Source organism: Ananas comosus, linkage group 8 (genome assembly GCF_001540865.1).
Source record: "Ananas comosus cultivar F153 linkage group 8, ASM154086v1, whole genome shotgun sequence".
Taxonomy (NCBI): Eukaryota; Viridiplantae; Streptophyta; class Magnoliopsida; order Poales; family Bromeliaceae; genus Ananas; species Ananas comosus.
The window spans coordinates 6,336,801-6,459,301 of NC_033628.1; the positions used below are offsets into that span (position 1 = coordinate 6,336,801).

Sequence of the window (122,501 nt, forward strand, 5' to 3'; positions counted from 1 at the left end):
CCCCGCTGCGTGATCTGTGGCGGTCCTCACTACCCGCGTCAGTGTTCACGCAGCCGGGGCAGGTGCTTCTTGTGTGGCCAGGAGGGCCACTTCCAGTCGGACTGCCCGAGGAGCCCATTACCAGCGCCATCTTCGGCATCTGCACCAGCTTCGCCAGGTCCCAGTCAGGGGACATCTTCTGCGCATCACCAGGCAGGGCGGCTGCCAGTTCTGCGATAGGCAGAGGGGTCACCACAGGCCCTGAGCGGGCGCATGTACGCGGCCCAGACCGAGGAGGCGGCGGCAGCCGAGAATGTGGTCACAGGTATCATTTTACTTTATGGTGTTCGAGCTAGAGCTTTGTTTGATACCGGTGCATCGCATTCATTCATTGATCGGCTGTTTGATGAGCTGCATGGCATCCCACTTGTATCTTTGTTACACCCGAGCCGAGTTGTTGTACCCGATCATTCTTTGGACATTCGGGAGTTTTGCCCCAGTTGCCCTATTCGGGTTGGAGATTGGATCATGCCCGTGGACTTGTTAGCGTTGCATAAACTCGGGGAGTTTGATGTTGTGTTGGGCATGGATTGGTTGACTAAGTATTTCGCCACTATCGATTGTAAGGATCGAACGGTGACTTTTAGAGAGCCAGGGCAGGCGGAGGTTGTGTACCGAGGATCCAGAATTGGCTAGTTTGGCGAAGACGATTAGTCTTTACGGACTCAGGCAGTTGATTAGTAAAGGCCGCCGTAAGCTACTTGCTACTTTGTTGCGGGGCGTGAGAGGTACGCCTAAGATGAGTGAAATTCGGTATGGGGGAGTTGGATATTGTTCATCAGAGCTCAGGCTCTACATGATAGGAGATGAGTTTGTGGTATATCTGTCCCGGATACCGCGCCCGATCTCAGGCACTATAGGATCAGTCACAGTATTATTGAAGGAGCTGAAAGGCACAGATTGCAGGATGCTGTGTATAAGGTTTCGTGGACCAAAGGTTCACCTTGGTTAGAGCACTCGGTACTATTTGTGAAAGAAGAGATGGATTCACTTCGCTTGTCGTCGGATAATAGTGAACTTAATAAGTACAATCAAGAAAAAGTAGTTCCACACCAGAGGATGATGATCTATTGATCAGCTCCGGATCATGTGTATATCCGTAGATTGACTTGCAGTCGGGAATATCACAGTTGAGAATCAGACCGAGGATACGATTCTAAACGCTTTTAGAACACGTATTGACACATGAGTTTTATTCTGTTATGCCGTTCGGGCTTACAATGTCGGATGCTTTTATGGATCTGATGAAACGGTTTTCAAAGCTTTTATTAGTAAAGTTCGTTGTGGGTGTTTATCGACAATATTAGTATATTCCAGAGTGACATGCGTAACGAGACACTTAGAGACTTGAATTTAAGTGCTTCGGAAAAAAGCCACGCCAATTGAAAAAGTGGAGTTTGTTGGCTTAGAGAGGTGCGTTTTTGTCATAGTGATTATCAGGATCATGGTAGCTTTGGGATTCAAGGAAATTGAGGGGCTATCAAGATTGGCTAGGCCGACGAAGCGTGACCGAGATAATAGACTCATTGTTGGTGCTACTACGACGATATCGCGAGGGATTTGCAAGTATTCTATTCCCACGGACTACCACTAAAGGCACAATTTATTTGAATGATGCTGGAAGACTCCAAGAGTTTACAAGCGATTGACCGACCGCTCCGATCCTAGCCCGTAACCTTGCAACTGCTGGACATGTATGTATTTATAAGTGATTCATCTTTAATAGGATTGTATGGTTTTGATGTCAGAACGGAAAGTGATCGCGTATGCATCTCGCCAGTTGAAGGATTATGAGAGAAACTATCCTACCCATGACTTGGAGTTGGCGGCCGTAGTCTTTGCATTGAAGCTATGGCGCCACTACTTATATGGCGAGCGGTGCGAAGTATATACGGATCACAAGAGCTTAAAGTATCTTTTCACTCAGAAGGAGTTGAACTTGAGGCAGCGCAGATGGTTGGAGCTACTCAAGGATTATGACTTGACTATTCTTTACCACCCGGGCAAGGCTAACGTGGTGGCAGATGCGCTAAGTCGGAAATCGACGGAGAACTTAGCGATACTTATGGTTACTCAACCGCCGTTGATCGAGCAGATGAAGCGGTTGGAGTTGGAGGTGGTGGCTCTTGATACACCTTTGAGGTTGATGACTTTGGTGGTGCAACCTACACTTTTGGAAAAGATTAAAGAAAAGCAAGCTTCCGATGTGGAGTTGCAAAAGATTAAAGGTAAAATAGTTGATGGTTGCACCGATGACTTCACTTTTGACGGCGAAGGATTGATGCGTTTCCGCGGACGACTTTGTGTACCGGCGGATTTGGGCGTTAAAGAGGACATTCTTCAAGAAGCACACCGAGCACCGTATGCTATACACCCGGGAGGCACCAAGATGTATAAGGACTTGAAGTTGCTTTACTGGTGGCCCGGGATGAAAAAGGATGTTGGTGAGTTTGTTGCTAGATGTTTGACTTGCCAACAGGTGAAGGTTGAGCACCGAGTTCCTGCGGGGAAATTGCAGAGCCTACCGATTCCAGTGTGGAAGTGGGAAAAGATCACCATGGATTTCGTGATGGGATTGCCTCGCTCACAGGCCGGGCATGACGCTATTTGGGTGATTGTGGATAGATTGACGAAATCGGCTCATTTCATACCTATCCACACTACTTGGACTGGTGAGAGGCTCGCACAGGTTTATTTGGATGAGATTGTGCGATTGCACGGGGTACCTACTTCTATAGTATCGGACCGAGACCCCCGCTTTGTATCCCACTTTTGGAGGAGCTTACAGGATGCTCTGGGTACGCGTTTGGACTTCAGTACAGCTTTCCACCCCCAGAGTGACGGGCAATCGGAGCGCACTATACAGACTCTCGAGGATATGCTTCGAGCCTGCGTGATCGACTTCCAGGGAGGATGGTCGCAGCTTCTACCGATGGCAGAGTTTGCTTATAACAACAGTTATCAAGCAAGGATCAAGATGGCACCGTTCGAGGCACTCTATGGATGGAAGTGTAGATCGCCACTTCATTGGAGTGAAGTTGGTGAGAGATTGGCTTTAGGCCCAGATGTGCTCCAGGAAGCAGAGGACAAGGTTCGCATTGCTCGGGAGCGATTGTTGACAGCCCAGAGTAGGCAGAGAAGTTATGCTGATCGGCGTCGACGAGACTTGGAGTTTCAGATTGGAGACCATGTGTTCTTGAAAGTCTCGCCGACCAAAGGAATTCGAAGATTTGGAATCCGGGGTAAGTTGAGCCCCCGATACATTGGACCATATGAGGTTTTGGAGCGTGTAGGCCCGGTAGCGTATCGAATCGCTCTACCGCCAAACCTATCGGGTGTACACAATGTATTCCATGTATCGGTCCTTCGGAAGTACATCCACGACCCGGCTCATGTGTTGGATGCTACACCTATGGAGCTGCGGGAGGATTTGAGCTTTGAGGAGCAACCCTTGAGGATTTTGGCTCGCGAGGTAAAAAGATTGCGGAACCGGAAAACCCCCTACGTGAAGGTGCTTTGCAGCAACCACGACGAGCGCGAGGCCACTTGGGAGCTAGAGAGCGTGCTCCAGGAGCGCTATCCCCATCTTTTTTAGATGGAGTCTTGAGGTACGGCGTTTGCTTTCGAGTTTCGCAGACGAAACTCCTTTTTAGGAGGGGTGAATGTGACGCACTGGACCTTTGCAAATTGCGAGGTTCGAGTGTTTCGACAGTGTCCCGAGTTTTTCCAGACTTTCTGGTAGGTCGTTGACAGTGTTCCGACCTATGGCTCGCATCCCGAGAATTGTAGTATTTTATGTAGCGCTAAGGTCACTAAAGAGTTGGACTTAACCTACCCTCGGATTGCATTCTGCACGAGGTGTAACCGGTGACAGGTCGATGGCTGTATCGGTACACATTTTGTACCGGTACACCTTTGATGGTTGTACCGGTACACTTGTGGCAAATTTCAAACCCGAGCCTCGGGTTTGCATTTTCGTAGGATGTGTACCGGTACACTTTCCTGTGTACCGGTACACTTTGGCAGAATCTGAGCAGTTTGAACTGCAGGGGGTTTTTCGCTATTGTGGCTCTCTATATATATCCCCTACGCCCTTGGGACTTCTCCTGAGCTTGGGACCAGCAAGAGAAGAGGTAAGGGAGCCCTCCACACTCTCCCCTTTGATTCCTTTGGTTTTATTTGGATTTAGAGAGATTAAAGCCTCTCTTTTTGCTCTTTTTTGGGTGTTGGAGACTTTTCCCACCATTGGAGCTTGAGTTTATGCTTGGTTGAGAGATGATCCTTGAGGTTTGAGGACTTTGAGCTTGGTTTGAAGCTTCCTAGAGGTAAGTGACTAGATCTTTTCCTCTAGATTTGAATTTTGGAGGTTTCTTTGAGATGAAACCCTAGATGAGGTTTTAGGGCTTATATTTGGGCATTTTTTATCTAGGGCCTTTGGACCTAAATTGATTGGATTAGAACCTTCCTTGGGCTTGGAGTGGAAGGGTTCTAGCTCTCTTTTAGAGCTTTGGAAGAGATTTCTTCTCTTGAGGTGAGATTTGACCCCTTTTGCTTCTAGGTTAATGTTTGATCCTATAGTTGATCGTAATGCCCGTGTATCTTGTCGCTCAATACTTTTAGGGTATTTTGAGACTCGGGGACAACTTTGTTCGGCGAAACGAGGCACTACGCGACGGTTCGGTGGGTTTGACCTAGCCTACATATGAGAAATTCTCATATATGGTTATATATGTTCCGTAAATTGGAAAAGCATGCATATTCATCCTAATTGTATTTATTATGATTTTTAGAATGCTTAAAATGCATACGTTATATATGATGAAATTTTGGACCTCTATGTAGTAGAGAGTTGCTTGGGAGATCTATGGTTGCATTTAGCATTCTTTATGAGACTTTGTTTCATGCTTCTATAGTGTAAATGAGTTCGGATTCATGCATTTAAACTTGAGTTTACTTGTGACATGAAAGACGACAAGATTGTCATTTAGAAGGTATGTGAACTAGAGAGCTAATGTCATCAAGCGGCATTGAGCTCGGGACATGTGAGAACCTAGTGGATAGGGCCATTGAGAGATTTGGAATACATGTTGAACATCAAATTGCCTAAGTGTCATCAAGGGGCACTAGGCGTAGCAAATGTTGAAACTTCACATTGTGACTTAAACTAGATCTTCGGGATGCTAGTGACTATACCATGTTAGAGACATGAGGATTGGATACTTGAGACTTGGATTATGCTTGCTTGCCATTTGTGCTCATTCGCACATGCTTGTGAGGGTCGCTCCCTACAAGCCGGCACTCTGGAGTTAGCCTACGCGACCTATGTTCGCCGTGCGGTATCGAGAAGCCTACGGGGTCGGGAGGGATAGACTCATTCCTAGAGTGGGAATGTTGGGGCTACCACCGACACTTAGGCGGCACAAGCTGGATTACAATATATAGATCCTAAAACATGTTTGATTAATGACATTGAACCGGGAATGGATAATCACTACTAGATAGGTTTAGTAGTTGAATTACATTTATATGCTTTTAGCATAGTGTTGAGACATGTAGTATACTTGATAGTCTTTTATTGCATTAAAGCATACTTGGTTGCCATGACAGAACTTATGCATCATGTATTGATAAAGGTTAATGACATTTAACTATTGCCATTGGACATACTATTATGATATCGTAGATGTACATCACCATGACATCGTGTATACTTGAGTTTAGTAATTTAGCATTTTAATTATGCTTTTATATCGCAGTCATTATTGCTATTATTATTGTACTTACCCTTTTCTTTTGGGGCCTAGTGGTGCATAGAGCTGAGGTCAGTAATTGCCCACTGGGAACTATAAATTATAGTTCTCACGCCCTCTTTTTCTCGATGTTTTTCAGAGCCTTCCACGCAGGGTGAGGCCAGGGATCGCGGGAAGGGAGTTGCTTCGAGCTAGCTTCCTTCGAGGACGAGTTGCTAGGTGGTCTACCTCTCGATATTTCTTTTTGCGAGAGGTTGAGAGTTTTACCAGTGTACTAGAGACCACCATTTTTATACTAGAGACAGATATTGTACTACTTATGATTTCTTTTATTGTCTAGCCTTACTTCTTTATTTTGGTGTAGATGTTAGAACTTTACTCGCTATGATATCAATAGTTGCTAGTTATTTCACTTCTTCTATTTGTTCTATTACTTGCTTTTACTTCCGCTTTTATTGTAGACGCCTTATATGTGTAGACATATGGCAGGTCTGGGCACGCTACCGGGAGGGCCTCCGCCGGTCCCGGGGCGTGACACATACGAACTTTCCAATAAGCGTAGTTAGTGTCATTGAAGAGCGGAGGTCGATTGATGTTACCGCCCTCAGCCATGAATTACAACCTATACCCGCTCTGATACCACTTGTAAGATATGGATCCCGAGGATCTAAAAGGTAAGTAACACCTAGAGGGGGGTGAATAGGTGTAAAAACGACAAACTCGAAAATCTCGATGCAAATAAAACAAAGTAGCGAAAAATAAAACAGCACACCGAGAATTTAACGTGGGAAAACTCCAATTCGGAGTGAAAAACCCACGGGACCGAATTCCTGTTGTCGATGGTCTTCGCCGGACCTAGATCGATAGGAATCCTCCAATCGACCTCGCCACAACTCCTTGCTGCGTCAACACCTCAACTCCTTGAAGCGTCCACCGAATTCTCGGCTTCATGCGAGATCCACGCGCCGAACCTCCTTCCGGCGCTTGTAGAATCGAAGATTTGTGGTAATTAAGCCTTAGAATCCCATAAGCAATGAGGGTTCACCTTTTAATCAAACATCTACTTGATTCTCGAAGAAGTTCTCGAGTAAAAATCGAGGAATCAAGTCGATTGTTGATTTTATGAAACTTGTTATGAGAATATGATAATAGAAGCATAAGAACGGAAAAACAAGTTTCTAGGGTTTAAAATCAATAGAAACTCAAAGCCATAGATTTTAGATGACCCCCATAGCTTATTTATATGTTTAGAAGACTTAGAAGTAGACTAGGATTGCAAAAAGTCCTTTTTAAAAAACCTGTGTCGTCCTCAGAGACCGGTCTTCTCGAGGAGACCGGTCTGTGAGAGACCGGTCTCTCAAGTGAGGAACCGGTCCCTCGCTGCGTGACCAAAATCACAACGTTCGGGAACCGGTCTCTCAAGCTTGAGACCGGTCCCTCGCTGCGTGACAGAAAAACCAAGGTTCGGGAACCGGTCTCTCATCTCAGGGGACCGGTTGCATCAAAGTTCACGCAGTGAGGACCTTAGGGGAACCGGTCTCTTGACCTCAGAGACCGGTCCCTGAACACAGAAAAGTTCAGTAAAGTATTTTTAAAGCAGTCTAAGCCTTCTGAACTTATTCTAAGTAAGTATCTTCACCACAAATGATCTTTTCTTCATACCTTAGGTGCCGAACTTTACGAGTGGGTCTTTGTTCTTCAAATTAGATCTTTTCTTCAATCTTCCGTAATCAACTCTTCAAGACTCCATTCAACACTACGAAATTCGCCAACCTATAAAATCCTTAACAAAACATACAAGGCGTCTAAAACAAAGCGATAAATGAAGCAGTAAAAAGAGAACATTTAGGAGTATCAGAGCAAGTATATCTAGATGCTACAATAGAGGAAAAGAACCATAAAACCAAAATCCACTAGAAGAAATATAAAGTAATACAATAAGAATCACAAAAACGAAGCTAAAAGGAAGGGAGTGACCACTTAGGAGCAACAGCAAGCTCCGCTATCTAGCTATGCGACTCCCTTGCCGCGATCCCGTGCCTCCGCCGGTGCCGAAGGCTCTGAAATAAAACCATAAAACAGAGGGCATGAGAACTGTTGAATAATAGTTCCCAGTGGGCAATTACTGGCTTCAGTGAAATGCACCACTAGGCCCAAACTAAAAAGGGGTCAGTAAGCAGATATAAACAAGAGCGATATGTACGATAAGTAAATAAGTATGAATATTTGCTACCACATGATATCTCTACTTAGCACGATTTAGCATAAGTAAGAAAAGTTATTCTCGTATGAATGTACCCAAGCATCGCTAGTATGATGTCCATAAGTCAAATAGTAAAGATATCATTGTTTACTATTCTAGTCAATGTCCACATGGCATGATGAATACTCAGGGTCAAATCTGAAGAGATCCGCCCGAAGGCTGTCTGGCCCTGAGACCCACCCATAGGCTGTCAGGCCGGTGTCGAGCCTAATGGCCCCGTGGTAGTCAACATCCCCACTCTAGGAATGAGCCTTTTCCACGGCAATCCACTTCTGTGCCCAATCCCGTACGGCGAATATGTATCGCGATGGCCATCTCCGGAGTGCCGGCTTGTAGGGAGCGACCCTCACAAGCATGTGCGAATGAGCACAATGGCAAGTAATCCAACGATCTGTCGCAAGTACCAAGTCCTCATGTCTAATAACATGGAATGTATCGAATGTCCCAAAGACCTATCTCTTTGTCATCATATCTCTAACATGGAATATAGCAGATGTTCAATGGCCTATCACTATGTCTCTATGTTGCAATTTCACAGTTAACTATGTCAAGTGCCCCTTTATGGCATTTTGGTCCACTAAGTCCAAACATGAGTTTATTGTTTGCAAATGCATAATTTGAGCAATTTCTAACATAAGAGACATGTTTCCAAGTCACTAACATGAACACTTCTCACATGCATGAAATTTACCCATAATGCTCTACTATATAGAGTGAAATTTTCATGATACATAAGGCATGTATTTTAAGTGTTCTAAAATTCACATAAATCCTATCTAACATGGATTTGCATTCAAAAAGACGTTACGACAAGTATAACAAGCGTAGGGGCCATTTTGCCCCGTTCTCATGAAGCCAAACCCACCACAACTCTTGCGCTCCTTCGTTTGCTCCGACGAAGGTGTCCACTAGTCTCCTAGCACCCTAAAGATATAGGAACAAGAGTTAAACGAACCTTATGAACAACCATAAGGTTGATCATTAACCATCTCAAGCTAAGGTGGAGAAAAACTCACCGAATGCGAAGGAAGCTCTCTTGATCTCCAAATGGGAGTTAGAGCCCTTCAAATCCAACCTAAACAAATGTTCAAAACCAATCAATTGGGTCCCAAAGCCCTCAAATTGAAAATCCCCAAAATAAACCCTAAAAACCAAATCTAGGGTTTCATCTAGTTTAAAGCTCAAAAACTAGGATCTAGAGGAAGGAAGCTAGTCACTTACCTCTAGGATGCTCCAAACCAAGCTCAAAATCAAGTAGGGTTGAAGTTTGATCCTCCACGAAGCTTCAACCACGAGCCTCAAGCCACCAATATCGAGATGAGTGGAAGGGGATGATGCTCCAAAGCCTCCAAGTAAGCTCCTCTCCTTCTCCTTCTTCTTCCTCTTCTTCTCCTTCTCTTTCTCTCTCTAAGGTACAAGGAAGAGTGTGAAATGAGGGAGGGAGAGAGGTGGAATGGCCATATAGGCCATCTATTGTAATAAAATCCAGAAAAGCCCCTCAACTTTGCAACTAATGCACTGCCCGAACTGGGCAATTTTCGCCCAGAGAGACCGGTCTCTCCCTGCCTGGGACCGGTCTCTCGGTTCATCCCGCAAAACCAACGTTCAGGAACCGGTCTCTCCCTGCATGGGACCGGTCTCTCCCCGCGTAGTCGCGCTCGGGGACCGATCTCATCTGCCAGGGACCGGTTGCCTCGTAGACTGCCGCAACACTGTTCCGAAAGGACCGGTCTCTCCTATCAGGGATCGGTCCCCGAGAGTGAAAACTCTCAGGACTTGCCAAAACTCCAGAGATCGAACTTTTAGGTCGGAATACCATCTACGACCTTCCACCAAGTGTGGAAAAGCTCGGAATCCATATCAAACACTCAAACCTCGCAATTTGCACAGGTCCAGTGTGTTACAGAGAGGGAGGTGCGAATGGAGAGCGATTCTTCTGCCGAAATGGCTATAGAATCTGAAGAGAAGAAGCAGAGGATTAAAAAAAAATAGACTGATGAAGGACCACCCGACGTCAATATGGTGTATACTCTGCCACAGTCTTTTAAAGCAGAGTATACTGCGTATGAGGAAATAGAGGAAGAATTTGGGCTTAATGTGGCCCAATTACAGTTAGAGGATGCCAAACCAGCCGATACGGTGGTTTTCGAGAAGCCATTGGCCATACAAATGAGATTCGTAAGGCCTCTTTTCATTCGGGCCTTAATTGAAGGTCGGCCAGTAGGCCGAGTTATGGTAGACGGCGAAGCGATGGTCAATGTCATGCCCACTTCATTCTTTAAGAAATTGGGCAAGGATGAAGATGAGTTGAAGCCCACTGACACGATCATGATCGACTTCACTGGGAGCGGTCAGCAAGCTCGAGGGGTGCTTATGATCGAGATCACGGTAGGTTCCAAAACTTTACGAACTGCATTCTTTGTGGTTGATGCAGATAGTCAATATAACCTATTACTCGGACGCGATTGGATTCACGCGAATGAGTGCGTGCCTTCCACACTCCACGGAAAGTTGTTTCAGTGGATCGGTGAGAAAGTTGAAGAAATCCGGGCCGAAGGACGGCCCCAAATGGTAGATATCAACACCGAAGAAGTCGGCCATATCAATTGGGCCGACGCGGATCCGGATCAAATTTCCTTCATAAGAGTCACAGAAGAAGGAGTCCAGTTGATCCTCACTAGAGATGAAGAAGCTTTGGTGACAGCCGAAAAGCCACCAATATGGTTAAAATGGAATGCCAAGGACCAAGAACCAAAACTTTAGAGGAGCTTCGGCCAGAAAAGCTGATCGACAAGATCGACTGTGTGATAAATTCGGCCCAAAAGGCCGAAGAGGTGGTAAACAACAAGAGGGCCGAAAGGGCCAACGAAGAAACTATGAATTGCTAAAGCCGATTCACATGAAATGATGAAATCGGCAGAAGAAGCCGATGAAGATATATCGGATGTAGCAAACAGGCGAACCAACAAGTTGATCTTAGAAGAATCACCTATCAAAATCGGTGAAAAGAAATTGGAGACACAAGATCCACTACTCGAGGTGAACTTGGGGTTCGATGAAGACAAGCGACCGACTTACATTAGCGCTAAGCTTTCGGCTCAACAACAGGAGGAGCTGAAAGCATTGCTGAATGAGTACAAAGACTGCTTCGCCTGGAGTTATGAAGAAATGCCAGGGTTGAGTCAAGAAATTGTAGAGCATAGTGTCACGGGTCAATCGTTGGGACTCGACCGTGACGCTCTTGAGGGCCAATTTGGTAGTCATTGAGTTGACGAAGCTATGGAGTTGCGGAGTTGAAGCGTTCCGTCAGGTTGGAGCCGCTGTCAAGTCTACGGAGGCAATTCTCTAGCAATGGCCCATGCCATGGCAAGGATTTTGGTACCGCATGCGGGGTTTCAAAACGTACCCCTCGGTGGGCACCTTTGTACCCCCGGGGTGCCAAAGGGCTGGATGTCTTGCATGGTATATAGGAGGAGGGGTGGACACTGCGTAGAGTGGCCCCGACTCCCCCGCCGACTCATAGGACATGGGTCGTCCCTTGGCTAGCGGAGTAGCCAAGCCTAGTGTTTCGTGTGACTGTGCAACGGATGGTTGAAGGGTCACGGGCCTAGGGCAATGTTGGAGACAGAGGTCGACGACATTGTGGAGCGGGAAGCACCCGGGAGGCTTTGCTCCTAGGTTCGCTTGCACTACCTTATGCCGACTCGGATCTCTGTGAGGGAGCGCGCGAGCGGATGAGGGTTAGTCTTGCGACGGATAGCCCGCCGTAAAGGGCAAGGCTCGCGAAGGCAACTGTGCTGAGCGGGGATTTGCAGGGCGCGGTGCCTGGGAAGACTTAAGGAGATGGATCTCTGTAGGATCGCCAAAAAGGAGGCACGTCGAAGGAGACTCGCGAGGCGCGTAGGTCTTGGAGACTCGAGAGGGGCGAAACCCAGCGAGGCAAACAGTATCGGTATCCGTATGGTGAACCTTGAGGGACTGGACCATTGGTGTGCGGCCAGACGTGGTCGAGCCATGGAGGAGTCAGATGGGTTGCGACGCGGAGCCATGGAGGAGTCAGATGGGTTGCGACGCGGAGTGAGGCCGGCTTGTTTGTATGGGGCCTTATGTGGCGAAACTATGGAATCCGAGGGCGCGAAGCGCCATGGCAATGCGAGGTCGTATGGACAGTCGAGGAGCACGGTTTGGGCTTGTTGGTTTCTTTGCCAGGAGCGTTATGGGCACGTGTGCCGTACGGGTCGCATGCGAAGCACGGATGTGCGGAGCATGGGCGTGCGGGGTGTCGCGCGGGTCGCTGGCGTTGGAAGACAGACGAGCTTGTGGCGCACACTTGGGTGGCTGCTTTGACGTGGGTCTTTGGACTGCGCGAGCAGGCCGCGCGTAGGCGGTATGGCCGTGGATGCTGTCAGGCGCATGAGGCACAATGGTGGAGAAGTGACCTAGCTTGGTGGCCAGCCTCAGTATTGGGGTTGCTCATTGGGGAACTCGTGGAGTCCAACGAGGGGTTCGAATGCAGGCGATTGGTTGAGCTGTCAGTCTCGCGCAGGAGCAAGCTTGGCAAATGTTTGGATTGGTATTCCGCTGTTAAGTTTGGGAGACTTGTCCGTGGTTAGGACATGGGGTAGGCTTGCCCATCTTCGAGCAGGAAGGGGGCGCCGCACGAGCTTTACGAAGAAAAAAGTTTTGTCCGTGACAATAGGCTGCCTATTAAAAAAGGGTTTAAGCCTTTTAAACAATCGGCCCGTAGGTTTGAGCCGAGTATTGTACTCCAAATTAAGAGTGAAATAGAAAATCTTTTGAAGGCCAGATTTATTAAAGCGGCCCGTTATGTCGATTGGTTGTCCAATATAGTTCCAGTGCGTAAAAAGAATAGCAAACTTAAAGTTTGTATCGATTTTAGGAACTTGAACATAGCTACACCTAAAGATGAATATCCAATGCCTATAGCCGATATGTTAGTAGATTCGGCTGTAATTTTGTCCTTTATGGACGGACATGCTGGCTATAATCAAATTTATATTGCTGAAAGAGATGTGGCTAAAACGGCTTTCAGATGCCCTGGTTCGATCGGAACTTTTGAATAGGTCGTTATGTCGTTCGGCTTAAAAATGCCGGAGGTACTTATTAGAGGGCAATGAATTTTATTTTTCATGATTTAATCGGCAAGATGTTGGAAGTATACATCGACGATATAGTCGTAAAATCCAAGTCACAAGCTGAACATTGGATTGATTTAAAGCTCGCCTTTAAAAGAATGAGAAAATATAATTTGAAAATGAACCCTTTGAAATGCGCCTTTGGAGTCTCAGGAGCAAATTTCTTAGGATTCTTAGTGCATAAAAAAGGGATTGAAATTGATAAAAATAAGGCGAAAACAATATTGGAATTACCGCTACCAAAAAACAAAAAAGAATTACAAAGCTTGTTGGGGAAGATCAATTATCTTCGGCGGTTCATATCCAACTTGGCCGGAAAAATAGGGGTTTTTATCCCACTACTTCGGCTAAAAGACAAAGAAGAGTTCGTTTGGACAGAAGAGCAGTAAGGGGCGTTTGAAAATATAAAAAGATATATATCAAACCCTCCGGTATTGGTGCCTCCTAAGCCAAATCAGCCGATGAAATTATACATATCGGCTGCAAAAGGAAATTTGGAATGCTTATTGGCCCAAGAAAATGAAGAAAAAGAAGAACAAGCCATTTATTATCTAAGCCGACGTCTTTTAGATACTGAGAAATGATATTCGGCCATTGAAAAATTATGTCTGGCTTTATACTACTCATGCACAAAATTGAGATACTATATTTTACCAACCGAAGTATCGGTAATATGTAAAACCGATCTGGTAAAATACATGTTATCAAGTCAGTGCTACGGGGACGAATCGGAAAAGGGGTGTTAGCATTATCCGAGTTCTCCCTTAATTATATTCCTAGAAAAGCTGTCAAAGGCCAAGCTATAGCCGATTTTTTCGCTGATCACCCATTTGTGGAGATTAAGAAGCCGAAACAAAATTTTATCGGTTGTCAACCTTGGGTACTTTATTTTGACGGTTCAAAAACAGCTGAATCCGCAGGAGCAGGAATAGTTATACAGTCCCCTAAGGGATACATTTGCCAATTCGTGTTTGAATTAGATTTCGGCTGTTCCAACAACCAAGCCGAATACGAAGCCTTGATAATCAGCCTTGAAATTTTGCAAGAATTGAAAGCAAAGTCAATCAAAGTCATCGGTGACTCGCAACTAGTAATCAAACAAGTTAATGGAGAATACTGATGTGAAAATCCGAATTTGCAAAACTATTTAAGGAAGATAGTAGAATTACTATGCAATTTCGGAGAAGCTGAATTTGAACATCTGGGCAGACAGAAAAATGAATAGGCAAATGAACTAGCCCAGTCGGCTTCAGGATATAGAGAGCCGAAGTCAAAATCAATAGTAATACAAAGAAGGCTGTTACCTTCTGTTCATATACGAGAACCGATCATAGCTCCCGTAAAGGTCAAAGAGGATTGGAGAAAATCTTTAATCGAATATTTGGAAGATCCTAATAAAGGGGTCAACTATAATATTCAAAGGAGAGCTCTCGGCTATTGCCTGTTAGACGGACAACTTTACAAGAAAACAGCCGAAGAAAATCTATTGAAGTGCGTAGGGCTCGAAGAAGCTCTACTGGTAATGGGAGAAACACATGAGGGAATATGTGGAACCCATTTAGCAGAAAAAAGGCTAAGATGGACGATTCGGAACTTAGAATATTATTGGCCGACTATGCATCAAGATTGCATAGAATATGCTAAGGGTTGCCAGGATTGTCAATTTCATAGCTCAATACAGAGGGTTCTTGCTTCTGAGATGTATGCCATAATTAAATCATGGCCTTTTCGAGGTTGGGCCATAGATTTAATTAGAGAAATCCAGCCGAATTCCTCGGCTGGTCATAAGTTTTTAATAGTGGCCATTGATTACTTTACTAAGTGGGTGGAAGTAAAACCTACTCGGTTGGTCACTCAGAAAGAAATTATCAATTTTGTTGAAGATCATATAATTCATCGCTTTGGGATTCCTGAGACAATTACGACCGATTAAGGGACAATGTTCACGGGTGGACAGTTCGTTCGGTTCATCGAATCTCGGAAGATAAGGTTACTTCATTCATCTCCTTATTATGCTCAAGCGAATGGATAAGTCGAAGCAGCAAATAAAATAATTATTAATCTCATGAAACGGCATATCGGAAAGCATCCGAGGAAATGGAACGAAAAGTTTTCCAAAGTATTATGGGCATGTCGAACTTCAGTGAAAACGGCAACAGGGATGACACCGTTCCAGTTAGTGTACAGCCATGAGGCCGTAATTCTAGCCGAGATAACAGTTCCTTCTTTAAGAATAGAAAAGCAAAAAGAACTGTCGGCTGATAAATACAGTAATTTGATGAAAGAAAAAGTAGAAGAAATATGTGACACTCGGTTGATGGCTCTGGATAATATGCAAGCATATCAGAGCCGAGTGCGCAGCGCATACAATAAGAAAGTTCGGTCTAAGGCATTTCCGGTCGGTGATTTGGTCCTTCGACTGGTTTTTTCAATCGGTCAAAAAGACCGAACGTATGGGAAATGGTCCCCAAATTGGGAAGGGCCATTTCAAGTCAGTCGAATTACAAAAGGAAATGCATATTACTTGAAAAACAGAAATTGGTCAGAAAGTGAAAAACCAATTAATGAAAAGTATTTAAAGAAGTATTACCCATCCATGTAGGAGAAAAGCCAAGATCAAAGTTAGAATATTACAAGCCGAATCAAGATAATAAATCTCTGAGTTTGTTCCATTCGGCTATAAGGTTGGCTTGAGCAGCTTCGGCAGCTTTTCTTCGGCGCTTCATTAAGGGATGTACTTTGTAGAGTTGAGAGAGTTCATCTCGAAGTTTTGTTCCCTTTTCTTTCGAGGATTCCAAGTGCCTTTGCAATTGAAGTTGACGCTCAGAAATATGGGCTACAGTCGATTTGGCTGCAGCCAATTCTCCTTCAAGAGTTAAAATGCGCTAATGCAGAGCCGATTCTTGATTTGCTAAGACACGATCCTCTCGGCTCACATTGGTAATAGAAGCCGCTACCTCAGGTATAGTATTTTTAAAATGATCAACGCGGTGAAAATGTTGATCCAAAGACAAAAGCTCGGCACCCAAAGATTGTTGCCGAGCTAAAAAAGAAGAAAGTTGAGATGACAAAGTCTTTACAAAACATTTGATACCAGGAGTAATATCTGATTGATCAGCCAAATCGAGTAAAAAAGCATATAGCCGATCAAATTATTTTGAATTTTGAGCTAAATTAGGGATACCATTACCGTATATCTTAAGACACTCATCAAACTTGCATTGGGTGTCTAATGATACGATAATGGTCGAAGAATCATCTCCCTCATTGGAATTGGGGCTCGAAACTAGTAGAGAATGAAGAGTAGCAGATAGAGGATCTTCAGGAACAGGAGGAGAAGCTTCATGAGTCGGATAAAGAGGTACGATGCTTGTTTCTCCAGAGTCTTGCCCGGAAGGTACATTTGCTTGTTCATCCCCTATAGTTGGCATTGGGGCAGGGGCAGAGAGAGGTGATACAGCCTCACTTGATAATGGCGTCGTGCTCGCCTTTTCAAAAGACTTTTTCTTTTTCTCTACCCCTCGCTTCTTTTCAAGACGAGCTTCCCTGCGAAGTTGTCTTTCTATCTGCGTCTTCGAAGAATGAATAAAAGGGACTCTTTCAGGAGAAGACTGTGGGTTAAAAGAAAATGATAAATAGATGAAGAAATAGGAAAAATTGGTTACAGACACCTAACTTGGCTTACCCGGATCTCAATCGGTTCGGTTGGAATAGGGCTTTGTTCAGTGGCCGAGGAAAGTATGTTAGTTTCTTCTGATGGAACACCAGCCGGAGGCATATCTTCGGCTCTTATTTCTGGGATTGAAGCCGAAGGTGTATCTTCGGCTCTGTCCTTTAAAATGTCAGCCGAATGAGCATCTTCGGCTTGTCGAAATTGCCGTTTGGCAACTGATTTACGCCGTTTTGAAGACGGCGGAGGAGTAGTTTGTACAGTTTCAATCGGTCTTTTGTCTGAAGGTAGGACCGATGAAGAAGTGGGAATAGACTGCCGATGAAAGTGAAAGAAAAGTAAGTATTACAAACATCAAAATAGGAAGAATGAAGAGAAGAATAGGAGACATGACAGAGGAAGGAGGCGAAGATTCAGCAGCCTCTTCCGATTTCTCTTCTGATATGTATGGGTCAGCAGGGCCTTCCGATTGGGTTTTGCTTGGAAAGGGGGCTACAAATGAAAAATAGATAAGCAGCAGTAGCTATGAGCAGGAAATCAACCTTAAATGAGATAACATACCGAGTGGGTGACGGGTCTTGCGGTGTGCATGCAAAATAATGGGAGGAATGGTGTTCTTGAGAAAGATATCCCAATTAACAGTATAGCGGAAGCCTAATACTCCGGTATAATTCAGCTTGAAGCTGGTCAATTTGAAAAATCGCCGAAGACAATTTTCCATGGTTGAAATCCGATCGGCGTTGGCTATACTCTTGGTAGATGGGCGATAAACGGCAGTATTAGCCATGAAGAGTTTGGCCGGAGCAGGGATTGCCTGTGTAAATCCAAATTGGCGCGCCACAAACTGTGAAGAGTAAACCTCGGTGCTGGGCAACAACTTCGAGCGCGATTTCAAGCCATTATGCAAATCCTGAGGGGCCAAAAAAGAATACAAAACATCAAGATTCTCGCCGGCACAAGAAGAAGCGAGCTCACCTTGAAGAGATTCATACCTGGCTAAAAACCAAGAGGGACCAGTGACTCTGTCAGCCAAAGGAGACCAATAAATAAGAAGGTGAGGACTCGAATCATAAAAAACGAAAAATAAGTGGGAAAATCAAGAGGTGTCCAGATATCAACGGCTGAGGGCAGCCGAGAGCAAGCCCATAGGAGTCAAAATGGGCAGCCGAATCCATATCTAAAGGTTCTCGGCACAACTTACGAAAATAAATTTGCAAGAGCATTTGCAAAAACCAAAAAACGCCACAACTCGAGCTATGGTTACACCATCTCTAGAGGGTAACGGCTTAATGAAATCAAAAATTTTTCTGTAAACAAAAGCAAGGAAATAGGGCCCCAAGGCCAATTTATCGCCGTTAGATAAACCAACGGCGATTGGAACAAAATTCCGATTGATTTTCTGCGAACGAGTGCAGAAAAGATTATGACATAGCCAGTACAGGAGGAACGTCGTATATTCCTTCTTGGTGACCGGAGCAGGGGATTCACCTGCAAACTTACGAAAAAATTTAGAGTAGGCCAAATCATTGAGATCGAGATGGGCCTCAAAATCAGATACACCATCAGGATTATAGGCCATGGAGAGGGTAACGCCATGAGGGCGTAAACCAACAATGGCGGCTACATCAAAAAGAGTTGGGGTAAGAGGGCCTCCTCTGAAAAGAAAAATGTTGGAGACAGGGGACAAAAGGTTATCGGCTATAGGGGGTTTCCGCGATAACTGGATAGCTTCATAAATCCCAATCTCTTTCCAAAAATCGCAATAAGCATATTTGACTCGATCTAACCAAGATAGATATGTATCTGAGGTGCTTGGCTAGGTCCTAAGACTCCTTCCTGTCGAGGCCGAGGGGTACCAGGAATGAAGATGAATGGAGTCAGCCATTAATGAAAGACCGTCACTGAAGAAAGGAAAATCCTCAGGAGTTGGATCTTGGGTAAAAGAAGGTCCCAAGATCAATCTAGTAGGGTCTAAGGGAAGATACGGTTTGAGCAAGGTGTAATCCAATGAAGGGCGAGTAGGTAATGGCGGAAGTGGCGCCATCACTCGAAACAAGAAAAAAAAAACACAGAAACATAAAGTAAAGGAAGACGAAAGGAAGACTGTCGAAAAAGGCAAAGAAGAAATGAAAAGGTTTCGACAAAAAAGACGAAGGAGAAATGAAAAGATTTCGTCGGAAAAGAAGAAGAAGAAACGAAAAGGTAGAAAAGACAAAAAAAATGCGAAGCTTGGGGAAGAAGAAAAGCTGTCGTATCGAACCATCGCAGCGAAGCGAGTTCCGAGGTCGGCTATGATGATGAATAGACGGTGGCAATTAAGAAAACATAATTAATGCCGCATATAAGACAAAAATCGAGAACGAATCAAGGCCGTAAAGAAAAAAAAAATGAACAGCCAAAATCGAGTCACTAGGTCTTGCATTACGCAGAAGATTTGAAATTGATTGGATCGAAAAGTATGCCTTGGATCACGCCCTTTTTGAAGCAGTGGCCGGATTTTGAACCAAGAGATTCAAATAAAACCATGCCAAAAGGTGAAACACGCCTTGGAAAATGCCAGCTACCGAAGAGTCGCTTCGAAAGCTGCTGAGAGGGCAATTGTTGAGCCAATTCGGCGCGAGCAGCTTGCACGCCGGGTCCATACCAGTACAACAGTTTCAGCGGTGCACCGAGAGTACATTAGGGGCACCAGAAGGAACACGAACCGCACCAAAATCGAGGGAGTTATAGCAACCGCAAACAATTACAGACGGTTCTGATCGGCCGAAGGTGGTCCAAAATAACAGGAGATAATGGCTGATCGTGCAAGGGCTATAACCAACTCAGGGGCGACTCTATAAATAGGTTGATAATACCCTAAAAAAGGGTCTTTTTCCCCTGCGAACAAAAGACCACCCTTATTTTACCGCATCTTTCTTTCCTGCATTTACCGCTTTTTCTAGGAGTAGCTTGGTAACTTAGAATCCTGGAGTCTGTCTGCCCCCTGGGCATCACTCTGTTGTAGACTAAAACCCCTCTTCCTGTACTTTCTACTGGTTCATTCAATAGAAAGTCATTTTCGGCTCTTCGGGCCGGTCAGATCTTGTGCTGTGTTAGCCGTTCGGCTCATCTCCCGGTCGAGTTTCCGGCCTCCCCCGTACATTCGGCTCATCCGGCCGAACCAAAGAGAGAATAGAGCTTTCGGACCCGGCTGATTGGATCCCTCATCAGCCGAATTGCTTGTTCAGTCAAAGGGCGCACACTTCGAGGGTCATCTTTCGGAGCCGTTTCAACTCCGACGCGCTTCCCGAGGAAGATCTTTGACTGAGTCAAGGGTCGGGATGATCGACACCCAACAGCAACCATACGAGGTGGGTGGTGTTTTTCGAAATCCTTAAATTTTCTTTTATGTCTAATGTGTCATTATTGAGCATATGTGAGTATAGCTTCTTCATGCATTGTAGGGTGTGTTAAGCAAATGTTGGTTGAATCTTTTTAATGCTAGTGTATATGAAATGTTGTGAATTGTTGAGAACATGTAAAAACCCTATGTATGCATGAGCGATGACAAGAACCTAGATGTGGCAAGAATCTGATGACATTAGAGACACAATGACATTATGACATAAATGGTTGAATGGCATTAAACGGGTCATGAATACTAGTGATGCAAATGTGGCATTAGTGAATGCATTGAATGCTAGAGGTGAACACCTAATGTGTGGCATTAAAGAGTCAAGAATCCTAGTGTACAAATGTGGCACTAATGAGTATTGAATGGTAGAAATAACACTTAATGTGGCATTAATGAGGACCATAAACACATGAGGATGAGTTAAAGAGCACTTAGTGTGTGTGACACAATAAAAGTTAAAGAATGCAAGTAAAGTGAGATAGTTGACATTATGACATAACATCCTTATAGTTAAGGGTCATATAAGCATTACATCCTTATAGTTAAGGAATGGATTGAACTTGGCATCCTTATAGTTAAGAATTGGATCATACTCACCTATAAGTCTTAGCTTGAGGGTGGTAACTCCACCTCAAGCGATGAGCTCCGGAGTAGTCATCACTGGGTTGGAGTCTTCCCAGAGTATGGTCCCGTCAGGTTGTAGGTGTCTCCCCGACAGTAGGGATTTGAGTTGGTGAGTTGCTTTGGGCGAAACCTACGGGTTAGCCATGAGGATTGAGAATTGAAAAATAGATCTTGCATTCATCATGAGCATTCTATTTGAGCATCTTTATGATTATATCTTGTTTAGGCATATTAGCTGCATTTGTATAGTTTGGTTACTATCTATCTATTTATTCTTCTATTATGCCTGATTTAGACCTGATGGGAAAGTCGACGAGGTCGGCGGCCGAACCTACTAGAAACTTTGTTGTAGTTCTCACCCCACTATTTTCCACAGAGCCGAGACCGAATGAGTCGGCTGACGATCGTGGCAAGGGTATCGCGCCATAGATAGTGACCACCCGAGATGGTTCTATGCATGTTTAGTTTCATACCCCGCGTATCATCTTTTGTATTTGATGATGTTAATATGATGAATGATGCAAATTTATAAACCAAGTTTAAATGTAATGTTGAGAGTTCATGTTATATTTTGGAGACTTGATGTATAGAGAGAAGAAATGATGAAAAGAATGTAAAAATTGAAAATTGAATGCATGTCTGTGGTTAAAAGTTAATCATATTACTTGTATGTTGTTAAGTTTAGAATCTTTCACTTTTGGCTATTGCTTGCCCTCGTGCAAGCCGTGTGTATTATGTTTCCGCATGTGCAATCTACATACTCGATTTGTACTTGTGTTGAGCCTTGGACAGACACCGGAGATGCTGTCCGTTTGGCGTCTGTTCGACATGCCCGAACCGACCAAATGGGCCGGGAGAGAGTGTGCTATCCCCTCTATACCCCTCACTTATGTCACTTTTGCATAAAAGCCCCTCAACTTTCCTTCCCTCAAACCAGTCTGCTTGGGCAGATTTCGTGCACGGGGACCGGTCTACGGGAGGACCGATCCCCGAGAGCAGTCCATGCGGGCAGAGAGCCCTCTGCGAGCTTCTACGCGTACAGGGACCGGTCCCTCCTTCCAGAGGCCGGTCCCCGAGAGCAATGCTCTCGCAGGACACTTACCGGAACCGGTCTGCCCCCAAGGGTCCGGTCCCCCAGAGACCGGTCCGCCCTCCAGAGACTGGTCCCCGAGAGCAACAATGGTGCGCAGAGGGTTTTCCCCGCGCACCAAGCTTACGGCAACCGGTCCCTCATACAAGGGACCGATCCCCGAAAGCTGAATCTGCCAAATGCAGATTTTTGCACTATTAGCTCTCGTGGACTCCAACTCCAATGCACTTTTGGTGCTTTAGACATCTTCGGCTTTTCCAAAGCATACGCACTCGACAACTAGTCGATTCTGGATGAAGTCCAACTCTCGGATTTCGAGAATTCACTTCCTTACATCCTCCCCTCCTAAAAAGGAGTTTCGTCCTCGAAACTAACTAAATCTTCAACTTTTACTCAAATTCATACCTCAATCCTCGAACAGGTGAGGATGATGCTTCCTCATCAAATCCTCGAGTTCCCAGGTGGCCTCACGATCATCATGATTGCTCCACCGAATCTTAACGTAGGGAATTTCGTGGTTTCTAAGTTTTCGCACTTCTCGAGCGATGATCATCACCAGAAACTCCTCATAGCTCAAGTCTTCTTGAAGTTCCGGCGGGTCATATAGCATTGCATGCTCGGGGTCATGAAGGTACTTGCAGAGGTTGGAGACATGGAACACGTTGTGAACGTCCGCAAGCTTTGGCGGCAAAGCAAGCCTATAAGCTACCGTAGCAATTCGTTCCAATATCTCATACGGTCCAATGTATCAAGGACTTAGCTTTTCTTGTACTCCTCGCTTCACACCCCGCATCGGTGAAACCGTCAGGAACACGTGGTCGCCCACTGCAAACTCTATGTCTCGACGGTGCCTATCCGCGTAGCTTTTCTGCCTCGATTGCGCCGTGAGCAATCTCTTGCGAGCAAGGCGGACTTTCTCTTCAGCTTCCCATAGCACATTAGGGTCGAACTCTGCACGTTCACCCACATCACCCCAGTGTATAGGAGATCGACACTTCCGTCCATAAAGAGCCTCGAATGGTGCCATCTCCATACTAGCATGGTAACTATTGTTGTAGGCGAACTCAGCCATCGGCAGATGATCACACCAACTTTCTTTATAGTCTATGACACACGCTCGCAACATATCCTCCAGAGTTTGAATGGTCCTCTCCGTTTGTCCATCTGTCTGAGAATGGAATGTGGTGCTGAAATCGAGCCGTGTGCCAAGGGCTTCTTGCAGGCTTTTCCAGAAAGTGCGAAGTGAACCGGGGGTCGCGATCCGACACGATCGACTTCGGCACCCCATGCAGTCTCACTACCTCTTCAAGATACACCTGCGCAAATTTGTCACCTGCCCAAGTAGTGTGAATCGGCAAAAAATGGGCCGACTTTGTCAGTCGATCCACGATCACCGAAATTGCATCGTGGCCGCCTGTCGAACGAGGCAAGCCGACCACGAAGTCCATCGATATATCCTCCCATTTCCAAACGGGAATCGGTAGGCTTTGAAGCTTACCTGCTGAAAATCGGCGCTTCGCTTTTACTTGTTGGCATACTAAACATCTCGCCACGAAGCGTCCAACATCACCCTTCATTCCAGGCCACCAATAGTGCATTTTCAATCCTTGATATATCTTGGTGCCGCCCGGGTGATCACAATAAGGCAACCAATGTGCCTCTTGCAAGATTAGCTCTCGGATCTCCTTATTATTCGACACACACCATCGATTTCGGAATCGAAGAGCACCATCGGCGTCTACCATGAAATCGCCACCACGACCCTTCTCGATGTCGCGCCGCACTTTTTGGAGTTCCGGGTCCGCGGGTTGCAGATTCTTGATTCTCTCCAACAAGGTCGGTTGGACAACGAGCGCCATCAACTGAGCCGGAATCTCGGGAGCAACCACCTCCAAGTTCATTCGCTCCATATCCAGCCATAGGGGTGTTTGATTTGTAACCCACATAGCGAGGTTCTTCGCTGACTTTCTGCTGAGTGCATCCGCGACTACATTCGCTTTCCCCGGGTGGTAAAGGATATCAACATCATAGTCCTTTAGTAGTTCTAACCACCGCCGCTGACGTAAGTTGAGCTCTTTCTGTGTGAACAGATATTTCAGACTCTTGTGGTCGGTGTAGATCTCGCAATGGGCACCGTACAGATAGTGCCTCCACAGTTTCAAAGCAAAGATCACCGCTGCTAGCTCTAATTCATGGATGGGGTAGTTCTTCTCATAGCTCTTTAGCTGACGGGATGCATAGGCAATTACTTTTCCACCCTGCATCAAGACACACCCCAGTCCCAAATAGGAAGCGTCGCCGTAGACCACAAAGTCTTCGCCCTGCACCAGTAGAGCGAGCACCGGAGTCGAAGTTAATCTTTCCTTCAACTCTTTGAAACTCCGGTCGCACTCCTCGCTCCAAACAAACTTGGTGCCTCTCTAGGTCAAATGGGTAAGTGAAATCACTATCTTTGAAAAGCCTTCCACGAACCGCCTATTAGTAGCCCGCCAGGCCCACGAGGCTTCGAACCTCCGTGATATTCGTCGGGCGCGACCAATCCTTGATCGCCTCAACCTTCCTCGGGTCTACAAAAACTCCACCCTTGGAAATCACATGCCCTAGAAATGCGACTTCTCGGAACCAGAAGTCACACTTCTTTAACTTAGCATACAGCTTCTCCTTCCGAAGGACTTGAAGCACTATCCTCAGATGCTCGGCATGTTCCTCGTCATTACGAGAATAGATCAATATGTCGTCTATGAAGACCATGACAAATCGATCCAGGTACTTCCTAAAGACACGGTTCATCAAATCCATGAACGCCGCCGGGGCATTCATGAGCCCAAATGGCATGACCGTGAATTCATAGTGCCCATACCGCGTACGGAACGCAGTTTTCTGCACATCCTCCGGCTTGATCTTCAGCTGGTGATAGCCGGACTGCAACTCTATTTTCGAGTACACACACGACCCTTGCAACTAGTCGAACAAATCATCGATTCGGGAAAGCGGGTACTTATTCTTGATCGTGACTTTGTTCAACTCTCGATAATTCACGCAGAGTTGAAATGATCCGTCCTTCTTCCTTACAAACAACACCAGGGCTCCCCACGGTGATACACTCGGTCGGATGAATTGCTTGTCGAGGATATCCTGTAACTGACTCCTCAACTCTTTCAGTTCCGCCGGCGCCATTAGGTACGGAACCTTCGAGATTGGCGCAGTACCGGGAATCAAGTCTATGACGAACTCGATCTCCCGATCCGGCGGTATCCTCGGCAACTCTTTGGGAAATATATCGGGGAACTCCCGTACCACCGACAACTCCTCCAAGGTCGGAGTCACTCGATCCCTACAACGGTCGCCAAGAACGCTGCGCAACCACTGTTGACCAACTTCCTTGCTCTCGTTGCCGACACCGTCGCGGCGAAGCAGGAGATCCGACAAGCTCGATAAGTGAACTCCTTCTGTCCTGGCTCTCGAAATGTGATCACTCTGTTCTTACAATCAATCTTTGCATGATACTTAGAGAGCCAGTCTATGCCTAATATGACGTCAAACTCTTTAAGGTACTTGAGTTCCAACATCTGAATAGGCATTATCCAGTCATCTACTTGTACTAGGCACGAAGAACACTCCGTAAGGTATTAAATGTCGACTCAGGGCCCTCAACTCGCCACTTGCCCTCACTTGCCTCTATGACTATATCATGCATGCGTGCAAATGATCTACTAATGAAGGAGTGTGTGGCACCTGTATCAAACATAGCCCTGGAGCGAACTTCGTTAATTAAAACCATACCTGCCACAAGGCGATGCTCCTCTACCTCTGCAGGCTCTTCGGCTTGGACTTGAGCGGCGAATACCCGTCCGCTCGGGGCCAAACGCGCCATCTCAGGCTGTCGTAGGGTTATCGCGCGTCCTGCTGATGCCGCCGCCGGTGGAGCTCCTCCATAATAAGCCGGAGCTGCCGGCGCTAATGCAATAGATGGAGCAGGAGAAGCTCCTCCTCCCGGGAAGTTGCGTGCGAAGTGCCCTGGTTGCCCGCACTTAAAGCACCTGCCTTGACGCGGCTCACACCGCGACGTCGGGTGGCCTCCGCCGCATATGATGCACTGTTGCGCCCCACGGCCCTTGTATTGAGCCCTCGCAGTTCTCCCGGTGGGAGGGGAATATGCTACATGCACCCGCGGCCAAGAACTGTCGAGCTCATATGCTGCACTAGCAGCCGCTGCACTCGCAGCCGGGATTCCAGAATCCACATTACATAACTCAAGAGTTGGCCTCACCCTATATTATCGACCTATCTAGGTCCAAGTCTTCGTTCAACCTAAGTTAATACTTTAGGTTCGATGTCGATATGTTCATAGCCTAGGTTCATTAACACTAGGTCCAGTGTCATTTTCCTTCTAGGTCCACTTGACCCTAGGTTCAATGTCGCTATATTCATAACCTAGGTTTACTTGACTCTAGGTTCAATTCTCAACCTAAGTTCGATACATTAGGTTTAATGCCACCCTTGACCAACCGATGTTTATTAACACTAGGTTAAATGCCACTCAATCTTTCCTAGGTTCACGACACTAGGTTCATATCATTCATGTTCAACCTATGTTCAAGACACTAGGTTAAATGCCACTTGATTTAATATACATAGATTGTCCAATCGAGCCTTACACATTAGTATTCTTCCTTTGCCACGTTCTCTACTCACTCTAGAGTCAACAATCCAGTCACATGCACATATGCATTCTAGCATCTCTATATCATATCATATGCATTCACTTAGCATTTCTATAACATGCAACGTGCATCCTCTTTAGCATTTTACATTATGTAATTAACATGCATTCTCTTAGTGTTAACTACATGCATCATCTAGCATTTCCTCATTGTATCAACATACATATTTCATTGGTAGGTATCAACATCAAGCATAAGATTCATGCATCTATATTATCTCTTGCAACCTACCACTACACATGTATGCATTAATAGTAACCATTACTCTTAGACATAACGGCGACCTCGTCGCTTCAGTGAGCACAACCCACCTCAATTCGCATTCCGATTGCTTGTACACGGTTCGGCCCGAACTCTCGCGCGACCACCCGAACGGCCTCCAATCCACGATCCGAAAATTAAAGGTCCGCGGTTAGTTATCACGAGTTCACGATTCTGTTTTCATGATTTTAGGACGTCACCTCGGCTCTCCAGGCAGAAACGAAGCCGAACGTCCGTTTCTTTAATATCTTCGCACCGGCTCGACGAATCGCCGAACTGACTTCGCCAACGCGTTCGTATACCTAGCAATTAGGTTCACATAGGGTCAAATTAAATCAAACCCTTATATTTTACAAAACCCCATTTTTGAGCCCTAGGATGCACTATTGTAAGATTTCATCATATAACCTCTAATTCATGCAATAGTCATCCATTTAGCATCTAAGGGTTCCTCTAAATCCAATTCTAGAGCATATAATTTAAACCCTAGAAATCCACCATCTTAAATCTAGCCTATAAATATGCTCCAAATAATCCAAATATTAAGGATTTAACATGTTTAAAATACTCTAGAGAGAATATCGTGCATCAAGAATTTAAGCAAAATCCCAAACTCTTACCAAAACGTGAACGCCAAGACGGAAGCACGCCGCTCAAATGGCCGCACGAAAGCCCGATCCGACACTCCCAACGCGTTCACAAGCTCGCTCTCCGCCAACGTCGCGAATTTGAGAGAGAGATCTAGAGAGATAAAGGAGAAATCTAGAGAGAGAAATGAGAGTTTCTCTCTCTCCCCACCATGTGTGCGTGTGTGTTGAGGGATTGGTGGTGGTCGGCCGAGGGAGGAGAAGAAAAGGGTTAAAATCCCTTTTATATATAACCCCTCAACACTATTCATTTCAACAGTTTAAAACTGACGTTTTTCGCCGGAGCCCTTCTAAATGTCCGTTTGCGCTCAAATTTGACAGTCAGACTCGGTTTTACTTAATAAGTATAAAAAAATTTTAATCTTTCAGTTTCGACCATATTTGGTCACCGAAAACTCTACCGAACTCTAATCTTTAGCAGATAGCAGTCGGATTTTATTTTCCACCTTCCGGGTGTCAGAATAATATGAAACTTTAAATCTAGCCTCATAAAAATAATTTTGACATATCCTCCAGTTTTCATAATTTTCTGACACTGTACATTTTCTGCTAATTTATCTGCCCCATTTCCAACAGAAAATTCTAAATCTTCTGTTTTTATTCCGATTTCAGCACAAGTCACTTCTGACTTATGTTTTACTTCTCTAAATCCAATAAAAATAGTATCTCACATTATTTTTATTTATTTTTTTATTTTTATACCAAAATCTGGTATGTTACATTCTCCACCCTTAAAAAGAATTTCGTCCGCGAATTTCAAACCACGCCTCAATTTAGCTCCTAGCGCAATTGAGGGCACCAATGCACTTTTCCACTTCGGAATGGCTTTATACTCTTTGGGACTATCCAAGAGGACCACCACGGAGTTCATGACACTAAACGCATCCAACTTTGCAAGGCGCGTCTCTCAAAGTGCATTACGGTCTCCGTCATTCTAGGTGGTAGCGCAAGTCGAAACTCGACGACTCTACGCACTCCAACACCACTCGGCACGCAACGAACTCTTCTTTGCATTTACCTTTCCTTTAGGAAATACATTCCGATTCGATCACCGACATTGCTTAGAAGCAATATCACCGGTGCATCGTTCCATCGTGAGTGCTCCAACTCTGCACTGACCTTTAGCTCTAATGTGAGATGGTCCACTTCGGCACATCTCAAATCTTTGTTTGCTTACGAGCACAGTCTCCAACATCATGTGGCTTTCCACTAGTTCGATGTCTCACAAGAGTACTTCATCACTTGATACCACATACCACGATTAACATCGAACTATTTTCGCAATGAGCTCATGTGAACGCTTTGTTCATGAATTCGAGTCAAACTCATCGATAAGGTTATCCGCCAAATTGCTCTCTTCAGTCTCCACAGGTGGACCAAAGGCCACCAATCCTACGTAGACCTACCACCTAACCTGTCTCAATACGCAGCGTCTCTCGCTCACAAATGCAGACCCAATCATCATCGGGCGAAATTCTCACTTGGGAATTCGCACACACTCCAACCAGGAGCAACTAAAATCCCAAACCGTTACAAATCCTCGGGTTGCGTCACAATCATACTCTCGGTATACTATCTACCACACGACATGCTCTATCGAGCCACACGTACCACTACCGGCTCCTATGCACCTAGTGCGAGCCACCAGCCTTACGAGTAGTCCATGGCACTGTCTGCGACCACGAATGACGTACCTCGCACGGTTAATCTTATTTTTGATTTTCCATGGGGTAGTATTCATGATTCAGATTAATATTTGAATATGTATGGTTATCAAGTATTATGAATCCATGGCTTCCAATAATGCAAGCATTTACTGTTAATTACCCCTATAAAATATTAGGGTACCTTCGATTAAGAGACCTCTGAAATGCTGAAGGAGAAATAAACTGGAATTGAACAAAAAAAAGATTTTATAATATAGTTTATCATTCAATTACATGGCTTTAACCAAGGGCATACCCTCAGTATACATAAATAGAGCATAAAAAAAGAAAAGTGCTTAATTTTATGATATGATGGTCAACTGAACTTAATTTTGATTGCACCTTGGTTATATATTCCAAGATGCTCAAAGTATATGATCAAATTGATTTTGTTGGGCCCTACATGTTTTGGAGCTCAACATTGTTCACCCTAAGATGAAGGATTGATTAAATTCCATGTATATGCATTGGGACTTAATCGGATTTGATTCAAATTAAACTCTAATTAGATGCATTAGAGTTTGATTTGGTTAATTGAACTTTAATTGCATGTAATAAAGTCCAATAGAATTTGATTTAATTTAAGCTTTTATCCTAAATGTATGTATTAGGATTAGCTCAAATATTTTGAATTGGACTCTAATTTTATATCTTAGAGTCTAGTGTAATTAGGCTTTAAGCTTATGTGTTAGAGCTTAATCATATTTACTTTGGGTTCACCATAAGGTGAAATGTTAACTAAATCCTAATTATATATATTAGGATTAGTCAAATTTAATTTAAATTAAACTCTAAGTATATGTATTAGAGTCTAACTTAGCTTCATTTATTTGAACTCCAAGTAGATGTATTAGAGTCCAATAAATTTAATTTGATTAGGTGAAACCTAATCTATTATTTTTTACCTTAGTCACATATACTAAGATAAATATATGGTTTGATCAATTCTAAACAAATATTTTAGAATTTGATTTAGCATAAATGTGGTAGCAATATGACTCTAGCTTAATGTGCTAGAGAATTGGGTTAAAAAGTTGGTAGGGCTCAGTCTCATATTCAGGTTGTACCTAGCCTATGTGGCTTAGGTTCAAGAGTGGATTTGATTGATAAGCATAATTTCAAATCTTGATTTGGGTTAAATTTTTGGATTTGGTGCTGGTCTATATGAGGAGATCCATCATCTGAATTGGTTTTCAGTGCAAACATAGTTTGGATTAGTTTGGATTCAAACTTGGGCCTGGGCTAGGTATGGCTTCATGTAATTCAAGTTATGGTTCAATTCTACTATGGATTCAAGCATGGTCCAAATTCGGGCCCGTATAATTGCATTCAGGCATGGGCTAAATTCAGGCCCATATGGTATGAATTCAAGTTGAGGCCAGAATTGAATTTAAGTTCTGGATGTGGGCTTAGGCTTAGTTTAGGGCCGTATGACTTAAGTCCAAGTTTTCTTTGGGCAAGCTACAGAATTGGGCTCAGATTCAGGTTTGGGCTGAACCTGAGTTATGCTGAGCTTGAGTTATGTGATTTGAGGTGAGTATGGGCTTGGTCCATACGAGATCTTTTATTTTGAGGTGGTTAGCCAGAGATTATTTGGGACTTGTTGAGATCAAAACATTGAAAATTTAAATATTTAATTCAGAATCAAATTCACTGCTCTAATTTTGAATACATTTTTTTATAATAAACATGACTTAATCTAATTTGGAGCATAAAGCGTCCAATGCGATTAAATCTCAATTTGATCTAATTTGGCCAAATCGAGAGATTCGACTCTGAATAGAATCAAAAGGGGATCGATTATTTTTCGAACATCCCGTTGTTCTTCCAATAAAAAGACGATCAAAAGAATAACAATCAACAATCCGATTGATTTCTTTTGCCTCTTAATTATAAGAGAATTAAGAGAGTATTTTTCTCTTTATCTCCTTTGAAGGTACAAGACAACAAAGATGGATAATCTTTCTTTGCCTCTCTAAGTAACAAAGCTCTCTCTCTCTTTTGATGATATATTTTTTTACGAAAAGAAGAGCACCGCTCTCTCTCTTTTGATAACACACATTTTTTTTAAAGAGAAGAACACCGCTCTCTCTCTTTATATGCAGGTTAGGTTCGCCGTCGAAAAATGCGTCTTGGGTATTTCGTCAAATAATTGGTGGGTGTGATGCGTTGCGCAACTCCCATTGCTTTGGAATCGCAGCAGAGAGTTGGAAGCCGCGGCTATGATATAGTCGATGTAGTGGCAAGGTCGAAGGTGAAGAAATCGACAAAGTTGTCGGGCGTCAACTCGGGATGGATGGACGCCGACGTTTCGCAGCATTCGTAGCAGGTGTTCTAACAGCACCACTTCGCGCACGATGATCACCGTCGATGACATCCCCTCTCCTCCGTCCGAGCGCTCGATGAGGACGCGGAAGAGCGGGTGGTCGATGAGGTCGGAGCTGACCAGGTACCGGCGCCGAGACTTGTCGACATAGATTGGGTGCAGCCCGCGCGGCACGACGTCCAAATGCTCGTCGACGGCGCTGCCGGCATCGAATTTTGGCTCCTCCAACCGCTACTGCCATATGCTGTCATCTTCGTTGTAGGGAATCAAGAGTCCGCAGACGATAAGCGAGATGCAACGGCTGCTGCCGGAGAGGGAGTAGACTTATAGAAGCCTCTTTTTAAAGAAGCGCTGCTCATTGCGGACGTAGATCGAACACCTGGTGAGCGGTGACGAGGCCGGTGTCGGGGAGGATGGCGGTGTAGTCGAAGGAGATGAGCGTGGCGTCAGCGGAGTAGGCGAAGAAGGTGTAGGCGTTGACCATGAGGTAGGAGCCAGTGTGGCAGAGGAGGTCGAGCATCAGGCGCATTACGCGCTCCGCGAGGTCGTTCGGGAATGCGCCCGCGGAGGGCAGGTACGAGGCGCGGAGCGCGGTGAGGGCGATGGGGAAGGAGACTTCATAGCACCGTCGAGGCGGAGGCGCATGAGCGCGGCGTGGACGTTGGTCATGGCTGGGACGAGGAGCGCGATGAGGCTGCTATGCGGGCTCGCAAACATCTCATTGTCCACGGCCATGGCCGCGATCTGGATCGCCGGGTAGTACGCCGCCACGTTGCGCTGCACCCACCTGAGCGCGTAGCCCGGGGGCGACACGACCGCGGCGAGGAGCTCGTTGGGGAGCGCCGCCACCACCCTGATCCCGGGCTTGTACAAGAACGTGGAGAGGGAGAGAGAGCTTTTTTCTTCTTCTCTTTTCTTATTATTATTATTTTTTTTTTGAGAGAGAGAGCTTTGATGCTGCATCAATGGAGAAGGGAAAAAAAAAATTATATTACCTTTTTTTCTTCTTTCGTGAACAGGGGAATGGGACGGGTTTTTTTTTTTTGTTAGGGATAGGTTTGAGAGTTGAAAAAAAGTAGGGTTTTTTTTTTAGTCAGTTTTCTTTTTTTTTTGTTGAGAAATTTATAGACCAAGTTATAACTACTTGGGGCCTTTTTTTTATTTTTTAGAACGTGCATGTGGTGGGGATTGTGGGAAGTTGTAATGGTATCATGGGTATAATATTGCAGATTAACCCATCTTGTTTATATTATACTTCAGTTAAAATAAAAGAGTAATATATATAACAAAATATTTATATGAAGTGGAGCATCTTACAAATATATGAAAGGGAAAGGACTAATTTGCTAAATAGTACATATGTAATAGCTATGCATGCCTACGAGAGCATTCTCTCTCTTCCTCTTTTTTTTCTATAGTCTATGCACCTAGTGCATAGATTAACCTATGCACCATGTTCAAAATTTGAATTCAAATTTTCTCTATGCACCTAGTGTATAGATCATCTCATACACCATATTCCTAAAAGTTGGATTCAAATTTTCTCTCCCTCTTTCTCTTTTTTTTTTCTTTTTTTTGGTGCTTTAACAGGCACACTTCACACCTAGCAATGCTCAGGTGCTACTGCCAACACACTCACTCGGCTGATCCATATCCGCACTCCACGAGTACCTATACTCGGGCGTCGTACGCTACTATAGCGTTTTACTCTAAGTCTTGGCTTTGGGCAAGATTGCCCTCGCGCACCATCTACCAAACACATTCTCCCATCTCACATTGAGGTACAACTAGGCCCACAGGCCAAACTTGGCACTACCCAACTAATTCCGCAATAGTGATTCACTTTCACTGTTTGACCCACCGGAACGACATCCGAAATACTCGGACTACTCAGGTGCCCATTAGCATCATGGCTCTACTCTCGCAATTTACTACTCACATTGCTCTGAGAGTCGATTCGCCACATCTATCTCTACCGCGAGTTTCACTTCTCGCCCACAGGCCAACACCAGCAATTTGCTAGTGCCATCAGGCTCTCTACCTGCTCCAGCAGGCATTACACTCTTACCGCATAAGCATGCTCGTGTATCTACACTTACCCGTCCACTAGGTCCTTACTATACTAATGTATAAATAGTAGTAGCAGACCACCAGGTCAATGCATGCAATGCATTAACTTTACATCATGTAGAAGCATATGCTTGCTTCAACTAAACCACACTTGCCATGATGTCATCGGTAACAGTAGGTTCCGCAACCCGATTCGCGTATCCACGGCCACTTGGCAACCGCTGCGAACCCTTAGGTTGCATTGTCCTCAACGCCCTCTCTCTTGACCATGCCGCAGGTGGCACACCTGCAGGCCGTCCCAGAGAAGAATAGGCTATCGCCAGTGTCAGGTCCCGGCTGTCATCTTGCGAACACTCGTCCTGCGCATAGCCCGGTTGCCCACACCTGAAGCACTTGCCCTCTAGGTGCTTACACTATTGTGGGTTATGAAGAACACCCACAAACAACACATCCTGCCGAGGACCGAATGTGTTAGGTCCCCGGGCTCGGGATCACGACCGCGAACACATTGCACTCAGTTGAGAACTTGACGGACCACCGAATCCACTCGTGGCCGTCCTATTCCCTTTTTTCTTGCAATTAGACTCACGCTCCCCCCGCACAATTGCACTGCCTTGCTCTATCCACAAGGTCGAACCCTCAAATCTCCTCTAATCTCCACCAATCCACACTCGGGAAGGGCTCCTAGGGAGAGAGGGAGAAAAACCACATGTTGGGTCGTCTCAGGCTGTGATTAAGGGAGGAGGAGTTGGGGCCTTTTTTTTTCAAGCTGCCACAATTGCATAAAGGCCCTCCAACAATCCCCAATCGCAACAGACCCAAAACTGCAGTTTCCTACAGTTGGTACCGGTACACATCAGGGGTGTCACCGATAACACGGCCTTTTTTTCTCAAACCCGAGAGCTGCTTCTCTTGGTTTGCTACATGGTACCAGTACAACATTGATGCTGTACCGGTACAAACTCCAGATTTCAGATTTTCGCATCTCTTCGACTCTATTTCATTTCGATCAATGCTAAAACCTTTCTAACTCTTTTAGAACTCAATTCTAACCCTTCCATCATTGTTGGAATGTCAATTGGACTTTGTCCAACTGTCACGACCCGACACCGCCAATTTGGACAGTTCGGGCCCGAAACAGACCCACCGAACGGACAGAGTTTTCCCTGCCCGCCCGAAGCGTAACAAAGTCTATGCATACATATCCAACAAGAGATGTTAGCATTCAACATTGAGAGAGGCAATCACAGATACAAGAGAATTTAAACTATCTATTACATCACTTGTTCACACACATGAACCATTACATATTTCACTTTACTTCTCATACATACAACCAAAATGCCATCTCTCAAATACATTACATTTCTTCACAAAAGGGTTTTATATATCATTCTTTCCTTTTTATACTCGAGGGTAGTGAGCTAACGCCGGTGGTCTACTCTATCTACTGCGCGACGCCCTTGCCGCGATCCTCGACACACGCGCTCGAACTAGGCTCTGCAAAACAGGGTGTGAGAACTATTATCCATAGTTCCCAGTGGGTTCGGCCGCCGACCCCGCCGATTTTCCCACTAGGTCCAAGAAAGGCATAGAAACAATAAAGAGGTCAACATGTCAAAGGAATAATAGATATAACAATAAGCCTACCTTGCTCATCCACATCTATATCATGCTCAAATGTGTAGCTATGCCTTTACCAATCATGTCAACAAGTACATGTTTAAGTTCTGTCATGTATGCAAACTATATACGAAATGCCATGATCATGCCTATGTCAAATCCAAACGATTCGCCCGAAGGTCGAATCACTCGCCACACATACTGTCACGCGACCGTGACCGTCTGCCGGGGGCGCACCGTCGTGACTCTCTCCCCCGTCTTAATCTCATTGTGATACAACTCCGGAGCTCACTGCTTGGGAGGTGCGACCATCCACAAGCTTTAACAGACAATGCGAGTATGATTAAGTCCCCCTACCAAAGGACTGCGGGAATACTACATCCCTATCATCACAAGGCATGCTTTGCTCAGGTCGGCCACTTATGCATTAGTTTCCAATTCTCACAATGTCATTGGTTCACATACTAGTTCCTCATGAATCTAGTCTATTCTTACATCATATCCACATGTATATGTCCACTAGCAACTCATACAACATGTACAAATATCTATATTGGCATCATATAAAAGTTCTCATGCAACATACATGTCCACATCTATCTCAACATCATGCAAATAGATATTCCTACAAGTATTACGCAATCATGGATCATTATCCCTCACACTAAGCATGAAATTACCACAACTCATAGGATTCTCACTATTCTATGCATGATGATATATGATCAATAATAGTAGAACTTAGACATAGAATGAAACTCGGCTATTTCGGATAGCACCCCCCACCTCGTGATGTCGACACGAAACGAGTAGCCTAGTGGCACGATTTATGGCCGTTGATTTCTTCCAACTGCAACAAATAAAGCAAAAATATAATTTTCTTCACTTTGACCACCACCGGCTCAACGGAATCTCAATCCGAATGATCCTCCGCGCCGGTTTTACCTTCAATTGCGGAAACATATGATCAATTGAGATTAAAACCTCTCATGATCAAGAGCTCTCTTTCAAAATCCTAGAGGTAACTATTGCAATAATACACTATATAAATTCATGATTCAAGCAAATAGCAACCTAACATCAACTAGGATTTCCATCTAGCTAGATTCTAAGAGATTTAAACCTATCTCTAGCTATATGCCATTAGAGCCCATGAAGCTTACCTCAAACAAGCTTTCTTCTCTAATCCAAGTGATGAAGAAGATGAAGAAAGTAGCTCAATTCCAAGCCTTCTTCTCCACCAAGCAAATTCCAATTTTTCTTTCTTCTCTAATCCTCTCTTTGGTAAAGAGAACCAAAGAGAAAGAGAGGTCATAAAGTCAAAGAGAAAAAAAGAGAAAACCCACCCTCTCTCTCTTTCCTACGGTTTGGGGTAAAAGGGCAAGGATTCACTCAATTACATAGGAAACTTGCCCAACAAGTAAACTCAATTACATAGGTACATAGAAAACTTGCCCAACAAGTAAACTCAATTACATAGGTACATAGGAAACTTGCCCTCCAAGTAAACTCAATTACTTGCACCATTACACCTCAGCCCCTCTCATTTGCACAATTACACCTTAGCCCATCTCATAACACTATTTTTATTTACACTTATTTCTATATTAAAAATTTGGTACACTACACCAACTATTTCTCTCGACGCACTTTGGTCAATTTGAGCAAGAGTGGTTTAACACGACGAGGATTCACTAACCTCTTCAAGGTCATGAGGGTCGCAAAAGCTCACTCCCTCGGCGCATGGCAGCCTCCTGCTGTTGTTGCACCTAATCGGCTCGTACCTTGGCACTCCCACAAGAGTGGCCAATTACTTGCAAAGTTTCAAGTCTCCGCTCGCCTCAAATTGCTCAGGGACACCACTTGTCCTATCCCGCGCCGATCAATACGAAGATCGCCTATGCGGTGCCATCGCTTCCTAAATGCGATAACTTCGTTAACCCTCGACCCTCTGGGTCATACACGAGACAAATAATATCGACTCAAATCGGGCGAAAGTCACATAAGGACGTCTATTCTCATCACTCGATTTCATATTGTTGCGCGCCAACATGAACACACTTGGTTGAGAATAAACCGCGCCTCGAGTCTACCTCTAATATCCGTCTTAGAGGTTTCGACACAACCCAATCCATTAACTTTTCGCCGCAAGTCACAAGTCCTCGTCTCTCACGAGCCTTAACCTCTATGGTTTACACTATCTTAGAGTCTCCTAGGTCCATCTAAACTATTTTTCCATTCTCTACTTTATGCTCTGATACCATTTTATCTGTCACGCCCTACGCCTCGCCTATTTGGTCGGATTCGGGCACGCCGACAGACCGCCGAACGGACAAAGTTTTTCCTGTACGTCCTAGGCGTCGCAATCAATACAATGTACGAGGTTCCAACCAGGAACACATTTCAAGTAGAGATTGCATAAGGAAGTATCAAAAACATAAATCTACTTGCTATTACAAGCATTCACACTAGATATATTTTTACATCACAATTTCCTTTTACAATCAATTTCCAAATACAATCAAGATCTTAGAATTTATTACAACTTGTTCTTTTTCTTTTCCCTGATTTAAGTAGTATGGATTACTTGAAAGGAATTGTAAATAATGAAAGTACTTACCTTAAATTCGCATAGGGGGGCTGCGAAGAGAGGAAAGTGCAGAATTTAAAGGGTTAAGCTAAGAAGAACTGCAGCAGGTGCAGAATTTCAGCATGCTGTTGAAGCTGAAAGAAAGTTGTAGAATTTCGAACTCGGGTGAAATTAAAGTAATTGCTTAAATTAATGGGGGTTAAATATGTTAGAAGAGTTATAGACATGAAAATTAATTGCTATATGCTTGTAGCGGGGCTGCACAAAGGGAAGTAGTGCTGAAATTTCAGCATAGTGCAGAAAAATTTCAGCGTAAACTGAATTTCAGCAAGTGTTGAATTTCAGCATTGGAAATTCTTATTATTGGAGCTGAGAACAAACTAATTAAGCAGCAAATTAAAATAATTATGATTAGAATTCAGTTGATAGTAACAGAGAGATGTTAATTAAGAATCTGATGAGTAATTGAGCTAATACGAATGCAAAACTGCATTGGTAAGTTCCTAATTAGAACTCTGTAATACTAGTTATACTATATATGTATATATATGCAAGTGGGGGTAAAATGCAAGTTTTGCTAAAGTGTAATATAACTCAAGTTTAACTTCTTTTATTCCTTTAGGAAAGAAGGTCTAGCATGCCCAGAAATCTAAATTGACATTCCGACAGGTCGGCGGCGCACTAATTATGGTATAAGCCGTTTTAGCTCTATTTGCACGGAGTCGCGAGAGCTCGTTGTTGATACGGTTCGAGACGTTGATTCCAGTTTGTTGGCATCTCTACAGGTGAGGGGTGCTATCCGAAATCATTGAATCACTCTTTATGTCTACGTTACCTTCTTGAGCATATTTGTATATGAATCATATAATATTCATGCATTATAGGGTAATTGGCATTGTGTAGTTATGATATGAACAATTGAACAATTCTCATTGTTAAGAATATGTGAACCATAGAGTGTGAACATAGAACCCTATCAATGTGTGAATTCTACTGTGGACTATGACAATAGTAAACTTGGTGACATTGTGACTAGAAGCATAGCATCAATATTGGACTGGTAAAACTAGCATAAAGAGCTAGTTAGAAATGAAATTGTGACATCGTCAGTTATTTAATTCTCTAAGTGAGGATTGGATCATACTCACCTATTTTGTTTTGGCTTGGTGGTGATCGCTCCCCCCAAGCAGTACGCTCCGGAGTGTGTCATTAATTGGGTTGATCGTATAAGCCTTCCCAGTAGACGATCCCGTCGGGAGGCAGCTTAGTGCCGGATATTTAGGGATTGCGTTCGTGAGTTATGGTTAACCAAATGGTTAACCAGATGGATTGGGTATTGATTATTCATAGCATGCATGCATAAATTTTATATGTTATCTACAGTTTCTTTCAGCTTTGTGCAGGCATTGTAGTAATTATATGTTATAGCTCGTTACTATCTATTCACTTTTCTTGCCTACATATGCCTTAATAGACCTAGTGGGTGAGTCGGCGAGATCGGCGGCCGAACCCACTGGAAACTTTTAGTAGTTCTCACACCACTAATCATGCAGGTCCTAGCGCGAGCGGTGTGGCCGAGGATCGCGGCAAGAACCCAGCATCTTAGCTAGTAGACACCAGTATATAGTGGTATACCCATTTTGGTTTCAGATTGTATATATTTGATGTCAAAGAAACATGTACATGAATGTATAAAGGAGCATGTAAATAACTAAATATTTCAGTTATTTAGCTTTTACAGTTTAGTTTTAAAGTTTGAAAATTATAGTGAATACATGTTTAGTTAGTTTACTATCACTTGTGCCTGTTGCTTGCCCTCGTGCAAGCCATATATATTGAAATGTTATCCTGGAAATTATTTATTTCTTTATACATGTACTTATTGTTGTTGAGCCTTGGGCGGACAGAGGAGGTGCTGTCCGTTCGGCGTCTGTGTACGGGCCCGGATCGACCAAATTGGCAATAGCGGGACGTGACAGGCGAGGGCCTTGCTCTACTCTAGTTCACCTCCGGTATCTGTATGAAGCCTAAAAACTTATAGTAAAGTTCTCTTTAGAAGCCGAAAGTCTTCGGAGAAGGGCTTTCAGACACTAAAGAGTAGAAAGACTAGGGTGAACTAGAGCAACAGTGGGCTCTGTCCTTAAAGGACAGAACAGATTGGGAAATCATCTTGGCGCAGACTCAAGGAAGAAGTTTGCTTCAGAGCCTTTCCGGCTTAATAAGCACATCTCCAGTACACTTAGCTTAGACCTTACTTCAACTTTCACATGAATTTGAAGCTGATTTTGACGAATAAGTCTTTATCTTTATTAAGATTAAATAAGCATTTCACACTTTTGACTAGGTTTTGTCCAATACATGCAAAGACAACAAACCAAAGAAATCCACTTAGCATAGGAGTCTATCTCCAGTAAGCATTAGGAGTAGATCTCCACCAAACAAAGAGAAAGAAAGCAATACATTATTTCACACTACTTTGCGTCGACGGACTACTTATTTATTTCAAATAGAAAGAGTCGAGTCGACAGATTCTTCTCTTCTAGTTCCCCCCGTTGTTTCTACGGTTGCTTATGGCCCCTTCCACAAGGAGAGATTGTTGTTCTTGAATGAGGGCCTCTTTCCGGTCTTCAAGAGCTCGAATGTGGTTCCGTATCCTTTGTATCACTCTTCTTACGACCTCAGGATCGATAGCTGGCAGATGCTCCTATAACAGATTGAGCGAATTCTCCTGACTTTTCGGTTTCCGCGGTTTGTATTTCTTGTTGAATTTCAGCAAGTCTTCCAACGATATCCATGGCTAAAGCTCTTTCTTGCCGACTTTAAAGTCTCCGTCTCCCTTTACTTTGTCAAATAGAGACTGAAAGAAGCTTCTATTTATAGGCGTTAGAGGCCCTTAACCCTTTCTTATTATTAGTAAGAATTCTCGTCTTGGTTCCCTAACAAGGATCATTTGGACCCTGGCTTTTCATAAATATTGAACCCCAAAAAGTAAAATGGTCCTAGAAATCCACAGAAAAAAATGATTGAAAAAACAAAGAAGAAAAATGCCATATTCTCAGGAGCTGATAAAGTCCCCTATCTCTTAGGTAGCGTACTTGAGTAGTGACCCCTCTGGGGGCCCAGGGTTGCTTTGGCACGCTAGCTAGCGAGGAAGAAGTCCAAAAAAAAAGAAGGCAGATTGCCCAATAGCAAAGATCAGACATTTCCAAAGTCCCATTCCCTGGAAAAGGAAGACACATCAGTCTCCACGTCATCACCCTCAAGTAAGTCTTCGCGACAAAGGCAGACGATGGGTGAAGACAATGCAGGAAGTCAGTGTAGAGTTTGAGCATGATGATTACTCAGCAGAGGCCGTTACTTGAGGAGCTACAATGGTTGAGGCTCGAGGTAGTGTCCCCTGAGTCTACTGCAAGACTGATGTCTATAATCTTCCAGCCCACTCTGTTGGACAGGATCCGAGAGAAACAGAGTGGAGACTCGTACTTGTTGAGGATTCGAGAGCAGATAGAGAGGGGACAGGCAGAGGGCTTTGTTGTGGACAGTTCGGAGTACTGCGGTACAGAGACCGAATGTGTGTGCCTATCGATTCAGGGATCTGAGAGGAGATTTTGATAGAGGCTTACTACTCACCTTATACGGTTCACCCCGATGGAACCAAGATGTATAAGGATTTAAAGTCACACTTCTGTGGGAATGGAATGAAGAGAGACATTGGCAGATTTGTGGCTCAGTGTTTAACTTGCCAACAAATAAAGGCAGAGCATCAGGTACCTGCTGGCAAGCTTCAGAGTCTGCTAGTGCCCGAGTGGAAATGGGAGCAGATCACGATGGACTTTGTCGTGGGATTGTCAAGAGTTCAGGGTGGTTTCGATGCGATTTGGGTGATAGTGAACAGACTGACTAAGTCTGCTCACTTTTTACCAGTACAAACCATCTGGTCCAGGGAGAGGCTTGCTCAGTTATATTTGGATGAGATTGTGAGATTGCATAGTGTGCCGATCTCGATTGTATCAGACAGAGACCCAAGGTTCGTTTCACACTTTTGGAGGAGTCTTCAGACAGCCTTGGGTGCACAGTTGCATTTCAGCACGACGTTTCACCCACAGATAGATCGTCAGACAGAGAGGACCATTTAGACTCTGTAGGACATACTGAGAGCATGCGTCCTGCACTTTGGAGGAGGGTAGCATCGACATTTGAGACTGGCTGAGTTTGCGTATAACAACAGCTATCAAATGAGCATCCAGATGGCTCCGTTTGAGACGTTGTATGGATGCAGGTGTCGATCCCCTTTTTATTGGAGTGATGTGGGTGAAAAGAAGACTATGGGACCTGAGATTTTGATAGAGGCTGAGGAAAAGGTTAAGGATGTACGGCGGCATATTTTGACAGCCCAGAGTCGTTAGAGGAGCTACGCCGATACCAGGAGATGAGACTTAGAGTTCCAGGTTGAAGATCATGTGTTCCTGAAAGTCTTGCCGTCTAGAGGTATACGTAGATTTGGAGTGCGTGGAAAGCTTAGTCCACTCTTTGTAGGCCCTTTTGAGGTACCGGAGCGAGTTGGACCAGTTGCTTACAGGATTGCTCTACCCCTACGACTGGCCGGTATATATAATGTTTTCCACGTTTCGGCGTTGAGAAGATATGTGTTCGATCCCTCTCACGTGATTGACTTCACTCTACTAGAGCTTGGCGAGGATTTGAGATATGAGGAGCGACCGGTGCAAATTCTGGCTCGTGAGACGAAAGAATTGCACAACCGGGTGATCCCTTATGTAAAAGTGCAGTGGAGTCATCACGAGGAGCGTGAAGCGACGTAGGAGCAAGAGACGGTGATGCGGGAGTCCTATCCCTACTTGTTTGAGACTCAGATTTGAGGTATGTTTTAAGTTTTGATGACGAAACTTTTTGTAGTGGGAGAGGATGTAGAATCCTTAGTTTTTTTTTTCTTTTGAGTTGGTAAAGGATAGGATGGTATTTTGTTTGGTGGATATGTATGCCACTTACTCCCTCTCTATGTTTATCAACTCAACCAACTCAACTTGGTCAACTTGGATAATTATCCTTATCCCCACCGCTTCATAAAGGTGTGGAGAGGCAGGGAGCTTACTTATCCTTCTCTTCTCTCTCTAGTTCTTGAGCCGTACGTGGAGGAGGCTTCGGGTGGAGCTCGGATCGTCGCCGATTTCGTGCCGGGGAGCCGTTCAAGCGCTCGAGCGTGACGGTTGCATTGTTTGGAGGCCAGGCGAGCGCGTAGTTCTTCTCCTATCGACTTCTCGCCAGATTTGGATTAGCTTTTGAGGTGGGTTAATGTTATGCTTATCAGATTCTACGGATTTCCTCCTAATTCTATATGTTGTCAGCATGTGTTTTTAGCTTCGTTTAGTATGTTGATTAGCTCGATTCTTGGATTTGCATGCTTTTTAATCTGAATTGGAGCTTAGAATATTAGCTAAATTATGCATATTGGACTTAGAATTGACTTAGGAGAAAACTATCAATTCTACACCGTCAGTTGCTCAAACTACCAGATTTAGCTCCAGGAGCCGTAGTTTGTTTGTATCGCCGCAGTTTGTGGGCGGTGGATACCCAGGTAGTGTAGAATGCATTTACACTCGTGCTGAGATGCCGAGTGTATTTTTACAGTAGTGTTCAGACTGTTCTGGACTGTCGGGTGCCGTTGTGGTTGATGGTGAACCCAGTTTGCAGTTTTTGCATCAGATTGTGCCGAGGGCACATGGATTATGGTTTTTAGACCTGTGAGACCTTTCTACTTTGATTACAGTCTGTGAGAGCCTGATTGAGCTCGACAGAGACTCGCTTGCATACTTGGTTGGGTAGCGCCCACTAGTGCCACTCCGGAGTCGGGCTTAGTGTTTTTGCGTTGATGTCGGTTTGTCCTGTTTGGACTTACTCTCCACTGACGACCTAGCGTGGTGGCAGTTAGTGTAGCTTCGACGAGTCCTCAAAGAATTGGGAATGATTGTTGGACCATCAAAATGAGATTGCGATAATCAAAGTGCCATGAAACTCTCTTTCTATATCTTTCTATTTTTATTTATTTAAGGCTGAAAGAGGACCCCTCTTTCCAATACGTTTTGCGGGACGGGTGTGTTCACAATCCCTAGTGAGATTGGGTCAGGATTTGCATTCTTTACATATTGTTAATGTTGGTTTCCAATAGTATAGTGACTTATAGCTGTCGATTTGTTCTAGCTTTCTTTACTATCCCTGCTTACATCTGTAGACTTAGTGGATGAGCCGTTGAGGTCGGTAGGGTACCCACTGAGGACTACTTATTTTTGCAGTAGTTCTCACGCCCAGTTGTGGATCTTTTGCAGAGCCTTTTGTTGCGGCTGCTGCTACTGCTGATTCCTATCGTGAAAAGAGCGTTGCGAGTTAGAGCCATTCCTGACGAGCTTCAGAGTTAGAGGAGTACCAGCTACAGGTAGTTGTAGTTTTTGAATTTTTATACATACTGATGTTGTAACTCGCTGGAGCGAGTGTTTTTGTTATACCTGGATATTATGTATGTATAGTGGACCCTTGTTATTATATATGTTTTTATTTTGCAACTCTATACTACTGGTTGTAGTGTTGTATGATTATAGGTACAGGTACAAGTACAGCTTTCGCTTTGTATACAGGAAAAGTTTCTATGTACAGGAAATATTTGAAGGAAAAAAAAATGTAGATATGTCACGCCCCGGAGTTCCTTTTTTATTTCAAAGCATTGCGAAAGCGTCTAATTTTTTTTTTTTTTTTTTTGAAAACCTAACCCCAGGGAATGCCAGATCCCCGGAGTTCCTTTTTGATTTCAAAGCATTGCGAAAGCGTCTAAATTTTTTTTTTTTTTTTGAAAACCTAACCCTAGGGAATGCCAGATCCGCCACACCATACAGGTAATCCACTGTTCACACGGACGAGTCCTCCCTGTATTCGACGGCGTCGCACAAGTACAAAGTAACAAGCAAGATACAACCACAACTAAATGAATATAGAGATAACTATACATTCATACATTCACCATTCACATCACAGATTTACATTCAATGTTTAAACATAATTCTGTTTAAACATAATTCCACAGAAATCTTTTGAAAACTGTTCCTACACGGAAATTTTTATCTTTTAAAAACGCTACCACGAGGGGTAGAAAACCTTTTATTTACGAAAATCCAGAAATCCTTGAATATTTTAACATAATGAAATACTGAACCATATAGACCGACTAAGCTATATATCACCAGAAATAATAGGGTAATAACTAAATAGTACAAACCGGTCGGAGCTCTAACGACAGCTATCCCCGTGCCTCACGTCTCGTCTCACCTCACCGCCTGCGATACCTGAAAAATAGTGGGGGAGATGAGAACATGTAAACATGTCTCCCCTCCCAGTGGGTACCGCAGCCGATGAAGCGCGAGGAGTACTCACACGGATCAGGAAGAGACAAACAAACAGTATGGTAAGTGAAATCCAGTAGCAACGATAATGAACGAATGAGATATAATATATATAGAATGATATATTAATAATATAATATATATTATATATATATATATAAATATATATATATGAAAGCACAACTACCGCTACTGTAATGTACAACTGCAAGCATACAAGGATATCAAAACTATAGTAGCAAGACAACTGTAAAGAAAGAACTGTAGTATATATGCAACAACCGCTATTATAGCTATATGCGTCAACCGGACGAGAAGTCAAAAGTACCCAATCTAAATCGCCGTGTCGGTCTAAGGACCTCAGGCAAAAGCCATTACCTGCTCACACCTGGCATAATAACCCTAGCACAAAGAGAACATCGTTGGGCTCACGGGTCAGATGTACGACCACTTTTCGGAAAATAACACCTCCTGCGGGGGATCAACCGCTGGTAACGTGAAATGCACTCGAGCTGTGGCGATCAATGCGGATATGATCAATAGCCAACGCGTCGCAACCAGCCGACAATCACCCGCCCTCGGGGCTAACTGACGCAAAAGGTCATCCAACTGTAAGGAAGTACAAGAACCGTCCACTCAGGTCAGCTAGGATGGAACAACTCACAATCCTCTCAAAGATATGCAAATACTGCTCAATGGGTCAACTAAACTATAAATGCAAGAATTGACCAATAGGTCTCAAGAGTGTATCAATATAATCTGGAACTACCGTCAGCCACAAGCCGACAATCCTACCCTCAGGGTACATCGACCTCATAGGTCATCGAATACAGAAGTCAAGGAACGACCGACTAGGTCACCGATCTCACAAGAAATCACAAAACCGCTCTACTCTAAACATGATACCCAATATGCAGAATAGCTAAGTAGAGCAACAAGGAAACATGGTATAACTATCTACTACCTACTCAGGATACTATCATGCAAACAACGAGTAGAGTAAGATGTAAACAATAAGGGGTGTAAGGCTCAATATAACTATACTAACGCAATAGTAATAACAGAAGAACAGGGATAGAAGGATATCACCGACGTCCGCACCACTGTACGATTCGGATCGAAGTACCCACCTGTACATGTCTGACGAAGATCTCTCGACTGTGAAGACGGAACAATCGAACCTACGAAAGGTCAACGGGTTAGAATCTAACCCACTAACATGACTCGCTAACACACAATCCCCACTCACACAGAACCACGAGAACGCGTTTCCCAAAACCGATTACCGAACAAGCCGGAAGTCCCGAAAACCGCATCGGAACTCCAGCTCGCTACCGTCATTTCCGAACGCTAAAAACGACGCGGGTGACAGACCAGCCAACAAGGCTCAGCGATGATGCAAATAATCACCAAGTGCCGTCGAAAGAATTCCGAACCGAAACCCGCGTTCCGTTGGCGATTTCGCCGAGAAACGCATCAGAAATACTTTACGGTCTCCGTAAGGGCTGAGGGCCTTGACAATCAGTCCAAAGGTTACCACTACTCCACATGCTGCCAACAGCAGCCCAACACCCAAAATACATAAAGCGCCTCCGATTACCCGAAATCACATTATTTCATGCGATTTCGGCGCTTTTATGGTCTGTCTGCACAAACTAGAAGTCATTCAGGCAAACCGAGACCATACGACAGGTCTCGGCGTGCCGGAGGCCGTGCTCACCTTTTGGAGCATGCCGGCCACTGTGGCATGCGCACGAGCGATGCAAAAATTAGTGAAATAGCGTGCACAGCAGGAAAAGCATGCTTATCTCGCTAACCAGGCTCGTTGACTCTAAATGAGGAGAGAAACTGTGATCAGGACTGACAGAGGATCACGATGCTGACACCCCAGAGGCATCGGAACGCTCGGTCGCCGAAACAGTGAACAGAACAGGAGACTATGCGCAGAAAGGCTGAAATCAAGCTTACAGAGCTAGGCAGGGCACGGGGTGGCCGGGGCGGCCGTCGGCGGGCAGGCCGCCAGGGGTTGGTGCGGCAGTCCGAGGTAGCCGGGCTGGCGTCAGCAGGTGACGGAGACGGCGGCGACGACGGCCAATGATGCCCTAGGCACCAAACCCGAAGAGAACACGGGCTCGCTCCGCCGACGGGGAGCTCCGGCGGCGCAGGCGGACGCGCGGACGAGTGCAGCCGACCAGCCGGGACCTGCTCATGCCATTCGGTGGGAAGCGGCTGCGGCGGTGCTGGACCAAACCGAGCCCACGCGGGTTCATCACGGGCTCCAAGGTAGCGGCGGCCGGAGGAAGGTCGGGCGACGGCGGCACGTCGCCGGAGGTCGAGGAAGGTCGGCGCACCTGCTGCGGGTGGTGCACTGGCGCGGTGGTCGAGAAGACCAAGTCTTCGGCCCGCTCAAAGGTTTGGGCGGCCGCAGAGAGGGAGAGCGGCGGCCGGCGGTCGGGAGCCGGCGGCGATGGCGCGCGGGGCAGCCAGAGGTCACTGATGGAGGGCGCGGCAACCGATGGGAGTTGCGGCAGCGTACGGGAGTAAAGATCACCCGGGCTCGGCCTGGGTGACTGCGGGTTGGCCGCAGGGAGCAAGGTGGCTCCGGCGGCCGGGCGAGGGTGACACCGGAGGGAGGTCTCTGCCAGAGAACGGCAGGTTCCACTCATGGGGTGCTTCCGAGTCAGAAGGCGAGGAGGATGGAGGGTAGGTGAAGAAGATGATGGTGGAGGGGTTTTCCCGCGGCCGGCACCGCTGCCGGCGCAGCCGTGGTGCGCGCCGACGTGGGCAAAGGTGCAGAGGTGTTGCAGGGAGTCGCTGAGGGAGAAGGTGAACAGGTTAGGGTTTTCCATGATGAAACCTAGAGAGTCCATATTGATTGTCAACTTTGCACACAAGTCCTCTAAACTGATTATTAGAAATTCAATCCTTCCAGGCGAGTAATTTACACACGTCGCACCTCCACGTCTGATTCGCGGCGATTCGGTACAAATCATAAATTGGGGACTTTTGCGAAATTCCAATTAGTCATCACTTTAGACCCCTTTTCGAACATAATGCGATATCCGGCAATCCGTTCATAGAATTCCGAACGTTGCGCCATCGCGTTCAGCACGACGGGGCAATAAACCCACGATTTTGGTTCACAATCGATCGGTCACGGATTCACGACGAACCCGTCCGCTCTTCAATTTCCAAAAACCACACAATAAACCAATGTGTAATCCTACTAAATCCTTAGATTCAATTCAAATTGAATCTCTCTACCATTAGTAGGTACATGTAACATCCTCACCTTACTCTAGGTCACAAACACAGAGCCAGATGAGTCTCATTATGGCAAGAACAGACAAAAACGAAAACCTCATTTTGATAAAAAATCCTTTTTCCTCGAAATCATCGTGCGTTAGATCTAAAATTGTCAGTGGCCATTGTTCCAGAATAGCTGAACGCGGTCGAAACGACTATTGGATCGCTATGAACGGAGTCCGATACGCGCCGAAAGCCAACTCTATCTCCGTGGCTTCACCGAAAAACCAGGTTCACCATTCACTTTAAAGTGAAAACTAATAATGCATAAATTCTCCATTCTAACTCGGTTTTCCTGAAACTAACTAGTGCTTTTGTAATTAAATTACACACTCTAACATCGTCAATAGAGGATTTAGTTGGCACTATCAAAATCTCAGTCCTTACAAGATAGTGTAGTTTTTTGTTTCTTTACCGTCCTTGCAGCTTTCTTCCATTCTACTAATTCCAGAAAGCTTCTCAATGACATCTGATAAATTAGAAAAATAAAACGTAAGAATCAATATAGTAGGTACACATATTAAAAATTAAATTTTAAAAATTAAATATTTGATGCATGTAACAACTCTTACCTACTAAATATTTGTCATCAGCGACATTAGCAAGTATTTCATCAAAAGAGGTAAATATAAATCCATACTTTGATATTGTCAAAACATCTTCCATCTCACGTACAACCGTAGAATATTGAAAATTGATTTTGTAAGGATGTATAGTGGTCCTATAGGAGCCGCTGCTCTACCCCACTCCAAACTGGTTGATCACATAAACTTTTCCTTCTGTAAAAAGGCATTTAAATTTGTTCAAAAAAGCTTTTCTTACCGTTGCATGTATTCTATCTCCCTATAATAGAAAATAAACAAATTATGTAGTATCTTTTAATAAAAACAAAGCAAACGTATGTTCAATTTGAAAATGAAAGTCGTATCTTACATTTTGATCAGAAAGAACTAACTCTAGGCTATTCACCACCTCTGGACAATTAAATTCAGGCATAGTATACAGACAAATCACTCTGACTTTGATCTTCCATTTGTCTCCAAGAAGAGTGATGTCATGTATAGAATCATACCCAAGTGCCATATCCTGAGAACAATAAGACATCCAAGAAAAAAAATTAATACTTGCTTCGTATTTAAATAATAAAATGAAAATAATATGTTATATTTTAAAGCATCAACATTTAAGAACTGAGAAAATTACAGGAGTGACAGTAGGAAAAAAATTACGAAATAAAAATTGCAGAATGAGTGATAGTAGGGAAGTGACATGTAATATCTATATCTATACTACGTGAGTTTTGAATTTTTTCCTCTTTCCAAAAATGCCTGTATCCTTTTTTACTAATATTTTTATGTCCAGTAATTTTCAACCAATCATTTCAAATAATTAACTAAGTAATAATTTATTCCCAAATAAAGATAAATATTTTCCTTCTCACGCGTAATATCTGTACCCGCCAATTCTTTCGCAATGTAATATCCATGAATTAGATATTATTTTCTTAAAAAATCTAATTTTATTTTTCCTAAAGTAGAAAATCTATATTTGTGCTTGTAATAATTTATTCCCAAATATAGATAAATATTTTCCTTCTCACGCGTAATATCCACAACCGCCAATTCTTTCGCAACATAATATCCGTGAATTTTTCAAATATCTTAACATAATTATAAGTGACTTTGAAATAAAAATAAAGATAAATATTTTCTTTCTCACTCGTAATATCCACACCCGCCAATTCTTTCGCAACATAATATCCGTGAATTTCTCAAATATCTCAATATAATTATAGGTGATTTTGAAATAAAATCTCCTTTGTTATAGGTGATTTTTAATAATATAGTAAAAGATATTATTTTCTTAAAAATTCTAATTTTATTTTTTCTAAAGTAGAAAATCTATATTTGAGCTTAACACGTGGCAAGCATATAGAAAGCCACATGTCAGCTTCTCACATAAGGTTCATAAAGGGTTCTACTTTAGTATATAGTAATAGATAGATAGATATTTTCATATTTACTATTTTTCAACCAACCATTTTAAATAATTATTCAAATAATAATTTATTTTCAAATATAAATCTTAAGTTTTTGCTATTGAATCTTATCTAATGAATAAAAGTAAAAATATATGTCAATTTTCTTGACAAAAATATCCTTGATATTTGTTATCTCTTGTCTACATATGTATTTCTCAAATATTTTCTCTTTTCTATCCGTAAATCACGTAATACGTAAAATTAAATTTATCTCATATCTAACGTAATATATATCTAACGTAATACCTATCAATCACATAATTTGTAAAACTAAATTTATCTCCTATCTAAGCGTTTTGTCAAATATTTTCTTTCTCAAATGTAATAACCGGCCATCACGTAATACTCCAAATTAAATTTTAAAATTTGAATTAAGTATGAATTAAATCTACTCTTACGTATTACGTGATTTACGGATAGAAAAGAGAAAATATTTGAGAAATACATATGTAGACAAGAGATAACAAATATCAAGGATATTTTTGTCAAGAAAATTGACATATATTTTTACTTTTATTCATTAGATAAGATTCAATAGCAAAAACTTAAGATTTATATTTGAAAATAAATTATTATTTGAATAATTATTTAAAATGGTTGGTTGAAAAATAGTAAATATGAAAATATCTATCTATCTATTACTATATACTAAAGTAGAACCCTTTATGAACCTTATGTGAGAAGCTGACATGTGGCTTTCTATATGCTTGCCACGTGTTAAGCTCAAATATAGATTTTCTACTTTAGAAAAAATAAAATTAGAATTTTTAAGAAAATAATATCTTTTACTATATTATTAAAAATCACCTATAATGAAGGAGATTTTATTTCAAAATCACCTATAATTATATTGAGATATTTGAGAAATTCACGGATATTATGTTGCGAAAGAATTGGCGGGTGTGGATATTACGAGTGAGAAAGAAAATATTTATCTTTATTTTTATTTCAAAGTCACTTATAATTATGTTAAGATATTTGAAAAATTCACGGATATTATGTTGCGAAAGAATTGGCGGTTGTGGATATTACGCGTGAGAAGGAAAATATTTATCTATATTTGGGAATAAATTATTACAAGCACAAATATAGATTTTCTACTTTAGGAAAAATAAAATTAGATTTTTTAAGAAAATAATATCTAATTCATGGATATTACATTGCGAAAGAATTGGCGGATACAGATATTACGCGTGAGAAGGAAAATATTTATCTTTATTTGGGAATAAATTATTACTTAGTTAATTATTTGAAATGATTGGTTGAAAATTACTGGACATAAAAATATTAGTAAAAAAGGATACAGGCATTTTTGGAAAGAGGAAAAAATTCAAAACTCACGTAGTATAGATATAGATATTACATGTCACTTCCCTACTATCACTCATTCTGCAATTTTTATTTCGTAATTTTTTTCCTACTGTCACTCCTGTATCCTTCTCAGTTCTTAAATGTTGATGCTTTAAAATATAACATATTATTTTCATTTTATTATTTAAATACGAAGCAAGTATTAATTTTTTTTCTTGGATGTCTTATTGTTCTCAGGATATGGCACTTGGGTATGATTCTATACGTGACATCACTCTTCTTGGAGACAAATGGAAGATCAAAGTCAGAGTGATTTGTCTGTATACTATGCCTGAATTTAATCGTCCAGAGGTGGTGAATAGCCTAGAGTTAGTTCTTTCTGATCAAAATGTAAGATACGACTTTCATTTTCAAATTGAACATACGTTTGCTTTGTTTTTATTAAAAGATACTACATAATTTGTTTATTTTCTATTATAGGGAGATAGAATACATGCAACGGTAAGAAAAGCTTTTTTGAACAAATTTAAATGCCTTTTTACAGAAGGAAAAGTTTATGTGATCAACCAGTTTGGAGTGGGGTAGAGCAGCGGCTCCTATAGGACCACTATACATCCTTACAAAATCAATTTTCAATATTCTACGGTTGTACGTGAGATGGAAGATGTTTTGACAATATCAAAGTATGGATTTATATTTACCTCTTTTGATGAAATACTTGCTAATGTCGCTGATGACAAATATTTAGTAGGTAAGAGTTGTTACATGCATCAAATATTTAATTTTTAAAATTTAATTTTTAATATGTGTACCTACTATATTGATTCTTACGTTTTATTTTTCTAATTTATCAGATGTCATTGAGAAGCTTTCTGGAATTAGTAGAATGGAAGAAAGCTGCAAGGACGGTAAAGAAACAAAAAAAATTACGATGCTACTTGAGGATGACAAGTAGGTGCTCATAATTATAAATATATCTTTTGAATGTTTATATGTTTTTTTTCAGTTAACTGCTTATTATTATAAATAGATGACTAGATTGACAGTTATATCCAAAATAAATTATATTGTATTTATCAATCTGATAACTTTATATTACGACACTCATGTCTACATCTTAAATAACGGTACTTTACGTTCTTTGAGTTTTCTTGCTAATATAAATATAAATATAAAAATTATCTATAAGTAGCATTTGTAGTGTAATGGTTCTTTTAATTTGTATTTTGGTCATTTAGTACTTTTTTCTCTAAAACTTATAGTAACAAGAAGCTGGGTTGCACATTGTGGGGAAGGTTTGCTGAAGAACTTCATACTTATAGACAAGTAGGGGATGAAAGCTCTGTCATAATTATAATGCAATGATGCAAGATAAAAGACGTTGCAGGTATCTCATTTATTCAAACTTTGGATATTATTTATATTCTTACTAATTATACTAATTATTGTATATCTATGGGCAACATAGGTTCACGTAGTATATCAAACTCTCTTTATGCAACCAAGATGATGATCAACACCGATATATTAAAAATATTGGAGTTCAAAAATAAGTAAGTTAACCAATAACCTTATTATTTTTTTATATATATATTGTTTACTTACATTAAAATATAAAATTTAGGATTGTAAGCGGAGAACTAAGTCAATCTATGGTGCTTAGTGAAATTTCAACTCAATCCACTATTTCTCTAACGGATGACTTCCTAAAAGTATTTCAAAAGAAAACTCTGGCTGAAATTCAAGAATGCCAACAGGTAAACAAGTGTAAATATCTTTTCCATATTTATCGTTTTAATACATTTTATTCTCTTATTCTTAATATTGAATATATATCATTTTTTCAGCCTTGTGTATGTGTCACTCTAGCAATTATTCTAAGTGTTGAGACTGAGCGTGGCTGGTACTACAATTCTTATAAAAAGTGTAGCAAAAAGGTGATTCCTGATGGAGCTGGATTCTATTGTGAATTTTGTGAGAGAATGGTAACTTGTGTTGGACTAAGGTGAGAATTTTTACTTCTGCACTTGATGTGTATGATTTAATGTGATATTTTTCTAACAACAACCTACAATATGCATGCTATGACAATAAACAAGAGTCAAGGTAAATCGTTATCACATGTTGGCTTATATCTACCTAGACCGATATTCAGTCATGGTCAGTTATATGTTGCAATATCTAGAGTTCGAAGCAACGACAGATTGAATATTCTAATTTGTGATAAAGATGGTTTATTATCTAAAACCACAAGCAATGTGGTTTTTAAAGAAGTGTTTTAGAATTTAAAATAGGTGAACGATTTATTTTTCTTCATGTTATTTCAAAATTTACAATTTTTCAACAATTCAACTCTGTCATTTTATTTTTTAAATAAATTTAGATATTTTTCCGAAATGCTTAAATATTAATGTCATTTGTAATTTTTCATATCAATTTTAGTTATCATTTTGTTTTGCACATCAATATATAAATGTAAATTATTTTGCACACCAATTTATAGATAATAGAGCAGGGTTGAATTTTGCTTTTTATTTGATTATTTATTTTGGTCCATAATTTTTTTTCTCTACCTTTTGTACTTTAATATGTACTATAATTAAAATTGATAGTATATTTTTTTATTTGTTTAAAAAATATAATATTAATTAGAATAATTTTTTTTATCATCACAATAAGTTTTATTATTTTATATTATTATATTATTCGTGCATCGCACGGGTCAAATACTAGTTAGTAAAAAAGATAGATATATTTTTGAAATGAAAAAAATATTTAAAACTCAAGCTTTTACAAGTAGTATAGATACAGATAATCCTAGATAATATATATAAGTAGTAAATATCGGCTTCGTTATAGTTTGAGGACGAACGTACAATTTTCCTGCTCAGCGGGAAGGCAAAAAGCCCCCGTCGTCGGTTCCCCCTCTCGGAAGCCATTTTTCGCCTCCCTACAGTACTGAATCCCCGCCCAACCAAACCCACCCTGCGTACGATCTCTTCCCTGCACCTTCGATTTCATCGAGAATGTCCCTACTCGAATAGCCGCATAAAGGAGCGGCAAGCACCTCTTCGTCCGCTCCATGGGGAAGCGGCGGCCCGTGATCGTGCTCTCCTCCTCCTCCTCCTCCTCCTCGGAGAATGAGGACGGCCAACGTGACTCAGCCGGCGGAGGTCGCCGAGCCTCGAGGTCGAGACTTGGAAAGCTTCCCGTTTCGAGGAAGAAGGTCTGCCGGGGGAGGGCGAAGAAGGATCGCTTTTCCGGCGAAGCAACGTTGAAGGTAAAGATTATACTTCTGATTTATTAATTGTGAAGTTCTCTACTTTTGCCCATAAGAATGATGAAGTTAGACATGCATTTTTGCTGAATTTTGACAGTTTGTTAGTCTCTCAACTGTGGCCCAACTATTAACGTGGTCACTGAACTCTTCATTGTCTATCAATCAAAGCTGCCCAAGTCCTATAATTGTTCAACTTCATCCACCAAGCCAATGTCTGATCCATAGGTATAGTGAATCAGTTGCATGTGTGTTGACTGGACTGCATCGTGCAATCCTTAACCATCCTTGCCATTTTGCCAGCAAAACCAGTAGCGCATTCGTGTAAAGCATGATGCCAATAAGTGAATCTACTTTTGCGGACTTAAGGCAATTCGGTAAGTTGAGATGAAGAATATGTCCACTTTATCTGTAAGGAAGAAGGTTTGTAAAATAAGCTCGACGAATTCCCATAAAAAAGAAAAACTTCACAAGGCAGCATAGATAGTAGATGCCTTTAATTAGTTTGCAAGCTTCTGACTTCATAAACATTATGTGGTGTTGGGCATTCTTTTGATTTTGGACTTAATTGGTGAGTGCTTCTGAGAAAATTGTTGCATTTTATCTCGGATACTTGAAATATTATGTCGTACTTTAGAGCAAGAAAATCAACTCTTATATGAGCTCCCAGCAATTTGCTCATTTGAGCTTAGACTAAAGCTACTTTTGATTATGCAAGATGCTGTTTCATTACGCACTTCGGATTCTTTCATTTCCTTGTAATTCCTTACAAGTTCGTTCTCCCTTCACCAGATATGGCGAACTAACTATATATATGAAAGCATTCTTGCAGCGAGAGAGAGAGAGATATTTTGGGCTATATGTAACTCGCTGGTTCATGAGTCCTCTCATGATTAAAGACCAACTAACTAACATATATACAAAGTGCGAAGCACAGAGGCACCAAGTATTCAGTACATAACTTGCATGATTTGTTATTTCTCTACATGGCACGCCAAGTTTATGTGAGTCAACCTATCAACAGTAGCAACCATCTTGCCAAATCGTTATCAGTTTGCCTCACAGTTCTACCCTAATATCCCTATTTTTAGCTTAAAAACTAGTTGCATTTCTTCTTTTTTTTTTCTTTTCTTTTTTGAGAGAAAAACTAGTAGTTGTATTTCTGAAAGACATTAGTGCATGCCAGAGGATTATTTAGTATCATCATCCATTTCAAGCTGATCTTAAGTCGGTCTAAATGGAAAATTTCTTAGCTGTAGCTATGCCACTGAATTGAATTGCCTTCCTCTATAGGGCATGCCCAAACCTTCATTATGTTTTTTAATGTCTAAATAGGATTCACAAGTGGTCCATATTGCTCTTGGTATCATAAAAATGCCAAGAGGGCTGGATTTAGCTTGGGAAATTTACATTGTGGCCAACTAAAGGAATGGAAAATTCAATAAAACATATGTAGCACATGTGGAAGGCATGCAATGTCGTAGACATGCTCGGCGAGTGCCAGTAGTGGCAAAAAAAAGATGATTTTATCTCTCTCTCTCTCTCTCTCTCTCTCTTTGAGATTTTGATGCTTCTTTCAGATTCTTATGTAATTTTTTTTTGATTCTTGAAATGGTTATTAGAAATCAGTAGTAGACAGCTATTAAAAGTATCTTCTCAACCTATTCTTCGGAACTTCATCACAAAATGGTCTTTATCTCCTTTGCCTTTTTTTATATGAAAAAACAGCTTCAGCATGTGAGACTCTTATTAGTGGTTTTAGCATGCTTCCTTTTCTTATGTTTGTTTTTTTACATCTCATTTACAGGATAATAAGTAACCTTTATTCTTTTTGCATTAGGTGAAGGCTGAATTTGATATGCTTTCTGAAAATTTTTCTGAATGCCTTCATGACTTTAGCTTGACGCAAGGTAAATTTGCTTCAAACCTTTTATATGGTATTTTTATATTACGTCCTCAGTTTGGAGCACTTATAGAATTCATCCTTAGCTTATGATAGGGTTCTATTTATTTGTTTGAGTACTGACAAGAACGTAGAATAACCTAACATACTTGAGGCACATAATCATGTTTCTTAGGCTAGAGTTTTCATCTACTTTAAGAATGTTGGAGCTAGATAATTATTTAGTTATGAACTGTCATTATTAGATTCATTGTTAGTCTGGTTAGAGCTGTAGAAAGTTCCTATTCAAAGTAGTTTCTATAAAGGATTGCAGTCTGCTTTAGTATTTATTGAGCCAATCAGGAGGAAGACTAATGCAACTTGTATCTTACTGTTTGTCGAATGGCCTTTGCTGAGATGAAAAATGAAACTGCGATATGAAGAAAGTTGCTCTAAGTTTTGCCTTATGCTTGCAGTAAACCATTCTTTGGTATGTTAAATAACAATATTTCACTGGACTAGGTTAGATAATCATGCACCTAACCCTGGTTTGCACCCATATGTTTTTATTGTAGGTCAAACACCATCTTGGTCCAAATTTGGCTCATGTAGTATAAGCTACATATGAATTCAATTCTATTTTACTTTGTTATTTTTTTGAATTATTTCGGTGCTTAATGACAGTTTAAGTTGAGATACTTTATGGATTGGCTTATTTTTTAAGATTTAACTAGTTTTATATTTGGGAGAAATGAGATAAAATTCCTACATGTAACGAACGGATCTTTTCTTAATTTATGATTAGAGATTCAAACCCTTTAAATTCAAGGAATTTTGTTGGATATTCAATTTGGATCTTTATTACAAATAGTCCACAATGCTTTATGTAATTTAAGTTATTTTGAATTTAATGAAGTGGTATCAGAGTTTGTCTTGACTCTTGAATTTGTTTTGTACCGCATGGTTATCTTCTTCCCACGTTACCCTTCGACTTTGTTAATTGGTCTCCTTCCTCTGTCTTAATTATTTGTCTTCTTTGTCTTCTTTCTTCCTTCTTTGCTACAGTATCTATGCTATAGCATTTCTACTATAGTGCTATTGCAACAGTGTTGTGCTACCATTCTACTGCTATGATACCATCTTTACTGCACTATTACACTGCTGTTTATATCAAAACCTCCAAAGAAGTAATTGTGGAGGATGATTTAAAGTTTTCCACAAGAATCAGAATGTGAACTTTGATTGTGCATATTGGAGATTACTTTTTATAGTTTTGCAAATTATTTGTTCCAATGCATTATGCATTGACTACAAGTATAATAGAGCTGCATATACCACCTTATCTAATGGTGTTCCTTGAAATGGGTATTAATGTTTCAATAAAAGATCGAAGTTTGGTTCCTTCTAGTACTTTTTTTTTTGTTTTTTTGTTTTTGGTGTGAATCCATATTATGCAATGCAATAGATATGGATTAGACAAAGATGACAATGGGAAAGCCATGGTTGGACAAATGCCACATTAAGCTTCGTCCTAATTTTTTTTTCCTTCATAATTTTTGTATCAAGAAAAAAAAAGCTTTCTATATTTTATCGAGAATTAAACAAGTCATAAAGAATATTGCTAGTTACGAAGTCTGAATTCACAATTGCAACCTCCTTCATATGGGTATCAAATAAGATATGGTCAACAAAAGCTCGATCAAGGGCTAGTATTTGTGTATTAAGGTCTTCGTATTTGTGTATGCTAGTCGAAGGCTTTCCCAAATTGCTTAAATTTCTTGATCTTTTCTTCAATGCTCATTTGTGGAAAGTATATGTAGTTGAGTTCCAAGATCCCACTCATTCTTTCTCCGACATTGTGGTGGAGATTTTGCTGGTGCCTGATGCTGATTGTTTTTATTGTAGGCACTGAACTAAAACTCTTTTTCCTACTAGAGATGTTTGATTTTAATTCTTTGGTGCTACTGATTTTGAAATATCTCGGGGACAGTTTGTTTGAAGATAGCGATCTGTATAGTCTAAACAAGTTAGGGTTTTAGTTTATTAGGTTTTAACTTAAGAGTGGAAAATTGCTTAGTTGAGTTGTTTTGATTTTATAGAGTTAATTTTGTATGTAATTGGATTGATTCATGTCTGTTTTTTGTTACATTTGAGTTCGGGCCCACATATTTTAGTTGTTCTTTTTTTTTTTTTGAAAGCATCGTAGTTCAATTTTCTATTTTTGATGGAATTTCAGTTGTTTTGATCCATATTTTTGGGGTAATATTTAGTGTCCTGTTTGGGCTCTATAAAGCTAATTTGAGAGAGCCGAAGATTTGAATTGGATAAGGTTTTGTTTCCTTAATGGGAGTTCTAACAAGTCTTATTTGTATTTACAGAGTTCTATTTTGTAATAGATAGGTTTGTAATGGTCTTGAATGATTAAAAATTTTTCCTAGGCCATTTGATGCTTTTATGTTTAGTGCAAAGTTGGGATCCAACACTAGAGTTGATGTATGATGAAGTTTGGTTAATGGAAGTTAGTTTTCACAAGGGGCATGCATTCTGTACCTTCTGCTATCATTCCTCTAATTTTTTTTTTTCCCTTCCTGCTTCCTACTTATTCCCTTCTTGTCCTTTTATTTCTCTGACTTGCTGCATTCGGTTACCTTGAATCTTCATGGACTTAGCAATAATAGGTTAAACATAGCTTGGTATTGGGTTACGCTTTACTTGTTAGTTTGGGTTAGGTCAAGGCATATGGTCATGTTCATTTAGAAGTTCTACGGTCTTAGCAAAAGCATTTAGCATGTGTGAGAATGCTTTTGCTAATGCATGTAGTAACATAAAAAATGTTCACCAATAACTGATCAGAGGTGTCAACGCGGAACAATATTATTGAGGTTTTACTGCACAGCACTGCCAGACAGGGCTATGTAATTCCTAGATAAGATAAGGTTGTTTTTCACATAATGCCCTTTGAATGCTGGTCATGAGTAGAGCACCATACTTGCTTTGTTTAATATATGTAGCATTTATTGCTATTTGCTGAAAACTGTACTTCTATAACAGGATTTTTGTGTAATGCAAAAGAGCTATGGGTTGATAAACATAAGCCTACTTCCTTGGCCGAACTTGCTGTTCACAAGAAGAAGGTATGTTTTCAAATTTGCTCTCTTCTATTGGTCCTTACTTCTTTCCCTCTCATTAGTTCATGTAGGCTTAAACTATACATTACAATTTCAAGAAATTTTTTGAACTATGTTTGGTTTTTTTTTAAAAAAATCTAAAATGTAAGAAGAAATTCATTACCTTTTTCTTGTTAAATAGCAATATACGGCCACTAAAAGAATACGCAAGACTAGACCAAGTCCAAAGAAGATGAAAAGCAAAAGACTCTAAAAATCCTCCAAGTTTCTTATACAAAAAACATTGGACTCGTGTACTCGTAGATAATATATGCTATAGCTTGCTCGTAAACCAATCTCTTAAAATGAACAACACTTATAAAAAAACAACACTTATGTAATTAGACCGTTGTTTTACTTCCACAGTTCTATTCGAAATTGACAATATCAGCAGAGGATTTGAATGGTTAAAAAATGAAGCAGTATCATACAAAGCCTTAATCTATGAAGATCTTGCATATTTGATTGTCCAATTTAGTTGATTGAGAGATCTTCACTATTTTCAATTTCTAGTTTCCCCATGTAATACGGTTAAATATCTTATCTCGGCTATTAGCATTTTGAGTGGTGGTCAGATCCAAGAGGTTAAAAGGGTTAAGCGTGCAAGGACTAGAGTGGTTCTAGGATGGGTGATTCCCCTGGAAAGTGGGGCGTCACATAGGATTTCTATATTAACCATATATGCTTCGGTTTCTCATTGCCTGGAGAATTTATTCAGTTGACCTTAAGCTAACCCGATTATCAAATTCAATTGCATTAGGATGAATCCGAGTAATTGGGAAGACTTTGAATTACAAATTGATTTATGCATTTTGAGTTACAACTTTGAGATATCAAGAGATCTTTAAGAACCATCTAAGATTTAAATTTGGTAAAGAGCATTTCCAGAGCAGTGAATGAGAGGTATGGTCCACTTCACTGTCAATGCATGTTGGCTTCATATGATGCTAGAGATCACCAAAAACTGTTATCTCCTGTTTTGTAAACCCTTACACATCACCTTGCGGATTTATTGTGAAGTTTGAATTGATACGACGTGTCTGCACTCCATGCTTGTACTTGCATATGCTGGTCTTAAACAGGGAAACAAATCATTGATTGAAATACTATTCAGTTTCCGAATTAATATGCCTTTGGAAGTTGGAATAGCTGGGTTATGATCAAGTGTAACTTTGATGCTTTTCATTTACCATTTCAATTGCCTATCTTATGTGTATTTTTCCTCATCAAGTAATACCCTCATGCTGGTTCATTATTTTAAACTTCTGGTCTTAATGTCCTTCAATTTCTAATAACTCTAAGGTAAGAGGCTTAAACTTGCCTAACATGTTGTTCAATAGCTACTTATTTTGTGAAAATTATGAAAGTTATCTTCTTTTCGAATTTTATTGGTGGAAGATGTATCTTCTAAAATTTTTCTTTCTTTAACCATGATATAATAGGTTGAAGAAGTCAGACGATGGTTGGAAGAACGGGTGAAGATATCAAAGGTAATTTTTCATTTACTATGTATGATTCCACCTGGCAATGATACTTTTGTCAGAGTTGACACATGAATATTTATTTCAAACCTCGTCAATTGCAACCAAGCTTATCATTATGTGATGATGTGCGAATTGTTCATGATGGACCTTGAAGTCATCTATCTTAGTAGATATATCTAATCTAGATAAATATAGCTTTTGTAACTTTCTCGGCTAACTAATATGCTTGGTTCAAATCGGATAAGCACTTGCTATATCAATACTTTTATTTTCTTAAAAAATTGTATTTTAGCATATTGATGTTCACCTTATAGAAGTCGACACGCATACTTGTTTAAGAGAATTGAATTCCAGTAGTTAGTCACAACCAGGGTTTAAAGTACCGTCTTGTGCTGTATTGTATAGGGCGGCACGTAGGGGCAAAACATAGGGGGGTCCTCGAACCCCCCCCCCTCCCACACCCGCCAGCATGACGCGACACTTTTGTCGTGGTTTTTCTTTTTTGCTTTTTGCTTTTTTTTTTTTTTTTTCTTTGCATCTCGGTAGAACCTACCCTTTCTCCCCCCCACCCGCCCCTCCCCACCAAATTCTTTTTGTTTTTTTGGTTTGTTGCACTTTTCTGTTTTTTTTATTTGGCTTCTTCCTAAAATTATTTTCCTTTTTTTTTAAAGAAATATAAAATTGGGCAACTTTTAATCTATAGTTTATAAAAAATTGAAAATAGATGTACTTGATTTAATCAATATACGGGCAAATTTTTAATTTGCATATTTGGGCTCGGGCCTATCGGATCGAACCCCCCACTAACACCATAGACATCCATTTTTTCTTCGCAAATTATTTTATTAAAATTTGTCGCACCGCTAAGCTTTTGGCAAATCAGGGGAACAAAATCGAACTCGATAAATAAAGTTTGAAGCACATCTAACATAAAATTTTACTTTAGCGTTAGAAGATTGAAAATGTTGATAAAATTAAAAGCTAATCTAAATCAATTGATACTTAAATTTATTTAATTTATTTGTCATATAATTTATTGCTAAAAATTTATTGATAGATCTAACAATTTTCTTAAAAAATAAATAAAAAATAATTTTTAAAATAAATTTTAAAAATTATTTATTTCTATTCTCTATCAGGTATAGTTGTACTTTACATACAAAAAAGTTTACCAGTATGCTAATTGACGAGTATAGTAAGCTGTACATAGCAAATATTCATAATTATTTGACTAAAATTTTTAAAATAACATTATAAGAGCTTATTGGAATAAAAAAAAAATTAAAATAAGTCCATACCAAAGTGTGCTTGTAGGAGGTCATGCGTATCTATCGGCTGTAAGTGTACCACGTGTTGGCATGGAAGCGTGCCTGTGCTGTATTGTGCCAAGCAGGGAGCGGCACGCCCCCGTGCCACGACACTTTAATCCTTGGTCACAACTACTTACATAAGTTCGTGTTTCTTACTATGTTTAAGAATAACCCGTGTTCTATTCTATTCTAATGGTGAACTTATTGAGTTGAGTAAGCTTTCATGCAGGTCACTTTTTGATGCCATGATAAAACATACTTTTTCAACGTTTGATGGGTAAATTACAAGAGACGCTTTGATTTTTCTTTATATAAGGACCTTTTGTGATGTATATATGATTTTATCCCTTCTATTGAATAAGTGTTACAATCATCTATTCATATTAGAATTAGGCTTCTATTTTTATTTTTATTTTTTTCTTAGGATTATTATTAGTTATTTACTTTGATTCATATTAGATTTGTATTCATACTCAAAGTAGGGTTTCTAGATGCTTATAATAAAAGGCTAAACTCATCTTTTTGTTTGTGTTGATTAATTTCATTAATAAAAGAAAAGTTAGCGTTTTTACCTCGTTGGCTCTTTTCTTCAATAAAGAGGAGTTTTTCTACCAATTTGGTACCACACCTTCGTTGTGACACTCTAATAGTCCCACATTGAATGGGAATGGGATTGTGATTGGGTATATAAGAGACCATGAAACTAGTAATAGTAACTAGATTTAAGCATTTTAGGCTGGTGGTTTGGGCCCAACGAGTTATTTTTGCTAGTGGGTTGGGTCATTACATTTGGTATCAGAGTCAATCACCAGTCGAAAATATAAGATGAGTTTTGGTTGAGCCAGGGTCGGAATGACATGCTAAGCCAGGATTGGAATGACAAGGCTAGCGAGAAAGTTTCACATCGCTTGATGATCTTGAGCTGTGTGTGTAATTGAGCTGACGAGGACGTCAGAGTCTAAACGAGGGGAGTCTGTGACACCGCAATAGTCCTACATCGGATGGGAATGTGGTTGTGATTGGGTATATAAGAGACCATGATACTAGTAATAAGAATCGGGCTCAAGCATTTTGGGTCGGTGATTTGAGCCAAACGAGTTATTATTGCTAGCGAGTTGGGTCGTTACATTCGTGGAATCCGAAGCCCACGATTTCATTTCTCCTTCGTGTCCGCATTTGATTCGGGATTAGGGTTTTCGTCAGCACTCAATGTCTCATGTAATATCCAAACCTATGTTGAAATCTAAGGCGTGTTGCTTAGCCTTTTTTTTCACCCAGGAATTGGAATTGGAATAGGATTCTATTTGTGGGTGTTTGGTATATGGGAGTCCAATTCCAATTCCAGGATGGAATGGGAATTCCCCAATGACCTATTTTTCGAAAAATATCTCAACTATATTTTATATTTTGATTTGAAATTGACTAATTTTTAACTTCAAATTTTAAATCAAATATAAGTTGTATTTAGAAATTCAATTTTAATTTTATATTTTGACTTAGAATTAAATTAAATTTTAATTCAATCAAGCATTTTTAGTTTCATCTATGAATTTAGGGCATGTTTGGTTCAAAATGGGAATCAAAATTGGAATAGGAGGAGTGAATCAAAATGGAAAACAAAATGATGAATCTCTTAATTTGTTTGGTTCACAATAGGACTTGGAATCGGAATCAACTTTTTATTATTAAATGGTTAAGAAATATTTAATCTACTCAAATTGTAATCAAAATTTAAATTTAAATTGTGATTCATAATTTAAATTTACAATTTAAATTTAAGTTCAAAGTCAAAATCTAAAGCTATATCTAAATTCAAATATCAAACATATATTGAAATCAAAATTTAAGTTTTAAAAATTAATAAATTTTAAATTTATATTATAATTTTAAATTTTATGTATATTATAAATTTAATCTAAATTAAATTTTTATGTAATTTGAATCATGGTTCCAAATGCTGCCCCTTGCTATATGGCAGCAAGGGGCGGCACGTACTGTGGCCCCAAGATGGAGGCATGGTACAGTCTCGCGCGATACCCGTCGGGGTATCGCGGCACGGTACCTTGCCCTTTTTTTTGTTGTGATTTTTTTTTGTTGTTGTAATTTTTTATTTAGGGTTTCAGAGTTGAAGATAACTAAATTACACTATCCTATCGCTAATTTGTTTTTTTTTATTTTGTTATTCCCTTCTCTTCCTTTACTTTAATTTTGTTATCTAATGATTCTAATCTTCTCTATTCTTGAATGTAATCTAGTCCAATCAAGAATTGCTTAATCTAATTTATAATGTCTAGTCAAATCTAATCTAGAATCTAATATAACATATATTTGAATTTATCTATTCTAATTTATAGTTACAAAACCTAATCAAATCGAATCTAGAATTATCTATTAGAGTATTAAATATAATAGAATATAACTAATTAAATTCGAATCCCGTAATTCCAAATTACCTAAATTAATCTAACATAGTTTAAAAATTCTAATCTAATCTGTTTTATATTTAAGTTTCTTAATTTGATTTAATCTAATCTAATCTTATGAACAACCTAATAATTTGATTTAATCTAATCTAATCTTATGAACAACCTAATGTAATCTAGAAGTATTGAAGTTGTTCTACTCCAATTTGTAATTTGTAAATTAGCATAAATAAAAAATAATTTTGATTTAGAATTATTAGATATATTAGATATATAGTTGATTATAGTAGATTATATAGCCAATTTAGTTTGACAATACTAGCTATATCTATAACAAAATTGTCAAATAAATTTTGTATCTGTAGATGACAATATGCTATATAATCCACCGCGACGATTTATGTGGAACTAAGCAGTCATCTCTTTGTAAAGATGTAAATTTAAATAATTATTGTACTTACGAATTTTGTTATTATATTTTAACTTTTATTCTCTATGAGGTATAGTTGTACTATTTGTGATACCCCGATTCTGAGGGGAGTCACCCATTCTAGAACTACAGAACTACTCTAGCCCTAGGCTTATTCAACCCTCTTAACCTCTTGGTCCTAGTCACTGTCCAAAATGCTATAACCGGGTTAAGAGGTTTAGCCCTACTATACATTACATGTAAAATTATTCCAAATCCTGGGGGTGTCAAATTCCTTCCCCCTTTAAGCCCTGACGTTCTCGTCATGCTCAAGAACTAGGCGATGTGAGACTTGTCTCGTTAGCCTTAGCCGACCATGTGGGAAGCCGTGCTCCGCCCGTTGTTTGACCATAGCTCAGCTATGATGCTTCGTTTCCCAGGGGATCATCCATCCTAGAACTGCTTTTTCCCAAGCATGCTTAAGTGTAGAATTTTGATGGGATGTGAACAAGGATTTAAGTGCCGTAGCATGGGGTCGTTTCGGAAACTTGCCGGCACGGTATGGTATGGTGCGTGCTGGGCCGTGCAGATGCGTGCCGGTCACAAAAAATTTATGTGTGCCGACACATAATAATATGAAATATTTATTTTTTTTAGCAACAAAATATTCAAACAATTTATTCTGTATTTTTATCAAATCTTTTGTACTTTATTGAAAAAATTACTTACTAATTTAAAGAATAGAGGGTTTTGAGTTGTGCCATTAGCACGGGGATTGTATCGTGCCGATATCTTGTTGGCACGATACGGCACGGTAGATACGGCCAGGGCTGATGGACACTTAAATCCTTGGATGTGATCATACTAGGCAGCACTAAAGCACCGAATCCCATTAGAACTCCGCAGTTAAGCGTGTTGGGGCGAGAGTAGTTCTAGAATGGATGACCTCCCTATAAAGCGTCACATTATAGAAACAAAGTTGTGAATTTCTCATTTACATATTCCTTTCCAACATCAGGCTAGAAAAATTTTACTACTGCACTCGCATATATAGTATGCAAGGATTCAATGTGTGCTTATGTGGGACATGAGTTTCGAGATCCATTGATATACTACTGCAGTCACATATATAGTAGGCAAGGATTCAATGTGGAAAGAGAAGGTTTTACATCACCTTCCTGACACACCGTTCATAGGTCATGGCAGATTTCTGAAAACCTTCAAGTGACTTTGAACAAGTTTCTATTGGCTGAGGGGTATGTAGAGACATTTGAGAACACATTTCAAAGTGCCCCATCTGTTGGAAAACTAAGTATGAGGCAGCCAAGCCCATAGGCTTGCTGATTCCAGAGTGCATTGGGAGGATATAAGCCCTGTGATTCTTGTAGTAGTTGATTGACTCACCAAACATGTAATTATTATGAGAAGTATAGTACAGGGATTTTAAGTGATGCTAATGTTAATTTCTATTTTGAAAGATTATACAAATTTCTGTTAAAAGAAAGAGTGATTTCATTCAATTCGAAGGCACCAATGGAGATTGAGAGAGTAGGACAAAATCAAGTTAGGAGTTGCGATAAGAAGCATGGTAGCACTGATTGAGCGAGTACTCTGGCCCAAGATTGCTGAGAAAAAAAAGGAATCCATACGGCTGACATCAAGCAAAGGCTTTGTTGTTGGATTTATATCTTAATAATCATTAGTGGTACTAATTGTAGTTTTCCTCTTGTAACATCATCATTCCTTTAATTAAATAATGTTATAAAGGCAAGTTTAGAAGCAGGAAGTTATGGTAGATTCTTCATTTCATTACTGATACCGTTAAAAAGAAATCAAATTTCTAATGCTGTGTTGAAATTCTTTGACGTGGTCATTGCTTATATTCTTGTATGTAGAAGTATAGGACAGTTTCACCTTTAAACAGTGACTGATTAATGTATGTTATTGTTAATGTTGATTATTTACTCAAAGGAAAAGTAGTCCCAGAACCACCTGATCTTTGGGATGACTGCAATTTGCCACCTGAATTTTAGAAAGCTTATATTTACCACCAAAACAGTCAATTCGTTGCAATCAAGCACCTTGCTTGATATTTCCATTAACTCATTAATGTACCATGAGCATGTAACTGTCATGTGACATGAAAAATATTTTTCAGGTTTTCTGATAGCACCAAAGTTTAAAGTTCAGCTGGTGATATGTAATCTGGCAAAAGCTTAGGTGGTGATTTACAATAGTGCTATAGTTCAGATGGTGAAATCTAATTTGTTGAAGTTTAGGTGGTGATTTGTCATTTTTTTCACTGTAACTTGACAGGGCATGCGAAGTTGGTTAATTGCAATGAACAGTTTGCTCTGGTGGTATGGTTAATTTGAACTTTTTAAACTTTTGGTGACGAATTGCAAGTGGGCCAAATGTCAAGTGGTTCCAGAGCTTTTTCCCCTTAGTTAATTGTTGAATTTCCTCTCTTTTTATGGAGACATTAGGCAAGAAAAGTGTTTTGTGTGCTTGCAGCTTTGCACAGAAAAGTATTACCTCCCTTTATTGTAGCACATAACTAATTCTGTAGGACTTCTCTGCTTTTAACAGCAAGGATCTAGGAACTGCACTCTTCTTCTCACTGGGCAAGCTGGAGTTGGAAAGTCTGTATGTTTTCTATTCTTTTTGTTTTATCCCTTAAAATACTATGCTACTCCTAGGGCGCATTTATTTTGGTGAAAGTGATGAGGGTGCATCTATACTTCCAGTGTCCGTGAATAATTCCCATGTTTGGTTTGAGAAAGTGAAAAAACATAATGCAACTGGACTTGCGCTTTGACCCTTGAGTTGCATTTAAGTGACTTCTCCCCCTGATGGAGCATAGGTAGTTCCATCTATGTTAATTAGTATTAAAAAATCAATTTTTTGATCCGAGCCAAGGATTTAAGTGCCCATCGGCAAGGATTTAGGTGCCGTGCCACGGGGTCGTGCTGGAAACTTGCTGGCACGATACAGCACAGTGCGTGCCAGGCCATACCGATGCGTGTCGGTCACAAAAAATATATATGTGCCGACATGTAATGGCATAAAATATTTATTTTCTTTAGCAACAAAATATGCCAATTTTTATTATATATTTTTATCAAATCTTTTGAACTTTATTGAGAAAATTATTTATTGATTTCAAAAATAGAGGGTTTTGAGTTGTGCCATTGGCACGGGGGACTGTATCGTGTCGATATCTTGTTAGCACGATACAGCACGGTGGATACGGCCCATGCCGATGGGCACTTTAATCCTTGCCCATTGGCATGGGCCGTATCTACCGTGTCGTATCATGCTAGCAAGATATCGGCACGATACAATCTCCGTGTCGATGGCGCAACTTAAAACCCTCTATTCTTTAAATCAGTAAGTAATTTTCTCAATAAAGCTCAAAAGATTTGATAAAAGTGCATAATAAATGATTGGCATATTTTGTTGCTAACGAAATAAATATTTTATGCCATTACATGTTGGCACACGTACATTTTTTATGACCGACACGCATTAGCATAGCTCGACACGCACCATGTCATACCGTGCCAGCAAGTTTTCGGCATGACCCCATGCCACGACACTTAAATCCTTGATCCGTGCCTATCGTTAGCAACAAAATATGAAGGCCCCTCCACCATCCAATTAAAAGGTTAAAAATGCATGAAGGCCCCTCCACCATCCAATTGTAAATTCAATATTTTTTCCATAATTAATCGAATAAATATTAATTACACGATTACACCTTAGTTGAGATTCATCAAAACAAATAGTAGAACTGACTTTCAGACTATTCTTTAAAAACAAATTACTATTGAAGAAACTCATTGTGGGGAAACTATAGTTTCAGTGTGACTATAGTTATACCTGATTTCGCTTACAAACAGACTCTCCCTTATGGAATCATCACTTTTAATCAATGAGTTTTCATTTCTTCCTGAGTCTATTTACATGAACATTCTTGATGGCTTTAACTTGTTTGCATGAGCTAACAACCTTTCAGCTTTTGCAAACAAATTCCCTTATTTTCTGATTTTCTTTTCTAGCCGGGAATTCGTCATCAACATATTGAGATTGATGTCTTGGCTAGTAGAGAAGATTTTGCTATTATTTTGTTGTTTGTCAAATTGTTATTTGTACTTGACAATGTAGTTCTGTGACTGACTATGTACAACATTATTTATATTTTGAAAGATTATTTTGTTGTGTTGCTACTTTCAAATTTAAGTTTTCATGCATATAAAGTATCACCTTAAACAATGATCATCTAGGCAAAGAAAATCAAACTCTCACCTTAACTTTTATTTCGTGAATCATATCATTGTTTAGTGAAACATTATATAGAGTCCGGCTACTATACTCTTATGAGTACGATCGCCTTTGTACTCATAAGTCGTTTTCGATGATGGAACTTTCGAATCAACGATCTATACTGTTAAACATTATCTAGACCATTTGAAACTTCTTAAAATCAAATCTCATAATTTTTTGACATCATTTATCTTATGATCAAAAGATCTCAAAATTGACAATTTTTAATAGCTGGTATGAGATACTTCCTAGTTTAATGGTATAAAATAATCGAAATCGGTTGAATTTTTGATAGAAAATTCTATTTACTATCTAGATAAAGATTAATAACTCCGATCTTAAATTGAAGTATCTGATTCTCTATTTTTAGGAAGTCATTTGATTTTGTCCGTTTATTTTATACCTGCTTGATAAACTTTATTATAATTTCAAAAAATTTCGAAATTTATTTTCTAGAAGTTTTAAATATTCTAGATTATATTTAACAGTATGGATCGCCGATTTGGAAACTCCATTGAAAACAACTTACGAGTACAAAGGGTTCTATACTCATAAGGGTATAGTAGCCCTACTCTCTCTCTCTTTCTCTATATATATATATAACTTAAACGGAAGCCAAAGCTAAACCGCCTAAATCAGTTTGTTTCAGTTTCTTGATCATGTGGATTCTGTTTTAGTTTGCAGTTCCATAGAACTTGATTAAACAGGTAGGAACCCAAGCTGCTCAAACATCTACCTCCCAGCACAAAAACCAGTTCTTTTAGCCCTCAAAAGTTAGGTTCAGTTTCTTGATCATGTGAGGTCTGTTTCAGTTTGTTGTCTCATAGAACTGATTAAATAGGTTGGCTAAAATATGAATGAACCCAATCTGCTCAACACCTACTTACAGGAACAAAAGCCAGTTCTTTTAGCCCTCAACTTAATTTTGAGGCATGGTTATGTAAAGAAAACTACAGCTGTGTAGTGCCTACGCCTTGATAGGAATTGGCCAATGGTTAAATTGAAAGACTAGATGATTATGCATAGCAACAACTCAACCAGGGTAACTCATAAAATGAAGATGAAGTTGATACTAAGCAAACTGCAACATTTGAGAGAGATTAGTCCATGAAAATTTCTAAAATAAATAATGCTCATATGCAGGCTTATTGTTTCGAGTATGTGTTTGCTTATGAATGATGATATTACTGAATTTCTATTTTTCAGGTAGCGTGGAAGATCCAATTAAAAAACTCTAACAAAGGAAACCATATACCTAAAATTAGAACTCTATAATGACCTACAGGTGCTCAAAGAACAAGTGTTGCAAGACAGTAAATAATTTATGGCTACCTTCTCTGGAACCTCAAATATAAAAAGTTCGTTCCACTTAGCATGGCCTTTGCTCGTGTCACTACTATTTGAGATCAATGGTTTTACACATCTTGTCCTCGCACTTTGTGGGAACAGCTTGTACTGATCCGAGGCATTACTGTCGATAAGCAATCGCAATGCACAAAAAAAATCATGATTGTTGCCATCATCTACAATTGGTAGTCCCTGCAATTAAGTGGAATCATTTCCAAGATTTTCAACATGAACAGAAGAGTACATAACTAAATAGTAGATGAAATATATGCCTGACCTTAGATTCAAAGATCTGTATGGCAACATAATATCTAGCTTCCTCAGATCTGGACACTACATTCAGCTTATCTGAGAAACTGGGAGGCGGCATCAATACTGAAACCAGATTATCATGTTGTAAGAACTCAACACTATCTTTATCTTGCTCTATTTTTTTCAGATAAACATCACATCCAAGCTTATTTTCAATCAAAACTTTCTGAAAATCATCTTCATTCAACGCAGAATAGGATAGATCATCGTGTCCCCGATTTTCATCGTCTTCCTGTAAAAAAGTACTGAATCAGTTTTTTGATAGCAGATGCAGGAGGTTAAAAACCTTATTTAGAAATCAAGCATGTAATATGACCTCATTTTTCCTCGATGACTTAATCTCTAAATCATCTTGTCTATTCCAGGAAATTAAAGTGTCTGACAAGGTTTCAAGATTTGCTGCACTTAGATTGAGATTTAAGGGAGATATTGCAGCAACACGAAGCCTCTTGCCAACTTTCTGTTGGCTGGTATCATATGTTTCAAGCCTCCACAAGATGAAGAAGTTAAAATTAGGGGGAAGTAAGAAAGAGAATATCTAATGATAAAAACAATTANGTAGATGAAGTTATTTTCTCGACGATATGATATATAAAGCAATAACCTTTCTTGTGACTTTATTCCCTGTCTAGCTCTCTACACCAAAGAAATTCTTGGTTTAGCTTCTTTTCAAATTAAATTCTTAATCTAGACTTATTGTTGCTGCTGGCAAAGAGACGAACGTTTAAGTTGATTTTTCAAGTGACAATGAAGTGGGTGAAATACTAGTCGGATTTTGTGGCTAGTAAACTCCGTCTCTTTATTTTATGTGACAACTCTATTTGTTCTTTCTCTCTCTCTCTCTGCCTGGACACCACATGAACTCAGTTTTGCACACTCTCTTATTGGGCCAAATTATTGCAGAAACCTATAATATTTCCATATTAGTGCACTGCCTTTATTCTTTGTCCTTGTATCTTGGATAAAAACATGGTGCACTGAACCACATATGAACCAGCTGCATAGAATAAATTATTCTTTTTATCTAATGCAAGGATTTAAGTGTGGTATGGGATCGTGCCAAGAATTGGTAGAACGATTTGGTACAGTGTGTGTCATGTCGTATAGTGTGCATCATGCCGTGCCGATGTGCTGATCACAAAAATACCTATGTGCCAACACACTATCACAATAAATATTTATTTTTTTTGGAACCAATATATTATAGCTCAATATATATCTTTATCAAACCTTTGTACTCTATTTGTGTAACTACTTAGTCAGTGGTGGGCTGCGAGCGAAATTTTTGGCGAATTAAGGCATTGTTTGGTTGAGGGATAAAGTGGGAATAGACCACTTTATCCCTCTAATTCATCCAAACACTATAAGAGGGAGTGAGTTTATTTAATCCTCCTCTTAACGTGTTATTCTAGAATAACCCGTTAAGAGGGGGGATTTGTTGTTCCACCCTTTTGGTGGAATAACAAATTTTTTTCTTTATACCTCTACTAATTTAATAAGAAAATATTATTAATTAATATATTATATATATCATTTTATTAACTAATTAGCTAAATTAAAAATTAACTAATTTAATAATAAAATATTAGCTAAATTAATAATTATTTATTAGTGTGTTTATGCAATAACTAATATCTTTATTGATTAATAAATTAATATTTTTACCAACATAACTAATTAATTAATTAATTAATTAATTAATTTACTAATATATTAATTTATTAGCCTAATTTGTTAACTTATTAAATTATTTATAGTTAGATAATTTATTAATTAACAGTACTCATGGTTAATTGATTAATGATTAATTAATCTGGTAATTAATGTATTAATTAACATTTATGATTATCTAATAATATTCATGATAAATTAATTTTTTTAAATTATAAATTTGAGATTTTAAAATTTTAAAATTTAATTTTGATTTTTAAAATTTAAAAGTTTATATTTTAAATTTTAAAATATAAATATAAAATATAAAAATTCTAATTCTAATATAAAGAAAAGAATAATATTATTATTTTTTATTTATAACTACCCACTTTAATTCTTATTCCATCTAACCTAACCAAACGCTATTTTTCTTATTTTCAGGAATAACCCAATTTTCATCCAAACGCAAAATTGATCTAATCCCCGCTTATACCTCAATTTATACCTATCCCCGGAATACCCACTTTTTGCTTATTCTCGAACCAAACGATACCTAAGAGAATAAAATCGAACTCAATAAACAAATTTTGAGACACATCAAACATAAAAATTTACTTTTGCCTTAAAAGATTAAAAAATTGATAAAATTAAAAGTAATTGATACTTAAATTTATTTAATTTATTTGTCATATAATTTATTGCATAATTTTTTGATAGATCTAATAATTTTTTGAAAAATTAATTAAAAAATAATTTTTTCAAATACTTTTTAAAATAATTTTAAAATACTTTTAAAAATTATTTTTTTGTATTTTATTAAAAAAAATTGTAATATGGTCGGAAGAAAGAAAAAAATGTTTTTGTATTTTTAAAATTATAACTTATAAAAAGTTTTATTCTGCATCAGGTGTGGTTATACTTTACATACAAAAAACCTTACAAGTATATTAATTGATGAGTATAATAAGTTATATATAGCAAATATTCATAATTATTTGATTAAAATTTTCAAAATAACACTATAAGAGTTTATTGGAATAAAAAAAACTAAAATAAATTCGTGCCAAAGCGTGTCAGTAGGAGGTCATACGTATCCATCGACACGTAAGCGTACTATGTGTTGGCACGCGAGCGTGCCGGTGCCGTACCGTGCCACGCAGACAACGACACTCCTTCGTGCCACGACACTTTAAACCTTGATTTGGTCCTTTGTTATTACAGTGCCTTAGAGAATTGGTTGCTCGGTTTCTTCTGTCAGATGCTGTTTCATGTGAAATTGGGCGCGACTCAGAAAATTGGGTGCCTAGTTTGGCACCTGAATCTGGCAATTGGCTGAAACATGAAAATTTTTAGTTGGTCTCAAAGTCGATCTCTAATATCAAGCTTTTGACTTCTTTTTGCTCACTTAAGATGTATGTACCCATTTGATTCATGTGTGCTTAGTGAAGAACAGACAGTTCCTTTTAAGTCATTATTTCTCAACTTCATTCTTAGGCTATACCGCTACATAATTTACAATGTACTACTAAACAAAAGAATATCATATGGATAGCTTGTCTTGAACTTGAGCTCTTCAATAACCTTCTTTCTTGATCTTATGGTTTTAACACATGAGTTCTTCAAGAGTTCAAAATGTTAAGAGTAATTAGCAATTAGCGTACTAGTGTAATTATGTATTTAAGGTATAATTCTTATATTTTCCTTATTTGGTTATCCTAGTTGCATTATAGCTAGCTTAAATAGTTATCTAAAGCCTTGTATGCTATATATGTTGAATATAACCCTGGAAGGGTCGGTGTGGCTTTTACCCAATTCTTTGAGGAACTATTAAGATCAAACTCAATGGAAATCATTTGTTCTAAAATCATTATTATTTGTAATCATCAAGATATAATAGTTGATTAAGGTCACTAAGCCAACGTGATATGCTAGTGCAACGTAGGCTAGCACAACAGCGAATATAGAGGGTACGCATAAATGGGACCAAAACATTTTTTTCTTTTCCAACTTTATACTATTGGTGAAGATTGGAGATGAACTGTAAATGGGAAAATTTGCACGCATTTGGTGCGCCATGTGCTATTTTATATAAATTAATATCTTTAAATAAAGACAATCTAAATTAATAGATACAGTGTACAACATCTGGACGGCTTATTTACAAAAAATCAAACCAACAGTATAGAAAGACACATTGTTTGATCCATATGATATTTTGATTTTGAAGCATTTATAATTAGATTTTATAAATGCAATGCGTGACAAATCTGGTGCATGCAATTATTTTTCTCAAGGCAGTGCATTCATGCTTCAATTTTCATTGCAATGCAAATCTTTTTTTCATAAAAACTTTTATGGACGCCCCAAGTATAGGCTATTTTGAAATAGATCACTAAATTATTATCTTTTATCTGAAATTCCTTGATTTTAATTCTTTTAATTTAGTTAGTTCAATTTATTAGGAATTTTGTTATGTCTAATGATGATTCTGTTAAATTGCACTGTTCTTTTTTCCAACTGATGAAATTGCGAATATAATGCCATTAACAATTAATGATCGATAAGGAGTTGTTAATTTTAACAAATGCCCAATTTGATTCACGTGCATGATGCCAAGGGAGGTTTTTTTTTTGTGGGAGAGAGAGAGAGAGAGAGAGAGAGAGAAATGAGTAGACTTGTCACATCTCTATTTTTAGAGCAACCAGCTTAAACCATAATAGTTCGACCTCGATCTCCTTCACTTTCCAGGTCACTTGAAATATTATTGTCTAACTCTCTCTCTCTCTCTCTCTCTCTCTCTCTCTCTCTCTCCTAGTTAGCAGAAATAAGGCTAGACTGAGAATTTGTCTCTCAAAGAGGCTACACTGAGTTTTTCTGGTGTAGAAGGCTACACAGAGAATTAAGTCCGTTTCTGCAGGCAACTATTCGTACACTTGCCTCAGAACTTGATGCTGTGCTGTATGAATGGAAAGCTCCTATTCCCACGCTTTGGCAGGAGCATTTACATAATAATGTAAATTCAGGTACTTTATATCTTAATGTGCGTTAAACTATTGTTTGACCTTCTGTTATTTATTATGAGACTATGCGAATAGTCGTTACATCATATTAACATTGTCAATTATTTGTGGCTTCTTATTTCTAATTTTATTATGAGTGATATTATATGTTTCTAGGACTACGATATGTCTCCAAATTGGAAGAATTTGAGAACTTTGTCGAAAGCATAAGGAAATTTCCATTGCTTCCTGCAACAAGAATGGCAGATTCAGGAAAGCCTATTATACTGTTAATTGACGACATACCTTTCACGAATGGACGGGTTGGTTTTGCAAGATTAAACAGGTGCTTAACAGACTTTACTTGCTGGACTCAAGTTCCAACTGTTATCCTGATTACTCACTACTGCAAACCCAAGTCTATTGATGACATGAAATATGAAGAACTTGAATTATCTCTTGAAAGAGCTGGCGCTCATAAGGTCCTTTTTCCTGTTTAACTTTTTATGAAGTTCCCATATTGTTGGATAAAGCAAATAAAATTCTTGAAGACATTCAATTTAGTTCCAATTAAATAATTTAAATGTTTCAGGTGGCTTTCAAGCCGATCACTGCAAATTCTATCAAGAGAACTCTTCTTAGAGTTTGCAAAGAAGAGAAATGTGATGTGACTACTGAGTCAATTGATCTTATAGCAAAAGCCAGTGGAGGTGACATCAGAAATGCAATAGCATCATTGCAGTACTATTGTCTTAAGCCAGAGAACTTAGTTTCTGCAGTGAGACTAGGATCCACACACTCAGAATCAAATTCTTGTGATCCTTGTTCATTGTTGGATGCAAGGCAGGAAGATAACAGTCTCAATTGTACAATCTCTCTTCCATTTGGAAGGGATGAAACACTTTCATTATTTCATGCCCTGGGAAAGTTTCTTCACAACAAGAGGGAGACATGCAAGAGTGCTGAAGTTGGTACGTAATTATGATTTTGTATTTTGCTTGATATTTAGGGGCATTGTATGAGCTGCACATTGCAGATTCTAGTTGTTAATGTGTCAAAGTAAGTTGATCTTTTGCCTGTAAATCTATTGGTAGAATTTCATCTCTGATATATAATTTGACAAAAGATACTATGTTATCTAGTGCTACCATCCAGATTTGATACAGATAAATGAAGAATTTCCTTTAGCCAGCTCATCATGTTTGTGCTGATCATCTTATCCTTTTAAGGCTGTAACCATAGGGCAGTATGTTATACACATCTTCATTAGGATTTGTCCTAGTTTTCTGCCACGGGGAAAAGGATTGTTTAGACAACTTTTGAATCAATATTTGCTGGTAATAAAATATTGAAAGAAAGAATATAATAAGATAGGAGTTCTGACTGATTGAAGTCAGTTTTCACAATAATGCAAGGTTGATCATCTCATCACTTTTGAAATTAGAGTCATTGTCAGCACATAAGGAGTCTTATTTACTGTTAGAATCAAATTGAAGAGACAAAACTCATCTTCTTGCCCAACCCAAATAAAAGATCAAAGGACAATTCTGCGTAATTTGCCTTTGATGGGCTCACCATCATTATCGTTGCTTTATAATTGAATTATTCGTCGTATTATCCAGAAGAATTTTGATAATGCCCAAGTTGTATTCCACCCATACTTGTAGTGTGGTTTCTTCTATAGAAAAGTAATATTCTGAAGAAGTATCATTATGTATCTATGGTAACCTATTATTACCTGGTAAGTTTTGCTACTCAATGCGCATTTGACATGGGAGAGCTTACTGTTTGCTTTGGTGATTGTACCCCACAGTTTTTTTACAATTGATTTATTTCTTGTTGTCATCATGAAATGTCCTTTTTTTTCTATTCCAAATTGTTTATTTTTAAAGTATGCAGCAGCTGCTTACTATTGTCCTGATGATTTGGAGTGTTCAAAAAGAGAGAAATGTTTCCTTTTACTTAATAAACTAACTAGTGTAGGTGCATTGGTTTTATCTGTCTGACCTGATGGAGATATTGCTGTTTGCTTCACTAGAATCAGATTTGTTCATTCTGCAAGAAAGACTTAGAAGAAATCAGCTGAAAATGGATTCTCCAGAAAAAGTTCTTTCTCAGGTGGATGGGCAAACACAGACTGTTATCGATTTTCTCTTTGAAAATGGTGATGCTCTCTCTGAATTTGCTCTTCATCATTTTCGGATGTGTGCTAGCATCATATTTTTCCTGATACTTTTATCCTACTTCACTTTTTAAGTAGGTTTATTGATTTTTGAATAGGAGATACCTTGAGAGGTATGGGATTATTAAAACTGACATTATTAAAACATCTAGATTGGCCCTGAAAGAAAAGAAGAGAAAAACAACCCAAAACAGAGCATAATAAAATAATATGATTGATATAGCTGATCCCAAGTAGCACTGGAGGCTTAGTTGTTATTGTTACTCATCTAACATGTTTAATACTTGATTTTTTTTTTTTTTTATATGCACCGTAATAAAAAAAATGGATAGTGCAAATGTTGCAGGGATAAATGATACTATTGTGTTTCTTATTCCAAATCATAAGGTTGGCTGACGTGACATAATATATTTTCTAATAATAAAAGGTGAATAACAAGGTCTATGTAGGATTTGAACCTGAGACAATGGTTAGGATCTCCACTGCTATACCATGGCACCATATATGCTTTGTGGTCGTAATGGAACACTTTTTAAAGTAAAGAATAATTGAACTGATCATACTGTTAATCGAGCCAAAACTGAATTGATTTTCTATTTCAGTTTGTTTTTTCTTTATTTTTTTTATTTTTTTTTATCAATTGATTTGTGATTCCTACTTGAAAACTGATAAATTAGGCTTAATCTGAATTGTTGTTAGCAAATGAGTGAAAGTGGGGGCCAACTAAGCACAAAGTGAACAACCATGGACAAACACCCCGTAATTCAGATGCTTCTTAATTTCTCATTGCCTCTTTTAAGTCAAACTTTATCTCGAAATCAGCTCTAAATCCGTATATGATCATGCTGCCAACTTTCTTCTTTTCGAATGTTGATGCAATTGACCTTTCTTCTTTCTTTACTTTTTTTTTTTTCAGTTCTTGATTTCATAAATGATGAAGCTGTTGATGATGCGGGACTTGTGGCTTCCTATTTAAGTGATGCAGATTGCCTTCTTTGTGGTGGTGTACAACCATCATTGCATAGGGTGACAGGTGAGAGGCATAAAACAGAAAGTTTAACGCAATCAATTGCTGTTTCAGTTGCTGCACGTGGAGTACTCTTTGGAAATTCACAGCCTTCTTCAAGGTCTAGTTTCATTTTATCTACTTTTCCATTGACTTACTGAGATTGAAATTAAAGCTTCTTATCAGAGATCGTCATTTACAGGTGGCATCCTATCCGTAGTCCAAGAATTTGGCAAATTGAACAATCTTTACGATATAGTGAGGTAAGTCACTATAATATCCAATATTCTTTGCTCTCTTGTTCTTAAAGGTTGCATTTGGTTTGGGAACAGATATTGGGGATAACTTTTTTGTTCCCTAGAATTAGGAACAAGGTTTAAAGTGCCGTGGCACGGGGGCATGCCGCTGTCTGCCTGGCACGGTACGGCACCGGCACGCTTCCGTGCCGACACATGGTACGCTTGCGTGCCGATGGATACTCACGAGTCACGATCTCCTACTGGCATACTTTGGTACGGACTTATTTCAATTTTTTTGGTTCCAATAAACTCTTGTAATGTTATTTTGAAAGATTTAATCAAATAATTCTGAATATTTGCTATGTATAGCTTACTATACTCATCAATTAACATATTTGTAAGTTTTTTTGTATGTAAAGTACAATTATACCTGATGCAGAATAGAAATTTTTACATGTTAGAATTTTTAAAATGCAAAGACATTTTTTTTTCTTTTTTTCTTTTGACCATATTACAGCCTTTCTTTTATAAAATACAAAAAAAATAATTTAAAAAATTATTTTTAAAAAATTATTTTAAAAAGTATATGAAAAAAATTATTTTTTAAATTTATTTTTTAAAAAAATTAGTAGATCTATCAAAAAAATTAAGCAATAAATTATATGACAAATAAATTAAATAAATTTAAGTATCAATTGATTTAATTTAGCTTTTAATTTTATCAGTATTTTCAATTTTTTAGCGCAAAAATAAACTTTTATGCTTGATGTGGCTCAAAATTTGTTTATTGAGTTTGATTTTGTTCCCTTAATTCGCCAAAAATTTCGCGGTGCGACAAATTTTGATAAAATAATTTGTGAAGAAAAAATAGATATCTGTGGTGGAAGCAGAGGGCTCGAACAAATCTTTTGTCCATATATTGATAAACAAAAAAATTAAATTATAATTTTTTTGACTTACCTAATAAGTAAATTTTCGATTTGCAATGTCTTTGGAGGGGCGTGGAGTATATATGATGCTTTGGATATCCCAAAGAACAAAAAAAAAAAAAAACAAAAAGAAAAAAAAAGTGAAAAAAAAAAATAGCAATGCCGGCACGGCAGTGTGCCGTGGCACGCTGCACCGTGCCACTCTGTCTCGTGTGGTATGGTGCTGCGTGCCGTGGCACGGAGGGGGGTTTGAGACCCCCCTGTATCGTGCCACACGGCCACCTTCTTGGTGGCATGGTACACACGGGGCGGCACTTTAAACCTTGATTAGGAATATCCTGGAATAAGCTAAAACAAGTTCAAATCGTGTTTAGATTATTTTTCTTATTCTTCTAGGATATTCTTGATAGTATTTTGATGGACAAGCCGGAAAAGTGCAGGGAAATGATTAAAAAAAAAAGCAAAACCTTTTTCCCTTTTGTATTAGTTAAAGATGGAAGAAGGCGATGGAAAAAACTAGTGTTCCAGTCCAACAAACTAAGCGAGAGAGAGAGAGCTATTTTGTTTTATTGTTATTTGTGCACATGGCATGTAGATTTTGTATGTGTCTTAGAAATAAGTGTAGTAGCTAGCAGTAAATATATTAATAGTAGACCTTGGAAAGCTAAATTATTTTGTGAAGGAAAAAAAAAGCTTTTTGTTTGCATAAGGGAAGTTGTCTTATATCTCTCTGCATAAGGTACTCAAGAGAGAGAGAGAGAGAGAGAACTTGAGATCTTTGATACATGGATGTGTCTGCGCTGGATTCGGACGTCGGACATGCAGCGGACACACGAGTAACGATCATCATCTGCACATCCCAAATAGGCACAAAGGAAAAAAAAAAGAAAAAGTTGGCTGCAGATACGGACGCCAGATGTCACGCCCCGGGACCGCTACCAATTTGGTCCGGCCCGGGCGCGTCGAACAGACGCCGAACGGACAGGACCTACCCCATCCGCCCAAGGCAAACCAACCGATCATGTATAAGAATTTACCCAGGAATCAATTCATAAATACATGATCAAAAGCACCACCAGTGCAACAAGACGAGAGCAAGATACAAGTATAAAACATATACAAGTACATAAAGAGAGAAGAGCTATCTATTACATTCATTTGACTTAATACATTCAATTACATCTTTTACATTCTTCCAAAATATAAATACAATCACTCCACCTCACCCTATACAACATCTACTCTCAAATACAAAAAGGGTGATGGCTAATGCAAAAGGGAGGTAGCTAATGCGACTAAAGCGCCGGGCCCTTACCGCGATCCTCGCGCTCACCGGGGACACCCGAACTCGAACCTGTAGTAAAATGGGGGTGAGAACTAACTTCCTTAGTTCCCAGTGGGTTCGGCCGCCGACTCCGCCGATCTCCCCACTAGGTCCAAGCGGGCACAAGTAGATATACCAATAGATAGGTAATAAGAAAAGCTGTAAATGACGGGAAATAAGCTACTCTACTATGCCCAATCATGAATATATGATGCATGTCCAATGAATTGATAAGCGACTAACCGGTCGTCATGCCAAAGGTAAAGCTAAGTACCTATTCATCGATCTTATTCACTTGTTTTTATTTTTAATCTCGTGGCTTCCCTGAAGGGGCCTACTGCTCACTAGCCATCTCGAAGGTAGGGAGGGTCAACTCGCACTACGAACCGAGACCGTCTGTCGGGGCCTAAATAGGCAAACCCTTGGGACCCAAAATAGGCGATCCCACGTGACCAACATCCGGAGCGCACTACTTGTGTGGGGCTTCCATCACAAGATTTAGAAACAGACCGTGAGCATGATCCAATCCTCGTCTCGAGAATGCCCTATCCTCTAGGGTTACAATCATCATATAGTCCGTAGTTTTCACATACACTATTAACTAGATTGTCCGTTTGTTCGCTATCGACTAGATGCCACTCGTTCATGGTTTACTATTGACTAGATGCCACTCGTTCTTTGTTCATCATTAGACTAGCCATTGAGCCCATCATTTTCTCTACACTATAGGATTCATAAGACTCGACCCAATCCTCACCGATCCTCTATATCAAGTATCCAATACATGCTACGATATCATCAAGGAAGGCATAAGGAAAGGCAATGCATAATAATCCTATGATGCAATAATACAAGATGCAGAATCGAAATATACTAAGACATAGGAGGGAGCCCGATTGCTTCGGGATGGACACCACCCACCTCTTGGCGATGCGTAGTAGAAAGCTCGACGTTGCGGTTCTTGCACGCCGCTTAAACTCCTCGGGGCAAAGCGAGCCCTCGAGTACCCGATTCGGCGATAACTCCGCACCCGCTCGTCGGATCGGCAAACCGTCTTCGCCGACGCGTTTCGAGACCTAGCAATTTGGTTTACGACCTATTAAGATAGATCAAAACCCTAAATTTCCCAAAATCCCAATCCGTGCCCTAGAATGGCGACGAGAAGGAAATCCATGGTGCGAGCTTCGATTTTGAGCTCGAACCATCTATTTATTCCCAATAGGTTCCATTTGAACCAATTCTAAACCATAAAAACCCAAAACCCTAGAATTTCCATTAAAGGGTTGGAAGCTTACCTCTAACCTAAGCTTCAAGCTTGTCCTAGGTTGAAGGAGAGAGAGAAGAAGACCCTCTTCTTCTTCTTCTTGGACTTCTCCTTCTACTTCTTCCTCTTTTCCTTCTTTTCTTTCTTCTCTTTCTTCTTCTCCTTCTTTCCTTTCTTTCCTTTTCTTTTCTTTTCTTTCCTAGAGAGAGAAAAGAGTGAGAGAGAGAGAGGGGGAAGAGAGCAACTAAGGGAGAGAGAGGGGTCCCCAAGCCCTATTAAAGGCCATTTTGCAAATAGCCCCCTCGACTTTTCATCTTTAGAATCAGCCCTCTCTGGGCATTTTCGCAGTGAGGGACCGGTCCCAGCTCGGAGAGACCGGTCCCCGAAGGCTGCCATATCGAGCAGAGGGGATTTCGCGTTCGGGAACCGGTTCTTGCTTGAGAGACCGGTCCCCGGGAGACCGGTCCTTGTCCGAGAGACCGGTTCCCGAGAGCTGAGTTTTCGGGACTTAGCCAATTTTCGGCTATTTTCGCTGGGCCAACGTTCGGGAACCGGTCCCTCACCACCAGGGACCGGTCTCATCAGAGACCCCCGCAGCCCAGCCTGATGGAACCGGTCCCTCCCTGCCAGGGACCGGTCCCCGAGAGCATTTCTGCTCCAGTGCAAGTTTTGCACTTGGTGCTCTCGCGGGCCCTTCCTTAATGCACTTTATGCATTATAAACACCTTCGGACTTTCCGAAGCCTACGCACTCAACAACTAGTCGATTCTGGTCGAAGTCTAATCCTCGAGTTTCGAGAATTCACTTCCTTACACCAGACATGCAGCAGACACACGAGTAACGCTCATCATTTACACATCTCAAAATAGGCACAGAGAAAAAAGAAAGAAAAAGATTGCCTGCTGCTGGTGTATCCCTCCTCCATATAATACATCACAACCAATATTCAACGAGTCATTGTTCAAAATCAAAATCTAAAATATGTGATCTAGAATATTTAAGAGGCCTAGTACAAAAAGTCATAAGTTTGGAATATTATTACATAGGCATTAAGTGGTTCCAAAAATCAACGGTAGTGAAAGTTCAGGCATTTGATTTACAAGAAATCGGTCTCCATAATACATGTAATGAATATTATGAATTGGTTCATGCTACATCTTTATAACGTATAGAATTAGAGTTTATTTATCATATTTAGAATATTAATTTGTACAAGATGAATTTAGATTCTTATATTAAAATAAATTATTTTATTTGTCGTGATGACCTAATATTTTTGAAGTTGAGTCACCATGTTCGACTCATGTATGTCTTGTGTCTCGTGCTAGCGTCCATGCAAACTAGCATGAGATAATTCGATAGAAGGGTAGGAGATCCTGGATACAATGATGGTGTTCCAATGAGAGGAGGTACAACAAGTTTGTTGGGATGTGGTATGCTGTTTAGTAGATTCTCTTCAAATTAGGCGTAATAAATAAATTATTTAGGAGTTGTAGAAGATGGTGGATGAACTAGATAATAGTGAGCTGTGGATATTGTGATGTGTGGAGTCGTTTCTCTTTTTGTGGGCTCTTCCTTTGTTTAAGATATGCTTGTCGAAAGTAGAAATTAATTACTTCAACTCATACTCCCTTTCTCTACTGTTTGGTTCCTCGCAAAATTGTGGAAAAAAGTTTTTTAAGAAAAAAAATTCATGGAAAACTTCTTTTCCAATTTGTCACACGTTTGGTTTGAAGGAAAATAAGCATTTTTGGAAATCTTTTTTTCTGTATTTCATGGAAAACTAGTATTTTAGTTTTTCCCTTTTTTTTAGTAAAACGAAAACACTAGTTTTCCATAAAATATGGAAAAACAAGTTTTCCATAAAAGCTTGTTTTCCTTAGAATGAAGCGGACGGAAAATTGGAAAAATGGTTTTTCTTGGCAAAAATTTCTCTTGGAATTTTTTTTCCCACGCTTTTCGAGGAACCGAACAGCTCAAGTCAAAAGAATGCATACACATTTTATTTATACTTATTTTACCATAATATATGCTATACTTAATTTTTAAATGAATACATTACAAACTACAAAAAACTTGGTGTAGCAAGTTTCCTTCGTTATAAAGGGCACAGGGACGGAAGATGAGAATAGGTATGCAGAGAAAGACAACGGAGGGGTGATGAAAATTGGAAGAACATTGTTTGGACTTAACATTCTGCGGTGGAGAGGGGTGACCAGCTCTCCGTTTGGTGCCCGTTTAGATGCATGAACATGTTCCTTGGCATATCTCTTTTGTTTCGCGGAGGGGTGTGTGGTAACCAGTCTATCATGATGTCTACAACTTCACAGCTTATGCAGTTCCCATGTCATTCTTTTTGGAATATTGTAAATCATCTTTGTTGGTGAAATACATTCCTGAAAATCATTATCATGAGGACCTTTCAATAGATTGTTTGATATTTTAATGTCAAAAGAAAATCTCCAGACGGTCGGAGTCATCAATAAATAACTTGTTCCGACATCCAGAAAGGCCTTTTATATGTATTGGTATATAATTTTGCGAAGTAGTGAGAATTTGGTTCAGTTCTCACTATTGGAGTGTCAGTTGTCCCACGAGAAAATGTCTATTTTCCTTTCTCACCTTGTTAACTTATCTTGAAATTGCTATATCATATCTGAAATGAGATTTTTCCCTTTATTTTTCTTTTTCTTCTTTTTCTTCATTAACTTCAATGAGTACATCTAATTTTAGATTATTCTTTAGCAACCTCATGATGCTGACTGTTGAGGAAATATGGCCAGGATAATGATTAACCAAGCATCCATCAGTTTTTTTTTTCATTCTGCAACTAGGCCTAATTATTGTCTCTCTTAGTTAGCCTTTATGGAACTTTTGATGTTGTCTTTATACGACTACTGATGTTGAAAAATGCAGGTTCAGATTTTTAAGAAGAGATTTGAAAACTCAAGAACCATTGGCTCATATAGCATCTCCGCAATCGCTACTGATTTCAGACCCACTATGAGATGGCTCGATTCTCAAAAAGCTGTAGGTGTGCATACAAGCAAGAAATGCTTTCAACATCCAGATGATATCGTAGATGACTCGGATCTGATGGATATAAGTGATTACGAAGGAAATGAATCTGACATAATTGAACTAGATGAAATTGAAGATTGGTAGAACACTATTGCTGTCTTTTATCCCTGAAACTGCTGGCAAATGGAGCTGAAAATTGCTAAGGCCTGACTCTGATGCTGATAGTCTCTGCATGAGGATTCAAGTCAACCGTATGTATGTTTTGCTCAGGAATTTTGCAGAAGCTTGGTTCTATAAGTATGCAATGAATTAGTTAAGCCATCTAAAGATGATGAAGCATCTTTGTTTGGAAAAAAATGCAACATCAGTTAACGCGCAGAGCTTCAGGTTTTCTTGAGGACTAGCTTTTTCGGAATGACTTCATACAGCTGATGTGCTATGTGCAAGTAGATAGGTTGTACATAGAAACTGAGAGGAAAGGTTGAGCGGGGATGTGCCTTACATGTTATTGCCTTAGACGCTGCAGATCTGATGAGACGTGTGAAGTTACGCTGATATGTATAATGATCATAATATTATGAATTCTTAAGCCTTCTGCTATCTATATTTATATGTTCTAACAAATCATCCTCGAACAGAGGGAAAACAAGCCTTAACAATTGCCAAGTGCGCGCTCATATGTAGGCCCTCCTGTTCTTTGGTGTTACAATTGTTTCGTATTGGATAGGAAAGGGCTTTGTGTGTGTGTGGTTATGAGGAATAAGAGCTTTAATACAAACTAGTAACTTCAGCTTAAAGATTTTGTCTATCGCTTCGGCCTCATGCCTAAGCAATATCATTGGGTTAGTCCATTACCTATGGTACCGGAGAGTTATTGCTTGCTAAAAGTGTGAGAATTATAAATGCCGTGGGCCAAAGCCCTACACCATGGGCATGGAGGGAGCCATCTTTGGAGTGACACATAATCTCGTCATCTTGGATTGTATGTGATTGGACCAGACAAGAATGTTAGGTCCTAAATGATGAGAGTTTGTGGCGCATTGTATTGGATAGGAAAGGGCTCACATGGGCTAATAGTCCCCCAACAAGTTGTGAGTACTATTTGGTTAGATCATTACGTGCCTTTTGTTAAGACAAATGGGTTTGCTCAACTGAGAATATTGTTGCTGAAAGTCATTAGAAAGGAGGACTAGTGTAGTCGCCAACCTATAGGATCATAAACCACATGTAGGTACCAGAAGGGTACTACTAGTCTTCTAACTTTTGGCGAAGCTTTGCTTGAGTCATCGTACATTGAAGTTTGATGTTAAAGACCTCAGTTTTTCACCTTGTGCATTTGTACATTCACGTATTAGCTCTTACCAACCTTTTATATCATCTTATCTTATATTTAAATCCTACCACCTCCGGTTATACTTTTTCTTCTTTTCCTATTTGGAAATTGGACCTTCAAATTGAAGGTACGAGAAAAATGGAAGTTGGGACGGATTTGAAGCGTATGAACTTACAAGCATACTGGTTGTAGGCAAAAAGTTTTACTGCATGGTAACTACTAATGAAATGTTGTTGAAAGGATAGGAGTTAAAATGAAACATTGTTAAAATATGTCGCAAATGTTGAATTTAAAAACTCTAGGACTAAATAAAATTTCGGTTGAAGTTCAGAAGCCAGTAGCGCTATTTACCCTTGCCAAATAATTTTAACTTAATTTTCATCAGTGAATGAAAGAACTACTTGCCGTGAAGAAGCCACTATTTTAACTTGCAGCGAGATAGAGGTGAAAACTACTGAATTGTACGAAATAACTTTTATTCATATTTTCTTTTAACTTTTTACAAGGATATATATATANATATATATATATATATATATATATATATATATATATATATTGATTCTAAGGCATTTCTAGAATCAAGCCATTATATAAATCAATTCCCAAATTATAGAATCTAATTTAGGAAAGTGTAATCACATATAGTTTCAGCCTTATTTAACACTCCATCTCAAGTTGGTACATGGATGTCCCACATGCTCAACTTGTCTAAAAAGTTTAAGAATACTCGACTTGAAACTGCTTTGGTGAGAATGTCGGCCAGCTGATCCTCTGATCAAATCTTAGGCAATTCCACGATCTTTCTATCCATCTAGGCAATGTTTTACTTTGAGAAAGTACAATTAAATTTATTTTAAAATTAATTATTATATAATTTATTTGAAAAGTATCATTACCTTGAAGGATGGTTTTATTTCTAAAGAATGGTAAATTGCACAGCTTATATATGATAAGGAAGTCATCAAATTTGATGCAAATTAGAGGTTAGAGAACCAAGAGTATATATGGCACTTGTGATTGGGTTGTATCGGTACGGATAGGATAAACAGATTGACTAATAATGGTTTTAAGTTTTTAATTTAGAGCCATATCTAATCTATGAGTCCAATTCCAAATTGATATAACTAAATTATCATTTGCGGGACAAAGTATAGTAGACGGTAGATACTCACCTTAATACATAGTGATGTATATTGATCACATGATGATCATCGATGATTCTGTAATTTTTTATTACTTTTACTAATGAAGATCATAGTACAGTATGTGGATCTTATAGATCACGAAACTAAGTATTTTGAAGAGTTCAAAGAAAATTCAAAAGTAAAGTTAAGCACAAGAGAGGGTATTAATACTCATCGATTAGATCGAGTAGGTTCATTACATCACCTCTAGTATATCGATATTGCTTATAGTCTCCTTTTAATACTTTTTGATATTTCAAATGAGAAGTCGTATCTTGTAAGACATGGTACAAGTTAAAATTAACTGTGTAATTGTATTATTATTCACTCTACAGATGTGCTAATCTTGTCAATGTATTTCCACCAAGAGTAGCCCCTCTGAAATTTTTGCCTACAATATCGCATAAGATACGAAAAGATAGAAGGCAATTATTATGGCTTGTAGATATTCATCATTTATTTTCGGAACGTAAAATAGATGTATGGATACTGCATTTAGTGTATATAGACTCAATCAAACTCAAAGAGTTGAGATATTACATTTTCTTCCCAAAAAGAGATTTCTGTTAACATAATTATTTTTCGATAAGAAGTTTATTATGAAAGAAGTAATGGGAGGAATCTATATGGCTCAACAAAGTGTTTATTTAGTCGTGAGTCTATAAGTCTAGATTAGCTACTTATACACATAAGATCTATGATATTTTCTCAATCTCAGATCAAATTGGATTTGATAATGAGGTATTGGAAGAAATTGTTCTTCTAAAAGGATAAGAAGAAATGATATGAAATATCGATCCGAGAAGATGATGCATACAAGCAAATTTAAATGGATGTTGTATAAATCTTAAATTCTTGACTCTCTGTAAGGCATGGTACCTTATGAGTCTTTAGAATTAAAGATTTGTATAAATAAAAGGTAAAGACCTAGTCTTTAGAATTAAAGATTTGTATAAATAAAAGGTAAAGACCTTTGAAACCCCATTACCAATAAAATGTTGTGGTCAAAGAAAGAGAAAGTCTCGACTACAATGACAAATTTTTGGTGGATATCATAATCCATTTGTTTTTGCTTATTACACATGGTGATATGAGATACCATAGTTGATCCTTAATCTATGTTATTAAGGAAAGCTACTGTCGGGAACAGTGAAAGAATTTTTTCACAAACTGTAAATAAATCTAAACATCTATTTGGAAATATGACGTTTGCTTTAAAATGCAAGCAAAATGTTTGATGCATCAGAAGTATGGACGAGTCAAAAAGTGTACACAAGAAATAGTGGGAGCACAAAATGTGCTTTACGTATTGTACGTATTGATATTTGAGAAACTTAATCAATATGATAATATTGGTTGTCAAGAACTTCTTGATGAAAAATTTAGCTATATATTTTCATCGAAAGAATGCGGGTCTATAGAGATAGATCTGATAAATTGATTGGATTGTGTACATAGGATATTATATTGAAGAGGTCAACAAGATTGAATTCGAATGAGAAACATATTATCCATTGGGAGGAAGTCGTCTCTAACAGTATGTGTGACATACTAAGAAAGGTTGCACTTTTGTGGGGTCCTTTATGATTCGATATTTGGAACCTATACGTGTATTATTCTATGTACAATGATTAATACAGTAAATGTTAATGATAGAAATTATCTGATGCTTGTGAAGCATTGACACTAAAGAGAGAAAAGAGAGATTTCATGAAATTGTATTAGAGTTGATATTGCTTGAAGAGTTCAAGCAAGATAACATGAATGCTAAGTGTGGAACTGCATGAGATGTACTATAGAATGTATTCTGATTCATGGAGTTTAGAACTCCATATGGTTCATATAGAACCTAGGTCTCATCAATGATCCAGATGTATTTAGTGAATGAAAATAATTTATACTCCCAATAATATTACTAAGTAGAAAATAATAATCATGAATAATTCGGTGGATGCACTAGCTAAAAAGCTTACTCTCCAAGGATTGAAGAGTTACTCGCCAAAAGCCAATCTGGTGACACTAGCTTAAGGGTATTTATGTATTAATCGTTTATAATTCATAATATGAGGGCATATATTCTATTCATGTATATTGTATAGCAATGCAATAATGACATGAATCGTCCATAGAGTCTTTGTTTGAAAAGACATATTTCTAAGAGTTAGGAATTTGAGATATGTACTTTCTGTACAAGACTCTTTAAATGCTCCTAACCAGAGGAATATTACAGGGATGGTAATATTCCAGATAGGCCGGTGTATGCTATGTTTCTAATTGAGGTGACGAATCTTAAGTCACTAGTGTAGGGATATTAGAATAAGCATACAGGTGCTTGTTAGAGAACAAGTACACTGAGCGTGACTATTTAGTTGAACAGTCACATGGTTTCATGTTCGCCAGTGACAAATTCATTGCTACAAGTTGTGTGAAGTACTCCTCAACCTGAGGCATCATAGTTGTTTCACATATAGGTTGCTACTGTTTGACAATACTAATGCTTAAACTCTAGACATGGGTCTATGTTCGGTACTGATTGGCTATAATGATTTATGCGGGGAGGCATGTGAATGCGCAATAAGGAATCTAACTCTCATGCAATGATGAAAGAGAACGTCCTATGCAGTCTATTGGACTTGACTCGAAAAGCCGCTAGCCAAGGTACATGGTATATGGAAAGAGTTTCCAACTGTGTTGCCATATTGAGTTGATTTCAAATATTCTAGTCATACGGTTAAATGATAAGGTTTGGCGAGTAACAGTAACCTTAGTTCGATTAGGACGTTGTATGTTGGAAGGAATTAATCACACTGTAACTGTAAGTGGAAAGGTTCATTTTTCATCACCATTCTAGATTGTCGTGATTTACTGCTAGGTGTCACTCACGTCTGACGATGAGAGAATATGAATGATTTGAATTGAATTGTTCTTGTTTATCAATTAGAAGAGTTCTAATTAAATATCAAAGAGTTTGATGTTGAGCTCCATTGCCGAATAGTAATGAAACTATGTGCTCACACACATTAGGAATTGTATGCGCCTGAATCATTTGGATGAGAGTTGTTCACTAAAGAGTTTAGTGTAAGCGATGAAAATAGAAAGAAACTGCTTAATTAAATTAGATTTGATTATTCAATTCGGTTATAACCGATAGTCCTAATTAGATTAGGCTAGCAGAATCAGTTTGAGAATTTTGTGCATGATTTAAATTTATCCCTTTAATCATAAAATATTTAAATAAAATTTAAATATTTATTAAGGAATCTTATTGGATAAGAATAAAATTAGATAAGATCTAATTAGATAGGGAGAGATTAATTTTAATTTCTAATTGAATTAGAGAATAATTAAATATTCATAATATCTTATGATATAAGATTTTTACTAGATTTGATTTAGTTGGATAAGCATGAATATTTAATCGTTAAATTTTATTGGGGAGAGAGAAAATCTTATTAGATAAGATTTTATGAAATAAGATTTTATATATACATATATAGATTTATATGTATGTATGAANTGAATGTGAAAAATAATAATAAAAAATAAATAATAAGGGAGCCGTATGGGATCATATGCCGTACTGATGGAGGTACTTTAATTAAGATGCCATGCACCTTAATTAAAGAGATTAATGCATATACGTATAGAGATCAATCTCTCTTCGATTTCTCTGCCACGCGCGTGTTTCTCTTCGATCAAGTTCTCTACTCTTCATCAACTAGTGGATCATGAAGGGATTGCTAGCACCGTCCAGATGGTCCGTGACTCATCCGGTTCATGAGACGAGGATCGATCGGGTATACGCCGATTCCACGTGGTTACGCGTAGAGGCCGGGCACGTGCGCTGCTAATCGGAACTTCTATTCGTCATATTCAGTTTCAATCGTACAGTAGATCAAGAGACCTTAACTGGTTTACGGTAATATCTCTAAACATAAAGAGTTTTCATTTAGATTAAATTTTTGCATAGTAATATGAGAATGATCCGCCGGCAATGGTTTGATTTATTGGTTTTTTAGTTTTCATATGTGATGTGTATTTGGCTTCCGAAAAATTTTAAAATGCGAAATTATCTTCCGCTGCATTTTCTCTGATGTGCCGGTTAATTTCTAACAACATCTATCTTTAAATTAGGAATTTGAGTATGAATAATCTTAGGGGGCCGATGCCTAGTGAATTTGGGAACCTAACAATGTTCAAGTCATGTAAGCTTCCCATTCCTGAATTTTGGAACCCATGAAATGTTCTGCGTTTTTATTATTTCATCTCCTAGATTTTCCAACTCACATTGCGTTATATAGTGATCTATCATACAAAAACCTATTTAGTAAAATCCCTGGAGAATTGGGGCAGCTGCAGAATAGAACATTGCAACTTTGTAAGTCCCACTTTCTTTATATTTTTTATTTTGTCGTGAAAGTAAAACTTTTATTTTGTGAATTATTTTAACAAACTTGTCATGAATATGTAGGATTTAAATAACAACAATTTGTATGGAGATATACCTACTCAGTTAACCAACTGCTTTAACTTAATTTCATTGTAAGTCTTTTTCTATTTCAGCATCATTTAAAAAATACATATATTTACATCAACTTTAAAATTACATGGTTGGCCATCTTGTTTTAATTTCAAGAACCTCTATTAAAACAAATTTTCTGGACGTCCCATTGTTGAAGCACTTTTCAAAGTTTTCTCCAGAAAGGTATTAAAGACACTAAATTTTATCTCTTCCCTTATTTTTTATCAAGATCGATCTTTTTTTTTTTTGATACATTTTTTCAGCTTCTTGGCAATCCAATGTCTATGGTTACTGTAGAACACAACGGAAGTATTTGTTCGTACCTTTTTGCGGAAGCGATTTGCGCTAGAACGCAACGAGCTCGGATTGTAGGGGTTGATTCACGTGTCTTCGAATCGTCCACGAAAATCTTCTATCGCTCCAAACTCACGGTAGATCGAACTACAAACGAGCACGATCTCCAATCCATCATTCAAGACCACCTAGAATAATAGGTTAATTGAGAATGTGGTTTTACGATTCTCTCTTAGTTTTCTTGTTGTCTTTCTTATTAGGCTAAATTACATAAAACCCCCTGTCACAACCCGATTTTTCACTTCCCCCCCCTATCATTTAAAAACCTACACTTTGCCCCCTTGCAAATGAAAAATGTTCACTTTACCCCCTGCCGTTAGTAATCCGTTAGGGTTCCATTTATAAAATATTATTATACATTTTTTTATGCCAAAAATGCCCTCCTCGGCCTTCTCTTCTGTGAACATGGTGAGGGGCAAAATGATGAGGGGCAAAATGGTCATTTTGTCATCACAGTCCACACCGTACCCTATGTGAACATTTTTCATTTTACAAGGGGGCAAAGTATAGATTTTTAAATGATTGGGGGGAAAGTGAAAAATCAAATTTTGACAGGGGGGTTTTATGTAATTTAGCCTTCTTATTATTTTATGTGAGATCGCCCGTATATTTATAAGGAATTCCAAAATCCTAATAGGTGCGTAAGAGATAAGGCCAAATCGGTTATTAATTATTATCCTAATATGATTAGAATTTATCTCTAATTAGCTTTCCAATTTAAAAGCGAGATTAATACTAATCCAATTAGACAACATAATAACCGTCGGATCGAGCCCAATCATGGGCACACCCGATTCGATTTAACCGGATGCCAACAATTACTTTTCACAATTTTGCGGACACTCTATCCAGACGCCAAGAGGTATACTTGAGCAAAATTAGCAATCAAATTATCACTTACATCAAGAGGCATAATTGAACAAAATTGTCATGCCCCGGAGTCCCTTTTTGTAAGCAATTTTGAAATTGGGTTATCTTTTGTAAATCAGAGCCTGCAGGAAAACGCCATTTTTTTTTGTTAGAACCTAGACCCCAACGACGTGCAACAGACATGCCACAAATACAAGAAATTCTCTATTCAAACGGGCAGAGTCTTTCCTATATTTGCACGGCATAGCGCATAATACAAGTGACAATCATGACATACCACTCACATTAATAACATATGTGATTCGCACAGATCATTATTTCACAAGTTTTCATACTCATCCCTACTAGTTAAAGTGCCTCCCACATGAAGACTTCAGTTTGAAACTCTAGTTTTACGAAAATCCATGAAAAGCTGAAAAACCACTTAGAAAATTATTTTTCATATGAAAACCTTTGTTTCGAACATTCTACCACGAGAGGTAGAAAATCACATTCTGAAAGCCGTATCAAAGTCATAAGTGTCCAAAAATCATGAATTTTTCAAAAAAATCATGAGTAACCAAAAACTCATAAATACGTCATTCAAAAATCCGCGAATAAAAATCATTAACTGAACCACATAAGAACAACTACTAATAAGTATAGAGGACAAATTAACTATACTATCTCATATACACAAAAAGCATCAAACTATAATTTATACTGTGAAGGTTGGAATCTCTATCTCACGCTATCTACGTTCTCACGCATCATCCTGACCTCACCGCTCGAGCTACCTAAAAAATAGTGGGGGTGAGAATATGTAAACATGTCTTCCCCTCCCAGTGGATACCGCAAGCCGATGAAGGCAAGCCGTACACACCGGCAGACAGGAGGGATAAATAGCAGTAGTAACAAGTAAATTAGGTATGATGACAACGAATAACAACCACTGATAATCACCAAAGAAGCTACTACTATAAAATGAGATAATAAAGCAACTACCAACCATAGTCAATAGTCAAACTAGTGCAATAGCAATGATAACAGAATTGAAACAACTGTGATAATGGTATGAACAGCCGCTACTACAAAGAGAGATAGGAAAATGACTATGTGTCAATTACTAATGATAGCACAAGTATACCCAATCAATTGTCATATTGGTCTAAGAACCTCAAGCTATGTCACGACCATTCTAAAAGGGATATGACTCTAGCAGTAGACCGCTGGGTCTCCCTAGTATATGACCCAGTAATGGGTCGCTGGGCTCACAGGTCGGATGTATGACCACTTTTCCGAAAAATAACATCCTCTTGCGGTGGATCAGATCACTGGTGTACGTGAAATGAACATGAGCTGTGACGATCGATGCGATATGCTCAATGGCCAATGACGGTAATAAGCCGATAGAAAAATCCACAACCATAACCAACCAAATCTGGTCTAATACTCACGAAGGAGTGTGTAGCATCCCTGGTGTTTGGTTGCCTGTGGGATTTCAGCATCTGAGTCTTGTCGACACATCTGGAGATTGTCGGGACAAGTCGGAGTCGTTTTGGCGCGAAATGGATGCAAAACGGACTCAGTGCGACACAAGAGCAGAGTTTTGATATTGAAATCTGCAAAGTGCAGGTTTTCAATATTGAGTACTGGTACCCTGTGTGTGAGCTTGCGGGCTGAGAGGACGAGTACCGGTAACCAAATTGGGTACTGGTACTCTAACTGTATTTTTTTTGAGTTGGTGAGGGGTACTGTTGTCATTGCCACCTCACCATCCCTCATACTTATTAGCTGAGAACTTCTTTCTCTCTCTCTCTCTCTCTCTCTCTCTCTCTCTCTCGTGGTGGTGGTGGTTGTAGCGACTCGAGCTCGGGTGGATCGCGGTTGCGCCGTTGGAGGCCGGGCGAGCGCGTGAGTTCCGCTCCTTTCGTCTTCTCGCCGTTGTTGGACGAGCATTTCGAGGTGGGTTGAAGTTTACCGAAATCATCGGAATATCTTCTAAGTTTTATCATCGTCGACATGTATCACCTATGTAGTTCTTGCTAGTACTCGAATTTCTGGATTAGTGTTTAAATCTGAATTTTGGAGTTAAGCTAGTAGTTTAATTGTACATGTTGGATTTGGAATTGACTTAGGAGAAAACATTTAGAACCTACACTGTCATTTCTGAAAACTACCAGATTTAGTTGTAGGAGCTGCAGTCTGTTAGTATCGTCGCAATTTGTATGCGGTGGATATCCAGATTAGTGTAGGATGAGTTTACGCTCGAGTTGGAATGCCGAGCTTATTTTTCAGTAGTGTGTAGATTGTTTCGGACTGTCGGGTGCCGTCGCGGTTGATGGTGGACCCAGATTTCTGTATTTGCATCAGATTGTGCCGAGGGCACGTGAGCTTTGGTTGTTGGACCAGTTAGACCCATTTGCTTTGATTATAGCCTGTGAGAGACTGAGTGAGCTCGGCAGAGACACGCTTGCATACTCGGTTGGGTAGTGCCCACGAGTGTCACTTCAGAGTTGGGCTGTGTATGTTTGCGTTGTTGTCGTTGTGTCCTGGTTGGACTCGCTCTCTACTGACGACCCTGCGTGGTGGTTGTTGGTGTAGCTTTGACAGGCAGGACGGGTGCGTTCACAGTCCCTAGTGAGATTGGGTCAGAGATTGTATATTTGTTTATATCTACATATAGCTAGTGTGGGTTAGCGATAGTATAGTGGCATATAGCTGTAGAGTTTTTCAGCTTCCTTTACTATCCTTGAGCATACTTTCTGTAGACTTAATGAGTGAGCCGTTAAGGTCGGTAGCGGTATCCACTGAGGACTACTTTTGTTTGCAGTAGTTATCACATCCAGTTATTAACCCCTTTTTGCAGAGCCTTCTTCTGCGGCTGCTGTTATTGCTGATTCGGATTGTGGAAAAGGAGTCGCGAGTTAGATCCCTACCCAGGTTGCTAGAGGAGTACCAGCTACAGGTAGTTTTATTTTTTTGGTTCATATACATACTTATGCTTGTTACTCACTGGAGTGAGAGGTGTTGTATCTGAGAGCTTTGTATGTATAGTGAACCTGATGTTTATTTATTTTCAGTTCTGTCTAGCAGTTCTATACTAGTTGTAGCTTGAATTTGGTTACAGGTATAGCTATCACTTCGCGTACAGGAGAAATTCCTTTGTATACGGTGGATTTGTCGACGTGCCCGGGAAAACGTGTAATCCGGGGCGTGACAGAGTGTCTCCATATCACTAACCTATTAGGTCTATATAACCGTAATCACAAAGTACGAAATGTTATCAATGACTAAGTCACTCAATGATAATCAATCACTGGAGTCCTACTCTACCACTAGATTAATCACAAGACGAAACAACCATAGAGTAGACCAACGAGTACTAGATAGCATGCAAGATATCGAATATATGATCATGATAAGCTATGTAGTGCAAGATACTGAACTTATAATCATGATAAGCTATGTAATCCAAAAAAAGAAAAAAAGGCAAGAAGTCATCGAGCATGAGCCATTGGACCGACTTCGGATTGAAGTACCCACATGTGTCAGTCGCTGCATCTAGCTTCTGCAAAGCGAGGGACGTCAACAGAACCTACGACAGGTCCGTTGGGTCCGGATCTAATCCTATAGACTCAAAAACATGAGGCTCACAATGCCAAACTACTCACAGAATCGGTTTCCCGAAACGATCCCGAACTTGCCGGGAATCCCAAAAATGCACCGGGATTACCCCCGGGACACACGAAACGTCCCAAAATGCACTGCCTCGTGTCACGAGTCACTTGCTGCCTCAAAACACAATATTTTGGGTGTCCTGGCAGCAAACACCAAGGTCACACGTTGAAGTGATTATCCTCAAATAATTGCTCCGATCCGGATTCTCGGAAGTATCAATTTTGACACCGGAACCCTCCGCAGCTCACCGGTCATCTCTGAACTCTTGAAGTGACGTAGGTGACCAGCCATAAGGCTCGGTGGCAAAGCACAACATGTTCCAACAACGTCGGATAAAATTCGACCCGAAATCGTGTTTTGCCAGCCGATTTCGCAGAAAAACACACCGAAATTGATATTCGATCTTTGCGAAGGGCTTCGAACCTTGGATGATCAGTCCAGAGGTCTTCTACCACATATACATGCTACCTACCAGGGCCGCAAGGTGACAATTTGCATAAAAGTCCCTACTATTACAAGTAATCATAATATTTTATGTAATTAGAGAGGTTTCATGCTCGTTATCGCTAACCGAGGGTTATCGAGGTTAGCTGAGACACGGGTTGACAGGTTTTGACGAGGCGGGGGTTGCGTTCATTGTCCAGAGCACCGCGGGTTGCTGTGGAATGCATGGGAGCAAGCCTAACTTTAGCGAGTGATGCGCAGGGGGAGCGACTAGGCCGAACATGCTGATCTGAGCCTCGCTGATAGCAAATGAGGTGAGCACTGTGATCAACACTGACTGGGAGTCGCTGTGCTCACCTCCGGGGGCGTCAGAACCGCCTCAGGTCGCCAGACCAGAGAAAACCACCCAAAATAGCCCTAATCGGGCTAGCTGGGAGCAGAGATGGTGTAGCCTGGCCGGCGGCGGCTCGGTGGCGGGTGTGCTGGAAGCGGGGAGTGCGGTAGACTGGGAATGGGCAGGGCGTGCACTATCCGGCGGCGGGAGGCGGCGGGGGTCTCATGGGAACAACTCTAGCCCGTACAGCCAAGGGTTCGGGCGTTCGACTCAGCTCTCCTCTCCCGTCTCGACGATGGTCGGGAAGGCCAGAGGGGAGGCGCGGGGTTCTTCAGGGACCGTGAGGAGGGGTGGGCGACGACGGCAGGTGGCTGGGAAGGCAACGCGGCAGGTTTTGGCCGCACGAGCCCAAGCTGGCCATAAGCTGCAGCTATCCCCAAGCGCCACCGCGGTGGTTGCTGCAGTCGGTAGGGGACACTACGAAAAATGTTATATTTAAGAACACTCTTTTTTGTATTTTACGACACTTGAAAGCGTCCCAATATATTCCAACATCACTTTTCAAAACATCGGTCAAAGCGTTGGCAAATAAAGAGTCGCCACGCATATATCGATGCTTATACCAAGAGTCGGTAAAATATATTCTGATGCTTTAAAGTATCAGGATTTTTGAAATCTTAACGCTTTAAAGTGTTAAAAAATTAAAATATAAAATTTATCATTATTTAATAAATTATTTGATATCATATGACGACACTTTTTGAGGCGTCGGTATTTTCTATATTGTAAAAACATTTAGAGACGCTTCCCCTAAGCGTCGTCTAAAAGGTGTCCTTATATTAAATATTTTTTTGTAGTAGGACCTCGCCAGGGTTACCGAGGTGGAGCCGGTGAGGGGCCCGAGGTAGAGGAAGCACCCTGCTTACTCTCGAGCAAAGATGGAGAGAGAAGAGTTGGTGCAAAAGGTGGAGAAACAAAGTGAGGGAGCTACTGGTGGCGTTTGGTCGACCGGAGTGTGATCGCCGGCAGCCGGAGGCGCGCGGCGGACGCAGGGGAGGGAGGAGAGGCGATTGGGGGGCTCACACTACAGGAAATTAGTTAAATGCGGCATTTATTTAGCGGCTTTTCGATATGGGTCGGCCCAAAATAGTTGTCCACATTACATATTCGTTCCTCTCTTCTTGGGCCTAGGCCATAACTAATTATCCATCTTTCTCTCTCTTTCTCTCTATCTAGGCCCATAACCATTACTCTTCTCTCTCTCTTTCTCTCTCTCTCTCTCCCTCCCTCTCCTATACAGATCCAAAACTCTCTACTCACTACTCACCCGATCGCCTCTCTCCCACTCCATCTCCTTCGAGCTCTCTGAGGATTTTTCTCTTCTCTACCTTTTCTAGGGTTTCAGAACTCATCCGTATCCTCTCGACCTTGCACACGATTACTGTATTGGGAAGGATCGTTCATCGATGTGATCCCTCTTGACCTCGCACATGATCGCCGCTTGGGAGGAATCGTTCGTCGACCTTCGTGATCCTTCTTCCTCACTGCTCTTTTGGTAAGTTTTCATCTTTTATTTTGTTTTTTTTTTCATTTTTAATGAGCTTTGGGAGGTATGTTCATGTAAATGTCACCTAATTAGCAATTATACTCCATATATTCATGACTTTTTTCTAACTTATAATAGTATCTAATACTTGGAATTAATTATATTTTTAGCAACTATTTCAAAATAGTCTATAGTTGAGGTGAAAAATCATACATGAAATTGATGAAATTTATAGTGCTTTTAGTGCATAAATGTGAAAAAAAAGTTGTTATTGATTTATAGAGTTGCATTGGTTTGATGATGCTTCTATGCACCACCTAATAGGTTCAAAGAACTTTATATTCTTAATAAAGATGTTGGAGACCTATTTTGGCATGTTTAAATCAAGACAAAACCAATCTTGTTATTTAGATCTTCTATACCTTTAATCTAGGAACTTACCATTCTGTCGATCAATCAACGATCTAGTGACCATTTTGTAGAACTCTAAAAATAGAATAGTCACTCTAAGACTAAGACTTTTCCTTGAGTGCTTCAGTAGCTATTTGAATCCCCTACTGTTAAACATAGCAGTTCCTAGTTTTATTGCTGAACAAATTTCCCACGAACAACACCAGATAACAAGTCCAATCATTGTGATCTCCATCAGGATGCTGATCAGCTGACGCAAAGAGCTAGGGTTAGGGTTTTAGTAGAGAAAAACCCTAGGTTGGCTCTATAAATACAAGGTGTAAGAATGCAGAAAACTCCCTCAGCTCTCTCAAATTTCAGCCAGGCACTCGACAGCACATGTAAAACGCACGTACACACCTCCACGTTCTATTTCACGCAATTCGGTACATAAAATATAGAGACTTTTGCGAAAATTCCGCTTCGCCAATTTCGGCGTCTTCTCGATAATCACACGATATCAAGAGATCTATCCGTCAAATTTGCAAACGGACTGCGCCAGCGCTTCCGACACAGCTGAAACATTAAAACCACAAATTTTTTTTGTTTGAAATGGTCGCAGATTTGCGACAAAATCCATTCTCTCTCCAATTCACATAAATCACCCAGCGATAGCAAATGGGCTCCGTTGCCACCCATTTGTTTTCAATGATGGAATCTCCAAATCAACGATCGGTACCGTTGAACATGATCTATACCACTTGAAGTGTTTAGAAATTAATTTTCATACATTTTCAATATTGTTCTCTTATCCATCGAGTGGACATAAAAATGAACGGATGAAAATAAATATTCTTTAAAAAATGATGATAGGAGTCTTGTAATTAAGATCAAGAGTATAGATCTTGTTTTAAATAGTTTAAAAAATTTTCTAATAAAAAATCAATTGATTTGGATATCTTTATGCCGTTAAACGAGAAAACGCCTCATATCGACCATTAAAATTACAAATTTTGAAACCCTTTGATTATTAGGCAAATAATAATGTCGAAACGATTTGAAATTTGATTTCTAAACACTTCAAGTGGTATAGATCATGTTTAACGGTGTCGATCGTCGATTCGGAGGCTCCATCATCGAAAACAAATGGGTGGCAACGGAGCCCATTTGCTATTGATATAATATTCTAGCTCAACTCTCTCTATATATGTGTGTGCGTGTGTGTGTGTGTGTGTGTAATTCAAATTTAAATAAAAATTTTACTTCAAATTTGAATTTACCCTGATTTAAAAATCTCGGATATTACAAAAATTAGCAATCAAATTATCGTTTATAATTTCCGGTTAAACTATGTACATCTTGCTCATTAATTGATTCTTGTTGCAGTCACTATTTCTCAAATTGCAGTTGTCTACATATTTTTGGTTGCATCACTTTACTCTCAATGACTATGGTGGCAATATACAGATCCAATCAACCAATGCCTTCATATCACCAATTTATAATAAGAAAGGCCAAATTCGCAAAGAAAAAATAAGTATAATCACTACCAACAGAGGATTGGAATCTCAATCATGAAACCTTAGTGACAAATCAAATACAAATCATAATAGAAAATCTAATACCAAAGACCCGAGTCCAGAAACCTCAATTGACTCAAACATATCATAACATAGATCTAAATAAACGAAGATCTAGAGAGAGAGAGAAATAGCCAAGGAGCAATTACCTTGAAGTTTGGAGAAGAACTTGGTAGCTGAGGGCTTCGAAGAGTCACAACATCGATCGAAGTGTCAGGAGGGCGGCGTCAAAGGCGACAAAGGAGCCTAACGTTCTGACAAAGTCATGATTTGGTCCGCATCTATATTGGCTTCGTATTAGATCCACCGCTAGTTCTGCACCCTACTAATCTTCGCTGTCGTGGAGTCCTCTATGAGGTTGTACAACTTCATCGAGCAGATCCCCACGAACCATGCCGACGAGAGTGTTGAGCCGGAGGCCGCCAGTGTCCGCGGCCTAAGCGGCGGGTGGAGGAGGTGTGGCGCAGAGACCGTACAAGTATTGTCCCTTCGTCCCTTCGTTCCTTTTCCTCGCCTCTTCCGAGACCTGCCCCTAAATTCCCTCTTCTTCTTCTTCTCCTTGTCTACCCTCTCCCTCCGACTCTTCGCCCTCTTCGACGCTTCTCGTGGTGCCATGGAGGCAGAGAAGGAGAGGGTGCTGAGGTGGAGCTTTCCATCCGAGTGGGAGGGGCAGCAAAGGCGAGAAATCTAGGGTCACGATTAGAATTTTTGCAAAGGGTGAGATGAGGATGAGATGAGGGTGAGGGTTACAAAGAAGCAAAATTAGAAACGATGGCGACGTTTCTTCACTATGAATGAATCCAACAGTCATAATAAGAATGAGGTGGGTCCCATATCTGTAAGGTCAAAATTAAACAAAATTTGACACGTGGACTCTCCCACGAAGATTAATATAAGTTTATAAGTTTATCCATAGATAGTATTAACCTACTATACCTTATATTTCGAAGCTGTGTTTGCACAAAAAATACTTTGCGTGTGGATGGTGCGTCCTTTAGCATGTAGCACATCTTTACACGACTAGATTAAAATTTTTTGGGTTATTTGTATACACGTCTCTGCAAACATAGTGAATTGCAGAAATATCCCTGCAAAATGAAAATTCCATAAGTTATCCTTGCAAAAGTCCTAAGTTATGCAGATATGTCCCTCTGGTTGAAATCTGTTAGGAAACTGTTAATTTTTTAACAGTTTTCTTGTGAAATAACTTTTTTACCCTCACAAATATATCCCTCCAAAATATTTCTCTTTCCCTTCCCTTTCTCTCCCTCTTTGGGCCCCCGGAGTGGACGGCGGCGGCGGCGGCGCGGGGTTGGGTTCGCCGGTGACGAAGAAGAGGGAAGAGAAAGAAGGAGAGGAAGAAAGAGAAGAAGAGGGAAGAGGAAGAGAAAGAGGGAGAGGGTTTGCTTTCACCGCCGCCGCCGCATCTTTTCCTTCGTCGGTGACGAAGAAGAGGGAAGAAGAAGAGGGAGAGGAAGAAAAAATGCGAAGAGGAAGAGGGAAGAGGGAGAGGGTTCGTCGCCGCTGTCACTACATCTTCTCCCTCGCCGGCGATGAAGAAAAGGAAAGAGGAAGAAGGAGAGGAAGAAGAAGGGGGAAGAGGAAGAGGGAGAGGAAGAGAGAAGAGGAAGAGGAAGAGGAAGAGGGAGAGGGTTCGCCGCCGCTGTCGCCGCCGCTGCCGCCGTCGCCGCCGCTGCCGCCGCCGCCGCCGCCGCCGCTGCCGCCGTCGCCTCCGCTGCCGCCGTCGCCGTCGCCGTTGCCACCACTGCCGGCGAGGAAAAAGGTGGAAGAGGAAGAGGAGGAAGAGGAAGAAGGGTAAAACCGTCAATTTACGTTATTAATTAACCATGGTTAAGTTTTTAACTGTGGTTAACGAAATTTTTTTAACAGACCTTAATGGTAGGGACATATCTACATAACTTAAGACTTTTGGAGAAACAACTTATGGAATTTTCGTTTTGCAGGAATATTTCTGCAATTCACTATGTTTGCAGGGACGTGTATGCAAATAACCTAATTTTTTTTATCGTATTAGCCGGAACGTGATAGCATACTCCGTAGAAATTCTATCCAGAGTGTAGTAGCATCTCTCTTATTTTATGCGGACTATCACGAACAAAATATTTCCCGCTGACTTCTCCTTGACAGTGGCCCAAATCTGCTAGCGAAACGGGTTGAAAATGGGTTGAATCGGGTTGTCAAGGAGACCCAAACCCAACCCGCTGTGGGGAGACGAAGGGTTTTGTAACCTCTCCCATCAATGATGAAAACTCAAGGGTTATGAAACTCTCATGAGTTATGGGGTGACTTTTGGGCTTATGGCTCATTATGAGGGTGAGTTAATGTGTCTCATAATGAGAGAATTAGCGTGTGTCTAGGTTCATTGTATTTAGGAGCTTATAAGTAGTGGAGTTTTGGTTAAGGTCAAAACACACAAGAGAGAGTGTGTATGTGAGTTGTAATTCTCATTTTCTAAGTAGTGTAGTACTTAGCTTTTTGAACAACCTCTGCCTTTCTCTTTGTCATTTCCTTTACATACTTAGTCGTAGGACGTGAAGATCCGGACTAGCAATAGGGACAAAGACTTGTCCATCTTCGAGCAGGAAGACGAGCACCGTACGGACTTTGCGAACAGAACTGCTAAGCCTGTGACAGGACGCTTCTAATCTTGGTGTCAGGTTTTATGCGGACGTTTTGTATTAATGGCATTGTCCTGTTTTGACTATTATTAAACCACTACATGACGTTTCGTCCCCTTGACTGCTGTCAGACGCATAGACACACAAAGGCCCTGCCGACGCCTACTGCATACCTCACCCTAATTATTGAAAACCATAAACAATAGTGAGAGGAGGCGATCGCCTAACAACAGATGGAAGCGGATCAGGCTTCCGCGGCGGACCCTCGGAGCGGGTTCTGCCGTGAGACGAAAACCTTCCGCAGCCTCCGCCCTGCCGCCGCCCTTCCGCCGGAGTCCCTGCCCTTGTCGGCCGCCGGATTCGCCTTCTCCCTCCTCCCTTCTCCTCTCCCGTCCAACCCCGCGCTGGTCGACGCCGCCACCGGCGCCGCCCTCTCCTTCTCGGAGCTCCTCTCGCGTACCCGGTCCCTGGCCGCCGCCCTCCGCTCCGCCTCCGTCGGCCTCTCCCCGGGCGCCGTCGCCTTCGTCCTCGCCCCGCCCTCCTTCGACGTCCCCGTTCTCTACTTGGCGCTCCTCTCCGTCGGCGCCGTCGTCTCCCCCGCCAACCCCCTCTCGACCCCCGCCGAGATCGCTCACCAAATTCGCCTCTGCAAGCCCTCCGTTGCGTTCGTCGCCGCCGCCGCCGCCTCCAAGATCCCCTCCCACGTCCGCACTCTCGTGCTCGACTCGCCTTCGCTCCGATCCCTCTACACCCGGCCGCCAGAGCAGGAGGAGGGCGAGGAGGTTGTCCGGCAATCCGACGCGGCGGCGATCCTCTACAGCTCGGGCACCACGGGGCGGGTCAAGGGCGTCGTCCTGAGCCACCGCAACTTCATCGCCCTGATTGCTGGCTACCACGCCGCTCGGACCGCCGCCCTGGCGGAGGCCGCAGCCGTGGAGCCGCCCGCGGTGGCTCTGTTCACGATCCCTCTGTTCCACGTGTTTGGCTTCTTCATGCTGCTCCGGGCGGCGGCGTTGGGGGAGACGACGGTCCTGATGGAGCGATTCGAGTTCGGGGCGATGCTGCGGGCAGTGGAGGCCTACCGCGTGACCTTCGTTCCGGCGGCGCCGCCGCTTCTCGTGGCTCTCGCGAAGTCCGAGGTGGCCCTCCGCCACGACCTCTCCTCCCTCCGTGTCATCGCAGTCGGCGGCGCGCCGCTCGGGCGCGAGGTGGCGGAGCTGTTCGCCGCCCGTTTTCCTGACGTTGAGATCGTCCAGGTGAGCTCGCATTTTTGTCCCACCATACTGGATAGACCGGGATTCTTCAATCGTTATAGTAGCTCTCATTCCCGCTGTTATCAATTGTGAGTCCGTAACTTACTTTTACTTTTCTCAAGTAAATAGGGGTATGGTTTGACGGAGTCAGCGGGCGGTGGGTCGGCAACGATGGGAGCGGAGGAATCGCGGAGGTACGGGTCAGTGGGTCGGATCGTGGCCAACCTGGAGGCGAAGATAGTGGACCCCACCTCGGGGCAAGTGTTGGGGCCGGGAGAGCAAGGAGAGCTGTGGATCAGGGGCCCCACGATTATGAAAGGTAAATCCTTTTACATCTTTGTTGACATCTTTGAAGAAAATAAGACACAGTTCATAATGACGCTCATGGGCGTGGTAAGATCATAATGACGCTCATGGGTGTAAATCTTACACTCTTTGTCTCACAGACAGTTTTAAGTTTTAACATGATCGTGTAAGGTAAGATTTAGACTTAGGACCTGTTTGGGAAACACCCCGATACTCACTCTGTAATTGCGTAATTTACTCTGTTTTTTTTTTTTTTTTTTTTTTTTTTTTTTTGCTTTTTTCACTGGCCCGCTTGGACAGCCCAGCAGAGTATTTACTGTGTAATATGGGGTTTCTAGCGTATATCGGGGAAAAATTAAAAATAGATCGGAGCAGCGTAAAAAAATTCGTCGTTCGCCGCGCTCCGCCATCTTGCCCCTTTCTCACTTTCTCCGCACAACCAGTTGTGCCCTCTCTTCCCTTTTTTTCTCCCCTCCCAGCCCCCAAAATCTTAGCCGTTCGCCTCTTCCGCTTCCACCGCCTCTCTCTGCCCTCTCCACCCTCTCAGACGAACACACAGAGCGGGAGGGGCTAGCTCGGCGGGCGGAAGGCGTCCCCTGCGATGAGCTTTTTGTTGTTTTTATATAATATTTCTTAATTCATCTTATATACTTATATAAGAATGAAAATATAGTATTTTTTTTAGAAACAATCCAAACACCTAAAACAGAGGTGTTTTTTAATAGAGTATGGAGTATTTCAGCATATCAAATACACTGTAAAATAAAATTTTGTTTTATTTCACAACAATTGCCAAACAGACCCTTATTATAAAGATAAAGTTAATATATTAATCTGATTATGTTTTTTATATTTACCTGAACCAAACACCGACAATAGGAATGATTTATTCCGATTCCGACTCAGGTGATGAACCAAACAGAATTAGGTAATGAGTCATTCCGATTTCGCTTCCAGCTTATTTCGATTCCGATTCTGATTTTGATTCCGACTTCGAACCAAACACGCCCTGTATGTCTATTAAAGGATTGCCTGCTCCACATATAACATATAACAAGCAACGAGTGAATTAAGTGAAGTGTGAGGTGAAGTCGGGAACTTAATTAGTAGCTTGTTGAGTTTCTCTTTGTGTTTTAGAGAAATTCATTTGGGATAAAGATAGGGATTTTTTTCTTGTAACAAGGGAAAGGTGCCACTAACCATAAGGCTCTTGTATTTAGATTGAGAGAAACGTAAAGGTGCGGGCTTGTATCATGGTTTCTTCATATAAGGGATACATCTCTCTTGCCCTCTCCATGGACGTAGGCAAGTTGTCGAACTACGTAAATCGCTGTCTCTTCTGTGTTTTTTTGTGTATTTATTTTTCCTATTATTGTCGTTTTTTTTTTCTTGTATATTTGTTGATAAGACATGCAGGATGATCCTAGGCCCCAACATTTGGTATCAGAGCGATGGGTCGGTGCTACAATAAAAATGCAGAATGTCTTGATGTCTAAGTTCAAGGTGGAGAAATTTGATGGAAAAGGAAATTTTGGCCTTTGGCAAAGAAGAGTGGCACGGTACATGGGTGGTCTCGGACCCCCATCCGTGCCGCGGCACACAGCGCCGTGCTGCACGAGACAAAGCGGCACAGCGCAGTGTGCTAAATTTTTTTTTGCTTTTTTTTTTTGTTTTGTTCTTTAGGGTATCCAAAGCATTCTGGGTACCCCACGCCCTCCAAAATCGAAAATTTACTTATTAGGTAAGTCAAAAAAATTATAATTTAATTTTTTTTGTTTATCAATATGCTGACAAAAGATTTGTTAAGCCCTCCGCTTCCACCACAGACATCTATTTTTTCTTCACAAATTATTTTATCAAAATTTGTCGCACCGCAAAATTTTTGGCGAATTAAGGGAATAAAATCGAACTCAATAAACAAATTTTGAGCAACATCAAACATAAAATTTTATTTTTGCGCTAGAAGATTGAAAATACTGATAAAAGTAAAAGCTAAATTAAATCAATTGATACTTAAATTTATTTAATTTATTTGTCATATAATTTATTACTTAATTTTTTTGATAGATCTACTAATTTTTTGAAAATACTTATTGAAATTTTTTTAAATGCTTTTTAAAATAATTTTTAAAATAATTTTTTTGTATTTTATAAAAGAAAGACTGTAATACGGTCAAAAGAAAAAAAAAGATGTCTTTGCATTTTAAAAATTCTAATCTATAAAAATTTCTATTTTGCATAAGGTATAATTCTACTTTACATACTAAAAAACTTATAAGTATGTTAATTGTTGAATATAGTAAGCTATACATAGCAAATATTTATAACTATTTAATTAAATCTTTCAAAATGACATTATAAGAGTTTAATGGAATAAAAAAAACTGAAATAAGTTCGTAGCAAAACGTGCCAGTAGGAGGTCATGCGTATCTATCGGCTTGTAAGCGTACCATATGTTGGCACGGAAGCATGCCGGTGCCGTACCGTATCAGGCAGACAGCGGCACGCCTTTATGCCACGGCATTTTAAACCTTGCAACAAGGTCTTTATAAAGCTTTGCTGAGAAAGTTTCAAGAATCAACAGCAATGAGTGATGAAGATTGAGAAGAGCTTGATTTGAAGGCACTGAATACTATCATATTGTGCATGGTACATGAGGTGATGTATAACTTCATGGATGAAGAAATTACTGTTGGAATATGGACCAAATTTGAGAGTTGTATATGACAAAGAGCCTTACCAATATGTTGTACCTAAAGCAAAAATTATATGGGCTACATGGAGGGAAGGTACGGTAGTTGTTGAACACTCAAATATTTTTAATAAAGTTATCAGTGATCTAGTGTAGATGTGAAGTTTGATGAGGACAATAAGGCGTTGATCTTCCTCACATCGCTTCCTCTTTCCTATAATTACCTTGTTACAACTATCCTTTATGGAACGCAAACTCTTTCAATGAAGGATGTTACTTTAGCCCTCCTATATAAAAAAAAGTCAGGAAGTAATCAATCTAGGAGGAGTCGAGCGAAGGTTTAGTTGTTAAAAATGCAGGAAGGGGACGACATAAGGAATGTGACCAACACCGCATGCATGAAACTCATGCATGCTATGTTTGTCAAAAACCTATGTATATAAGCTAATTAAGAATGTTGACCATTGAAGTTGCCAACTTCAATTTTGTGCATGTGCTTTGTATGTCTATGAAAGGATTGCCAACTCCACATGTAACATGTAACAAGCTACGAGTGAATTAAGTGAAGTGTGAGGTGAAGCCCGGGAACAAACTTAGTAATTTCTTGAGTTTCTCTCTATTTTTTTGGAGAAATCCATTTAGGATAAAGATAGGGATTTTTTTTTTTTGTCGTATAACAAAGGAAGGGTGGCAATAACCATAAGGGTCTTGTATTTAGGTTGAGAGAAACATAAAAATGTGGGCTTGCATTCTGGTTTGTTCATATAAGGGTTACATCATTCTTGCTCTCCCTATTGCTGAACAATGTAAATCGCTTTCTTCTATGTATTTCTGTGTATTTCCTTTTTATTATTTTTCGCTATTTTTTTGTTTGTGTATTTTGGTTGATAGCATATGCAGGGCGATCCTAGGCCACAACAATTGATATCAGAGCGATGGGTCGGTGCTACAAAATTCATTTTATCCTTTGGCAAAGAAGAGTGGAGGCCATCTTAGCATAGCAAGGTCTTCATAAGGCGTTGTAGAGAAAGTTTAAAAAATCAACAACAATGAGTGATGAAGATTGAGAAGAGCTTGATCTGAAGGCATGAAGTACCATCATATTGTGCATGACAGATGAGGTGATGTATAATGTCATGGACGAAGAAATAACTATTGGTGTATAGACCAAATTGGGTAAGTTGTATATAACAATGAGCCTTTCCATTGTGTTGTGCCGAAAGCAAAAATTATATAGATTGCGCACGAGGGAAGGTACGGTAGTTGTCGAGTACTTAAATATTTTTAATAAATTTGTGTAAATGTGAAGCTTGACGAGGGCAATAAGGCGTTGATTGTCCTCACATCGCTTTCTCCTTCCTATAATTACCTTATTACAGCTATCCTTTATGGAAAGCAACTCTTTCAATGTAGGACGCTAAAAAAAAAATCATGAAGCAATCAATCTCGGAGGAGCCAAATGAAGTTTTAGTTGTTAAGGATGTAAGAAGGGGATGGCATAAGGAACATTATTCGAGTAAAGGAAGGTCTCGCTCTAAGTCAAAGATCAAAAAAGGTGAAGTGTTATTTTTGTAAAAAAAATGGCCATATGAAGCAAGATTGTGAGAGGAGAAAGGCATGACTGCAAATGAAGAGTTCTTATACAGGTATAGTAAGCGTAGCCGATGACCCCGATCAACATCATGATGTTTGACAGTTTCTTCGGTACTGAATCTCTTGCTAACTGGATATTAGATTCAGATTGTTTTTACTATGACATCAAATAAATCTCTATTTGATTCCTGTTAAGTCTTTTAAAAGTGAAAGTTTTATGATGGGTAATCACGCTACTTGCAAAACTGTTGGTATAGGAACGGTAAAAATAAAGATGCATGATGGTATAATACGTACTTCGACAAATGTGAGACATGTTCCAGGTCTCAGGTTGAACCTAATATCACTTGGAGCTCTTGACTCTATTTTTTGCAATATTACTATTGCAGATGGAGTCATAAAGGTAAATTGGGCCACCATGATTGTCATGAAAAGAGAGAAGAAAGCAAACTTGAACAGGTTTTTCAGCGCGTCGGTGATTGGAGGTGTTGTATTGGCATTCTCGGATGATCATGATGCCTATGATGTGGAACTCTGGCACATGAGACTAGCCTGTACGAGTATGAAAGGAATGTTAGAGCTGCATAAAAAAAGAGTATTTAGAGGTATGAAAATCAGCAGATTCAATTTATGCAAATATTGTGTATTTGCGAAGTAGAAAATGGTGAGTTTCAGGTCCTCCGATCGTAGAAGTAAAAACATACTTGAATACATCCATTCGAACGTGTGGGGACTCGCTCTAGTGACTTCAAAAGGATGTGCACATTATTTTATTACATTTATTGATGATTTCTACTATAAAGTTTAGGTCTTCTTCATGAAGGAAAAGTCTAAAGCAAGGATTAAAGTGCCGTGGCACGGGGGATTGCGCTGTTTGCCCGGTACGGTACGGTACAGGCATGCTTTCCTGCTGACACTTGGTATTCTTGCGTGTCGATGGATATGCATGACCTCCCGACGCTTTGGTACAGACTTATTTTAGTTTTTTTAGTTTCAACAAGCTTTTATAATATTATTTTGAAAGATTTAGTCAAATAATTATGAATATTAGCTATGTACAGCTTACTATTTAACCAATTAACATACTGGTAAAATTTTTTATATGTAATACAACTAGATAAAGAATAGAATTAAAATACAATAATAAAATTTACAAGTATAATAATTATTTAAATTTATATTTTTATGGAGAGATGACTGCTTAATTCCATATAGATCGTATGGTGGATCATATGGCATATTGTCATATGCATATACAATATTTATTTGACAATATTGGTATAAATATTGTTAGTATTGTGACAAAATCATATATTGCCGGTACATCTCCTTATATCGTCGTATATAATTTGCATATGCAACTGGATCGTGGAAATAATGGACAACAGTCACTTGTAGCATATAGACTGCAACATCATAAGGATAAGGATGGTATGAAATAGAAGAATTATAATTTGGATATGTACATGTATTAGTGGACATAGAGATTCGCCATATGAGCTTCACTATATGAAGGTATGGATAGATAGTAACCGGATTGTTCCTGCTCCAATTGATGCGAGATGGATTGAGATTCATTTTGAGTGCCATGATTGATGCATCATAATCATTTCTCTCCATAAGCCATGTTGATATGAAGGATACGAGGATACTGAAGTACTATCAAATTGTGAGCATAGATTATTATCTCTTCGTGGGTATCTAGTTGATGTTGCCTCTAAACCCTCTCTCACAAGGATTTAAGTGCCTATCGGCACGTGCCGTATCCACCGTGCCGTATCATGCCAGCAAGATATTGGCATGATACAGCCCCCGTGCTGATGGCACAATTCAAAACCCTCTATTCTTTAAATTAGTTTTCTTAATAAAGTTTAAAAGATTTGACAAAAATACATAATACATAATTGGCATATTTTGTTGCTAAAGAAAATAAATATTTCATTCCATTATGTGTCGACGCACATATTTTTTGTAACCGATACGCATCGGCATAACCCGGCACGCACTATGCCGTACCATGCCAACAAGTTTCCACTTAAATCCTTGATCTTTCTCATCTCCCTATAATCTTGTTGTGAGGACCTATTACCTCTTCTATGATCATATACCACTCCAGATGTTTGACGTGGTCAGGACGCATGATCAGCATCTTGAGTGGTATGCATGAAATTTTGCTCTTCAGTAAATAAAAAACCAACCCTACCCTCCTATTGTGTTGCTGGAATGAAGTCGCCACCATCCCCGCTGCTATTAGTGGTATCATCGTCATCATTGCATTCATCTTTGGACTCTGGTAACCCAGAATCTGCTGGTGTCGATGTATCACTATCATCATCGAGCGAGAGTGCATCAGCTATATCTAATGGATCCACTGAGGTCATACGTTTTTTACTCTTACCGCTTCGGATTGTTGTTGAAGGCCTCTTTGCGATATACGATGTCTTCTTATATTCAGATTGACTTTTGAGTATGACGTCGACGACCATATCCAGGTCCCAGCATAAGATGCTCAAATTCTTCATTAGAGTCATCTGTAGGATTTTGGGATTCTTCGTCCAAAGCTGCTTGTTCTTGCACATCACCACACTGATTCTGAGACCTCTGTTTATTCTCGTCAGCGCATTTTTCAACATCACTAACTCATGCTTCCTCAGCGATTATCTTGAATGGTCGTGGTGGATCTCTAGGCTCATGGAGCAATGGGTCCTCTTGATTGTCTCCGTTTGATTGTCTCCGTCTTGTAGCCAATCGAATATGGGGTCTAATTTATCACTGATAAAGCTTGCATCCAGGGAATCATAAGTTTTAGTTCCTTTTTCTTATCATACTCTTGCATGCATCTTAAATGACAGCTTCATATTATAGTGGACATAAATTAGCTTCTCTAATCGAGCGTATCTTAATCGATTAGGCACTTTGGTATGTATCTGTCACGCCCCGAGACCGCTACCAATTTGGTCCGGGAAAACATGAACTCTCATCTACTACATATCCCACACTCCATAGTAAAACCTTTACATTTGAGTACAACATAAACCGTCAAATTTACATTTAGCTACATAATTTCTCCAACTTACTTACATTATCTATCTGGAAGAGAGAAATAGCAATGAACATACGAAATATGAACACGGAACGAGAATAAACAATCGTGAACAACACGAGAACACTAACACATGAATACTTAACTAAGGACCCATTTAAGAACATGTACTAGCAAACGAATCGGAACCCGCCTGTCCCCTCTGAGACAGGCAAGCCGCAGACAAGCTGCGCGAGCTTGGCCTGGTTTAACCATCGCCAGAGCCCCGCACCGTCTAATTTAACCATAGTCTCGTTCCATTCTCGTTCATTTCTCTCTCGGATCCTAGCTGGATCCTCTGGAATCCTACCTTTGGAATTCCAATATCCGCGCACTCACTCTGCACTTGGATACCGCCACCGCCTTCACTAAGCTAACCCAGCTTCAACTACAATACAGAGATCGACACTTATCTCTGCCTAGGTTCACTGTGATCAAAGAACCGAGCATCACCAACACAGCCGCCGGCTGCTGCGCTGCGATTCTCAGGTTTTGATCTTGTGAACACACGAAGGCGGGCTAAAGTAACAGCTCAGCAAATTAAAGCACTTGCAATTCTTCAATAGCCCAATTTTATTGATTGGTTCAACAACGAAAAGTCCTCGTTTACAGAGGTTCCGCGATGCATGCATCCAGGCAAGGCCATGGCGGAGGACGCCACGGGCTCGCTAGACCTAGTCTCCTCCACGTCCTTGACGCGCTCGTCCAGCGACGTTACAACCCGCGCTACGTCGCGGTCCTCCGAGCTAAGCTCGTCGAGGTCCCTAAACACCTCGCCGTTCGCCGTCGTCGCCGCCGGCGCTGTCGCCGTCCTCTAGTGCTAGGCGGGCGTGGAAGCCGTGCGCGCGGCCATCGCCGGCTCCCACTCCCGTATCGCCGCCAAGGCTACCGTCGTCAAGGGGGCGGCTGTTCACGCGGGGGCTGCCGAAGCCCAAGCCGCTGTGGACTGTGCTGCCGGCTCCTCCACCTCGCTCTCGCGCGTAACCGCCGAGAATAATTCAAGTTCTTCAAATTTGGCGGTTAGAAACTCCCCCTCTTTCACCTCGGCCGTTACCACCTCAGTACCTAACTGAGATACCTCTGGGAGAAGCTCCTGGATATATGGAGCCTCTTCCTGTTCCATGGGGAGCGGTGGGTAACGGAGCTCTTCCGCCGCTTCCACACCACCTTCGCCAACTTCGCCCTAGCCGGGAGACTGGAAGGGGGTTACGAGACCCTCCTCAAATTCTCCCGTTACAAGCCCTTAATGAAGGGGCTGTGGCTCTTCGCCTTTAACTTCCTCTCCAAAGCGTTTAACTCCGTCCCCCTAGCAAGTCATCGTCTGATGCTCGTCCTCAAGAGGGTGTAATATCTGACACAGGGCCTGCAACAATCCCTGCTGCGTCTAGCCCGGCTCACCAAGAACGCCCCTGAAGCCGGTACCTAAATAGCCCGCCACGTCGACGAGTTCGAGTGCTGGAAGCGGCTCCAGAAACTATCTCGCAACACCCGCCTCGTGCCCCTACGGGTGCACGCCCTCCTTGCGCTCAACAACCGACCTAGGGTTCTGTTCCCCTTCTTCGCCAGCTCGCCACCATGCCCTCCAGTCAGCTCAAGGTTCTCCGGGGGCTTTGTGGGCGCTAGCGTCAGCACCCCAGCACCCGGCGTCGTCACACGATAGACGCCACGACCCCCGGTGGCTCGCGTCGTCACATCCGTTGCTGTCCCGTTTACGAAGTTAACACCTGTTCTTCCCGTATAGTCGGCGTTGACAGGTCGTTCCCGGGGCGGATGGGGCAGTCAGCGTAGCTGAGGTCGCTGGGGTGGAGTAATACCTCCTCGAGGAATACAAGGGCAGAGCCGTCCCGCGCGCTACTACGGCGCAGTCGGCCTCCACTGAGTTAGTCGCGGCTCGTCTGCCCATAAGCGGCGACTCCGGGATCGGCTCCTCAGATGGGTTCGGCTCCTCGGATTGCAACACCGTCCATACCAAAATTAATTGCCTCAAGCGAGGTCCCGATACAAACTATGTCCACGGTGTGTAAGCAAATAATCATCTCGTAAGCGTGCGTACGTACTGTATGGGTATCTTCGCTCACCGTTCACCGCTCAACTTCCGGGACTCAGCAGCAAGTTATGGATGTGCCTCACGAGAAGCACGGGTCATGTTCATCCGCTGACCTATTACGGGTAGGCCTACAACCTTGAATTCTTTGACCTCCGCATACTGCAGTAAAACCCGTACCTAACCGAGAGTTTCATAATGCGGTGCTAACTAACATTCTTATTTAACTAGTGGAAAGCCCTCGGTCCTGTCCTCCTCAGGTAAATAGCTCGAACAGCTTCGAGAACGAAGCAGCGCTGCTATAGCCGCTGCTCTCGATCTTTCAACCAGTTGCCGCCGACGCATCGTAAAAACCGCTGACAGTACCTTCACCTGGCTCACCGAGGCTCAAATCTCCTAAATAGCCACCACGCCCTTAAGGGCCTACATAAAGGGCGCCTCAATGGCCCCTACGGCGGCCTAGCCTTCTAGCTCAAGCAATATCTGAACCAAGGGCCCTGCCGCGGCTAGAGTTTCCGGGGCATGGCGTACCGCGGCCGTCTCGATTCCCTCAACTCCCTAGTCGATGTCCTAGAAGAGCTGTTCCCCAAATAGTCCGGCTCGCATAGCGGCACCCCTCGGGGCCACAACAAGCACGCGTTCTTCCTACCGAGCAAAGCTGAGACGCACCTAATAGCCCTCAACTTAGCCCAGTGCTATTTCTTGTTCATGGGCAACGGGGCTTAGCTGCTGAATAAACTAGTCAATGTTCCCAGTGCTCACATGAGCTTCTATCTGGATGTTAGGCCGATAGTAGTCAATTTCTAATCCAGCCTCCTACAAGTCTTCTGGCGCAAAGCGTGCGCCATACCTGTGATGCTTATGTGCCAATACGGAAAGCCCGAGTGATTACGGGGCCGTCGTAAGTACCTAGATTACTTGGCACACAAGTTTCTCACGAACCTGGCTAAACAGCACCAGAAGTATCTGCTGTAGAACCAGATAAGCGCCTGGCTGCTTCTCGTGCGCCTCGTAAACGCCTATCACGAAGTTTAGGAAGCCCTCCTCTTCGATAAGCGCTTCAATTTCTTCACACTGAAGACCGAAGCTCTCCAACGGAAGAATCCCGTGCACTAAAGGCTCCCGCCACAAAGTCAACTGGGCTCCTTTCAGCTTCATCAACTCTTAACCGGCGCGGGTTGCTTGCAGTGGTTCCAGGCTTCGAAGTATCCGAATCGCCCGATGATAGCTGCCAAACACCTCCCGAAAAGCTTCTAACACTGAGGCGAATGGGCAGACTGCGTCTTCCCGCAGTTCAAATAAACCTCGCTGCCAACACTGGCCTCAAAATTGCTCAATTTCCTTTCCAATTGAAGCCGAGGCTATGAGCGGAATGGCCACGTCCCGCTCCTGAAACGCCAGATATCACTACGTAGGATAGACCCAAACCCCACACAGAACTACGTTCCGCCCTCTCACTATCGAATACGCAGGGCAGTCAATTTCCTGGTACTCTTCTTAATAGGGTAAGTACTGAACCTCAACCGCCGCCACTAGAAACGCGACTTCGACACCTCCGTGATGGATATACCACGCGTGACGCTCTAGATGTGGCTGGTGTTTTCAGACTTTATAGATAAATGGGTCTTCTTCAACTTATACGCAGTTGCCGCCACCAACCTTGACAATTTCCTAATGCTACAACTATAGGAGATGGTGGGGCCGTTCCGTTTACACCAGCGCCTACACGAATCGTCTTTCAGCCGCTTCTTGGAGCGAAAACTACAATGGATTGTTTGTGGGAATACCGACCTATACCTCGCCGACCTGGATCTTCACCAGCGAGGGCTCCAGGGCTGAGTCGACTACCATGAGCAACAAGTTGGCTGAAACAACCTCTCCTAGTTCTTGAACGTTAGACGCCTAGGTTCAGAGGTTTTCCACGCCGCATTATAGCTCCTTCCAGTTCCGCCGCTAAAGTCACACCTGAGGCCACCGCGCGAAGCCAAAGCTTTGGCCACCACACACGGGCTTTCACTTCTCGAAGCGCTCGACTAAAACGTTCTTCGGGTGGCCAGAGGTATGCGACTAGTGGGCCCGCCGTGTTTCTACATAGTACTCAACTCTCGTGAGATAACCACCGGCCCCTACTTTCAACTATAACCCGCGAAGCACCGCTTCACAAACTGAACAGTCGTCCACTTCCGCCTCGCGGCTAAAGGTCGTCCTTTCGAAGTTTCGGATAGATAGGGGCAGACCTTTACCCTCCTGTATAGCTACCTAAAGCAGCAACCGAACGGAGCGAGCTGTCCCCCGGTGCTGAGTTAAACCCACTAACACCTAGCGAACTGCTTCAGTCGTGTGAAAGATGGCCAGGTGTGGTGAACCCGTCCTCTATTCAACCGCGTCCATATAGAACTGCTCCATCACTCCAATGTGCCCCATGGCTTCAGTTAACACAGCCTATCTCTGGGGTTCAAGTGAAGTGTAAAGACCTTTTCGGACGTCCTCCGGGAACCGTGTGCCGAGCTGAAGTCGTGACGTAAAGTAGGGGTCTGTCTGCCCGTTTGACTTTCCTGGTAAGTCTGGGACCTCCTATACAACGCTCGCACACAATAACTGATGTTCCCTCCAACCACGTTCCTAGACGAGTACTACTGAGCTCAAGTCTGATTTTCTTTTTTATAAGTACGTTAGGAGACCTTTGAAAACCGTTTCAAGCTCACGTTAATTACCCTCTGTGTTGTGGCTAGGGGTTATTCATTTATTAAATCTCGCTACATCTCGCTTGCTATTTGTCTTAAACTATATTGGGGTTACAAATTAACGCTGTCTGATCCCTTCTGTTACCCATGCGGTATGGGCGTTTGCCAATGAGTGCTTGGGTTTGAGCTGTCGTTTCGATACGCCTATATCGGCTGCCTCTACTTATACCTCAAACGCTATCCCTCTGTTTTTTATTTTTGGGCTTCCAAAGCGTATACTCTCCGCCTATTCGCTAAACCTAACATGGGCTGGGTTTGGGCTTGGGCTGGGCTTGGGCTTAAATATAACCTGGTATATTTTATATATCTCGTCTATCTCTGCTATCTATATATATATATTTTAATGTCTTTTTCAAGTGCATAAACGTTAAACATAAAATTTTTAAATTTAAATTATATTATATAAAACTTTATAACTTTTTTCTTTATTAATAAAGCCTAAGTTTAAAAGCCCAAGACCAAGCCCAAGCCCAAAGCTTAAAAACCAGCCCAAACCCAAACCTATACCTAAAAATTTTAGGCAGCCCAAGCCCAAGCCCAAGCCCAGAGCCCAAACCTCAGCCCAAGCCCAAGCCCAAAAATTTTTAGGCGGGGCTTAGGCTGGGCAACTGTAGAGATACCTGTTGACTCACCACCGATATTATACTATCTAAATCGTTTCGTAAATTTTTCTAATTACACGTACAAAATAGAGTTTGCTGTTGTAGATCACCTACACTTTCGTTGACCTCTTGTAAGCGTGACTATGACATCCTATGGCTTGAAGACTTTTATCCTTCAATGCCATCCTATCATACAGCCTCAAATAATATTTTTATTTATATTTATTTTTATCACACTCTATGATAAAATAACCTGAGTATCTTCATTTCATATTCAACCTTTACTGGACACGACTTTAGCCTCGCTTTTGGCTTCTAAATCTTAAAAGACACTCTTTACCCCGTCTATTTAATCGTCTTTTACGTGTCACAGTCTTTTAATACTTTTGACCTCCTATACAGTCTTAATAAAAATACTCCGATCTAAATTTCAAAGTCGGGTAAGACTGTGGGCCTTCCACCTCTTATTTTAGCTTGACGATAGATGATTTCTAATGTCAAGCCGTGTCAAAAGCCACTGGTTTGCCCCAGCTTTGACTTTTGAATTCTATATAAGAACGAGTCATGCAATTTGGCTCGGACGGACAGCTTAAACTCGCGTTTGTCTGTAAGTCTTCCCGGGGCTGACAAGGCTTGACGCTTTTACGTTCAACATTATCCACACTCTCCCCCAAAACACGTTAACAATGTCGTCGGATACACCCGACCAACGTACGCATGTGTGTGTGTGTGTATGTGTGGAAGAGGGAGTTCAAGAGAGTAAGAGAGGGTGAGAGTGTGAGAAAAGGGAGAAAGAGAGATCTTTCTTTCTTTCTTTCTTTCTTTTTCTTTCCTCTTCCTTTCTTCTTTTTTCTTTCTTTCTTTCTTTCTTCTTCCTTTCCTCTTCCTTTTCTTCCCTTTTTTTCTTTCTTTCTTCTTTCCTCTTCTTCTGGTTCTTCTCCTTCTAGTAGAAGAAGGAGGAGAGGGAGTTGGAACCTCTTCGAAAATCTCCATTCGAGGTTTGGGATATTACCATCTAAGGAATTCTATCCCAAAATACCAAATCTTAACCAAACTTACCTTGGATAACCTCGATCAATCTACCAAGATCGAGCTTAAACTTCGAACTCGGTACCTAAAGGAGTAACAACTTTGGATCCCGTGAAGTTTTGGGATATTACCATCTTAAAATCCCGAAGTAAATATACGATATTTTTACCTAAATAACCTTAGGATACTACGATTTATCTACTAACAACGGATTTAGTACCTAGTTAAAACACTTAAAAACGTTTTCAACTTTGGATCCCAAGTTTTACGTTAAAAACCTTTATACCCCCAAACTAGAGTTAATTGGGAGACATTTGGATTAACGATCCAGATATTTGTGCAACCGCTTCTGCTAAGCAGCTAGGCTGTTCGCCCACGCCTCAATAGCGGTTTTGTTCTTGAACTCCCAAACCAACGGGGCTCCTCACCTTCGCTGCATGCTCCTAGCGCCGCAACCCAAAAGATTAAAGCACCGTGATGGTTCTCCACCCACCACTGGTAGGGCTTCGTTGACCTGAGGGGAAATACAGAATCATGTAATTTAGAACGTAGAACATAAGTGAACGTAATATCCTACTAACACGTAACGGAAAGGAATACGAATGGATCTACTATAGTATGATACGAAATCAACGAACTATATCACCTAACTACTCCTAACCCAGCTCTTAACACTTAGGATATCACGGCTCCACTTTCTACCTGAGTTACCAACCAAATTATAATTTGTTTCTTACTCACCGTAGATCAACTATCATTTGTTTTCTTGCTCACCGTAGATACACTCAGGATCACATATACTTTGGATACCTGGAACACTACTTTCATTGGGATCTCCTATCCCTTAGGAGCTCACCTCTCCTAACCTAGAACGAGTGCCAGACAAATATGGAACACTACCAGCGAGGTGTATTCATCACGCGAGGCCTCAACCAGTGCACCCTATCGGATAAACCCCAGGGCTCCCTATCGGATACACCCCAGGGCGTCTGCCAGAGCCTAAGCATCAAACTCAACTCAGAGGGATGCGCAGCTCTACCGATACACTCATCATCCACTTGGGAGCCCACTCGGTATTCTAATTACTTGTTCATTTATTGAAATGAAGAACCTGTACTACTGCTCAATCAACGAATGGGTAAAGTAACTTGTACGTAAGTATATAAATACTAAGCCCGTATTATCGCATCAAAAGATAAGACAGGAATGTCGAAAGGTATAGATAGATAGACAAATAGATGAACACGGGTGAACCTGGATCACCCCTCTGGCCGCCTCAGCCGCCGGCTTGGGTGACCCTTGATTCCTTCAATCAAGAGTGGGGGGTAAAATAATGTCCCGGCTCGCACTCAAGTGTGCCGCTCCTAGCGCCATTCCCGAATCGCGGGATCTACGTAATCAAATGAAAGGAAACGTAATCTCGGTGGGAAAACATGAACTCTCATCTACTACATATCCCACACTCCATAGTAAAACCTTTACATTTGAGTACAACATAAACCGTCAAATTTACATTTAGCTACATAATTTCTCCAACTTACTTACATTATCTATCTGGAAGAGAGAAATAGCAATGAACATACGAAATATGAACACGGAACGAGAATGAACAATCGTGAACAACACGAGAACACTAACACATGAATACTTAACTAAGGACCCATTTAAGAACATGTACTAGCAAACGAATCGGAACCCGCCTGTCCCCTCTGAGACAGGCAAGCCGCAGACAAGCTGCGCGAGCTT

At 40.5% G+C, this 122,501-nt stretch overlaps 3 protein-coding genes across 16 annotated transcripts in view; 2 read left to right on the forward strand and 1 right to left on the reverse strand.

Moving 5' to 3' along the window:
- Positions 32,179-49,311, reverse strand: LOC109714593 (myb-related transcription factor, partner of profilin-like). Its single transcript, XM_020239293.1, has 4 exons — positions 49,218-49,311; positions 49,061-49,114; positions 47,691-48,196; positions 32,179-32,514 (listed from the first exon to the last, which is right to left on the reverse strand). Exons 1-4 carry the CDS (start codon positions 49,309-49,311, stop codon positions 32,179-32,181), a joined length of 990 nt encoding a protein of 329 aa, XP_020094882.1.
- Positions 54,871-87,157, forward strand: LOC109713859 (cell cycle checkpoint protein RAD17). 6 transcript variants are annotated; one of them, XR_002217189.1, is made up of 13 exons: positions 54,871-55,277; positions 57,115-57,184; positions 60,208-60,290; positions 61,766-61,813; positions 68,539-68,595; positions 76,505-76,610; positions 76,764-77,068; positions 77,179-77,557; positions 78,625-78,750; positions 79,685-79,895; positions 79,977-80,037; positions 80,136-80,286; positions 86,447-86,581. XR_002217189.1 is itself a non-coding variant. In XM_020238109.1 (12 exons), the coding sequence occupies exons 1-12, from the start codon at positions 55,080-55,082 to the stop codon at positions 86,693-86,695; spliced, it is 1,893 nt and encodes a 630-aa protein (XP_020093698.1). In that variant the 5' UTR covers positions 54,871-55,079; the 3' UTR covers positions 86,696-87,157. The 6 variants fall into 6 exon arrangements, 5 of the variants coding, with proteins under 5 accessions (XP_020093698.1, XP_020093700.1, XP_020093699.1 ...); XM_020238109.1 differs by lacking the exon at positions 80,136-80,286 and having other exon boundaries at positions 86,447-87,157; XM_020238111.1 differs by lacking the exon at positions 80,136-80,286 and having other exon boundaries at positions 79,754-79,895; positions 86,447-87,157.
- The window catches only part of LOC109713697 (4-coumarate--CoA ligase-like 5), a 46,812-nt gene continuing 29,819 nt past the window's right edge, over positions 105,509-122,501 (forward strand). For 4 of the 9 annotated variants that reach the window (XM_020237877.1, XM_020237876.1, XM_020237873.1 and 1 more), the window contains exons 1-2: positions 105,520-106,666; positions 106,793-106,982. In XM_020237877.1, coding sequence (XP_020093466.1) covers positions 105,644-106,666; positions 106,793-106,982 — 1,213 coding nt within the window. In that variant the 5' untranslated portion in view covers positions 105,520-105,643. Of the gene's footprint in view, positions 106,667-106,792; positions 106,983-122,501 lie in introns of all 9 variants that reach the window. The other 5 variants (XR_002217146.1, XR_002217145.1, XM_020237878.1 and 2 more) reach the window with 3 other exon arrangements.

Bases quoted from the DNA above. Each gene is read 5' to 3' on its own strand.
- LOC109714593 (XM_020239293.1), bottom strand. From the start codon at position 49,311: ATGGAAGATGTTTTGACAATATCAAAGTATGGATTTATATTTACCTCT. The intron at 49,115-49,217 runs GTAAGAGTTGTT...CTAATTTATCAG, and splicing joins TGATGACAAATATTTAGTAG to ATGTCATTGAGAAGCTTTCT. The intron at 32,515-47,690 runs GTGCGCCGACCT...TTCTTGTACAAG, and splicing joins CAGTGCACCACCCGCAGCAG to CCCGGGATCAGGGTGGTGGC.
- LOC109713859 (XM_020238109.1), top strand. From the start codon at position 55,080: ATGGGGAAGCGGCGGCCCGTGATCGTGCTCTCCTCCTCCTCCTCCTCC. The intron at 68,596-76,504 runs GTATGTTTTCTA...CCGTTTCTGCAG, and splicing joins AAGCTGGAGTTGGAAAGTCT to GCAACTATTCGTACACTTGC. The intron at 77,069-77,178 runs GTCCTTTTTCCT...TAAATGTTTCAG, and splicing joins AAAGAGCTGGCGCTCATAAG to GTGGCTTTCAAGCCGATCAC.